The following is a 144,179-nucleotide window of genomic DNA, read 5'->3' on the forward strand; positions in this document are numbered from 1 at the left end:
ACACATGTAGGCCATTTATTAGGCCAACACTTACTAGATGTGCATTGAATCCCATATATGCCCTCCATAGGGTCTTGACATATATAGAAATACATCATATATTTATCTACACCAAAAATCATCAATTGGGAAGTGGCACCAAATCTTTTCAAAGTTATATGTAGTTAATACAACTTTGTTCCAAAATATGATATGTGGTAGGACATCATGTATACTAGCATGTAAGGGCACTCATGTTGCATGTTTCATCATGTTCAAACTAACTTGGATGTCAAATTGGATCTCAAACTCCATGTTAGTAGACTTGTATGACCAATGTGAATGAATCACTTTCTTGTGTGCATGCTCTCGTAGTAGGTTGACATACTCTCCACATGCCCACAACTTCTTGCTACAAGTTCCTAGCCTATGGTTTGAGGAAATACCATGGAATTTTAGAATAAATAAAGTGAATGCATGCAAAATGTAATCTCCAAGATTGATTGTAAGCACAAAATAAATAAGATGACCAACAAAGATACTTATTTACGTTATGCAACCAGCTCACAAAATAGAAGAAAGAGATATATCAACGACTTAAAACGTAGCCTCTTTCAGGGGGAAACCTCCTTTACATTACACAAATGAACCATTCTTGAATGATACAAATGACAAGACCTCCTTTCTATATATTCAGAGCCTACATAATAATAATAATGTAAGGGCACAATAATAACAATAGTGGGCTTCTATGGGGCACAATAATAGCAATATGGGGACAACATGGGCATAACAATAACAATAAGGGGTACAATGACAATAACAATAAGGGAATACAATAGTATTATAGGTACCTAACATGCCCCTATCCTTCAAAAAAGTGTTGTCCTCAATGCTTGAGTAGTTCTGGATGCTTCTGTATAAAATTCTCATCCTCATGTAGAATATTTAGCGGGTAAGTTCTTCCACTTGATGAAATACTATGAAATTGATCGATTTCGCAACTGTCGAGTTTTTGTTTCTGTGACTTCTTCAGGTTCCAATATGATTTTTCCTTTCTCGTCAAGCTTTGGAAATATTGTTTGAATTGGGAGCTTGTCACCTATAAACTTCTTTAAGCATGAAACATGGAAAACTGGGTGCACTCGGGAAGATGCAGGAAGTTCCAATTTGTATGCCATAGTACCAATCTTTTACAACACCTTGTACGGACCATAATACTTTGGTGATAATTTATTATCCTTCTTAGCTTGCTTGAGGGACATTTGTTTGTATGGTTGTAGCCGTAGAAATACCCAGTCACCTACATCAAAACTTCTTTCGCTGCGATGTTGATCTGTTTGTTGTTTCATTCTATTCTGCGCCAAAGTGAGGTTATCCTTTAAGAGTTGGAGAACTTTTTGTTGATGCTCGATGTGATATTCCACTGCTTGAACCTTAGAATTTTCTCTTAAATATGATGTGATGGACGGTGGATGATATCCATAAAGCACCATAAAAGGGGTCATTTTTGCTAGAGTATGGAAGGAAGTGTTATAGCGCCATTCAATGAGAGGCAACCATTTGACCCTTTTCAGATATAAAGCAACGAAGATATCTTGATTTGAAAATGGGGCACTAAAGGCTTCTTGTCTAGCTTACAAGAACCTCTCCCACTTCCAAAGCTTAAATGTTCCCTGTTAGCTTTGCTACTTATCTTGACATTTGGAGAGCTGAATACAATCTTGGCCATGTGTTTATGCTCAAAAGAGGACTTGCATTAGTCATCCTTCTCATTCTCCTTCACTCCACTTACACTCTCATAACCCCCGCTACCTCCATTTTACCTTTAAAACCCTGCATAAGCCCATGTTATCTCAGGCCCCCGAGCACGGAGCTCAAACTGTCATGTGACCCTATACACGTGACTCCGTGCTCATGTGACCCTTCCTCACCTTTAAACCGTGGTCATTCACTCTCCCCGTCGATCCAATGGTCCCCAGTCGCATCCGATGAAAAACTCGCTCGATGGTTTCCCCACCATCCGATCATCTCCGCCACGATCAGACGACGTTCGCTCTCCCCGAACCTGTGAAGTGACGACATAATAACTCGCGATAAAAAGTGGTTTTTTGTTTTTCCCCGCTGCCACGCATCACACATTGAATGGGATCGCTAGCCCTCGTACCTTTACCGCCCATCGTCCGAAAGCAGCGCGATCAATACCGCCCCCCGCCGAAACCATTTTTCCCTGCCCGTTAACCCTCGTGCGTCTCCTCTGCCCGATGACCGTTGGATCTGTCCACCCGAGATCCAATGGCTCATGATTGTCTTACTCTTGATTCCTCCCGATACCTCCCGCCGAGCGATCTCCGCCATCTATCCGCTTGATCTGACAACTGATCTCCTCCCTCCTTCCTGCTCGTACATCTACCATGCACTCCACTCACCCTGACCATTCCATGCTCCCGAAAGGACGAAGGTGACCTGTTTAACTATACCCAGTGCATTTCCTCCTCAACCACCGCATTCAACAGACTGTATACCCGAGAAGAAGAAGGACAAGGCTCGAGCAGAAACTTGCATTTAACAAGCATGGCATTTTATCTTATACGACACTCCAGCCACCTCAGAGGACAACAGAGCACCCGAGGAGATCAAATTCATCTGACACAGTAAGCAATTGCACTCAGAAGCTCTGCCAGGCAGTTAAAGCGGTTGGTGGTCGATTATGACCCCTCCACACCTAGAATGGCCTAGTGCCTTTGTAATGAAACTCTATATATACCCAGAAACAAGATGTAATCAGGGATGATGGTTGTTGTTATGATGTAAGGTTCAACTTCTGGAGACTGTAATTACTTTGATACTTGTAGCGTCTCATCTTCATTTTCAGCTAATACAAGCTTCTTTTGTTGTTAATTTCTCACTTTTCACCTCTATTCTGTTCTAGGTTGTGCTTGTTATGCAGTTTTCATGAACTTTTGATGTTTAGAATTAGAGGAGTTGTCATCCTACCTCTGTGTGAAAATCTTGTATGTATCAGTGAATGTGTTATTCAGGTTTCTGCTTACTAAGTGCCAGAGAGCTGTCATCATGTCTGTGCATTAGGAAATAGATTTGCAGAACTCTTTACTGGTTGCAGCCGGACATCACATGGTCTTGTGCATTTGCTGGTGTGATCAATATTCTCCATATTCACCTAATCCTTAAACTATGAGTAATTGATGGTCTAAAGCCTTGTAGTCTGGTGGTGTTCACGCATGTCTGGAGTTAAGCATAGTAGAAGTGGTTATCTGGCTTGAAAAATCATCATTCCTTCCATTCATCCATTTCCAACATTAAGTTGAATTTGTAATGTTCCTGACCATCTCCGAGCTACAACCTAGGAGAGTTTCTTGGGGTGATAACATTAATTGGCGCCGTTGCTGGGGAGAGGAGATTGGAGCTTAGCTTCCCTGGGAAACGACATAGTTCCAGCTTTGATGATAGACAAACTCTGGACACATTTCTAGTTGTAATCATCTATTTGGTGACTCTACTGAAGGAATACCAACCTGTGGTGACTCCACATTATACTCCTGGCTTAGTTTGTGAGGCATACTCGAAGAAATCCTCAGAAATCACCAACTGACCCAGTGCCTGACCCTGAGAAGATTGTTAAGAAAAAGAAAACATTACAGAAAGGAGCATCAGGATCAGGTAAGCCCAAGAAATCTTATGTATCTCTGCAAGAGAAGGTTATAGTTGAGAATATACAGTTTGAAGATCTAGAGCCTAGTATTGCTAGTGAGAAAATACCTTCAGAGATTCATAAAGCTCCTTGTTCATTCACTTCCCCTTTGGATCTCAGTCCAAAGAAGGCATCCCATACAGTCCATCACATTCCTTTGTCTCTGTCATCCATTGCATTGTTCCATACTACTCAATCTACCAGTATCCTTCCACCTACCCCAGTCATGGCAGGCCAGCAAGCTCCCACAAATATGGAAAGAATCATAGCTGCTAGGTATGGGCCCTTGGTCTTGCCTGTTCCCTTGAATGCCATGCCTGCAGGAGAATATCAGAAATACATGCCTAAGTTCACTGGTGCAGAGGGAGTAACAGCTGAAGAACACCTTGAGTCTTTTTATAGCTATGCTGATAACCTAGATATCAATGAAGATGATGTGTAGATGAGGATTTGTTTCCAAAGCCTAGATGGAGAAGCTAGAAAATGGTTCAAAGAATTAACCCCTAGGTCTATAGCAGACATTGAGGCCTTAGATGATGTGTTCCTAAAGCATTGCGGGGGTAAGAAAGATCTGCTCTACTATCATACTGAATTTGGGAACTTGCAAAGGGAAAGAGGTGAGCTGCTGTTTGATTTCAACAAGAGATTCAATCATATGTACAACAGAATACCAGATGAAGTGAAACCCACCCCTACTTCTGCTAAGCTTACTTATGCCAATGCTTTCGATTCTCATTTCTGTTTGCTACTCAGGGAAAGAAGATGTGCTTCTTTGGCTGATATTGAAGATGCAGCCCTGGAAGTAGAATCAAACATCATGGCTGCCGAAAGGCTCGAAGGTAACACTGATAGATGAAGACAGAAGGGTGAGCTCTCATCATCCTCAGATCTTAAGATCGATAAAATGGCCAGGATGATTGAGTCATTGGCCTCTGAATTTTCCAAATTAAGGGTTGAGCAGCATTCAGAGAAAGGACAAGCTCTTAATACCTTTGCTCTTCCAAATCCAAACCCATATAGAGGAGCAAAGGAGCAGTTACAGATTTTACAGAGAAACAAAGATGCAAACGAAGACCAAAGGGTGAAGACCCTTTTTCAGAATATAGTCATGGAGGAAGAGCAGTTTGAAGAAGAGGATGAAGTCCATGGTATGGAAGATAACGGCAGCGCCCATTTCTTAACCAAAGCTACCTATGAGAAGTCATTATCCAAAGGCCCTGCTCATAATTTTGTTATCCCTACAGAACAACAAGCTTATAAGCAAAAGCAACCAGCAACAGATCCCATCATCCTCAAATCTCCAACCATAGAGGTAAGAGGTCTTGAAGGTTCCCCTTCTTCTTTCAGTTTTCAATCAGAAATTCAGAAGCCAAGAGCACCCATGCCTTTAATTGAACCAGTGAAGAATGAGTCCTTCAAGAAATCGATCCTTGAAGACCCTGAGCCTAAATCTAGCCCAACTTCCAACGACTATGCAAATCTGAAAATTAACCAACCTACTATTATCCTCAGCCCAGTGGTGAAAACTTATGAAGATAGCTCCCCATCATCTTATGTTTCTCTGTCTAATCAAGAGACAATCCCTCATAATTGCCCCCTAGGCACTGGAGCTAGCCATCATTTAATGCCCAAGGCTGACATGGATAATGTCAGTCTTGATATTCCGAAGCTTGCCCAGGTGGCCTCCACACAGCTTGAAAGGGTAGCTTGCCAGATCACAGAGGGAGAGAGTGCACAGATTTGGGACACCTCCTTAGATGGGGCTTGTTGTAAGAAAGATGCAGGAGCAGGTGAAGTCTTTTTGTCCCCCACACAAGAATACATTGGTTCACCATTTACATTAATTGTGAAGGCCACAAATGACATCGTCGAGTACACAATAGCCATTGTTATTCATCAAGTGTACAAAATCTCCTGATGAAGAACATCCAAGGATGAGAGTATACAGAGAGGGGGTGAAATATAAACCATCTCTACCTAATAAGGTCAAATGTCCTAATTTTTTTGAGGTAGATGACCAAATACATCCAATTTTCAAGTCTGATAAATTGGCTGACAGGCATATTGACCAAGGGAAGGAGAAACAATTTTGATGGCCCAGTAAACGGGCGTTTTCTGAAAAATTATGTATTTAAGGTATTTTGGCCTTAAAATTGTAAATATGTTGCTTTATTTGTTTTAGTATAGGCTCAGTTAGACTCCATGCCCAATGGAACACTAGGAAATTTGCTATTTGGTTTTCACAGGAAAGGCATTGATTTGCAAGTTCTTGAGACCTCACAGGGAGGATCTCATCCCCAGAAGGAGCCAGTGTTAGCTCTGCTACTTATCTTGACATTTGGAGGGGCGAATACAAGCTTCGCCATGTGCTTATGCTCAAAATATGACTCGCATTAGTCATCATTCTCATTCTCCTTCACTCCGCTTACACTCTTATAACCCCCGCTACCTTCATTTTACCTTTAAAACCCTGCATAAGCCCATGTTCCCTCAGGCCCTTAAGCGCAGAGCTCAAACTATCATATGACCCTATCCACGTGACTTCGTGCTCCCATGACCCTTCCTCATCTTTAAACCGTGGCCGTTCACTCTCCCTGCTGATCCAACAGTCCCCGGTCGCATCTAATGAAAAACCTGCGCGATGGTTTCCCCACCGTCTGATCATCTCGGCCACGATCAGATGGCGTTCACTCTCCCCACACCCGTGAAGTGACGACACTATAACTCGCGATGAAAAGTGGTTTTCGTTTTTCCCCGCCACCACACGTCACATGTTGAATGGGATCGCACGCCCTCGTACCTTTACCGCCCATCGTTTGAAAGTGGTGCTATCAATACCGCCCGCCACCGAAACCATTTTTCCCCGCCCGTTAATCCCCGTGCATCTCCTCCACCCGATGATTGTTGGATCTGTCCACCTGAGATCCAACGGCTCATGATTGTCTTATTCCCGCTTCCTCTCGATACCTCCCGCCGAACGATCTCACCCGTCTATCCGCTTGATTCAATGACTGATCTCCTCCCTCCTTCCTGCTCGTACATCCGCCATGCACTCCACTCACCCTGACCATTCCATGCTCTCGAAAGGATGAAGGTGACCTGTTTACCTATACCCAATGCATTTCCTCCTCAACCACCACATTCAGCAGATTGTATACCCGAGAAGAAGAAGGACAAGGCTCGAGCAGCAACTTCCATTTAACAAGCATGGCGTTTTATCTTATACGACACTCCAGACACCTCAGAGGACAACAGAACACTCGAGGAGATCAAATTCATCTGACACAGCAAGAAATTGCACTCAGAAGCTCTACCAGGCAGTTAAAGCAGTTGGTGGTCGATTATGGCCCATCCACACCTAGAATGGCCTAGTGGCTTTGTAATGAAACTCTATATATACCCAGAAACAAGATGTAATTAGGGTTGATGGTTGTTGTTATGATGTAAGGTTCAACTTCTGCAGACTGTAACTACTTTGATACTTGCAGCGTCTCGTCTTCATTTTCAGCTAATACAAGCTTCTTTTGTTGTTAATTGCTCACTTTTCACTTCTATTCTGTTCTAGGTTGTGCCAGTTATGCAGTTTTCATGAACTCTTGATGTTTAGCATTAGAGGAGCTGTCATCCTACCTCTGTGTGAAAATAGTGTATGTATCAGTGAATGTGTTATTCAGGTTTCTATTTACTTAGTGCCAGAGAGCTGTCATCCTGTCTGTGCATTAGGAAATAGATTTGCATACCTCTTTACTGGTTGTAGCCGGCCATCACATGGTCTTGTGCATCTACTGGTGTGATCAGTATTCTCCATATTCACCTAATCCTTAAACTGTGAGTGATTGGTGGTCTAAAGCCTTGTAGTCTGGGGGTGTTCACGCATGTCTAGAGTTAAGCATAGTAGAAGTTCTGGCTTGAACAAACATCATTCCTTCCATTCATCCATTTCCAACATTAAGTTGAGTTTGTAATGTTCCTGAGAATCTCTGAGCTACAACCTAGGAGAGTTTCTTGGGGTGATAACGTTCTCAATACCTTATGATTAACCAATTGTGGAATTAATAATGTCCTTGAAAATAGGTGTATGCTTATGTTTATTTTTAAACTATTCAAATGCCTTAAGTTCTATTGTTTATGCTGATATGTGAATACATGTAACAATAAAACAGTGCAACAAATAACAAACACATAAGACATCAATTTAATTAGGAGTTCACCCAAAACTCTTGGGCTATGTCTCCGTGAGCTCTAGTCAACTCAACTAAGCTCTTTGGGATTATGGCATAAATTCTTTTACAAGATCCACGCTCAACTCCACTAGTTTACACGAGACACAATGGTCTTAGAACACCATCTTATCCCTGGCTCCGAAGCTCTCTGGCCTTCTGGCTCTGGCTTTGGCTTTGGCTCTGGCTCTGGCTCTGGCTCTGGCTCTGGCTCTTGCTCTTTGCTCTGGCTCTTGGCTCTAGCTCTTGGCTTTAGCTCTGTGAGCTATCAACAGTTCGCTCGACCTCCAAGTGACTGTCTCAGCAACTTTCAGCTCTCTGGTTTTTCGCTCGACCTCCAAGCGACTCCAAAAACTCCCTCAGCTACCTATGCTTCCCGCTACCTCGTCAATTGAGCTCTCTAGATTTCTTCAGCCATCCTTTCGGCTCTGTGGCTTGTCCAGTCGTTTCTCTTCGTGTTATCATTCCTTTGTGGCTCCACGACTTCTTCTGCTACTTGTCTCTTTCACTGGCCATCTGGTTGTGTGGATCTCTCTGTGTTACAATGCATCATTGTCTATAAAATGCCCACTTGCAGCATGGCATAATGATCAGGGGCAGTTACAAAGGAATTGGGGCTTTCCTTCAGGCAAAACCCAAAAATGGAACAAAATTCCGATACTTAGAGTTTTACTGGAAATACACTATCGGGCGCGAAATCCGGACTTCAAATTCTATGAAATCGCCCCTATAAACCCTATTAGGTCCGCCTTTCATCATCATATCACAATCGCATAGGTGGTAGGTCTAAAAACCTTAATACACGGGAATACACAGAAATCCTGAATTCCCGGATTTCAAAATTTATGAAATCAGGTCTATAAACCCATCGGGTTTGGCCCTTTATCGCTTATCGCAATCGTAATTGCATTGGCCCTGGCATCGGGGATCGCCAATTGCTGATTAAATCCTGACCGTTGATCCCTTTTCCCGATCTGACGGCTGAGATCGCATGTCACTATCGGCATATCACATTCGCTACGGCCCAAGGGTTCTTACCTTATACCATGGCATATGCCGACACCGATCCGCTGATGTTGATATTGCAATCGCTCCATCGCATATCACCCAGTCACATGTCGCTATGCCTGAGGTCTCGATATTGGGCGAAGGCCTACCTCCGATGCGATAAGTTGGAGGTCGCAGTCGGGGGTTCCTTTTTCCCTTGCCTTAAGTCCTTTGCTTAACCCTTCTGATGCGATTTTCCTTTATAAGGCCTTTTATGCCATTTTTGGAAGAATTTGCCTCCTTTTCAAAGGAGCAAAGGCAAGCTTCTTTTTGCGATAACTTCATCATCCGAAGTCCATTTTAGCCCATTAAAGTTGCAGTAGATTCTAAATGTAAAGATCTCTGCAATGGGACTATTTCCATGAGCATTCTTGGACTTTCATTTTCCTCTATGAAGAACACTTTAGACTTAAAAGTCTATCCAAGATCCACTTTGGATCACGCCTTCCCACTAAAAGAACTTTTGGTCTCCAAAGGACTGACATACTAATCTGAACAGTACATGAGAGTAACAACACCCTCTTCTCTCAGCCTCCATACACTTGCTTTGCATAGTGCCTCTAAACCAAAGCCTTTGACCACTTTCCTTCCTAGATGTGCTAGTCCTCCTGGGAAGAACGGTTTTCCTCCTTGACTTCATGCAGAACTCCTGCTGAAATTCTCACAAAAGGTAGTTTGGCCCAAACCATTGTGAAGTTACATCTGCTTCACAAAAACTTTCATTTGTACCTGTTTGACATGCTATCAACAATAACTGTTAACAACAACATAAATATAGACAACAACTGGATGGCGTAAACTCCTACTTCAAAAAAAGAAACAGATTTCACATCTTGTGAACACCTCCATGTCTTACATCTGCATACAAATCATGAACTAGATAACAAGCCCACAAACATGCCTTTAAAACAAATGACCCTTCAAGTCAAGCATGTCTTTACATCTTTTCTACATGCTTTTTCAAAGATGAAACACTTCATCATTATCTCCATCTTGGAGACCAAATCAACTTTTCCCAAGTCAATATTGCATGCATGTTTATAACAAAGCAATCAGCCCTTCAAGTCAATTACACATACATGTTCAAATACAAGGAAAAAATCAACATCCCTGTGTTCATGCACGTCATTCTCATGCATGCAGTTCATCCTTCAACTTTCGCTTAAGCACAGTGTACTTTCGAAGTTGAAATGAACATAATGTTGCAACAACAAAGTGAGTCTCCTACTCAAATTTTTCCATTCACCTTCTTGGTAAAAACCTGCAACTTTCATCCCATTAACAAAGAAATGCAAATAGATGCATCAATAGACATGCAATATTAATTGGATAAGAACTCTAGCCCTTTCTTGCCAATCCATTTCAAAGGTTTCTCCTTTGTCTGCACATCAGCATCAACATGTGAATCATCCTAAAACACATCAATCATGGAATCTTCCTTTCCATTTCTATCATCTTCTCTTTCCACTTTCTTCAGCGTTGGTGGAAGCATTGTTGGATTCAGAGTCCAACAATTTTCAACGAGATGTCCTTGCTTATGGCAGTAAGTGCAACACATGTGCATCCTCTTGAAAATATGATTTTCCTTTTCCAATGGACCTTTGGCTTCTTGCTTACTTTCCTTCAAAAGTTTCCTGTATGTGGCCATTCTCTTCCAACATCTAGAAACATTATGGTTATCCAAACCACAAAAGGAACATGCAATTATTTTCCCATACTTATATGGAAATTTACCATGATAAACATAATCAAAAGGAATATGATAAGAACCATACCTTTCTCTTTCACCTTTGTTGCCTTCATGAGGAGGTGAATCAAATGAAGAAGTGGCTCCCTTTGGAACACCATCAATCTCCTCAAGGATTTCAGAGTTTCCACAATTCTCTGGTTCAAGTGTGTGCTTCTGAACATCTGCATCTTGCAAATGATGTTTCAAGATATTGCTTTCCTCCTGAATACAATCTTCACACTTCTAAGGTAGAGGACCTGCAATGAAACTCCTTCTTGGAACTATTTCAATGGCCTTCATGGCAGTGTTGACATGGCGAATGTTTGTTATACTAACAAGGGGAACTAACCTGATCGCAAGCCCCAATTAGACCTACTTTCATTTGGAATGGCTAGTTCCAACGAGTTTTAAGGGACCTCATAAAATGTTAAATGCGTTGATATATTGCTTCCGAGAGGAAGACTTCAATTAAACCAACAAAATAAAATAGCTAACCTCTATGTATTAAATCATATCTACACTACATCTAACTACTCTAGTCTAGTTCTAGCTATCCTAATCTATCCCGCAGGAGCATGACGAAAGAGAGGTTACAAATCATATAAGAATCCCAATTCTAAATAAATCAATTACTGGTTCACTTAAGAACAAGGTTGCATCAATTCTAAATTGCAATCCAAGCACTCATACAAGAATAAACATTCATTTTATGAAATTAAAGCTCGCAATTGATGTTTAACATAGTTTCAAATCAGGGACTGCTCATGAATTAACTATGATGAAGAATCACATTCAAACAACCAAAGCTAATCATAAACTATAAGTCATCAATGGGCACAAACACAAATCACATTCATATTTATGCTCTCAATAACATCCTGATTCTTAACATATAAAGAAGAGGAAAATCAATCTGAGAAAAGGCTCCTTCTTTGACCCAAACAATCTTCCTTACTCACAATAAACAAAAGTTGTTCTGCCAAACAAAAAGACCCTTTTCTCATCTTCGGAGGTAATACTTATGCAAAATCCCGTGACTCTCAGTCTTCCCTGCCTCTTCATCTCCCCCCGTTGTTTTTGATATACAAACCAAGTATATAGAGAAGGATCATCAGCGTAACCGCTGACACGTAGAAAGCATATCTGCTAGGGTGCTTTATTTCCTGAGGAAGTGAACAGATGTTTATAAAAAGAGTGACTGTGTGTCGCCTCCCCATGATGAAAACTAGGACAACTTTTCTTTTAGAATGCACATGCAACACGTGGGATTTTGACCTGGAATGCCTAAGGCTGGATCTTTAAACACAATGCTTCTACATACATGACTCTTCGAATCCACTCCTGCATCCTTTACTTCTCGCCTAAAGAGATAGCTGTCATTAGCTTCATGATTGTGAACAATATAATAGAAATGTTCAAACAAAACATAAATGTTTCCTTTATTAACTTTTATAAAACTACGGGGAACAAGTGTGAAAGAAAAGGATTTATGCACAAAACACACGTAACATACAATTTTCCCACTTAATTCATAGGCTTGGCAGGGTTTTTGAGGGCTTCACTTAATCAAAATCGGGTATCGGCCCCTCCGCGGGTCGCAGTACCCATGCCTTCCCCTTCCCGATGTGCGATTACACTATCAGGACTCAACAGGCATGCCTTTTACACTAAAAACCTATTCCCTTTGTTATATTGGGAATTTTGGTAAACACGGGAATATAAAGAAAATCCTGCTTCGATCACTTAGGCCGGACCTCAAATTTTATGTATCGGGGCTTATAAATATTGTCGGGTCCGACATATCACATATCGCAATATGCATAAACCTGGGACTCCTCCGATTGCGATATGCGATATGGCCCTGGACCCAAAAACATATATATCATATTTGATAAGCTCGGTGGGTCTGCCATATCGCCGCATACATTGTGTATAAGGCCCGGGCTCCGCCGATATGCGATATGCGATATGGCCCCAGACCCGACATATGTATGTAGTATGGTTAAAAGTGTTGTTGAGTCCGGAATATAGTGGCGCACCTTATATATATAAGCCTTAAACTTTGGCGGATTGCGATATGCGACGGGGCTTCGGACTCAACATATATATGAAGTATGGTTAATAGTGCCATCAGGTCTGATTCCTTATGGTATGCGTTATGTGCCAAGGTTGAGTGCGATAAGTGTAAAAGGGATGATTTATGCATGTTTTGAGCATTTCCGCTATAAAGAGCTATGATGGGAATAATGGCGCGATGGGGGTTTTGTGAGTTAAATAAATCCCGATGAGCATAGGAATGAAGGGTTTAAATGAGGTTATATGTGAGGGATTTGTTAAGGGGATTTAACCATTTGTGAATGGAAGATTTGGCTCTCCAGAGAGCCAAATCCCTCAGGTAAAACAGATCACTTGGAGAGATGCAAGATTAACTTCTAGGGGACCCATCCAAAATTGTTGCCAAGGCAAGTTTTGAATGGGTGGTGGTTGTGGCCACAACACATAGCTTTGGAACTCTCTCCATAAGACTATCAATAGCCAAGACCCAAATACTTAAGCCTTTCCTCAACCATTATTGGCTCAACAATACCTTGTACATGTTTACCCAAGCCTTTTCCCTCATAGCCCATCTTGGACATTAGCTTGGAACCTATGCCTCTGATATGCTTTTCCAAAGAACCAATATAATAATTCTTAGAAGAATTTGAAGACAAACTAGAATGGTTTACCTCTTCTTCAAGCTGATACTTGACTAAGGCTTCTTTGGCAACAAAGAGTTGTGTCTCCAAATCATGCATCTTTTTCAAGTTCATATTTGCAAATGAAGTTGCCTCTCCATTTCCTGCAATTTGTCAGAAAGCAACTGCTTCTTTTCCTCCATGGAATTCAACTGATCTCTAAGTATGCTACTCTTCCTTCCATCCTCATACATTTCTCTCACCTTGTCCATCATGATGAACAAGTCTTGCTTCATGTCTCCATCAAAGAATCTTGTGATGAAGGAGGAATTTGAGGACTCACTTGTAGAAGTTGTCATTATCAAAATGCACAAAAGAACTTCAAAGAAGACTAGCAAAGAGCTTTATTCAAGCAACCTTTTGCAACAAACCTCTTGTGCTTCAAGGATTTCCTTAAGGTCCTTTGGGATGAGAAGAATGCCTTCAGCCCTTCTTCCTTCTTTTCCTTTCCTGGACTCAACTAACAATAGCTTTCCCTTCACCTCTGTAAACTTAAACAATAGTCAGTCTGTAAACAAGCATAGAATCAATGAGACAATCAATCCTTGACTACCCAAACACCTTTCAGACAAGCAATCTTTTCTCTATGAATCAAGAATTCTGATCTGATACCATTTGCTCTGGTATAACCATCTTTGATATCACCTTCTTTGAACGTGTGGTTAATCAATATCAGGCTCTGATAACACCTGATCTGAAAATGGGGCACTAAAGGCTTCTTGTCTAACTTACAAGAACCTCTCCCACTTCCAAAGCTTAAATGTTACCAATACCTTATGATTAACCAATTGCAGAATTAATAATGTGCTTGAAAATAGGTGTATGCTTATGTTTATTTTTAAACTGTTCAAATGCCTTAAGTTCTGTTGTTTATGCTGATATGTGAATACATGTAACAGTAAAACAATGCAGCAAATAACAAACACAAAAGACAACAATTTAATTAGGAGTTCACCCAAAACTCTTGGGCTACGTCTCTGTGAGCTCTAGTCAACTCAACTAGGCTCTCTGGGATTATGGCATAAGTTCTTTTACAAGCTCCACACTCAACTCCACTAGTTTACACAGAACACAATGGGCTTAGAACACCCTCTTATCCTTGGCTCCAAAGCTCTCTGTCTTTTTGGCTCTGGCTCTCGCTCTTGGCTCTGGCTCTTGCTCTTGGCTCTTTCTCTTGGCTCTGGCTCTTGGCTTTGGCTCTTGGCTCTTGGTTCTTAGCTCTAGCTCTGTGAGCTATCAAAATTTCACTGGACCTCCAAGCGACTATCTTAGCAACTTTCAGCTCTCTGGTTTTTTAGTTGACCTCCAAGTGACTCCAAAAACTCCTTCAACTGCCTGTGCTTCCCGCTACCTCGTCAATTGAGCTCTCTGGCTTTCTTGAGGCATCCTTCCAGCTTTGTGGCTTCTCCAGCCATTTCTCTATGTGTAATCATTCCTCTGTAGCTCTGCGGCTTCTTTTGCTCCTTGTCTCTTCAACTATCCATTTGGCTCTGTGGCTCTTTCTGCGTTACAATGCATCATTATCTATAAAATGCCCGCTTGTAGTGTGGCACAATGATCAGGGGAATTTACAAAGGAATCAAGGCATTCCTTCAAGCAAAACTCGAAAATGGAACAAAATTCCAATACACAGAGTTTTACTGCAAATACACTATCGGACGTCAAATCCGGACTCCAAATTCTATGAAATCACCCTTATAAACCCTGTTGGGTCCGCCTTTCATCGGCATATCGCAATCGCATAAGTGGGAGGTCTAAAAACCTCAATACATGGGAATACACAGAAATCCTGAATTCCTGGATTTCAAAATTTATGAAATCGGGTCTCTAAACCCATTGAGTTTGGCCCTTTATTGCTTATCGTAATTGGATTCACATTGGCCCTGGCATCGGCGATCGCCGATCACTGATTAAATCCTTACCGTTGATTCTTTTTCCCAATCCGACAGTTGAGATCACACATCGCTATCGACATATCGCATTTGCTACGGCCCAGGGGTTCTTCCCTTATACCATGGCATACGCCGACACCGATCTGCCGACGCTAATATCACAATCACTCCATCGCATATCGCATATCGCCTAGTCGCATGTCGCTACTCCTGGGGTCCTGATATCGAGCGAACACCTACCTCCGATGTGATAAGTCGGAGGTCGTAGTCGAGGGTTCCTTCCGCCCTTACCTTAAGTCCTCTGCTTAACCCTTCCAATGTGATTTTCCTTTATAAGACCTTTTATGCCATTTTTGGAAGAATTTGCCTCCTTTTCAAAGGAACAAAGGCAAGCTTCTTTTTGTGATAACTTCATCATCTGAAGTCTGTTTTAGCCCATTCAAGTTGCAGTAGATTCAAAATGAAAAGATCTCTGCAATGGGACTATTTCCAGGAGCATCCTTGGACTTTCATTTTCCTCTGTGAGGAACACTTTAGACTTAGAAGTCTATCCAAGATCCATTTTGGATCATATCCTTCCAAACATTTGTTCACTATCTTTATTTGCCCATCATATTGAGGATTATAAGATGAGTTATGAGCTAACTGAGTACCCAGACAAGAAAATAATTATGTCCAAAAATTTCCTGTGAAAATAGGATCTTCATCACTTACAATAATCTTTGGGTTTCCATGTAGGTTTTGAATTGTTTCCATAAATGTAGTAGCAACTGTACTGGATTTAAATGGATGAGATATACACAAAAGTGTGCATACTTGGTAAGTTTATCAATTACCACCACGATGACACTCTTTCCTTCGGACTTGGTTAAACCTGTGATAAAATCCATTGAAACCTCCTCCAAAAATTGACTTGGAATGGATAAAGGTTGTAATAGACCTAGGGTCTTTATTGTCTCAACTCTATTTTGTTTGAAAACCAAGAATTCTTCCACAAGCTTTTGAATATTAGATTTAAGGCCATCCCCAAAAAAATCCTTCTTAACCTTGTGGTAAGTTTTTAAAAATCCTGAATGCCCTCGTAAGGGAGATGTGTGCAATTACCTAAGAATATTTTGTTTGAGTTGGGAATTCTTACATAGGTATAAACAATCTTTGTACCATAACGAATCATTTTTCCAACTAAATGTATCATATGTATTGGGATATTACTGCAACTTTTGAATGAGCGCCCACACTTCTTCATCATTCTTCCATTCATCCCTTAATTCGTTTATCCAATCTGGTTGGATAATAGAAATGGCACAAAGAAATGCTTCCACATCCTCATCCTTTCTTGAGAATGCATCTGCAACAACATTTTGCTTCCCCTTTTTATAGATGATTTCAAAGTCATAACTAAACATCTTTGTGACCCATTTTTGCTACTCTTCTAAAGATAATATCTATTCTAAAAAGTATTTAAGACTATCATGATTTGTTTTTACCTTGAAGTGTCTTCCCATTAGGTAAGGTTGCCATTTCTTAAGTGCATGTATTATTGCCAACACTTCCTTCTCATAAATAACTTTTTGTAAATATTTTCCTTTGATTGGACAACTTTCGAAAGCAATGGGTCTTTCTTCTTGCCTTAAAACAACACCAATTCCATTTCCCAAGGCATTACATTCCACAATAAAGGTTTTTGTGAAGTCTGGTGTAGCTAAGATCAATGCTTCACACATTACCTCTTTAAGATGTTCAAAGGCCTTCGTTGCTCCTAGAGTCCAAGAAAATGCTTCTTTCTTCAGTAATGTTGTTAGAGATGCCGCTATTCTCCCATAATTCTTAACAAACTTGTGAGAATACCCTGTCAACACAAGAAATCCTCACAAATGCTTTATGGATGTGTGGATTTTCCATTCCTTAATGGCTTTAATTTTGCTAGGGTCTACATTAACACCTTCATGAGATACAATATGATCCAAATCTCTTGTAATCCAAATAAAAATTTGGAGGTTTTTGCATATAATTGTTTCTCCTCCAATAGTTTGAGCACTCTGTGAACATGTTGAACATGATCCTTCCAAGACTTGCTGTAGATTATTATATCATCAAAAATTACTAACACAAAATTTGTAAGGAAGGGTTAGAAAATGAAATTCATCAAACCTTGAAAGGTAGAAGGTGCATTGGTAAGCCCAAAAGGCATGAACAAAAATTCATAATGACCCTCATGAATTCTAAATGTTGTTTTTATAATTTCTTTTGTCTTCATTATGATTTGATGATATCCTGAATGAAGGTCTAACTTGGTGAAGTAAATTTCTCCATGCAATTCATCCAATAATACATCAATGGCAGGAATGGGGAATTTATCTTTAATAGTGAGCTTGTTGAGCACTCTATAATCCAGAAACATGTGCCATGATCCATCCTTCTTGTGCACCAATACTATTGGAGAAGATAAAGAACTTTGATTAGGTTGAATTATGCCGGGAATTTTTTCAACCATACGTTCAATTTCACTCTTCTGGGCACAATGATATCTGTAAGACCTAATGTTTGGAGGAACACTTCCTAGAATCAAATGAATAGCATGACCATGATAACGAATAGGTGGGAGGCCTTTGGGAGTCTCAAATACCCTGGAATGATTGTTCAAGAATTTTTGGATATCTGGAGAAATAGATGATTCAAATATGGGAACCTCTAGCGAACATGATTGTGCAATTACGCTTTAGCGCTGATTATCTTTCGCGATTTCCCTGTGATACTCCTTAATTCAACTTCCTTTCCTTCTGAAACAAATTTCAAGAAAATTTCTTGAAAATTAAAAGTTATCATACCCAAATATTGTAGACATTGGACTCTTAGTACAACATCAACACTACCAATTGGAATGGAAAGCATTGGACTATTCAACACATATTCTCCCATTGATAGCTTGATATTATGGAACTTTCCAAAGAAATTTATGGTTCCTCCATTTGCAACCATCACTTGACACTCTGGTGTTGGATATAAAAAGCAATTCAATTCCTTGGCTATCTTACAATGAATAAAGGGGTACTGCCCAAATCAATCAACACTATTACGTTTTTCTTCTTGATATGTCCTTCTATCTTGATAGTTTGAGAAGTGGTAATTTCGGCCAGTGCATTACAAGATATGGTCAGATTCATTTCTTCTTTCTCTAAGGTTTGTTCCTGGTGTGTATCCTCTTCTTTTGATATTTCTTGTTCCTTTTTCTTTCTCCTCTTCACAATCTATGTAAAATAATTTCTTCTCAGCACACTTATGACCTTTAATGTATTTGTTTTCATAGCCGTAACAAAGCCCTTTTCCTCTTTTTTCTTCCAATTGTTGTGGTGGCAACCTTGTAGGTTGGGAAAGGCTAGGCTTCCTTGTTTCCATAATTTTTCTTTCAATTTTTCTTGCCAACCCAAATGCCTTCTCTAATGAATCAGGTTGCTAAAGGTTAACCTCATGTTGGATGTTATCTTTTAAGTCCCTATGAACACATCAATCCTATGCTCCTTTGGAATATCTTTTACCCTTATATTCAATTTTTGGAAGTTCTCAATGTGCTTCACCATTGAACCCTTTTGTTTGAGATTTATCAATTAGCTAAAAAAGGTGTTTATTTTTGTATCCTCATAATGTGCTATAATTTCTTCCATAAAAATTTCCCAAGTGAAAATTTGTTTGCGAGCGAAAAGCCATCTATACCATATAAACTGATTGGGTTCTAAATATAAAGTTGCAATGCATATCTTTTGTGTGCTTTGCACATTACAGAGATCGAAATATTGCTCCATCTATAGTATCCATGTTATGGGATCCTTGCCATCAAACTTCCTCATATCGATCTTTGGAACATGGTGTGTCTTCAATCCAAAATTAGAGCCTATGAAATCATGACTAAAATTTCTTTTGTTTTCATCACGAATTTCCTTTACTACCCTTTCGCCATTAGTAATCATTTCTTATAGCAACTTTGTCAAATCTATCTTCAAATGTTCCATGTTTCCCTTAAGTTTTGCTCCTATACCATCCATCTTAGCTTCCATGCCATCCTTCTTAGCTTCCATTCCATTCTTTAAACCATCCATCTTAGCTTCAGTTACTTTTTGTGAGAGCGGAATTTTTTTCACTTGTCTCGTAATTTTGATATATCATGTTGCATTTCTTCCTCTTCTTCATGTGTCATAGTAGATATTTAAGGTTGCTTACTAGGTGTTTCCATTTTCTTTCTTCGGGTCATCAATGAATGATAATTATGCTTCGCAATTCCCTTTGAATCACTTCAAACTACTTTCTTAAACAAGGCTTATGCAAATTAAAAAAAAAAACACTACACACCTTTTTTGTTTTGTATGAGCTCAATCTTGAAATTCCTGTAACTCTGTAATTTCAGATCTCCAAGTTCTGAAATTTCAACCTGTGATAGCCCTCTGAGTCTTATTTTCAACCCCACAAGTCTGATTTCAATTGGATTCCCAAATAAAGCGTTATGCCCAATCTCCTACAATGACCTAATTATAGACTAGTTCAGTAAAGTGAACTTGTATGATGTGCCACATGTCACTGTTTCGACCTTAGGTTCTGAAAACAATACCCAACAAACTACCATTTGTCTTCTTTTTGTCACTTTTTACGAAATTTGAATTAGATGCTCAGAGAGAAAGTTATGACGATTTTCCCAAGGTGACTTGTTTGAGATCCAATTCAGGAGCCTGCAAAAACTCTAACTTCTTCAATTCATATCTCCAAAATTATAGAGGGACAAGGTCTGAAATTCGGTTATGCGGTTTCACGATTTTATCTCAAATGGGTTTTAATTTTAGCTCCTTAAGCTTTGTAAAAAAAAAGTTATAGAAAAAATTCCACGATGACCTGTTTGAAGCAGGGAAACCCTAGAATCCAAAGCTCGCATACCAATTGTTATGCAATCAGCTCAAAAAATGGAAGAAAGAGATAGATAAATGGCTTAAAACATAGCCTCTTCGAGGGGGCAACCTCCTTTACATTACACAAATGAACCATTCTTGGATGATACAAATGACAATACCTCCTTTATATATATAATAGTCTAAGGGGTCACAATATAATCAGAGCTGACATAACAATAATAATGTAAGGGTACAACAATAACAATAGTGGGCTTTTATGGGGCACAATAATAACAATATGGGGACAAAATGGGCATAAAAATAACAATAAGGGGTACAATGACAATAATAATAAGGGAATACACTAGTATTATAGGCACCTGACAATTTCTTACTTACAAAATGTGCTTAAGCATGTTTTTTATGCTTTATTGTTTGTAATGTGCTTTTGTGTGCTAGTAATGTGTTATTCTTTGAAATATTGAAGTCCATTTTTCTAAGTAAGATATCCCAAGGGAAACCTCCCAATAACTTCTCCTCATTCTAAGGATGGTGTTAACACCCAGGTTGTTCCCTATGACTCCCAAGGGAATACGGCCGGGGTAACCACTAACCAATCTTTTAATCACCGTTTCTAGCCAAACTGTGATCAGAGAGGGCTCTCTCTTTATGATTTTGGTATCTACAATGATAGTGTTTTAGGCTAGGTATTGAGCACAGGTTATGTTTATGTTTTGGTTGATGAAACTCCTTTTAGATTTTAGTGATGTAGTTTTCAAAGAGGTTGAATATCATTGGGCAATGGAGTCTGTGGCTATATGTGTTTGAAACTTTGAGATGAAAGGTGGAACTTACAGGGCCATTTGAGTGCTTGATAGAACAGATTTTGATTAAATAACTGGAAACAGGTAACACAAATAGTGAAAGCATTCAAGAATTTTCACTTATTGTTTAAATATTTCCAACAGACAGGTTTAAGAGAAAGGGACAGATGTCTCAGGGGCAAACTTGAATCCCTGGGAATGTCTATCACAGCAAAAGACACAGTTTTGAAGTGCAGCAATTAAGAATTACAATTCTGTTACTGTATCTGAGGAAAACATGTATAATAGCTCAGTTTGAGTTCAGGGTAATCATGGATTAAGTCCTGGAACCATTCTTTTACCTTGCTATTAAGTGTAAAACATTTAAACAACAAAAGAGAACAAAAGACTCGAAAAACATATGATAAAGAGATTTGAGAAAACTTATTGTTTTATGAAACACCCTGGAATCCTGTAACATTCATCATTCATCACAATCCATCAAAGTACACCAAGCCTTGGAAATTCCATTCTCCCTTTTATTACTTCTCTGAAAATATTACAGCAAGTGAGAGTTCTCAAAAGAAGATTACAACCAACCCCTTATGCGTTACTAAGGGGGGTATATATACAAGTTTACATTTGGAAAATATCTGAAAGAAGAGTAAATGCCTCATAAATATTCTACCAACTGCTAGAGAGCAGTAGCTGAAGAAGTAAATGTTGTAATAACTCTTAGTCCTTTAGCTGTCAAAACCTGTCAGATGCTGTTGACTTTGTAGCAGTTGGAGTCGGCTGGAGACGTGCGTTTCAAAAATGTGGCTAGCTGTCATTGTTAGTGATGAATCACTTTTCAGATATTTTCAATCACTGACCATTTTACACTTGTCTTGTGGTGACCTGAGCTGGCATTTGGCCAAAAGTTCTGAAGCTATCGTGGCAGAATTTGGAGCATGGCTTGCCACCAGTCCTCCTTAGGCATTTGATGCCTTCGCATTTTAATTAACGTCTCATCAAGCTCTGTATATCTGAAAAAACTAGGAGGAGTTTCAAATAGATGGTTAACCTCATTTTCAATAAAAAATGAGCCTTCAAGCCTAGTGTACAGACTCTGTCCTGTAGGAGGAACTGTTTCTTCAGAAGTACTGCTGGATGCAGTGATTTGATTCTCAATGTACGCGGCCATCCTGTTTGTAAATTGATCTCTGTTGATCAATTTTCCTGTACTGCTCAATAGGCTAGGCAGTCCTCTTGCCTGTAGCATTCCCATCTTGAGTTTGAAGTCTTCAACTTCAGTCTGTATCTCATAACTTCTTCTTTCTGCCGTCTGTACATAACTCCTAAGAGTTAACACCTTTTTAGCCATGAGGATGGCCTCTGTTCTGTTGGTGATTCCGACGGCTGCCAGCTCATCTTTGTCCTGCCTGTTCAGAAAGTCTATCAGTTGGCTAGCTTGATCAGGTCTATTTCCTAGTGCTGTCTTAGCCCTCTGGATATCTATCTGAGCTTGCACAATTAAATCCATATGCTCATGGATTGTTTTAAGTGATTTCCACTGTTTGATGATGCCTTGGGTGATTTTATTCCACAAAATTCTCTTGATCTCAGCCATAGTACTTTTCAGATCAAGCTCTTTCTCCAGGGCTTTTATTCTATCTTTTTGGGCCTTAATCTGTCTGCCCTGTTCTGCTACTGTCATTTTGGATTGATCATATTTGGCATCTATCTCTGCCAGTTTTTCTTTTGCCTTCCTTATTTCATCTGCTTGTAGCTCCATTTCCTTGACAGCTTTGGTCAATTCTTCTATACTGGGCTGAGCATCTGTAGTTGCTGTTGTACCTGCTGCTTCTGTTGTAGGGGCCACTGCTGCCCCAGAAGCTGTTGCTGTTGTAGAATCTGTTGGGGGAGCTTGGAGTGTGGATTCTCCCTGCTTGTCCTGCAATGCCCCTTCCAGCTCTTTCTCTAGCTCTTGGATCCTTTGATCCTGCTGTAATAAGAGGTCAAGTTGTTGATCAGCTTGTTTTTCTTTTAGCAATTCAGCTGTCTGAGGGTGCTCTGTAGGTAACAGCTTCAACCTTTTCTTCATAGCGTTAAGATCATCATCCTTTTTCTTCATGAGGGCTTTTACCCCGGTTGGGTCACTAGGGTCATGCCCTAGATCTACAATAATCTCTTCAAGAGATTTTATCCTGTTATCCTTGGCCTTAGAAGACAACCTCTCAAAATCTAGTTGAGTGTTGGTGTTCTTCAAAGATTCTTTTAGCTCATGAGCTAATGTGGCCTTTTCCACCAGAGTAGCATACACCATCTCCCCAGTCTGCTTATGGAGTTCAATTTGGTCCATAGGATGTATGTCTTTGGCCAGGACCTCCACTCTTGTCTTGATGAAATCAGCAGTTGACATTGGGTGTGGCCCCTTAGGTTTGAAGTGGCTGAATATCATCTTCTCCTATTTGAAGTCATAGACTGACATCAACCTTTCCTGCTGGGCTGGAGTAGCATCTATAAACTGTTTGTAAACCTCAGCCCTCAGTAATTCATTTGCTATTTTGATCTGCTTGAAGGTAGCCTTAACACCTTTAGGCTTCTGGCTTTGTTGAGAAGCAGATGTCACCTCCAAGCCAAGCTGTAAGTTCTGCTCCTGCTGAAAGGAGCTTGTCCCTGTCTGTTGGCTGCCCTCCCTATCCTTGGCTGTATTGTTCAAGACATCTTCAGTAATGTCTTCTACTTCTGGGGAGTCTGCCCTCTGCCTTTTAGCTTCTGGTTGGTGGGAGGATCCACTGAGGGGAGTGGACTCTTCTCTTTGTCTTTTGGTACCCCTTTCTTCATGTGCCGGGGTCTGTAAAGCTGAAGTAGTCAGTGGCTCAACTTGAGGGGGTGGTGTTTGCAATAAGGGGGTTTCTGGCAGCCCACTTTGTGACAGAACAATTTGTCCTTCTTGCTGCTCTGTTTCTTGCTCTGGCAACTGATCTTCCTGCTCTGACTGTTGCTCTGATTGTTGCTTCTTCGCTTCATCTTCAGCGTCCATTTTTCCCTTTCCTTTATCCAAGCCCGGTGCTGTTGTTTGTGGCGCTGTCCTGGTAACTGAGGTCCCTCCTCCCACTGTTTGAGGCAGCTTGAAAGGTACCTGGAGCACATAGTCCAGGTCAATAGTCTTTTCAAGTTCTTTCATATTTTTAACTATTCTTTCCTCTTCAGACAAGCTCTCAACTAGGGTATCCAGCTGCCACTCTTGTAAGTTTGCATACTTTTCTAGATGTGGATAGTGGCAGTGTTTAATGGCTAGCAGTTTGTACTTAGTTCTCCTGGCAGTGATGAAACCTTGAGGGTCATAGGGGACCCACCGGAAACTGTATGACAACTTGTATTTGTCTTTGAGGATCAGATCTGCAGACTCCCATCCTTCCTTCTTGTTCATGATGAAAGGGCCCAGCTCATTTTTGAAGTTAAGGTGTGCCTTTTTCTTTGAGCTGTGGAAGTGGGTAAGGTCTGACTGAATTAATTTCCTGTAATACTCCAAGGCAAATAATCTCATGGGAACATACTTGGGTAGTCTGTATGGACAGAGCTCACACCCATACACTCTGAACACAGTATGGTGTTCATATAGGTACCAATCACCTATTTTGTATTTCTTAGATAGCTGTAAAGCTTTCTTGATCTCATTTGATACTCTAGGTGGAGGGGACTTCATAAGCATGCTGGAGACTGGGTATACAAACTGGTCTACAAATTCACAATAGGTGTAGGGTGAATTTGTGACTTCATGATAGACTGAGGTCCAGAATATGACAGATCGTCTCTCTCCTTTGTTTTCCAGCCTTCTGATGTAGCATGGGAAAGCTTCAGAGTGATGAAACATGAACAGGTGGTAGATGTAAGCTGAATATCTAAAGACCCCCTGTCTGTCCAATTTGCTCAATTGATCATGGATCCTATTGGCTATGAACTTAGCGAAGTTGTACTTTCGGGCAGGGGGTTGACGTGGGCTGTAAGCAGACAGCAACACGAGCATGGCTTGATCCACATGCTTACTGTTCTGGTAGCCTAACACATAGGCTATCATGTCCAGAAGCAGCCTGCCTGAGTCATTGAAGTGTTCATACAGATAAGGGGGTGGCCCTGTAGGCTGGCTCTCAGCCCACATATAGTTCTTGGTGACCTTCTGCAGCTCCTCACTGGTCATCTTATCACCAGCTTCCAGTAAAGATCTCATGGAGAAAGGGACTAGCAACTCTGTCTGCTCAAAGTGCAACATCTTGTTGATGGAGTCAGCGTTTATATAGAACAGAATCCTCCCTGATGGAGTATTGACAGCTCTGTGCTCCAGATCATAGTTTTGAGCACATAAGTGAATGATTTCAGGGAAAACATTCACAGCTGGGAGGCAGTAGTAGGGCAGGTTTGACTCCCATATCCCATCTGTACCAAGTCCAGCCTTATAGTCTTCCCTCAGTGTAGTGAAGGTCTTCAAAAAGTCCCTGCTCCCCTCAAAATCATTAATGAGACAGTCTTTGTCAACTAATGGCATGGCCTCCAGTTCCTTATTGGTTTGATTTAGTGGAGTAACACTGAGGGAGGAGGATGCAGATGCTGCCATGATATAGTCTGAATGTGTGCACTAAGAGATAGAAGTTTGATAAGTCTTTTAAAGACTTTGAGGAGCAGGTAAACTGCAATCAATGTGATGTCTTCTTCTAGTGTAGAATTGTAATCCAGCTGGTAAAGTACTGTGATTTCTCAGGGATGTGGATTGCCTAAAGGGATGTTTGCAGAGGTATTGATACTTCTTTAGGAAGAGTGCAGGTAACCTGTACTTGGCAAAAGGGAACAATGCCGGGTACTTCAGGGCAATTTCTGCAATTTTAACCCGCGAGCTGGTTTCTTCAGTGCCGAATTCTAGCTAATGAATGGGGCAGGTTGCTTGGGTCTGGTTTGGGTGCTTAGGTAGAGCTGAATTTAGTGTTTTTAGCAGACTTCAATGGTGATTTTTACAGAAAATTGGAATTCACGGGCAGAGTGGGAGAAAATGGCGAAATACCTGGAAAATCGAGTTGGAAGCTCGCGGGCTGGGTTGTGGAGACTTAGTGTTGTCAATTTCTGAACTTTGAACGGTTGAATTCTGGAATTTGATGGCTGAACGAGAGATTTCGCGGCAGCTGTTGACAATGGCTAGTTCACTTTCGTATGCAAATGAGCGAAAACCATTGGTTTAGCCGTTTAAAACGTTAAATTTGGCAAAAGTGTGCATTTGGCGCTTTTCCGCCGATGACGTCAGCATGACGTCATGGCGGGGCCCAGGTAAGGAGGTGACGTGGCTGCTGAGGTGTTCGCCAGGTCGGCAGGACACGGTGGCGGGCGGGTACAGTGGCGGGTCCGCGTGGAGGGCCACGGGACGCTGGGGCGGGCACCGGCGAGGTGACGTCAGGGTGGCGTACAGATGACGTGGGGGAGAGTGGTATAAGGGGTGGCGGTAAGTGGGTTCCCCGCACCACCTTTGGGCAAAGGCGGTAACAAGGAGGGGGGCTCCGAACAACCTCACCGCCTGCCACGCGTCCATTGTACGGGATAGGCAAAACCACTTTTCCCGGACGCTAAAGGTCGGCAGATCGGGGGTTGAAAATAACCGCCCACCTTTAGATCTGGGCGACGGAGATCCGACGGCTGGCGGGCCTCCCGACTGGTCGAGCATGTTGGGGAGGGGTCCCGCCAGCGTAATAAAATATTCGGTTTAATTTTTCGGGCGGAAAACTATAGGTAAGTGGGTTTTTTCACAGTTTTGGGTTCTTTTGGGGCCTTTTCAGGGGTTTATGTAGGATAAAGGGGTTTTTTATTCGTTTTCAGCAGAGAGAGGGTAAAGACTTTGAGGGACAGGACTTCTGCTCATAACTAGGGGTCAGAGCACATCCAAGACAAGGTTGACCATAGTCCCAGGTGGACTGAAGTCTCCTTAGACCATTTACTTGGCTATAATGCCAAAAGGAGAATATGTAGATAATGCTGGGATTTATACACCTTGGTGTTAGTAATTTAGGGAAAAGGGTGATATAAGGGATTTATATAATAGGGTTAGTGTTAGTTATGGAGGAGGGGGTAACTGGATGCTGAAACCATTGAGTTTATATGAAACAAACTTGGTTTTAAGAGTAGATCAAAGTGAAAAGATCTATATACAAGAAATGTGCATTCTGAATGAACTAGAACCACCACACAACCATGATCTTTCTTCCTAAATCTCAGCTAGCAGAAAGGGGGTGTTAGTAATGAAGTAAAGAGGGAAAAAGGGAGGTTAGTGATGCTCTTTGCTGTGATTTGATGGAATCAACCACTTTGTTTGCTGATAGATTTTTTGCCTTGGCCAAACACCTCTTGACACCTGTGTAATGGTGATCATACCCTTTCTGCAACCACAACTGCCTACCCAGCTATTTTGCCTAGCATTTTTTGTTTCTTCTTGAAGGGGCACTTGGACTTGCAACCCTTAATTGCCTTTTCTTTTCTTTGGCTTTTTCCTTTTTCTTTCTATCTACTTCTACCCTTATCTCTTCCAAGGTCCCAGATTAAACTTTTGGGAACCTTTGCTTCTCTACCTGAACTACTTGTCTGCCAAGATTAAGCTGTTTGGACAGACTTCTTTCTCTATTCTATAACTCAAAATTGAAACATGGCATGATCCAGTTTAAACTGTTGAATCATCCACAAAATTGAAATGAGGTCCTCAACTTTTGAAACACTTTACACACCTCTGGTTCTCTGGGAAATATGGGATCTTTGTAATACCAAAGCAGAGCATATTTGGATTTTCTATAGTCAATCATGAAATATGAAACCTATTACTATAGGTATCCAACAGTGGCTCCACATGGGGATGGTTTTTCTTTTGAAAGACCAAGAACAACAGGTCAGATTGCCTTGTTCCTTGACTGCCCATCTTAATCTTTGAAATCTGCTGCATATAACCTGTCAAAATTGTGTGCCTTTTCTTGGAGGACCTCTGATTCTATCTGCCTCTTGCTGCTTGGTGCAGCACTTGGGAAAACCTCTTTTTACAATCTAAAATAGAAAACAATATGTAAGCCTGCATATATACAGTGAACCCTTGGGTTTCAGTCATAGTGAACAGTCAAAATAGTGCTTCAGCATCCTGCCATTGACAGGACCTTCATCCAGGTCAGTTTCAGTCAAACTTTTTAGGAAGTAGGTGTTATTACCTTGCACTGCTTGGACAGCAAATGGTCCTTTCCATAAAGAGTCAAACTTCCCATGTTTTCCTTTCTCTTCTCTTCTTGCATCCCACTTTAAAACTTTGTCCCCTACATTGAAATCTTCTGCTTTGGTTCTTCTGTCAAAGGCCTTTTTCAGTTTCTCTTGTAGTATCTGCACTCTGCTGAAAACTTGTTCTCTGGTCTGCTGTAAACAAATTATCTGGTTAATCCTTCTTTGCATGTTATTTGGCTCTGCTTGACTTTCTTGTAGAAGTTTCATAACCGGCACCCCTAGTGATGAAGGAAATCTGGCTTCTAATCCATAGACTAACTCATATGGGCTGGTCCCAATTGATCTTTTAGTGGTTAGTCTGTCTGCCCATAAAGCATTTACTAGTTTCTTATGCCAGTTCTTTTTGTTCTCTTCCAGCACTTTCTTTATGATGTTTATCAAGCTTTTGTTTGATGATTCAGCAAGACCATTTCCCTGAGGATAGTAAGCTGTAGAATGGCCCAGGGTAATGTGAAATTTGTGGCAGAAGTTCACCATTTTCTTGGATTTGAAGGCAGCAGCATTGTCTGTTATTATCTTGTCCGGGCACCCAAATCTAGCCAGTATATTGTTTTCCAAAAACTGAATGATTACTGAATCATTTGCTTGTCTGCATGGGGCGGCTTCAATCCACTTGGTGAAGTAATCTGTTGCTGTCAAAATCCATCTGTGTTGTCCTGAAGATGAGGGATGAATTTCTCCAATGAAATCCAAGCCCCATTGTTGGAAAGGTCTTTCTGTTGAAATGGGCTTCAAAGGAAGTGGCAACAACTGTCTTTTGCCTTCAAACAGCTGGCACTTGTGGCATGATGTTGTGAATTTCTTCACATCAGAGAACATAGTGGGCCAGTAATAACCAGCCATTAATATCTTGTCCACAGTGGACTTCCAGTACAAATGTCCACCACAGTCTCCAGCATGGAATTCTTGTATGATATTGTCAGTTTCACTCTCAATAAGACAGTGCAGCAAAATACCTTCATGGTTTTTCCAGAGTAGATTCTCATCCATCACACAAAATTTAGATGTTTTCATTTTTAGGAACCTAGATTTAGTTCTGGACAGTCCTGGGGGAGCACACAGGTTTTGTAACACATAACAGACATCAGAGTACCAAGGAGATTGTTCAAAGGCTACATTGATCTTTGGAGTCGCCAGCTCTGTTTCACTGTCCAGTTGGTTGATATCTAAGGCTTGGAAATTTGCTTCTGTCATTAACTTGGCCAAACCTTGCCCTTTTATCAGCTTTGTAGGCTTTATTTCAATGTCAAATTCAAGTATGTTTGCAATCCATTTTCCTCTTCTACCCTCTAAGTTTTCTTGGGTGAGAATGTCTTTGACAATAGGACTTGGTACATAAGCCACAACATGGGAGTAAAGGATATAAATCCTAAAATCTTTGATAGCTTTGATTAAGGCATAGGCTTGTTTTTCCATTATTTGGTACTTTAGAGGAGCATCTCTAAGAGCTCTGCTGAAGAAGGCAATAGGCTTCTCATTCCCTTGGTCATCTTTCTGCAATAATACAGCAGCAATAGTATGCTGGGAGGCAAAAGAGAAAATGATAAAGTCTCTGTCAAACTGAGGATTAGTTAATACCGGGGTTTGAGTTAAGGCCAATTTTATACTTTCAAAGGCTTGCTTTGCTTCAACAGTCCATTTGACCTTTGAATCCTTCTTTAGCATATTGTTTAGTAGTCTGATCAATTCTGCTAAATTTGGGATGAACCTTCTTAAAAAATTGATTTTCCCTAAGAATCCTTGCAGCTCCTTGACATTCCTAGGGTGAGGCATTTGTAGGATAGCTTGTATCCTATCTGGATCAATTCTTATGCCATCTTTTGAAATGATATGTCCTAAAAGTTTCCCTTCCTCCAAACCAAATAATGATTTCTTGGGGTTTAAGGAAATGCCATATTTCCTGCATGTTATGAAAATCTGTCTCAAATGTTTCAAGTGTTCTTGGTCAGATTTTGAAAAGGGTGTAAGATCATCTAAGTAAATGACCAAGAAATCATGAATCTCCTTTGCAAAAGCAATGTCCATTGCTCTTTGAAATGTTGCCCCTGCGTTTTTCAATCCAAAGGGCATTTTCACATATTTGAAAGTTCCCCATGGGGTTGTGAAAGCAGTTTTGTCTTGATCATCAGGGTGTACTAAGATTTGATTGAAGCCTGAGAATCCATCAAGCAATGATATCCTTGAAGCCCCTACTACTCTTTGGAGAATGTGGTCCATTTTGGGCAAAGGGTAGTTATCTTTGAGTGATACTAGATTTAAATTCCTTAGGTCCACACACAGCCTAATCTCCCCAGTTTTCTTTCTTGTAGGGACCAAATTAGAAATCCATTCAGAGAACCTAATTGGTGCTATGATACCGGCCTTGAACATTTTATGCAATTCCTTTTCAATGGAAGGAAGGAGCACAGGATTGATCCTTCTCAATTTCTGTTTGAAGGGTTTTTGATTTGGCTTAAGGGGGATGGTATGCTGGATGACAGATGTATCGTAGGACTTTAGATCTTCATAACCCCAAGCAAAGACATCTTGAAACTCTTTAAAGAGATCAATGTACTTGGGCTTTTGATCAGGGGGCAAAGAAGCAGATAGCTTGATTATTTTGGGCTTTTCAATAGTACCAATGTTGCATTCTTCAACTGCTGCATTTAATGGCTGCATCTTTGGCTTTCTAGGGATATCATTTGAGTCAAAAATATCCTCTAGTGGGGTGAGGCCTACTGGAAGGAAATTGTCTTTGAGTTGTATGATTTCAGCCTCAATGTTACTCATCTCTTCACCATCAATTTGGTTAATTTGCTGAATATTTTCGTTATTGAAAATGGTGGGACTGAGTAGTTGTTTGACTGTCCTAGGTGACATTAGGTGAGCAGACTGTTGGAACTGTATTTGTGATGGACATGCTCCATCAAGTATTTGTGATTGACTTGCTGATTCAAGCATTTGTGATTGACATGCTGATTCAAGCATTTGTGATTGACATGCTGCATCCATATCAATATTTAATCCCATGAATTCTTGTTGCAAGGTTAGAAAATTGTTTATTTGTATGTCATCCTCAAATACTTGCCATTCTCTGACATTGTTTGGAATAGATGGTCTGTATCTGACCTCAGCTGTGAAACAATTATTGGGTTCTAGTGGGAATTTGAAGGTGCTGGCAAATGTTGCCAAGCTATGTGCATGGAGATTGTGGCCTCTTGAAATTTTTGTGATAACAAACTCAGGAAAGGTCTCTAATATTTCCATTACAGCAGACCTGTAGGACCTCAGCCTTTTGTCATTGGTGACAAAATTCCCTTTTACTTGTTGAATTACTAGATCAGAGTCCCCCATGATTGAGAGGCTAGGTGTTTGTAATGATTTGGCAATCTTGAGGCCTAGTAATAGAGCTTCATATTCTGCCATGTTATTAGTGCATTTGAAATTCAACCTGTAAGCCCTGCCTTCTGCATAGCCTTTCTCTTTGTTATGTATCCATACTCCAGCTCCTGCCCCTAACTTGTTAACCGAGCCATCAAATTCTAGGACCCACAAGGTGCCTTGCTGGTCAGGAGATTTAAGGTTCTGTTCATGGGATGGCAGTGTGAGCATGAGTTGGGGTTTCTTCTCCCATTTGTTTTCTAGGATAACTTCATCATTTGCTTGACAATCTTTGACCACTAGAGGAGGGCTAAAGTGTCTTGTTGGACTGATTGATGTTTGACAGGTGCTACTTGTTTGATCAATGTTTTGTTCTTGTATGAGTGTTTCGGTCCCAATGTCATTGTTTGAGAGGCCTGCGCTGTCATTAAAGAGGATGAAGGAGTCTATGTCCGAATGAACAGCATATATTGGGAAATTTTGGGGTTTCTCTTCACTGCTGACCATATACTTCATGAGTGTTTCCCTATAAAGTCTTTTTTGTTGTCCAAAGACAGAGATGGTTGCATATGACATGTCTAATTGCAGGGAGCCTTGGAGCTTGGCTCCCCATGATCTTGATAACAGCATCCCATATTTGGGTGGGATATCAGCAACAACAACATCCATTAAAATGGTCTTGTTGGGAAATTGAACCAGGGACACACATAAATCCTTAATTAGGCCCAAACATTTGACTTGACTAGAATCAAAAGAAAACAGGTCTTTGTATGGTCTTGTGATATCCAAGTTTAATCTTTCCATGACTGCTTTTGGCATCAGGTTATGAGAGGCACCTGAGTCAAACATTGCATTGTGAAGTATTTTATCATGTATATGCAAGCTGACATAGAACGGTAAGACCCCTGTGACTATTGTTTTTCCATCTACCTCTGGGCCAAACAGTAATTCTGGAGTGTCATCTAGCACATTTACATCATCTTTGCTGTTGGTGAGCTGGAGGGATTTTTTGATCTGTTGCTTGTATATGTCATGCTTGGCTAGCTCTGAAAGGGGAATTGCTACCTTTAACTTGCCTATCTCTGTTCCTAGGTCAAAGGGTTTGTCAATTTGGATTTTGGAGTCACGGGTAGCAGTTCTTTCCCTGTTCATTACATCTTCTGGTGGGATTTCATCTTGATTTTGGAACCTGCCCCTTATATTGATGTCTTGAGGGGTAATGTTTGGGTTAGGGCGTGGGGACGAGGTTGCCATGGGTTGTTTTAGTGGGGACAGTGGTTCAGTAACCTCCTCAACCACTACTTCCTTTGTGGGCAAGTTTGTTTTGTCATCAGTTTCAGGGACTAAGGTTTCCTTAGATTGCTGTCTCTCCTTTATCTTTTCAGGTTGATTTACATTTACAGTCCTACTCCTTAGTTTGTATTGCTTGTGGACTTCATAGACAGCAGTGTCATATCCTTGTTTAAAGTCAAAGGATTCCCCTGACTTAGTTTGAAATGTGTTACTTTCATCCTGTTCATGGTCTTCTTGAGTTAAGAATATATGGCTTTTGCCATCCAGACCTATTAAGTTAATTTCAGGATCCTCATTGAGCTGATTTGCTAAGGAAGTTTCTGCATAGTTCTCTTGAAAAGGGGGTCTGATATCTTGGTCAGCACCTGTCTTTCCTATATTTGGGTTCTGGACTCTCCTAAAATTTGGATTTCTAGGAGGGTTGTTTTGTGGTGCCTCCCATGATGATTTCCTTTCTACTGATTCCACTCTTTCCCCAATCTCTTCATGCTATTTAGAATTGCATCCAACTTTTGATCAAAACCCGAGGGTTCTTCTTTGAAGCCAGTTTTCTTTTCCAATCTTGCCCGGTTTCTCTTGGCAATTAGGTTAGCCTCTACAGTGACTGCAACCCTTTGAGCTTCTGCAAGGGTTGGAGGGTCTCTTTCTTTCAACTGATAGGCCATATCAGAATCAAAACCATCAGGGAAATTGTACAGGGCCAAATCAGGAGGGGGTCTTAAGTTCTGGGGGATAGCATTATATACATTGTTAAACCTAGCACAATATTCCAAAACTGTTTCTTGGGGACCTCTTTTAATTGTGTTATATTCACCGAGTATGTGGAGTGGATCTTTCTTCTTCTCCCATCTATTGGTAAACTCTTGGTACAGGTCCCCAGGGGTAGCTATGGAGTTTGCATTTAGGGACCTAAACCAAGTCCTAACATCCCCAGTCAGGCTTTGAACAAAAATCCTCATCCTGACACTCTCATCATCTATCTCATAGGTCTCAAAGTGGTCTTGCATCTTTTTAGCATGTTGGACAGCTGTCAAAGGACCATGAGAGTCAAAAAATGAGATTTTGGTTTGGTAATCTTGGGGTAGGGCTGGAGCATTAGCTGGTATCTGCAGAGGTGTATATCTGTTAGCCATGTTTATGGGGTTAATAGGGTTGATAGGAACAAATGGGACAGCTGGGATTACAGGGGTAATAGGATGGGTGATAAGCGGGGAACTGGTTGAAAGAGTATGTGCAGATGGTGAGGATGGAAGAAAAGGGCTTTGAGGGGTTGATGATGAACTAGGAGAATTAGGTGTGGAACGGAAAAGAACTTTGCAAGGAGTGGGAATGAGGATAGGTTGGTCTGACCTTATATCTGAATCAGCAGGCTTCTCCTGCTTTTGCTGTCTCCTTATGTTCTTTGGAATGATATTTGGGTTATCAACAATGATGGGTTGATTAGGGTCAGGGTTTGCCCTAGTATGCCTTGGATTTCTTTTGGGAGCCAGCTTCTAAGTATTGCTTTAGAACTTTATACAGAAGTTTTATATGTACAAGGACTAGATAGGAATTCTAGAATGACTATATATGTTTCAAAGCTAGAATGAAGTTTCCCTAGTTAGCTCTTCCCTAAAATCTGTCCCTGTATCACAGAGACAGTCTTCAGGCCTCTTGGCTAGCTCAAGGCTTGATGGTAGCTTTGGAAGATAGATAGTGATTGAAAAAATCTTAGTCCCCAGTGGAGTCGCCAATTATGTTAACACCCAGGTTGTTCCCTATGACTCCCAAGGGAATACGGCCGGGGTAACCACTAACCAATCTTTTAATCATCGTTTCTAGCCAAACTGTGATCAGAGAGGGCTCTCTCTTTATGATTTTGTATCTACAATGATAGTGTTTTAGGCTAGGTATTGAGCACAGGTTATGTTTATGTTTTGGTTGATGAAACTCCTTTTAGATTTCAGTGATGTAGTTTTCAAAGAGGTTGAATATCATTGGGCAATGGAGTCTGTGGCTATATGTGTTTGAAACTTTGAGATGAAAGGTGGAACTTACAGGGCCATTTGAGTGCTTGATAGAACAGATTTTGATTAAATAACTGGAAACAGGTAACACAAATAGTGAAAGCATTCAAGAATTTTCACTTATTGTTTAAATATTTCCAACAGACAGGTTTAAGAGAAAGGGACAGATGTCTCAGGGGCAAACTTGAATCCCTGGGAATGTCTATCACAGCAAAAGACACAGTTTTGAAGTGCATCAATTAAGAATTACAATTCTGTTACTGTATCTGAGGAAAACATGTACAATAGCTCAGTTTGAGTTCAGGGTAATCATGGATTAAGTCCTGGAACCATTCTTTTACCTCGCTATTAAGTGTAAAACATTTAAACAAGAAAAGAGAACAAAAAGACTCGAAAAAACATATGACAAAGAGATTTGAGAAAACTTATTGTTTTATGAAACACCCTGGAATCCTGTAACATTCATCATTCATCACAATCCATCAAAGTACACCAAGCTTTGGAAATTCCATTCTCCCTTTTATTACTTCTCTGAAAATATTACAGCAAGTGAGAGTTCTCAAAAGAAGATTACAACCAACCCCTTATGCGTTACTAAGGGGGGTATATATACAAGTTTACATTTGGAAAATATCTGAAAGAAGAGTAAATGCCTCATAAATATTCTACCAACTGCTAGAGAGCAGTAGCTGAAGAAGTAAATGTTGTAATAACTCTTAGTCCTTTAGCTGTCAAAACCTGTCAGATGCTGTTGACTTTGTAGCAATTGGAGTCGGCTGGAGACGTGCTTTTCAAAAATGTGGCTAGCTGTCATTGTTAGTGATGAATCACTTTTCAGATATTTTCAATCACTGACCATTTTACACTTGTCTGGTGGTGACCTGAGCTGGCATTTGGCCAAAAGTTCTGAAGCTATCGTGGCAGAATTTGGAGCATGGCTTGCCACCAGTCCTCCTTAGGCATTTGATGCCTTCGCATTTTAATTAATGTCTCATCAAGCTCTGTATATCTGAAAAAACTAGGAGGAGTTTCAAATAGATGGTTAACCTCATTTTCAATAAAGAATGAGCCTTCAAGCCTAGTGTACAGACTCTGTCCTGTAGGAGGAACTGTTTCTTCAGAAGTACTGCTGGATGCAGTGATTTGATTCTCAATGTACGCGGCCATCCTGTTTGTAAATTGATCTCTGTTGATCAATTTTCCTGTACTGCTCAATAGGCTAGGCAGTCCTCTTTCCTGTAGCATTCCCATCTTGAGTTTGAAGTCTTCAACTTCAGTCTGTATCTCATAACTTCTTCTTTCTGCCGTCTGTACATAACTCCTAAGAGTTAACACCTTTTTAGCCATGAGGATGGCCTCTGTTCTGTTGGTGATTCTGACGGCTGCCAGCTCATCTTTGTCCTGCCTGTTCAGAAAGTCTATCAGTTGGCTAGCTTGATCAGGTCTATTTCCTAGTGCTGTCTTAGCCCTCTGGATATCTATCTGAGCTTGCACAATTAAATCCATATGTTCATGGATTGTCTTAAGTGATTTCCACTGTTTGATGATGCCTTGGGTGATTTTATTCCACAAAATTCTCTTGATCTCAGCCATAGTACTTTTCAGATCAAGCTCTTTCTCCAGGGATTTTATTCTATCTTTTTGGGCCTTAATCTGTCTGCCCTGTTCTGCTACTGTCATTTTGGATTGATCATATTTGGCATCTATCTCTGCCAGTTTTTCTTTTGCCTTCCTTATCTCATCTGCTTGTAGCTCCATTTCCTTGACAGCCTTGGTCAATTCTTCTATACTGGGCTGAGCATCTGTAGTTTCTATTGTACCTGCTGCTTCTGTTGTAGGGGCCACTGCTGCCCCAGAAGCTGTTGCTGTTGTAGAATCTGTTGGGGGAGCTTGGAGTGTGGATTCTCCCTGCTTGTCCTGCAATGCCCCTTCCAGCTCTTTCTCTAGCTCTTGGATCCTTTGATCCTGCTGTAATAAGAGGTCAAGTTGTTGATCAGCTTGTTTTTCCTTTAGCAATTCAGCTGTCTGAGGGTGCTCTGTAGGTAACAGCTTCAACCTTTTCTTCATAGCGTTAAGATCATCATCCTTTTTCTTCATAAGGGCTTTTACCCCGGTTGGGTCACTAGGGTCATGCCCTAGATCTACAATAATCTCTTCAAGAGATTTTATCCTGTTATCCTTGGCCTTAGAAGACAACCTCTCAAAATCTAGTTGAGTGTTGGTGTTCTTCAAAGATTCTTTTAGCTCATGAGCTAATGTGGCCTTTTCCACCAGAGTAGCATACACCATCTCCCCAGTCTGCTTATGGAGTTCAATTTGGTCCATAGGATGTATGTCTTTGGCCAGGACCTCCACTCTTGTCTTGATGAAATCAGCAGTTGACATTGGGTGTGGCCCCTTAGGTTTGAAGTGGCTGAATATCATCTTCTCCTCTTTGAAGTCGTAGACCGACATCAACCTTTCCTGCTGGGCTGGAGTGGCATCTATAAACTGTTTGTAAACCTCAGCCCTCAGTAATTCATTTGCTATTTTGATCTGCTTGAAGGTAGCCTTAACACCTTTAGGCTTCTGGCTTTGTTGAGAAGCAGATGTCACCTCCAAGCCAAGCTGTAAGTTCTGCTCCTGCTGAAAGGAGCTTGTCCCTGTCTGTTGGCTGCCCTCCCTATCCTTGGCTGTATTGTTCAAGACATCTTCAGTAATGTCTTCTACTTCTGGGGAGTCTGCCCTCTGCCTTTTAGCTTCTGGTTGGTGGGAGGATCCACTGAGGGGAGTGGACTCTTCTCTTTGTCTTTTGGTACCCCTTTCTTCATGTGCCGGGGTCTGTAAAACTGAGGTAGTCAGTGGCTCAACTTGAGGGGGTGGTGTTTGCAATAAGGGGGTTTCTGGCAGCCCAGTTTGTGACAGAACAGTTTGTCCTTCTTGCTGCTCTGTTTCTTGCTCTGGTAACTGATCTTCCTGCTCTGACTGTTGCTCTGATTGTTGCTTTTTCGCTTCATCTTCAGCGTCCATTTTTCCTTTTCCTTTATCCAAGCCCGGTGCTGCTGTTTGTGGCGCTGTCCTGGTAACTGAGGTCCCTCCTCCCACTGTTTGAGGCAGCTTGAAAGGTACCTGGAGCACATAGTCCAGGTCAATAGTCTTTTCAAGTTCTTTCATATTTTTAACTATTCTTTCCTCTTCAGACAAGCTCTCAACTAGGGTATCCAGCTGCCACTCTTGTAAGTTTGCATACTTTTCTAGATGTGGGTAGTGGCAGTGTTTAATGGCTAGCAGTCTGTACTTAGTTCTCCTGGCAGTGATGAAACCTTGAGGGTCATAGGGGACCCACCGGAAACTGTATGACAACTTGTATTTGTCTTTGAGGATCAGATCTGCAGACTCCCATCCTTCCTTCTTGTTCATGATGAAAGGGCCCAGCTCATTTTTGAAGTTAAGGTGTGCCTTTTTCTTTGAGCTGTGGAAGTGGGTAAGGTCTGACTGAATTAATTGCCTGTAATACTCCAAGGAAAATAATCTCATGGGAACATACTTGGGTAGTCTGTATGGACAGAGCTCACACCCATACACTCTGAACACAGTATGGTGTTCATATAGGTACCAATCACCTATTTTGTATTTCTTAGATAGCTGTAAAGCTTTCTTGATCTCATTTGATACTCTAGGTGGAGGGGACTTCATAAGCATGCTGGAGACTGGGTATACAAACTGGTCTACAAATTCACAGTAGGTGTAGGGTGAATTTGTGACTTCATGATAGACTGAGGTCCAGAATATGACAGATCTTCTCTCTCCTTTGTTGTCCAGCCTTCTGATGTAGCATGGGAAAGCTTCAGAGTGATGAAACATGAACAGGTGGTAGATGTAAGCTGAATATCTAAAGACCCCCTGTCTGTCCAATTTGCTCAATTGATCATGGATCCTATTGGCTATGAACTTAGCGAAGTTGTACTTTCGGGCAGGGGGTTGACGTGGGCTGTAAGCAGACAGCAACACGAGCATGGCTTGATCCACATGCTTACTGTTCTGGTAGCCTAACACATAGGCTATCATGTCCAGAAGCAGCTTGCCTGAGTCATTGAAGTGTTCATACAGATAAGGGGGTGGCCCTGTAGGCTGGTTCTCAGCCCACATATAGTTCTTGGTGACCTTCTGCAGTTCCTCACTGGTCATCTTATCACCGGCTTCCAGTAAAGATCTCATGGAGAAAGGCACTAGCAACTCTGTCTGCTCAAAGTGCAACATCTTGTTGATGGAGTCAGCGTTTATATAGAACAGAATCCTCCCTGATGGAGTATTGACAGCCCTGTGCTCCAGATCATAGTTTTGAGCACATAAGTGAATGATTTCAGGGAAAACATTCACAGCTGGGAGGCAGTAGTAGGGCAGGTTTGACTCCCATATCCCATCTGTACCAAGTCCGGCCTTGTAGTCTTCCCTTAGTGTAGTGAAGGTCTTCAAAAAGTCCCTGCTCCCCTCAAAATCATTAATGAGACAGTCTTTGTCAACTAATGGCATGGCCTCCAGTTCCTTATTGGTTTTATTTAGTGGAGTAACACTGAGGGAGGAGGATGCAGATGCTGCCATGATATAGTCTGAATGTGTGCAGTAAGAGGTAGAAGTTTGATAAGTCTTTTAAAGACTTTGAGCAGCAGGTAAACTGCAATCAGTGTGATGTCTTCTTCTAGTGTAGAGTTGTAATCAAGCTGGTAAAGTACTGTGATTTCTCAGGGATGTGGATTGCCTAAAGGGATGTTTGCAGAGGTATTGATACTTCTTTAGGAAGAGTGCAGGTAACCTGTACTTGGCAAAAGGGAACAATGCCGGGTACTTCGGGGCAATTTCTGCAGTTTTAACCCGCGAGCTGGTTTCTCCAGTGCTGAATTGTAGCTAATGAATGGGGCAGGTTGCTTGGGTCTGGTTTGGGTGCTTAGGTAGAGCTGAATTTAGTGTTTTTAGCAGACTTCAATGGTGATTTTTACAGAAAATTGGAATTCACGGGCAGAGTGGAAGAAAATGGCGAAATACCTGGAAAATCGAGTTGGAAGCTCGCGGGCTGGGTTGTGGAGACTTAGTGCTGTCAAGTTCTGAACTTTGAACGGTTGAATTCTGGAATTTGATGGCTGAATGAGAGATTTCGCGGCAGCTGTTGACAACGGCTAGTTCACTTTCGCATGCAAATGAGCGAAAACCATTGGTTTAGCCGTTTAAAACGTTAAATTTGGCAAAAGTGTGCATTTGGCGCTTTTCCGCCGATGACGTCAGCATGACGTCATGGCGGGGCCCAGGTAAGGAGGTGACGTGGCTGCTGAGGTGTTCGCCAGGTCGGCAGGACACGGTGGCGGGCGGGTATGGTGGCGGGTCCGCGTGGAGGGCCACGGGACGCTGGGGCGGGCATCGGCGAGGTGACGTCAGGGTGGCGTACAGATGACGTGGGGGAGAGTGGTATAAGGGGTGGCGGTAAGTGGGTTCCCCGCACCACCTTTGGGCAAAGGCGGTAACGAGTTGGGGGGCTCCGAACAACCTCACCGCCTGCCACGCGTCCATTGTACGGGATAGGCAAAACCACTTTCCCCGGACGCTAAAGGTCGGCAGATCGAGGGTTGAAAATGACCGCCCACCTTTAGATCTGGGCGACGGAGATCCGACGGCTGGCGGGCCTCCCGACTGGTCGAGCATGTTGGGGAGGGGTCCCGCCAGCGTAATAAAATATTCGGTTTAATTTTTCGGGCGGAAAACTATAGGTAAGTGGGTTTTTTCACAGTTTTGGGTTCTTTTGGGGCCTTTTCAGGGGTTTATGTAGGATAAAGGGGTTTTTTATTCGTTTTTAGCAGAGAGAGGGTAAAGACTTTGAGGGACAGGACTTCTGCTCATAACCAGGGGTCAGAGCACATCCAAGACAAGGTTGACCATAGTCCCAGGTGGACTGAAGTCTCCTTAGACCATTTACTTGGCTATAATGCCAAAAGGAGAATATGTAGATAATGCTGGGATTTATACACCTTGGTGTTAGTAATTTAGGGAAAAGGGTGATATAAGGGATTTATATAATAGGGTTAGTGTTAGTTATGGAGGAGGGGGTAACTGGATGCTGAAACCATTGAGTTTATATGAAACAAACTTGGTTTTAAGAGTAGATCAAAGTGAAAAGATCTATATACAAGAAATGTGCATTCTGAATGAACTAGAACCACCACACAACCATGATCTTTCTTCCTAAATCTCAGCTAGCAGAAAGGGGGTGTTAGTAATGAAGTAAAGAGGGAAAAAGGGAGGTTAGTGATGCTCTTTGCTATGATTTGATGGAATCAACCACTTTGTTTGCTGATAGATTTTTTGCCTTGGCCAAACACATCTTGACACCTGTGTAATGGTGATCAAACCCTTTCTGCAACCACAACTGCCTACCCAGCTATCTTGCCTAGCATTTTTTGTTTCTTCTTGAAGGGGCACTTGGACTTGCAACCCTTAATTGCCTTTTCTTTTCTTTGGCTTTTTCCTTTTTCTTTCTATCTACTTCTACCCTTATCTCTTCCAAGGTCCCAGATTAAACTTTTGGGAACCTTTGCTTCTCTACCTGAACTACTTGTCTGCCAAGATTAAGCTTTTTGGACAGACTTCTTTCTCTATTCTATAACTCAAAATTGAAACATGGCATGATCCAGTTTAAACTGTTGAATCATCCACAAAATTGAAATGAGGTCCTCAACTTTTGAAACTTTTTACACAGCTCTGGTTCTCTGGGAAATATGGGATCTTTGTAATACCAAAGCAGAGCATATTTGGATTTTCTATAGTCAATCATGAAATATGAAACCTATTACTATAGGTATCCAACAGATGGTACCAAGGTAAACGCTAAATTCTTTAGGGCAAAAGGCTAGGTCAACAACTCATGAAGAAATCATATATATATCATCAGCAATTAGCTCATTAAGAGAAACTATGTCACAAAGAGGGATTTGAATTCAGGTGAGGAAGGTAATAACTTTGCCTCACAGCCATTTAAGCTAACCAAATTGACTTGAAATTTTGAAGTACATATGTTATATGTCAATGTTTGTTATTGCTCAAATGGGTTTGATCCATTGGGGAGGAATGACTAGCTTTTCAACAATGGGAAGGTCTGATTCCCATGATTGATTTTCCTAGAGCCATGGAGTTGCTCTAAAGTAATGAGCTAACATGTAGTTGCGCTCCAAGAGATTATATTAACGAATCTTTTCACCTATATAAGTGCATCGAATCCCACCCCCATATCCTTCGATTTTTAAGAAGAACTCTCCCTAGAAATCATTCTCTCTCTTTATTGATACATAGATAAGAAATTTGCTTTTAGTTAGATCATTTGATATTTGATTAAATCTTGATAGTTTTTATAGGTTGATATTAAGGCCAAAAAAAGGTAATTTTCCTATTTTCAAATATATTTTTGCAAGTGATTTAAAGCACAAAAAAGATGACTATAGTGACTTAAGAAGATGTAGGATTGGTTTTGAAAAAAATGCCATAAGTTTTTCTCTTTGTCTAAAAATAGTAAAGTCCTTTTAGTCTTAGAAAGTGTTAATAAGAGAAGACAATGTATATTATGATTTCAATAATGAAATATCAAGTATGATGTTTTTTGTCATGGAAAAAAAATGTTAATGTTTGTTACATGTCAATGTGTGTTCATAGGATGAGGAGTTAGGGCATTAATGGGATTTTGATTTTATTATTTTCTATGATTATTTATCTAATTAAGTAATCCATTTATTACACCTAGAGAGGACAAAAAAATTTATAGTTGTAAGAGTCATTCCAATATAATAGCAAGGTGCATCAACAATACAAATGATGTGTCCCAACTATAACATAAAAAAACTAAAGTGAGGTTAAAAAAGATTGTAGTGGTATTAAAATAAACCAACATAGATTTGTGCTTTATTAATTATCCTATTCAATGCTTGATAGATTCAATGTTAAGATGCATCAATGTTGGTTAAGTATATGCTTTGGATTACGTAAATGGAAAATTTCTAGTAGAATTCAAGGCTCTTACAAGTGGATTTATGGATTGATGCATGCATTCCTTTGAGTATAATGCAAACTTAGCATTTTCATTGCGTGTTTAACTATTCACCTTAGTATCATTAATGTTTGTTTAGATATTTAACTTCCTATTCACTACATTTTATGGACAAGTTTTTCTTGTTATGAATCATCAATCACCCATCCTGAAGATGAACTACACTTGCTAGATCGAAACATCAACCCAAAAATTACCAATGTGGTGGATTGGGAAGAAGAAGTGCAAAATAATTCAAATCATGGAATCCTCAACTCTAAGAAACTCTGATAATGCTAATATGAGTTTGATTCATCCAAAAGACTATAATACAATAAGAACAATCACGAAATTCATAGACATGAAATAGTATTATGAGTTCACCAAAAAAAAAGGTTCAAAAGTGCGAGGAAAATGTTATGAAACCAGCTCAAGAAAAGATAAAAAATATAGATCAATGCCTTAGAATTCAGCCTCTTCGAGGGGGAAACCTCCTTTACATTACATAAATGAACAATTCTTGGATGATTCAAATTACAAAACCTCCTTTCTATATATAGGAGTCTAAGGAGTCACAATGTAATCCAGCCGACCTAACAATAATAATATAAAGCCACAAAAATAACAATAGAGGGATTCTATGGGCACATTAATAACAATATGGGGGCAATGGGGGCACAACAATATAAATAAGGGGTATAACTACAATAGTAATGGGGTAATCATTAGTATTATAGGGACCCAACATGCCCCTCTCCTTCAAAAAAGTGTTGTCCTCAACGCTTGAGTAGTTCTGGATACTTCTGCATAAAATTCTCATCCTCCCATGTGGAATCTTCAGCGGATAAGTTCTTCCACTTGATAAGGTACTCTGAAATTGATCGATTTCGTAGCTGTCGAGTTCTTGTTTCTATAACTGCTTCTGGTTCCAATATAATTTTTCCTTCCTCGTCAAGTTCTGGCAATATTGTTTGAACTGGGAGCTTGTCGCCTATAACCTTCTTTAAGCATGAAACATGGAAAACTGGGTGCAATCAAGAAGCTGCAGGAAGCTCCAATTTGTATGCCATAGTACCAATCTTTTGCAACACCTTGTACGGACCATAATACTTTGGTGATAATTTATTATCCTTCTTAGCTTGCTTGAGGGACATTTTCTTATATGGTTGTAGCTGTAGGAATACCCAATCACCTACATCAAAACTTATTTCACTGCGATGTTGATTTGCCTGCTGTTTCATTCTATTCTGTGCCAACACGAGGTTATCCTTTAAGAGTTGGAGGACTTGTTGTTGATGTTCGATGTGATGTTCCACTGCCTGAACCTTAGAATTTTCTCTTAAATATGATGTGATGGATGGTGGTTGATACCCATAAAGTGCCATAAATGGGGTCATTTTTGTTGTTGTATGAAAGGAAGTGTTATACCACCATTCAGCTAGAGGAAACCATTTGACCCATTGTGTCTGTTTATCAGATACAAAGCAACGAAGATATCCTTCCAAACATTTGTTTACTATCTCAGTTTGCCCATCAGATTGAGGATGATAAGATGAGCTATGAGCTAACTGAGTACCAAGACAAGAAAATAATTTTGTCCAAAAATTTCCAGTGAAAATGGGATCTCTGTCACTTACAATAATCTTTGGGTTTCCATGTAGCTTTTGAATTGTTTCCATAAATGCAGTAGAAACTGTACTAGCTTTAAATCGATGTGATAATGCACAAAAGTGTGCATACTTGGTAAGTTTGTCAACTACCACCATGATGACACTCTTTCCCTCAGACTTGGGTAAACCTGTGATAAAATCCATTGATACCTCCTCCCAACATTGACTTGGAATGGATAAAGGTTGTAATAGACCCAGTGTCTTATTTGTTTCAACTTTATTTTGTTGGCAAACCAAAAATTCTGCCACAAACTTTTGAATATCTGATTTAAGGCCATCCCAAAAAAATTCCTTCTTAACCCTGTGGTAAGTTTTTAAAATTCCTGAGTGCCCTCCTGAGGGAGAAGTGTAAAACTCCATAAGAATCTTTTGTTTTAGCTGGGAATTCTTACAGAGGTATAAGTGATCTTTGTACCATAACGAATCATTTTTCCAGCTAAATGTATCAGACGTACTGGAATCTTGTTGTAGCTTTCGAATAAGTGCCCACACTTCTTCGTCATTCTTCCATTCCTCCCTTGCTTCATTTATCCAATCTGGTTGGATGATAGAAATAGCGCATAACAATGCTTCCACTTCCTCATCCTTCCTTGAGAGTGCATCTGCCACCACATTTTGCTTCCCTTTTTTGTAGATGATTTCAAAGTCATAACCCAACATCTTTGTGACCCACTTTTGTTCCTCTTCAGAGGATAATCTTTGTTCTAAAAAGTATTTAAGGCTATCATGATCCGTTTTTACCTTGAAGTGTCTTCCTATTAGGTAGGGTCGCCATTTCTTAAGTGCATGGAGTATTGCCAACATTTCCTTCTCATAAATAGCTTTTCTTAGAAACTTTCCCTTGATTGGACGACTTTCAAAAGCAATGGGTCTTTCATCTTGCATTAGAACAGCACCAATTCCATTTCCTGAAGCATCACATTCCACAATAAAGGTTTTTGTGAAGTCCGGTGTAGCTAAGACCGGTGCTTGGCACATTGCCTCTTTAAGATGTTCAAAGGCTTTTGTTGCTTCCGGAGTCCATGAAAATGCATCTTTCTTCAATAATGTCGTTAGAGGTGTTGCTATTCTCCCATAACTCTTAACAAACTTGCGATAATACCCTGTCAACCCAATAAATCTGCACAAATGCTTTATGGATGTGGGGATTTTCCATTCCTTAATGGCTTTAATTTTGTTAGGGTCTACCTTAACTCCTTCATGAGATACAATATGACCCAAATATTCCACCTCCTAGACTCCAAAGAAACATTTGGATCTTTTGGCATATAATTGTTTCTCCTCCAATAGTTATAGCACCCTGTCAACATGTTCAACATGATCCTTCCAAGACTTGCTGTAGATAAGTATATCATCAAAAAATACTAACACAAATTTTCTAAGGAATGGTTTGAAAATTGAATTCATCAAACCTTGAAATGTTGAAGGTGCATTGGTAAGGCCAAAACGCATGACCAAAAATTCATAATGACCCTCATGAGTTCTAAATGTCGTTTTCAGAATGTCTTCAATCTTCATTCTGATTTGATGATATCCTGAACGAAGATCCAACTTGGTGAAGTAAATTGATCCATGCAATTCATCTAGTAATTCATCAATGGCAGGAATGGGGAACTTATCTTTAATAGTGAGCTTGTTGAGCTCCCTATAATCTGGACACATGCGCCATGATCCATCCTTCTTGTGCACCAATACTACTGGAGCAGAGAAAGAACTTTGACTCGGTTGAATTATACCATCCTCTAGCATTTTTGCAACCATACGTTCAATTTCACTTTTTTGGACATAGGGATATCTATACGGCCTGATGTTTGGAGGAACACTTCCTGCAATCAGATGAATAGCATGATCATGATCACGCATAGGTGGGAGACCTTTGGGAGTCTCAAATACCTTGGAATGATTGTCCAGGACTTTTTGGAGATCTGGAGAAATAGATGATTCTAATGTGGAAACATCTAGCGAACATAATTGTGTAATTACACCCCTTTGCTCCTTTTTTAGAAGCTTTGTCATACCATTAGAGCTGATTATCTTTCCCGGTTTCCCTGCAATACCCCTTAATTCAACTTCCTTTCCTTCCGTTTGATGAAAAGTTCTTGAAAATTGAAAGCTATTGTACCCAAGGATTGAAGCCATTGGACTCCTAGTACAACATCAGCACCTCCCATTGGAATGGAAAGCATTGGGCTAGTCAATACATATTCTCCCATGGATAGCTTGATATTATGGCACTTTCCAAAGCAATTTATTGTTCCTCCATTTGCAATCATCACTTGACACTCTGGTGCTGGATATAGGAAGCAATTCAATTCTTTTGCTACCCTACAATGAATAAAATTTTGGGTGCTTCCTGAATCAATCAACACTATCACCTTTTTCTTCTTGATTTGTCCTTCTATCTTGATGGTTTGAGGAGTGGTAATTCCTGCCAATTCATTACAAGATATGGTCGGATTTATTTGTTCTTCATCTAGGCTTTGTTCTTGGAGCATATCCTGTTCTTTTGACCTTTCTTGCTCCTTTTCTTCTTCCTCTTCACAATCTATGTAGAATAATTTCTTCTCAGCACACTTATGACCTTTAGTGTATTTGCTATCACAACTATAACAAAGCCCTTTTGCTCTTTTTTCTTCCAATTGTTGTGGTGTCAACCTTATAGGTTGTGGAAGACTTCAGGTTCCTTACTAGGTGTTTGAATTTTCTTTCCTTGGGGCATCAATTACCGATAATAATGCTTTACTATGCCCTTTGAATTCCTTCAAACCAAGCTTATGCAAAAATTTAAAAAAAAAAACTACACACCTTTTTTTACTTTGTAGAAGCCTGATATTGAATCTGATGTATCTCTGTAATTTCGAATCATCCAGTTCTGAAATTATGACCTGTAGTAGCCTTCTATGTCTTATTTCCAATTCCACTATTCTGATCCAAATTGGATTCTCCAAGAAAGATTTATGCACAATCTCCCACAGTGACCTGATTATAGACTATTTCAGTAGAGCGAACTTGTATGACGTGCCACGTGTCACTGCTTTAACCTTTGACTCTAAAAATTATATAAAAGAACACTACAGTCCATCCTCTTTCTGTACCTTCTTACAAAATTTAAATCCGATGCTCAGAAAGAAAGTTATGACGATTTTCCCAAAGTCACCTGTTTTGAGTGTAATTCAGGAGTCTGCAAAAAGACCAACTTCCTTAGATCATATATCCGAAAATTTCGTGCGAAAAGATCTGAAATTTGGACCTAAGATGCAGCGCGATTTATTCTCAAATGGGTTTTTTTTGTGACTTCTGAAACGTCACAGAAAAAAAGTTATAGCGACCATTCCACGATTACCTGTTTGAAACAGCGAAACCCTAGAATCCAAATCTCTGATACCAAATGTTATGAAACCAGCTCAAGAAAAGATAAAAAAGATAGATCAACGCCTTAGAATTCAGCCTCTTCGAGGGGGAAACCTCCTTTACATTACATAAATGAACAATTCTTGGATGATTCAAATGACAAAACCTCCTTTCTATATATAGGAGTCTAAGGAGTCACAATATAATCCAGCCGACCTAACAATAATAATATAAAGCCACAAAAATAGCAATAGAGGGATTCTATGGGCACATTAATAACAATATGGGGGCAATGGGGGCACAACAATATAAATAAGGGGTATAACTACAATAGTAATGGGGTAATCACTAGTATTATAGGGACCCAATAGAAAATGTTTGTAAAAGGTATTTATAACATAATATGACTAAGTTATTTATAAAATTACAATCAAGATTTCTACAACCCTTGTTTTTTATGGTTGTTGATTGGTAAAGGTTTTCATTCGCAATGCTTACCATATGGATTTTAAGATTGTTGTATTTGTTAGCGGGAGAAAACTTATCGAGGTAAGGGTTGACAACCTTAATAGAGCGAAATCAAACTATCAACAAGAAGCACTCATTCAAGCAAGCACACTATGAAAACTAGTAAAGTGGGTTTAGGAAGAATACCTAGAGTTCCTACGTCTGATGTAGATCCCGTAGGGTCCAAACCCTCTACTTCCTCCAATACGCTCAAACCTGCAACACAAACCAGAGTAGAAAACACATAGCAAATATTTCAAATAATGTGCATATTAGACATGTTAGATCATCAAGTATAGATATATAAATCATAATATGTTAGACATGAATTACATAAACATGAGATCAAAACATTTCAGGAACAATACAAAGCTTCTTTTATGGACAAAAAAAATAGGAGTGGAAGAATACAACCTGATCCGTCCACGGCACCAACGAACCTTCCTCCAGATAAGTCTAGCTTAAGCCTCAAATATCACCTCAATATGTGCAAAAAGATGTCATATAATGGAACATGAACATTTCTACAAGGAAACAAGAGTTTCCTATGACTGGAAGTGCAGGAGGCACAGGGGAAATCAGACTTGATCTTGGGACAAAAGGGCTATAATGTCGATATCCTATCTCCTTCTATGAATTAGGCCTTCCCATGAGGTGTATAAATACCACTAGAAATCAGTTAATTTAGTTAGGCCACAAGATCTTGTAGGTGGGATTTCGGTGAAACCTGTAAACCCTGCCCGAGAAATAGGGTTTCTTTTCTTCATATATTAAATTATGTACGTGGGTTCAATATTATAGTACCCGCGCTTTTATAAGGGCAGATTCACGTATGGAATTTTAATTTTTTTTTTTTAATATATGATCAATTCTGAATGGGAAAGGGTTTCCCAAGGCCATATAAAAGCATCATGACTACATGAGTGTTCAATAATGCTATAACAGGAATAAAGATATTTGGAACTTTCATAAAGTCGTTGTTATAGATATTTTGGATCTAGATACATATGAATGACCTATATATATATCCAATGTCTATTGATTCACCCTTCCATATGTTGATAAGAAATTTCTCAATGCATCACAAATCCAGATATCGGAAAGATTCAAAGTCCACTGGGTGAAATTGAACATTCTGTTCTAGATTGAGATGTGATAGGTATGGAAATTTATCCAGTATCTAGGCATCAAGGAAGAAATAATGGGAAACCATACCATGAGGACTAGATATGAATATATTTACATGGTAAAAAGGTATATAGCATATGGGCATTTGAAAACCATTATTAGGAAATCATTGCCAAAAACATAGATCCAGATGCTAGCCCAATTGTCTACATGGAAGTCACATGGAGCCACGTAATTCATGGCATGTATCATACCATATTGATCTACATAATTCATGGCATGATGATTTATCATATTAATGTGGCAAAAAGATAGATTAAAGTTCCATGACATGATGACATGGCATACTAACATGGTGTGCTAGGATGGCACATTGATGTGGCAAGAAGATGACATGGTGCCTACATGGTAGAGATGACATAGAAACAAAATCTAGAAATCCAACATTTTGGGAAATGGTTGATTAGGAATTTAACTAGATTTGGATGTGTCTAACACAATAAAAATCATATTCTATTTATTGTCGATGTTGTAGATTTTTCTTGTCATCGCACAAATTTGCCAATCAGAGTTTTAAATAAATGCACAATCAATTTTATCCTAGATTTAGATCTATTGGTGATTTTTCTACTAAGTGTGCCAATCATTCGGTGAAAATTAGATTGGATTCTATTAATCCAAAGATCCAAGTTTTTATAGAAGAAGCCTTTTCGAAATTACCCAGATTCAGATGTGGTTGGTAACATATGTGCCTTCCCAATAAAGGTGGCACAATGTTATGGTGGCATGTAGGCACATGAGCACCATGTGTCATGTGACATGATAGAATGACTTGATGGCACATGGACAAGTTGCCACATGTTAGTTGTTGACATCGCCTTTTCCAGTGAAACTTCTAAAGGCCATAACTTTTTGTCCATAACTCAAATTCAAATGGAATTTATATCATTGGAAAGCTATAGATGAGCATAATCCAATGCTAATATCAAATAATCAATTCAATGTGATTGAAAGACGAGGAATTTTTATAATCCATTTCTATAGATTAGACTATAGTTTTGGAGTTTAAATATAGCAATGAGATAGTATGAAGAATTTACATAACAAGTTTTTGTATATTATATTTCCTTGTAAAATATTTGGTTATATTGATCAATTTTAAATTGCCAATAAATGGGTATGTTACACAAATCATCGTTGAAACATGCGTGAGCTAGTTGTTGGACCCTTTGTGAACTAATAGTATAGTGAGCCAATTTTTGAACTATTCATAAGCGATGCGCTAAAAATATTGGTCTCTACATGAAAATTTATGACCTGGCCTTGTTCCTTGGAGAACCTTATTTACCTTAGGTGCCATCCTCAAATAAGTCCAAGAAGCGCATGAGAGGTTTCCCCGTGTTGAACAACTAATCCTCTAGGATTTTCTGAAATTATGTAAATAGAGAAATTCCATAAGGTAGAATATGAAAATACCTTGGCATTTAAATCCCAATGGTCACCATTCTAATTGTACATAATTATATTCATCTTAATGGAATGCAACACATTTGAAGTTACCTTCCTGGCCTGACATGGTATCAAAGCATAGGTCCCGAATTTAGGCATTCATCTGCCCCTTGTAACTCCTTTATGTCGCTATCCCTGACATCTCTGCCAATTTTCTACCTTGGTAGAAACACCCATACTAACATGCTACCAATTCCTTGCGACATGAAAATGTTTAGGCCTCGTCCTTCAATTTTGATTTTTTCATAACACCTAGACAAACACGCTTTCAGCTGTAACTCCTATTGGCATATCCATCTTCATTATCTTCTCACACATCTTTTGAAATTGAAATTATAGAATCACGACTCCATTTTTCGTCGCAACTCATATTAAATTTAATCACAAATTATCTTCTCATTTTGCACCTTAGTTGTACTTTTCTCTACAATTCAAAATCGATGATCTTGATTCGAAACATTTAGTGTTATGGTATGCATTTCCTCTTCACTTAGTGGTAACCCTGTAGATTCAATATGCTTATGTAATTTACTAAAACAAAAGACTTGAATATACTCTACTCATCAGCAGAAAGCAATTAATCGATTGCGAAATAACAACATAAACATGAGACAAGATTCCACATACATGCTCAAAATTTTATCTAGGGGAAAGCAACTGCTCAAAACCCCTTCCTATCTATATTGCATTAATAAGAAAATAGAGAATAAATACAATGCTTGCTCAAGCCTGATCAACCTCTGCACTAGTATAATTTGTCCCATTACTTTAGAGACCGACTATTAATTGAGTTTAAATTACTACATAAATTATCAACCAGGGCTTGTAAACTGATGAAGTGTTTGTGCACCAATTGTGCTAGGATTCTTTATTATGTGAGTAAATTGTCAAATTAAATTAGGATGTTTTCATGCACATGGTTCATCTAAGAAATTGTCACTCTTGTAAGAAAGGAAAATATCACACAAACAAAAATAAAACTAAATTAAAGTGCAAAAGTAAATACCAAAACCAAAACCAAATAAAAATTCTCTTCACGTTTGCAAAAAAGAAAACTAATCTAAAATTCCAAAAACAAAATATCACACCAGCACAATTAAATCTACTTCTCACTGACAAAAATTAAACTACAACATTTTCAATAGCAAAAGGAAGTTCTTTAGCTTCTACCCATTTTGTGACAATTTGTACAAACAAGAATGTACCTTTTTTCTCTTGATCATGGATTGACTGGACCAACAAAATCTAGAGCCCAATTTTCAAAGGGTTCAATAAGTAAGTGAAGTTGTAGAGGAATTTCATCTGAAGGAATAGGCTTTCTCATTCTTTCGCAACTATCAAATCGCTTAACATATTCTTTGGAATCTTTAAAAAGATAAGGCCAATAATATCCTAAGAGAAGGATTTTATAAGCAGACCTTTGATCATAAAAGTGTCTTCCACATGGTTCATCATGGCAAGCCTTTAATATTTTTGGTACTTCATCTCCTCTGACACATCTTTGAATGATTAAATCATGCCATGTTTTGTACAATTATCCATTTATCCATGAATAAGATGCATTGGTTTGAATCATTTTCCTTTCCTCTCGTGCAGATAAGTATGATGGTAACTTCCTTGTAGCCAAATAATTAGCAATATCTACAAACCAAGGAGATTTAATAGATATTGCAAAAAGGTATTCATTAGGAAAATTATCTTCTACAGGAACATCTTTATTATCATTTTCGATTCTAGATAGAAAATCAACAACTGTGTTCTCCTTTCCAGGCCTATCTAAAATAGTAATATTGAATTCTTGTAATAAGAATAACCATCTTGTAAATCTGTCATTAGTAATTGATTTATTCATTAAATATCTAATTGCAGAGTGATCTGTGCGAACAAAAGTTTCATAACTAGTGATATAGTGTTGAAACTTATTAATGGTGTGTACAAAAACTAAAAATTCATTTTTTGTTACAGTATAATTTAACTCTGCAGGAGTCAAATTTTTACTTGTGTAATAAATGACATAAGGAATCAAATATTTTTGTCTTAATACAACTCCCAAAGATGTATATGAAGCATCAGTTGAAATATGAAAAGAAAGACTCCAATTTGGTCCTCTTAATATAGGTGCTTTAGAAATATTTTCTTTCAATGTTTCAAATGCTTTTTCGCAATCAAAATTCCAAATGAATTCACAGTATTTTCTAAGTAATTTGAAAAGTGTAGAGGTTATATTTGTGAATTTTTTTATGAATCTTCTGTAATAACTAGTAAAACCAATAAAACTTCTAACATCTCTTTGACAAATAAGAACTCATAATTTATAAATAACTTCTACTTTAGATGAATCCACTTTAATTCCATCTCCTGAAATGTGGTGGCCTAAAACAATTCCCTCAGTGAACATCATAAAGCATTTTTCATGGCTTAATGAGAGATTTGTTTCTTTACATCTAATGAGAACTTTTTCTAAATTTTCAAGAGCTTCCTTAAAAGAATTACCACATACAATAAAATCATCCATGTAAACTTCCACACAATCATGAATTAGATTAAAGAAAAAGGACCTAGAAATGCCCTTTGGAATGTTGCAATTGCATTACATAATCCAAAAGGAAGTACCCTATAAGCATAGGTTTCCCATGGACAGGTAAAAGTTGTTTTTTCTTGATCTTCCAGAGCTACTTGGATTTGGTTATATCCACTAAAATCATCCAAGAATGAAAAATATTTTTTCCCTGCCAATGTATCAAGGACTTGATCTATAAAGGGAACGAAAAATGATCTTTCAAGGTAGCTTCATTCAATTCCCTATAATTGATGCATACTCTCCATTTTCCATTTTTCTTTGGAACAATCACTAATGGTGAGACCCACTGACTATCTGATATTGGGTAAATGAACTTCACATTCAACAGTTTTTGTAGCTCCTCTTTACCAATTTCCCTTAAATTTGGATTCATCCTCCTTTGGGGTTGTCATATTGGTTTGACATTTTCTTCGATATAGATATGATGCATACAAGTATTAGGACTAATTCCTTTCATTTCAATGTATTTCCATGCATAGGCAGAGGAATGTTCTTGTAACATTTTTATCAATTCTTCCTTTTGGGATTCTTCTAAATTATCATTAATGTTCAAAGTTTTCCCTGGAAAGATTTCTATTAAAGAATATCCAATTTTTTTCCATAGAATATAAATCCATTTGATGTGATGATAAATATTCAACATTGTATTGTTTTTGGAAATTTTCGTCTTGTTCACAATATGAGGAAGAATCGTTATTATTCATTATGTTTAAAATTTGATCTTCTTCATCTATTTGCGAAGTAGCAAATATTGGTTGTATATCAAAATCATCATTATCATCATCTACCCAAACTTCACTTTATACTTCTATCGTTGTTTTTGGAGGAGGATATAGTGTGAATTTCGTAGTAAAACTTCCATCAGAGATAAACATATCACCAGATCTACAACTTATAAAAGCATCAGCTGTAGCTAACCATGGTCTTCATAGAATCAAGGGATGTCCTCCTAAATTATTCTTGGGAGTTAAAATCATAAAATCAACAGGATATTCCCAAGAATATAAGGAGACGTATACATCTTCTAATACATGATCTGGTTTGATAACAAATCTATCTGCTAATTGTAATAATGTTTGAGTGTATTGAAGATTAGAAAGTTTTAATTGATCCATAGTTTGTTTACTCATGATATTGATAGCTTCTCCTAAATCAATTAATGTGTTTGGAATCTCGACACCATTAATGTGTGTTTTTACAATGGGATTACCTGGATCTAGATACTTTTGAACTGTTGGTTTTCCCATCATAATATCTGCAATTTTTCTAACTAATTGAATTTTTTTAACTTCTTTTCTTTTTTTCCTGGTTTTTTGATGCTAAACTCTTTGATTGTCTTTGCAAATATTGGTATTTCCCTTACATATTTTAACAAAGGAATTTTGATGCAAACATTCTTTAATTCATTTAATATATCATATTCAGGGAACACAATTTGTTTTTCTATTCCTTTGTCAATTTTTAGCCTTTTAGGAAAAGGTGGATTTTGAACAGAAACATAAGGTTGTTCTACAATGGGAGTTGAGTTTATTGAGGTATCATGGATACGGGTGCTCTCTTTCTGAGGAATTTCTTCTTGATTAAGAGATGTTTCTTTTTCGAGTGGTTCATCCTCTCCATATTCCTGAATAACAACAGATGGTAAGTTATTTCCAAAACTCTACCAAATCTAAGTTGGACATTGTTTAGATCTAATGGAGCTGTCATCCAAGCTTGGAAATTCTGAACTTCTATATTGTAAACAGGTTGTGAATTTTTATTATTCGGATTTGGAAGTGGGTGAGCAGGTAGTTGATTGGTTTTTTGGGGGTATGATGTGGATGGTAATTGAAGTGGTTTATTAGAAGACTGAGTTTGATTTTGAAATTGTGGAAAGGTGTTTGACTGAGGAGGATAATATGGAGGTTTGTATGGAATTGAAGGGCATTCCTTTGTGATATGACTTTCTTCACAGATAGCACATATTTATACACTATCAAGAGGACATTCTCTTAGAGTATGCTTCTTCTTGCATTTAGGACAAAAAATTGATAATGCAACATTTTCAGCTTTTTACTTGTTTTGAACCTTAAGAGTATCTATTTATTCACTAATACTCCCTAAGGTATTTGCTTTAAAGTTTTCAAGCAAATTACCTGTTTCTGCTCTACTTATTGTCCCAACTGAAGATTTATTAATCTTAGACATAATAGGGTCTCTTGGATTTTTCCCAGTTCTACCCTTTCCTCTTGAAATATGTACACACAATTCACAAATTTCTCTAAATGATAACTAAGAAATATCTCCCTTTCCAATTAAATTGAGAAGATCTACCCACTCATCTCTAATGGCTTTTAGCAAAAGAGCTTTCAGAGTTAATTCATCCAGATTATGCATTTTAGCCCTTTTAACATTATAAGCAAATCTTTCAACGAAATCCTCAAGATTTTCATCCTATTTTTGCATCATTTTAAAGACTTTCATCTTTAAGGTTATGAGGCATACAATAGTCTTTGTATTTTTCTAAAAACACATTTTTCATTTCTTCCCATGTTCTTATGGTATGTGTTCCTAATCCCATAAACCATTGAAGTGCTCCATCTTTAAGAGTGGTTGGAAACAATTTCAATTTTTGAGAATCAAGAAAATAGTCATAAGACCTACAAAAAACTTCAAACTAAAAAAGAAATGTTTCAGGATCCTCATGTCTTACTCCATGGAAATTAGGGAGGATGGAGGGTGAGATATTCTTCATTGTAACTGTGGTATCTTCATCTAAGATGGGAAACCCAAAAGGTTATGGTTCTCCTCTACCACCTCTTCCTCCACCTCCTCTTCTACCTCCCCCTCGACCTCCTCCTCTATTACCCCTTCCACCTCCAATCCTAAAGTCACATTCAGATTATGTACTTCTCCTTCTCCTTCTGATGCCATTGTAGATTCTTCAAAGCTAATGTAGGATTCTTCAATTGGATTTTCTAGCTACTCTTCTAGTTCTTATATCAATGGAATAAAACAAGTTTCTTCTTCTTCTTCACTAGGGACTTCCAGTTCTTGCCTAGAATTGGTTCTCTAGTTGAAGATAGAAAGATTACTCCTTTTGTTGTGGATGTAGGTTCTTCCACTAGAACTTCAGTAGAAGAATTTGGTGAATCTTTTGGTTGGATTTAAGATCTTTGTACCTCATGAAGCCTAAGTCTACCTGCAAATTATGGAATATGAATTTCGGTGGATGGTGTGGCACTATGATTTCGTGGTGATGTTGGAATAGAACTCCTACCTCTACTTATAAACCTACCCCTAGAATCTACTTCCTTGTGCATAATATGTTTTTATCATTTTTTTTATTGAAAAGACTCCTAAAAATAAATATTGTATACACTTCCACGACAACGATGCCAAAATGTTTGGTAATTTAATTGAGTTTAAATTAATGTATAAATTATTGACCAAGGCTTGTAAACTGATGAAGTGTATGTGCACTAGTTGTGCTATGATTATTTATTATGTGAGTATATTGTCAAAATTAAATTAGGATTTTTTCATGCACATGGTTCATCTAATAAATTTTCATTGTTGTAAGAAAGGAAAACATCACACTAACATAAATAAAACTAAATTAAATTGCAGAAGTAAATAGCAAAACCAAATCTAAATTCTCTTTACGTTTGTAGAAAAGAAAACTAATCTAAAATTGTAGAAACAAAATATCACACTAGCACAATTAAAACTACTTCGCATTCACATAAATGAAACTAATCTTAAGTACTGAAATAATTATACTTCTAATTGCAATCAAATGATTCTACTTTTCATGTGCACAATACACCCCTTTTTGATTTATTTCCTTCATCCTTCACATAACGAAATGATGAAGTCTATAAAATAAATCTTCATTATCACAAAAATATGTTCTCACTATCATAAGCACTCACTGAAAGTCAAAATTGAAAGATTAGAAGTGATAAACTAATGCTACAAAATTTAAGATATAAAATTGAAATATTGATTGAAAATAAAATAAAACCTTATAGTTCCCAGGGGGCCCTCTTATAAGTTAAAGGTAAGCAACGATCAATCAAATATTAAACACGCATTAACGCAATACAGAGGGAGTAATGAAGCTTCAATTTTATAAATGAAAAGAGTGTTTTCAAAATAATAACTGGTATGTCATCGTCGTGTCGAGAGGTATGTTTTATAACCTCCTTCAATAAACTGTTTAGATATTTTTACGCCTATCCTATTCGACAAAAATCCTAAAAATGACATAAGATAATACAAAATAACTATTCTTCATGATTTTCTACCAAAGAAGAAAATGATGAGGAAAAATATAAGTTTCAACCTTATCATTGATATTCTCGCTCACCTAATTCCTCTTGGCTCCTTTTTCGCTGGGTTGACTTCCATGTTGACCTGCTGATACGCCACCCTTATCATCTTTCTATATCATGAAGATATACAGATATCGTTATGTTGGTTGTCAGCTACCTGTTCATATATTTCGCTACTGAACTGGTATCTCAAAACCTACAGATTCTTCAAGTAAGATGTAGAATCGATCATTTGCTGCAAAATTGGTGCAATTTGGTAGCTTATGCAATTATTAAATCAAATAATAAGGAAACAATGAAACTATGAATAAAAGATGATTACGTACTTATTTTTCCAATAACCTTGCAAGCTGACACCTTATTGGGATTATTGTGATAAAAAAGGAAGAGAATGGAGTGTATGGGGTTTAGGGAAGGTGTAAAAAAGTAACAATTTTGGTCTTCAACACTGCCCCTGGCCAATACTTAGACAATTTTATTCCTATCCAAGCTCCTTTTTATTGCATTATTCAATAAGAAATTATCCCCTATTAGTTAGGGAAATTTCTCATTGGGAATTGCACAATTACTTTACTCATTTCTCTGACTGAATGCACCACCTGTACAACCTGGAAAATTATACAACTGATAGTACATTTCTCTTGAACTCCAATCTCAACTAGGTAATTCGAGTTATCTGCATGCATCAATTATTCTGGGTTGATTGATGAGTTAAGTGAAATATCAGTTGAAGTTACACCACACTACTGGACCCTCCACTAGTTCTTAATTAGTTAGAACTAGTTAAACTCATAATAACTCAAATTAACTGAACTTTATTGCTAGAAATTAGCAATCAATCATAACTGAACATAAGTCAAGTGTCTCAAACTCTAATTAACTGAGTGACAAGGCCATGTCTCCTCAATTAACTACCTCAAAGTATTTTTATGAAATTAAAATTCAGATTTATCCTAATTAATTCGGGAAAAAATGAATTAGGAATTACTTGTTGCATTTTCAACATTCCCTCTCAGCAAGAAAGGGATTATCTGATACCCCGATCCTACCTCTATGAAAATCTAATTTTCCTCTTGATAATGCCTTTGCCAAAATGGCTGCATCTCGTTCCTCTGTAGGAATGTATTCCAACAACATGGTCTACCTCTACACACAATCTCGTAGATGTTGATACCAGATATTGATATGCTTGGATTGATCATGAAATACTAGATTCTCAGAGAGTTTAATATAACTCTAATTTTCACTGTAAATCGCAGTAGGATCCATCTTCTGACCAAATAACCCAACAAGAATTTTTCTCATTCAGATAGAATCACATGCTACTTGACTTGCAGCCATGTACTCTGCTTCTGCTGCGTTGAGTGCAAGAGATCTCAGCTTCCTGTTGTACCAAAGAACCGTCGCTGACCCAATGCTGAAAATGCCATCTAATGTGCTCTTCCTGTCTAATGGAATCCCTGCCCAATCTTCATCTATCAATCATTTCAACTTCACTCCCTCTGTCTGTCTATACCAAACACCAAACTAGGTGGTTCCTTTGAGGCATCTCAACACATGCTTTGTTGGCTTCTAACATAGTTTTGTTGGATTAACCATTGCTTGACTAAGCTGGTTAATTGCATAACACATGTCTGGTCGTGTGTTCACCAAATACATAAGTGAACCCACAAGTTGCCTACAAATGGTAACCTCTATTACCTCACCTAAAGTAATATATTCCTTACTCTGATTCCTTACTAGAGGAGTCTCCATGGGTTTGCTCTTATCCATGTGGAACTTTTTCAGTATCTCATTAGCATACTTGCCCTGAGAGACAAATAGTTCCTTATCTCCTTGCCATACTTCCAACCCAAGGAAATAATGCATGAGCCCCATGTCCTTCATCTCGAATTCTCTTGCAAGATCCTCTTTGTAAGAAATGATTAGCTTCTCATCACCAGTTAGAATTAAATCATCTACATATAATACTATAATTAATAATTTACCTTCAACAGAAATATGGTAAAGGTTTGCATGAATTCACTTTTGGTGAAGCCCAACCCACTGAGATAGTTGTCGATTAAGGTGTACCAAGCATGGGGTGCTTGTTTAAATCGATACAATGCTCGCTTGAGTCTGCACACATGTGACTCTTTGTCGAAGGTCTCAAATCCTTCCAGCTGCTTAATGTACACCTCTTCCTTAATCATTCCATTGAGGAATGTTGACTTCAAATCCATCTAGTGGATCTTCCATCCCATCTGTGTTGACAGTGCTAGAATTGACCGAATGGATGAGTACCTTGCCACTGGAGCAAAGGTTTTCCCATAGTCAATTCCCTCCACCGGAGAGAATCCCCTGGCCACCAATCTGGCCTTTTTCTTCTTGATGCTATCATTTTTTGCATGATTTACCTTGTAAATCCATCTTGAACTCACCATTGACTTGTCTTCTAGTCTTGGGACCACTTCCCAAACCTTGTTTCTGACGATGGAATCATATTCCTCTACCATAACATCAACCCACACTGGTTTCTGCACTGCTTCCTCGAATGAGGATGGCTTAGTATCTACAAGCTCACTCATGAGATCCATATAGCCAATATATCGATCTGGCAACCTCCTCTTCCCACTATGAGATGTGGTTGCTCCCACATTCTCTCTTGCATCATGTAACAATCTGTCTACTTTCCTGGTTCACTTCCTTCCTTACCTGGATGTATCTGCTTGAGCAGTTTTCTCCACACTTTGATCCTCTGCTTGTGGATTCTCCACAACTTCTTGAGGTTCTTCCTTTTGAGCCAAAAGCTCCTGATCATACTGCAAGTGAAGCTCCCTCTCAAGAGAACACATCATTACCTTCTACTCATCAAATTTCACATCTCTTCTGACCACTATCATCCTGAGAGATAGCAAGTGAACATGATATTTGTGAGGTGTTTCTGTGTACCCCAAAAATATTCCCAACTCAGTTGTAGGCTCCAGCTTTTTCCTTTCATCTTTGGAAACATGAAAATATAATGATCCAAAGATCCTGAAGTGTGACACATATGGTTTCTTCCTTGAAAAAGCTTCCCCTAGTGTACTCATGCCAAGAATCCTATGAGGACTCTTGTTCTACAAATAAACAAATGTGTTGCATGCTTTAGCCCACAAGTGCAATGCTAGGCTCTAATCATGCAACATCACCCATGCATCTCCCACAATACTTTTGTTCTTCCTCTTAACCATCCCATTTTGTTTTGGGTTATGAGGTGTTATCCACTCCTATCGAATGCCTTATTTTGAACATAAGTTCTTAAACTCATTCGACACATATTCTCCATCATTATCACTCCTAAGAACCTTCACTTTCATGTCAGAATCTTTCTCAACAAGTGCTTTAAAGTCAACAATTTTGGAGAATGTCTGGTCTTTCTTCTGCATTAAGAAGATCCAACACTTTCATGAAAAATCATCTACAAATATCACATAATACCTATTCTTGGCCATGGAGGCTGTCGAGAAAGGCCCACACACATTTGAGTGAATTTTTTCAAGGACTACTTGAGCCTCACTACCCCTATCATTGAAGGTGGCTTTCGTGTACTTCCCCAATGTGCACCCGTCGCATGTATCTCACTGCTCTAATGAACCTTTGGGAAGGCCTATAGAAATATGTTGCATGATCTTCAAAGCGCCATGGTGCAAATGGCCAAGTCTCCTATGCCATAATTCACCGATGTCTCAGATCTGCACCTTCTCTTCTTTTGTGCTTAATGTTGCACAATCTCCAACATCTAATTTGTAGAGGTTCTTTACTTGAACCCGAATATTCTTCACTTGTATCATGGCGATGTGTCGCAAGAAAGACGTCCCTTTGCTGAATATTACATCGTAGCCACGGTCTTCCAACATCGCTATGAAAATCATATTCTTCTTCAGACCCAGTACATGCATTACATCCTTTGAGCCTAAGAGGGGAGCCAGACTCCCTCCAAAAAGTAAATGTACCAATACAGGTCATGCCATACGTTCTATCATCTCCCATATCGACATGCATCTGGGGACCCTTCTCCTCCAAGTCACTGAATATTTTTTTGTTGCATGTCATATGGAATGAAGCCCCACTATCTAGATACCACACACTACCCATCAATGTGCTTTCCATGCATGTAATGAGGGTGAAGTACAATTTGAATTGGGTAGCTAAAGCTTCACCTGTCGCTCCTCCTAAGGCTTCCTGCCAACCTTCTTATGTGGGCACTTTGTGCAATAATGTCCCAGCTCATGACAGTGAAAGCACTTGATCTTTGACAAGTCTTTCTTCTTTCTACCCTAATTGGAATCCCTTTTTATTGGGATTTATTCCCTTTCCCCTTCTTTGGCTTTCCATCCAAGGCATAGTTCTCTTCATAATCATACTTGGATGAGGTTCCATCTCTAGTGCTCTGCCTTATCTCTTCTTGTACCAAATCCGACCATAATCATTCCCAATTTCCTAACTTTGTGCTCCCATTTACCAAATCTTGGTAGCTGTGCTAGTGCTTGGGAAGGCCTAGAAGTACTATACTTACTAGATCATCTTCTTCTACAGTAACTCTAACTCGACCAAGTTCATCATGACATTGTGTGAACCTGCTAAGGTACTGTGGAATTTTTTGCTGCATGTCATATGTAATAAAGCCCCACTATCCAGATACCACACACTACCCATCACTGTGCTTTCCATGCATGTAATGAGGGTGAAGTCTAATTTGAATTGGGCAGCTAAAGCTTCACCTGTCGCTCCTCCTGAGGGCTTCTTGCCAACCTTATTATGTGTGCACTTTGTGCAATAATGTCCCAGCTCATGACAGTGAAAGCACTTGATCTTTGACAAGTCTTTCTTCTTTCTACCCTAACTGGAATCCCTTTTGATTGGGATTTCTTCCCTTTCCCCTTCTTTGCCTTTCCATCCAAGGCATAGTTCTTCTCATAATCACACTTGAATGAGGTTCCATCTCTAGTGCTCTACCATATCTCTTCTTTTAACAAATCCGACCATAGTCGTTCCCAACTTGATAACTTCTCGCTCCCATTTACCGAATCTTGGTAGCTGTGCTAGTGCTTGGGAAGGCCCAGAAGTGCTATACTTACTTGATCATCTTCTTCTACAGTAACTCTAACTTGACCAAGTTCATCATCACATTGTGTGAACCTGCTGAGGTACTGTGGAATTGTGTCCCCCGTATGCATCTTGATATTCTGAAGCTTGTCCTTGAGTGCCAACTTCTTGTGGTCACTACTGTTCTGGAATAGATCTGTAAATGCTTGCCACATTGCATATGGATTCTCTTTCCCATGGATATTGGAGATAATATGGTCTTTAACTCCCTCCAATATGATACTCCTTGCCTTTGATACACACTTCTTCCATTATGCTAGATCTTAAGCATCAGATGCTTTGGGATATCATTATCTATGAATTCCTTCAGGCCCTTATCTTCCAACACTACATCCATCCTATCCTTCCAAGGAACATAATTCGAGCTACCCTTAAGGGCATACTCAAGTCTTAGTCCATAGAAATCCATTTGCTAGCTCTGAAGAGTTGATCCTGCAAATTCGATCACCCTGCAAAGATAACTTCGAATTCTCTTCTCTACTGTGATTCCTGCTCTACTACCATGCAGAGATTCATTACAGATCCAAACTTCTTATGTAATTTAGTAAAACGAAATACTTGAATCTACTCTACTCATCAACAAAAATCAATTAGTCAATTACAAAATCACAACGTAAACATGAGCCAAGATTCAACACACATACTCATAATTTTACCTAGGGGAAAGAAATTGCTCAAAACCCCTTCCTATATGTATTGCATTAATTATAAAATAGAGAATAAATAAAATGTTTGCTCAAGATTGAGCAACCTTTGCACTAGTATAATCTATATAACTGCATGATAGACTAACCCTGGCCAATATTTAGCCAATTTTTTGCGGGCCCAATCTCCTATTTCCTTGCATTGTTGAATAAGGAATTAGCCCCCTATTAATTAGGGAATTTTCTCATTGGGAATTGTGAAATTCCTTTAGGCCTTTCTCTAACTGCATGCACCACCTGTACAACATGGAAAATTATACAATTGACAGTACACTGCGCTTGAACTCCAATATCAACTAGGTAACTCAATTTATCTGCATGCATCAATTATTCTGGGCTCATTGATGAGTTAACTGAAAGATCAGCTAAAGTTACACCCCACTACTAGACCCTCCACTAGTTCTTAATCAGTTAGAACTAGTTAAACTCATAATAACTCAAATTAATTGAACCTGATTGCTAGAAATTAACAATCAATCATAACTAAAGATAACTCAAGTGTCTCCAACTCTAATTAACTGAGTGACAAGGCCATTTCACCTCAGTTAACTACATCCAAGTATTTTTATGAAATTGAAATTCGAATTTCTCCTAATTAATTTGGGAAAAACTAAATTAGGAAACTCTTTCTGCATTTTCAACAAACCCATTCCATTCCCCAATGGTATGGGAATCTTCTTACGTTGATGTGGTTTGAATCTAGTCAATGTAGTTTGGATTTGGTGTATTCCTTACTTTTCTAATATCTGCATTTGATTTCATATACTTCTTCTCCCACTTTGTCTATGGGCACTCTGCATACTTTGGGACATTTTCTCGTTTATAACTTGATTATTATAACACATACAAGATTTTTATTATTTTTTCATAAAATCATAAAATCTCTGAGCAAATAAAAATGTTTTTAAAGGCTATTCATCCTCTTGGGTTAGTAACTAAATCATTGGTTATTTTTGTTAAAAAAAAGGGGGGTTTTATTAATTCACAAGTTCACAGGTCAGAGTATTTTTTTAGTAAAAATCATGGGGATCAAAGGCCCAATCTCCAAAAAAACCATTTCATGCCACTAATTCCATTAACTACCAAGCGTTTGTAAGTCAAAAGCCAAGACAAATTCCAACACATCTAGCATTAAAGAATTTAGGAGGAGCCCATGAAGTGTCTTAGAAAGGTGCACCATGTGTCAATATAGGCTGTAGGCACTCAAATATATAAATGTATTAGATGTGTTTCTTTTGCTGCATATGGGATACATCCCCACTTCTAAACAAAAGCACCTAAATTTCCAGAGAATGTTTTTGTCTAGGTGTGCATTTATTTACAAATCAAGCTTCTACTTCTCATGCCAAATGCCATTGAGGGAGATCTTGCACATTGATTAGGGATTTTATTATCTCGACATGTAATTCTGAAACAAAGATATATGTTTCTAATCGATCATACAAGTACCACAAGGTTTCAACAACACATTAACAACTAGTGATCAAATGCCAATTGTTGATAGTGGCAAGTTCTTGATTATGCTTGTAGAATGTTTGTAAGAGCCAGCAATATTTGATATGATGTAAATAACTATATCTCTTGTGATTTTTCATCATAGAAGGGTTCATATTTAAGAGAAATACAAAAGTGTACGTAAATATCTTTTTTTTAATCAAAGTTTGCCAAGATAAGAAGTACTTGAGCATTTTAAACCATAGAATCTTGTGTTGATACTTTATAGTGTGTGTTATTTCAAAGTGATTGTGATATTTCATGTGCATATCATGAATGTTATTTCTTCATATTTGAATGATAGTTATATTAATTACAAAATTTATCACTGATGCTTTGTGTATTCATTAGATTCAAATTGTCACCATTTCATTCTAAAGTCATTGCAGAATTCATCCCTGTTAGGTGATCTATTTTGATGGGTTGTCTTCTTTATTCCACCACCATACTCTGATGATTTAAATTATCTAAGAAAATATTTCCTACCTCGCCTCTGGAATTTTATTTGTTCACACTCTAACATCTTAGAAACCCCTTGATTAATACTAAGCCATTTTGACTCCATTCCCAATGCTTATTTGCTTCTCTTCCCTACCACATCTATAAAACCCTATCCTAATTAAAGATTTGGCCACTATTTTTCATCACATGAGTTGTTGTTGAAGTGACACTAAATATAAGACTCATAAAGGGGTCCCCCTCTAGATTGAAAAGGTCAGTTTCCAATCTAAAAGTTTAGTTCAAGGTTACCTTGGTTTTTTTTTTACACAATAAGGAGAAATTCTAAATGATTAGATCTTGGCATCGTTGCTGGGGAACGAATTGAGAAATTTTCCCTGGAAAAGAATGACAATGTTTAGTTTTGATTTCTGAGGGTGAACAAAGGTCATACATAAGAAATAGTTATGAATCATTGGCCTGTCGACTCTACTATGCTCTGAATCCAAAGCTTTAAGGCAATTTCACTGAGGAATTATGACTTCTAGAAAGATTTATACGAGGGCCAATCCAATTCGATTTTTTTCAAGCCCTAAAAGGATTCTTTGAAAATTAAATGGAAAGGAAGATGAATCAAGTAAGCCTCAAATAGGAAAGTTTTTTTCTCTTCCAAAAGAAACAATCCTAAGCTTTGCGGAGGCATTAGTTTCTTTTGTTGTAAAGTTCGAGCACACCTTACTCATATCAAAGTCAGAATCCAATTTGTCTCACACTGTTTTTTACAAAGAAAGGCTTAAGTTTTTTATAAAGTTCTTCACCTCATGAAAAAAATCCACTTATCAAAGGCAATAAAGGTTCCATTCCCCCTCCTTTTACTCAAATTTTAACAACTCCCCTATCAATACCTTTGATTCTTGTTTCTTCATTAGTTCCTACTTTATGATTTTCTCCTCCAAGAATCATGGCTACTAGATATGCACCTTTTTCTCTTCCTACTCCACTTCATGACCTTCCCCAAAAATATGCTCAGCGTATTATGACATATAATGAAGAAGGAGACATTTATGCTCAATAACACCTAGATAGATTTAAAGATTGGGAAGAACAAGAGGAAGTGGATGATGAGTATAACAACCTTGGTGAAAATTCCATGTAATAAAAAGTTAAACATAATAACCACGGTTTATGGGACACTTATTCCAAGCTGAGTGTTGGACAGGACATCTTAGGGGTTGTTCATTTGGTTGTTTATGGCTAAGGAAAATGCCAAAGGCAATGGCTAAGGCTTTGAAAAGGAAAAATGGCATTTTTGGCACATTTATTTATGAAAATAATGGAAATTAGGAGAAAATGAAAGTGAAAGGTCACAAGTTGCATGTGAGGAGAAAAATGAAGGAAAATAATGGAAAATGAAGAAAATAGAGGCCTCATTCATAAAAAGGCATCTGAGGATCAGTTGGTAACCTTTTGAAAGTTGAGTTTGGAGATCTCTCATTATTCTCTCTCTCTCTCTCTCACTCTTGGACACTTAGAGTTTCTTGGAGCAATTTTGGAATTGTAGCAAGAAGGGTAAAGAAGGCAAGAGGAAGCAAAGATCAAGCAAGGAAATGCAGGATCAAGCAACTACAACAAGCTTCATTGCAGGTATCGACTTGCATGTGTATTTTCCTTGCTAGATTTGGCATGCATGGCACTGCATGTGGTTCTTTTCTATCATGGCACATGTTTTTCTAGGTGTGACAGTGTTTTCAAACTAGCCTTGCCATTTCCGAATAGTCACAGTGTGATGGGCTTCTCATGTTTTGGTTGAGTTGGATTTATGGATATATTCAAAGTTGAGTGAGGTGGATCTCTGAAATGATAGAACACATGGCCTAGTAATCCCTGAGCCATACTATGGGTTACGGTAAAGTCGGATTTTGTGTTGCCTCAGATGGCCTAGGAATCCTTGTCGGTGAATGGCAGGATATGCGGTAAAGCCAAGAGGTGGTTTTCTCAATATGCCCTAGTTGGTTTGTTTGGTTAGGTCCCACATTCATGCTTGGAATATGGCATGGGGGTGAATCGCCAAAGAGATATTTGGATCAGCTATTATATGGTTGGGTGGAAAGTGGTAGTCCCATCTTCACTGTAACACCCTTCTCCCACATCCACCCATGTAACCATGACAATCGGGGTAAACATGAGACGAGAGGATACGATGATTAGATTCAACCTCCTAAGTAACCTTAAGGAAATGGAATCGATGGAACATGACACACAAACATCCAACATCATCAACAAAACCCTCAGGAGACACGTTAGCCACTCAGATAGTCTGCCCCTGGGTCCAAGTGTTGTTTTGTGTTGTACCTTTGAGATAGTAGTAGGTCAAGCTACCAATGCAAGAGCATCTAAAATAATTGTTTTGGGGGTTTTTGGTTTTAATTTTGGAACACCAATGAAAGAAGACAGGTGTAGAATTGAAGTAATTAATCCTTTGGGTTATATTAATACTTCAGCAAAGGGCTGCTATAAAGCATTACGCAATGATATATATAAAAAATAGTGGTGAATAGAAGACAAAAAAAAATATGATTATCACAGTTTCCAGACTGTAAAACATAACAATCATAAGTTAGAAAACCTTCTGAACTACGTTCAAAATATTCAAGGCAGTATACTTAAGCTTACACAAGATGCTGATGATTTATTGATTAGAGGGGATTAGCTACACAGGAAGTTTCATTAATCCAATCTCTTAATAGATGATCACTTCAGGGGCTTATGGGAATCAATTGAAACTCTAATTGTTCCTACCTAGATATCTCTATAAGTCATAAGCATATGAAGAAAAACATAATGATTGAAAACTGGAAAAACTTACAGGATAACACAAAACTGTGTAAAACCAGATTCAAAATCCTCTGTTTTGTATTAAGGCCCTAGAAAGACTAAGTACATCAAGTGTCTACAAAAGCTTCCTTCAGAGGTGACTTCCAGGTTCAAAGTAGAACTAACAGTCAAGACTTTACAAGCAATGAACTATGAATCTTCAACTCCGAACAATTTACAACTCAAGAAAAGAGTTATTTATACAATAATGAAACTTAAGAAAAGATCCTAAAACATATTAAGATTTTTAGGAAAAGAAATATCTTCATGGAAAGAAGATAGGGGCAGTTGTTTGAACTGCTTCTTACTGTCCCCTTTATTCAGGCTGTGTTGGCTTTGTTGTCTGATATTTTTCCCCTTTAGCTGGTCAATTGTTGGTATTCTTCATGCTAGCAAAGTTCTTCATTTAACCCTTTTACTGCTATTCTTTAAACTCTATAAATCTCTTTTGACCTAGCTGAGTGACCTTTACTGCGCTCCTTTTAACCCTTACTATGGATTCAAGTTTTTACTGTGTTTTTCAACAATAAACCTCTCATATTTGTCTTCGAACTGTTATGCAAGATTTTGTTTATAAGCCTGAAACAACAGTGTTCTTACCTGCAAAACACAGAACCTTTTAAGGAAAACATGATGACAGAGGGGGTCATGATGGAATTTTTGAGCTTTCAAAGGCTATCGGAAGGATTCCAGGGCATATCGGAGGGAAAATGATGGGTTAAATGGCCGCAGAGGCATAAAGGAGGTTGCACTATGTAAAACAGGCAGAACAAGGCAAAAATAGCGTTTATGTATTTAATGGGAAAGACAATTAACTTTTGCATTATCAGATGAAAATGAATAGTGGAGGAAGAAAGAGTACAGAGGGATTAAATATGGCGGGAATGGCTTAATGGTGATTAAAAACGTGATTAGCGTTAAATGAAAGCTTTTTGAGTCATTTCTTCGTTTAAATCGAAAATCGATTTAACACAAAAAACCTTCCCAAAGTGCATGTGATGGACTTGAAATTTATGTATGCGGGCGGATAATTGTATTGGGTCGGGGTATTATTCGCATATTGCAATCGCAGTATGGCGGGGGTAAGTCCATCGCAAACGCATATAATAATGGGTGGACGTGACATGAAATAAAACATGACATATAATTGTGTCGGATCTAGGCTAATCGCAATCGGATATCGGAGTGTGGAAAGGGTTATGGTATAAGTGGGACTGCGATGGAGGGGCGGATGTGATATGGTAATAAGTTGTAATATATATAGCATTGATTCTAGACTTTATCGCGCATCGCATTTCGTAATGGCAAAGGATTATGGTATTAGTGGGATTGTGATGGAGAGCGAATGCGAAATGGTATAAACTATAATATATATATGGGTCGGGTCTGGGCTTCCCATCGCATATCACAATGCGAGTGTGTATGTATGTTTAAAGGGTTCTGCGATCCCGCCGATGCGATATATGTTTAAATACACAGTTTTATTAATAAAACTATGGTATATGCATGTTTAAAGGCCTATGGTCCCGCCAATGCGATATTTGTGAAATACATAGTTTTATAACAAAACTAAGGGTTTTCGGATATTTAAATAAATGGAGTTATATTATATGGGAAAGGGAAAATATTAAGGGTTTAATAGTATATGTTAGTGTTAATATGAAATATAGCGGAAAAGAGGAATAAAACTAAGTGTAATGCTTTTTATGAATGTTTTTACTTTTCGTATAGCATTTATACTTGGGGTAAAGGTATTTTTATGGGTTTTTCGGATAAAAAAGGAATTTACATGGTATTAGGGAATTTATATGGTAAAAAGGGTTTTTACATAGTAAAAAGGATTTTCACTTTTCCTAGGTAAAAAAGGGTTTTTACCATAGGAAAAGGGGTTTTTATGGAAATGAATGAATATGAATGTATGAAGGGGAAATTAGTAAATATATGAATGAATAAGGATGAGGGGGGTTAATAAATTGACTTTGTAGACCTTCATTTGTTTTGTGTAATTGCCTCCTGGACAAAAAAAAACATGATGAATGTACATTTTGTCCAATCAATAATCAAACTGCTGCAATCTTTCTCTAATTACCCTTAGCTTATCCTATCATTTTTTCTTCAATTTGTAGGTGCATTTAAGCTAGCAAACCCTTTTCCTTTCTTCTTATTTTACAAAAGAAAACTATCTAAATCTACCCTTATAGCCTCTAAGGGCTCAGATTAAACTGATGAGAAAAAAACATGATAAATGTACATTTTGTCCAATCAATAATCAAACTGTTGCAATCATTCTCTACTTACCCTTAGCTTATCCTATCATTTTTTCTTCAATTTTTAGGTGCCTTTTTTTTTTCTCTGCAAATACTAAGTCTATTAAAAAATTAAAAATATGTACAATGAGGTCAGAGCCTCAGAGGAGGCCAAGGCCATTCCCCGTCCAAAAAAACAGAGACCAAATAGTTTATCCTTTCAGCCAGATTTACAATGCAGACCTTGGAGATTTGAGTTTGGTCCTTGACCAACTGACAAAAATTGCCCAGATTACATTTATCAAGCCCATCAGAGACTTCAAAAAACACAGTATCATCTAGCATATCTGCCTTTAAAACAGAGTTGAAAACAGTGGTAACTGACATAACTACCTGAAACATGAGATTGAAACCGACCAAGAGACTAACTGCCATATCAAGGACACCGGAACACAGGCACAAAAAGAACAGAGCAGGTGCACCCAGTGGAGATTATTCCGCCTGGCCTGGAGATGCTTGCATCTCTTCCTTCGTCGAGCTTGGAGAGGCAACCCACGTGACATATCCATCTTCATCCAGAAGCGGCGCTCCCCCAGAATCCGTGACCAAATGTAAGCGTCCAGATGGTCTTTGAGAATGGTCGCGAACGATGTCATCCTCCATAGCTGGTTCTTTCTGCTGAGGCGTTCTCTGTGCAGTGGCATCCTCATTCCAGCGCTCAGCATGAAACACCTGCCCTGTCATGTCCCCAAGAAGAATGTTGTCGTCTTGTGAATTGGAGGAGGCAGGGGGGGTCGGGTTGACTGGGTTCCTTTCCTCCTCTGAGACAAAAACTGTGAAATTCACAGTCACCACCGGCCTATTCAGTTGGCTATGGAAGACAAATCTAGAGGAATGATAAGAGTTGTTTGGAATGATCCCCTCTTGGTCTGAAAGCGGAGAAGCGAGAGGGACTGAGGCAATTGGGGAAACTTGCTGGGGAACAGAGTGGGAAAGGCTGGCCCTGATTCCAGACCGACCCCCCCCCCCGATGCGGAATACCTCGACTTCAAGGCATTGAAGCAAAAACCAGCGACTTGAGAGGGCAATTGAGGCGGAGGAAACCTGAAATGGCAGGCGTGCTGTTGGGGAGATAACAGAGCCAAATGAAAATTTCCACAGGGAAGATGAGACAAGGAGAATGAAGCGGCTGAGCTTCATATAGAACAGGATCATTAATTACCTCCGAGAAATGGAGCCGATCCATAATTCCTGGCGAAATCGAGGACAGAGAGACCATGTCTACATTGAAGTCCATATCACTTCGAGACTGACCCTTCTTGAATTCACCTGCTTTATAACTTAAACCACCACCGCTGCTGCGTACCCAGATGATCTTGCTCCTGCCATCCGTCAGGCCAGGCGTCGGCACGGCATGCATACTCATTGATGACTGATATGAACACCCGCATCCGGGTAATTTTTAGGTGCATTTAAGCTACCAAACCCTTTTCCTTTCTTCTTATTTTACAAAAGAAAACTATCTAAATCTACCCTTATAGCCTCTAAGGGCTCAGATTAAACTCATGAGCAACTTATTATTCTATACCTAACTACTAGTCTGCCAAGATTAAACAGTTTGGCAAGATCCCTATTCTCTAACTATAACATCAAATTTAAATCATGAAGCAGTCAAGATTAAACAATTTGACTGTCATGGGTTGTGACATTTAAAACAAGCTGCACACATTCATTATTTTGCAGAAAAAGAGTAGTGGCATTTAGACTTGCTCACTTTCTGAGTTTATTTGTTTTCTTTCTACCTAACATTTTCTTTTGCCTTGATTTTTTAGAGCAGCTAACCTAACATTTTCTTTGATATGGACATTATCATCAAAAATATATTTTTTCACTAGCATTTTATTCACTATGTTATGTCCATATACACTAGGTTTTGGAGAATGATGCTGGACACTCAAAATGGATCAAGAAATTTACAATATCTTGATACCATTTTGACAACAAATATTTCTCATCAATGTGTATTGGACTGATTTGCTCTAAAGGTAGAGGTTCTTGTGGATTCTCCCCTTTAGAATGAAGGGAAGGTTCTTGTAGATTCTCCCCTTCTGCAAGGACAAAAGGTTCTTGTGTATTCTTCCCTTGTAATTCCAAAACAGAATTGATTCCAAGTACTTTGCAGTTGTATTCAACTAGAATCTTAGCTAATCCTTGACCTTTTACTAGCTTGGTAGTCTTGATAGTTAGATCAAATTCCAAAATTTGAGTGATCCATCTACCTCTTTTCCCATCGGTTTCTGGTTGGGTTAAGACAATTTTGATAGCACTATTTGGGACATAAGCAGTAATAGGTGAGTGTAAGACATACATCCTAAATTATTTCAGGGCTTGAATAAGGGCATATGCTTGCTTCTCCATGATGTCATACTTCAACTCAACATCTCTCATAACCTTGCTGAAAGAGGTTATGGGTTGGTCATGGGAATCTTCATTTTTCTATAATAAAATAGCAGCAAGGGTCGTTTGAAAAGAAAAATAGAAAATACTAAATGGCTTAGTATAATTAGGGCTGACTAAGGTGGGGGCTTCAGAGATAGCCCTTTTTATTTCTTCAAATGCATGCCTAGAAGAAAGAGTCCATTTGACGTCATGATCCTTTCAGAGCATGTCTGTTATATCCTTCACTATCTCTGCATAATTTGGAATAAATCTCCTTAGAAAATTAATCTTGCCCAGAAAATCTTGAATCTCCTTTCTGTTTCTAGGCAAGGTCAATGTTTCTATGGCAGATACTTGTTTAGGGTCAATTACTATTCCCTCCTTTGAAATTATATGGCCCAACAATTTTCCTTCTTTAACAACAAACAAGGACTTCTTTGGGTTCAATGATATTCCAAATTTTCTACACCTGTCAAAAACCTTCATCAAGTGCTTTAAATGTTTTTTATCAGATTTAGAAAACGCAATTATGTCATCAAGATAAATAACCACAAATTTATTTACCTGACCCATAAAAGTGATGTCCATAGCTCTCTGAAATGTTGCTCCAGCATTTGTTAAGCCAAATGGCATCCTTGCGTACATGAATGTACCCCAGGGTGTAGTAAAAGTTGTTTTTTCTCTGTTTGTTGTATCAACGTTCACCTGCTTATAACCTGAAAAAACATCAAGCATAGAAAGTCTTTGTGATCCTAAAACCATTTGAAGTAACTGGTCCATTTTGGGCAAAGGATAATTATCCTTTGATGATGCCTTATTCAGATTTCTAAAATCCACGCAAAGTCTTATTTCTCCATTTTTCTTTCTAATGGAACTAGATTTGCAACCCAATTAGAATATCTAAGAGGGAGGATGATTTTCGCATCTAACATTTTCTTAATTTCTCTTTCTACAATTGTGTTATCACTCAAGTTGTTCCCTTTGACTCCTAAGGGAATACGGCCGAGGTAACCACAGACCAATCTTTGGATCACAGGTCCTAGCCTACCTGCAATCAGAGAGGGCTCTCTCTTTAGGATTTAGCTTTGTTTTGATAAGGTTTAGGCTAGTTATTACACACTGATTTTTTTTTTAAGTTTTGGTTGAATGATGTCTTCTAGAAGATGAGATGAGATCTTCAGAAGTTTCAGTCCATTGGGCAATGGAGTCTATGATTATGTGTTGTTTGAGGTATTGAGTAAGATTGATGAAACGGCAGGGCCATATAGATATATCATGAAACAAACTTAAAATTATGAATATGAAATATGTCCAGCCAGTGAAAGGCAACTAAGAATATTTCAATAGGCTGGTGATGTGGGGGAAAGGAAATATCATTTAGGAGCAGATTTGAATTCCTGAACAGTATTTACTGTGAGAGATTTAGTATGAAGGTGAGCAACTGAGAATTACACATTCATAACTAATACTGAAGAAAACATTCATAACAACATAGATTGAGTTTAGGGTTTCTATGAACAAATCCTGAACTATTCTTTTTCTGTGCTATTAAACCTGTGAAATATAGAGCATGAGTGGATTATGAAAGAATGAAATACATAACAAGATGGTTCAGAAAACTTATTGTGACATGAAATAGCGTAGGAATCCTGTAGCAGCAAGCAATCACACCACAACACATCAAAACAACTCAGAACTTCAGAAATTCCATTAGCTCCCTGTATTAAAAGTCTGAAATTAGCATAGCTCCTCTGGAAGAAAAATCAACAAACCCAGCAAGTTCATGCGTGGGGATATATATACAATCATTTTTACAAAATATCTTAACGCTGAGTCATTTTCTCAATAACTGCGTTTACCAGCTTTCAAAAATAGCAGATACAAATGTTATTGCTACTTTAAATATATAATAAATGCCTTTTCAGCTTTGTCAGAAATTCTTTGACTTTTGAAGGCCACTGGGTCAGTTGGGTACTTTGTATTGATTCTAAGTGATATGCTCTTTATTTCTCTGTCGAGGTGCGGCTATCTCAGCCCCGTCATCTGCATCTGTAGTCATCTGCTTTTGCTGGTCAAGCTGGATTGTTGAGTTATCTTTTTCAATTGCTTTCCCAATCATAGCAAACATATATTAACTTTCTGAAATTGCCGACTTTCTGATAAAAATAGAAAAATATGGTGAACAATTTGTTTTTTACAGCAGTGTTTGTATCATGCCTGTCCACCATTCCTGAGTAGGCAATTGGTGCCTTAAGATTATGCCTAGAGTTTCATCTGCCTCAGTATATTTGTAGTAGTTTGGAGGCACTTCAAAAAGATGTATGATCTCATTCATAATAAAAAACAAATTCTCTAGTTTGTCATAGAGATCCTGCCCAGATGGGGGCCCTGTTCCCTCTGAGGTACTTGCTGCAGTGATTTGATTTGTGGCATATGTGTCTACCCTCTTGGCATAGTTTTCATGAGAAAGTAACCTTCCTGCACTGGTTACTAAGCTGGGAAGGCCTCTGTTATGCAATGTTGTAATCTTCTCAATGAATCTGTTCACCTCTGTCTGCATCTCCTAACACCTTTTGTCCAATGTTTCCACATGATTTCTTAGAGTGAGCACTCTCTTCACTAGTAAAATGGTATCAGTTCTCTTAGTGATACCATTGCTGCCAGTTGAGGGCCAGTGCGGTTATTCAGGACATTGATCATCCTATTAGCTATTTTAGGCATGTTTCCAAGAGATGCTCTCGCTCTTTGACTTTCTTTTTGGGCCCTGCCTATTAGATCCATATGCTCATGGATAGTTTCTATGTATTGCCACTGGTCTGTTATAGATTGACAAATGTTGGTCCACATGATCTTCTTGATTTCAACTACAACTTTGTCAAGGGAGAGATCTTTCTCCAGTTCTTTTATTTTGTTCTCAAGAGCCCTTACCTCTCTTGTTTTTTCAGCTACACTTTTCTTGGATTTATCATATTTTTCATTAACTGTGGCCAATTTTTCTTTAATCTCATTCAGTTCTGCCATTTGTGCTTCCAAGGCTTCCAGTTCCTTCATCATGTTCTGCATACTCAGGCTGGGTCCTTGATCTGGTGTTGTTGTTGGTGCTGATGTTGAAGGACCAACCTCTGATGTCTGTCTTGTGGGAGGAGCTGCTGTGGTAGTAGAAAGTGGCACACCTTCAGTAGATGTAGATGTCTGTGCTGGCTGCATTGGTGCCTCACTTTGTCTTGATTTCAATGCCACCTCTAGTGCACTCTCTATTTCCATTAACCTCTTGTACAAACTCAGGAGTAGGGCCACTACATCCTGATCCTTTTTCTGCTCTACCACTTCTCCAGTTTGAGGATGAAGGCCAGCTGGAAGCTTGATGTGCTTTCTCATAGCTGCTACATCTTCATCTCTTTTCTTTTACAGTGCATGCACACCCTTGGGGTCCTTTGGATCATGACCCAACTCTATGATGATCTCTTCCAAGGACTTGATTCTATTGTCCTTGGCTTGAGATGATGCTTTCTCTAATTCTAGTTGAGCTGCAGTGTTGTGTAGAGAATGTTGTAGTTGGTGTGCCAACAGGGTCTTATCAGCCAATGTAGAATATATCATTTCCCCTGTTTGTCTGTGTAGCTCAATTTGATCCAAGGGGTGGATATCTCTGGCAAAAATTTCCAGATTAGTTCTAATGTAATCGGCAGCTATTTGAGGTTGCTGCATGGTAGGCCTAAAATGACTAAGAGTCATTTTTTGCTCTTGAATGTCATAGGCAGACATTAATCTCTTCTGATTTTTTGGCGCCATTTTTCAGGAGATGGTTATAGATTTGCTGCTTGAGGGGCTCATTCCTTTTCTTTATGTCAATGAATTTCTGCTTGATACTGGAGTCTGCCTTTGATTTCTGCCTAGAAGAGCTGACCTCTGTCCCATGTGGAATGTCATGTCCCTGCTGTAAAGAACTGGTGAATGTCTCAATACTAGGAGGGGGCATATTGTCAATTGACCTCTCTGGTACTTCCTCCTCTGAAAAAGGGTTCAACCTCTGTCTCTTTTCTCCTTGCTGGTCCATAGAGGTAGTGAGAGGAGTGTCCTCTTGCCTATCCCTCTTTCTTGTCCTGTCCTCATTAACAGGTGTTTGTAATACAGAGGAGTCAACTGTTACCTCCTGCCTTGGAGGAATTTGTTCATGTGTTTGTTGTTCTATGTGGGCAGGTTGTTTGGCTCTGATTTCCTGCTGCTCTGCCTACTACTCCACAATTGGAGGTGTTTCTTCTTGTTTCAATGTTTTGCCTTTAGTCATGTCTGCTGCTGGATTAGCTGTTTTGGCAGGTTGCTGAGGAACGGTGGATGAAGAGGCAGCTTCTCCATGATGCTGAATGCCTGAAGACCAGACCTGTCGAAAATATTCCAATTCAACTGCCTTTTCTAAAGTTTTAATATCATTCTGTGCTATTTCTTCTTCACTATAATCTTCCACTAATGTGCCCTTTTTCCACTCTATTTGATTAGCATATTGTTCAACCTCTGGAATGCTAATGTGGTCATATGTAGCAAGCCTATGCTTGATTCTTCTGAGCCTTATGAAGTGGTTAGGGTCATAGGGTGCCCAATAGAAGCTTGTCTTGATCTGGAGGGCTTTTAGCATTTGATCTACCTCATCCCAAGCTTATTCTCTCTTGTTAAAAATGAATGGACCCAATTGATGCTTAATTTTGAGTTGTGCCTTCTTGTTTTTACTATGGAAGTGAATCATATCTGCATTGCCGAACTGTCTAAGTACTCTAGAGCAAAGAGTCTCATGGGAACATACTTTGGCAGCCCGTATGGTGCTAACTCACAGCCATATATCCTGATGACTGTATGGTGTTGGTAAAAGTACCAATCCCCTATGCTATAGTTCTTGGACAGCTGAAGGATTTTCTGCATATCATCTGTGAGTCTAGGAGGAGGGGAACTCTGCAGCATTGACAAGGCTGGATGGATGAATAGGTCAATAAATTCACAGTAGTTGTATGGTGAAAAATGAATGTGATGACATACTGATGTCCAGAATATTACAGATCTTCTGTCTCCCTTTGCATCTAATTTCTTGAGGGAGACAGGGAAGCTGTCAGGCTGATTGTATAAAAACAGATGATATATGTAGGAGGTATACTTGAAAACCCTCTCTCTCTCCAAATTCATGAATTGTTCATGAATTTTGTTGGCTATAAATGAGGCATAGTCATACTGGACAGTAGGGGGCTATCCTGGGGTAAAAATGGATAGAACCACCAGTGTTGTCTCATCTACAAACTCACTGGACTTGAAGCCTAGGATGGACGATATAATGTCTACCAGAAGTCTCCCTATGTCATTGAATGAGTCATGCAGATAAGGGGGAGGCTGTAAGGGCTGGTACTCTGGGCGCATGAATAATTGTCCAATCCTTGTAATTTGTGAGTTGGAGAGCTTGGCACCCTGCTCTAGTAAAAACTGCATGGAAAGAGGCACCAGTGGTCTTGTAGGTTTGAACTGCAGCATTTGGTTTATGGCTTCAGGAGTAATATGGAACAAGATAGAGGCTGAAGGACTCAAAACAGCTCTTTGAGTGGGGTCATAGTTTGAGCGGCACTGGTGGATCAAGTCAGGAAACTCATTGACCTGAGGGAGATAGTAAATTGGCAAACTGGATTTCTAGATTCCTAGGAGGTCTATACCATCTCTATGCTTCTTTCTCAACTCACAAACTCTCTCTATATGGTATGTGTTGGTCATCTCTACAGTTTCTCTCATCTAAAAATCTCTGTCAGCAAGGGCTAACCACTCCAGGTTCTTGTGTGGGGCACTTAATGGGGTAATGTTCAATGCCACTGGAGTCTCCATGGTCAACTGAATTTGGAATTATACTTGAAATTTTTCTTGGGCACAGCAATGTAGAGTAGTGGATTTTGAATGAGCAGGGCAATTTGCAGAGGGGAAGAGGCAAACTGGGGTGAAAATAAGTCAAAATGCTCCTAGGATAGATTTAGTGAGCAAATGCTGGGATTTGAGAGTTGCTTTCCCGGTGGATTTGTCTAGCAGAGGTTTGAATTTGCAAATGCAAAAACAAACTGTGAATTTGTGGTAATTTGGCACAATGTGGAAGCTCTGTGGGTGAACTTGGGATTGCAGTGAGGAAATAAGGTAGCCTTGGTGTAAATGAGGTGTAATTGTTGTTAAAGTGGGTGAAATAGGGTGTATTCTCTTGTTGTGGCGCGCCCCGCGACACGAAAACTCAGTGAGAGGCGTGGGTTAAGCACAATGCAGTGAATGAGGGAACTTGGGTGAGTTTAGGACCTCAAATGTGCATTAATTCCGTCATACAGTCACGGGAATTTAGAATGTTGGAGAATTTGGCGATTTTGCGCTGTTTTTACAGTGGAAGACTGAAGAAACCAGTTTACAGGAGAAATGAGTAAATACCTGGTTGCAGCGCGAGGGGGGAAGAACTGTCCGTGCGGAATTCGGGGCGACAGTAGCTTGAAGTTGAAAAATTTTGAGTTTGGTGAAAAACGACGTAGAACGCATGCAAACGACGTTGTGCCCAACTTACGCAAAATAAGAAAAAACATGTTTTTTGGGCAAAATATGGAAAAATTGGTTTTGGCGCCTTTTTGACGAATGACGTCAGCATGACGTCATTGGTGGGGTCAGGTACGGAGCGATGACGTGGAAGCTGGTGAGCAACCCTACGTGGACAGGTGACATGGCGAACAGCTCGGAGCGATGGTGGATGGGGCGGTGATGCGACGCTGAGGTGGCAGTGACGTAAGGGTGACATGGAGGTGACGTATGGCGGAGAAACAATGGCGGTAAGTGGTAATTTCGAACCGCTTATAGTACGGGAGCGGTTTTGGCAGGAGGCCTCTCGATACAACTTGGGAACAACACGCGTCCGAGCCCTGACGTCATGCTCTGACAGATTTCGGGCGCTATCATTCGGGCATCGGAAGCGGTCTAAAATTGTTGTGAGCCGTCGGATGGGAGGGCCCAGATCCGACGGACGACGAGGAGCAGACGTGATCGGGTAATACGGCGGGGCGTGGGCATAAACAATTAATATTGATGGAAAGGCGTGCTCGGGCGGGACTTTGGGTATCAACGAAATTTGGGTTTTGCGATGGTTTATAAGCCAAATGGGTTAATTAATATTTGTTTGCAAAATGAGGTTAGGGCTGTTAAACCAAGCAGATATTGGTTTAATCCTGAGACTTTGCTTTTGGCGCTATTTTTCTTATTGCACTTAAATCTCTTAGCGCTCCGACCTTTGAAGCTATAAGGCTATATTGCCTAAGGAAGGGGGAATATATACTTTGGGGCTTTTTATATACAATCATGATATAAAAATAGGGAAAAGGGGAATATAGGGAATTAAGTAATAATGTGGTTAGTAGTTAATATGGGAAGGAGATATAGATGATAGGTAGTAGATACTAAGTTGTTAGGGAACAAACTTAGTTTTGATAGTAGATCAAAATGAAAAGATTTTTACACAAGAAATGTGGCTTCTTTTTGGAGAAGAAAGTGAAAACTCATCATGAAATTTCCAAGAAGAAATAGAAGGAGGATTCTTTAGGAAAGTGCTGAAGTCCTCCATGGGATGTTAGAAAGAGAGTGTTTTGGGGAGAACAAGGGAGTTAGATATGCTTCTATACTTTGCCCTCAAAATGTAGCATAGATACCTTTGCAACTGCCAACATATGCCTTCTTGATTAAGGCCAAAACTTAATAGGATCAAGATTCTGCAACTTCTTGCTACATACCCAACTTAGAACCTAGCATTTTTTGTTACTTCAGGGAGGGTGCACTTAGACTTGCAAACCCTCATATGCTCTTTTCTTTTTGCTACTATCCTATCTAAATATAGCCTTATATCTTCCAAGGGCCCAGATTAAGCTAGTGGGCTCCTTTCTTTCTCTATCCAGCTAGTCATCTGTCAAGCTTAAACTATTTGAACAGGTACTCATTACCTACTCTAAAACAAGTAATTTAAAATATGGCATAGCCCAGATTAAGTTGTTGAGCCATTCATCAAGATAGCAGTGGCATTTTGATTGGCCACTTTCCTGGTCTTTCTTTGGGGTTCATTTCAATTATTTTTTCTTTTGACCAATTCATTTGCTTGCCCTTTGATTATTCTTTTAAGGCATACCCTCTTTACATTTTTTAACTTTTGGCTTTGTCCACAAAAATGGAACCTTTCTATCATCAAAGATGATCATTTTTATCATTTCCACTGTCTATCATGAAATATGAAACCCTATTGGTATAGGAGGCTAACAGTGGCTCCACTTGGGGATGACTTTTCCAGATGAAAAGTCAAGATCAGCAGGTCAGATTGCCTTCTTTTCCACCTTTCTGCATTTTAACCTTTCCTTTTCGTGAAGACTGAACATATGAATTCATGAAACTTACTTGCAATACTCCTTAAGCTAATCTGTTCTAAAATTACAACCCTGTTTTTGCCTTGCTTCTCTGATTATTTCTCATCTTCCAGATAATTTCCAAGTACTTTCTCTCATTCTTCCATGCCAAAGTGAATAGTATTCATCAAAATGGTGCAGCATCTTAGTTCTTCTCAAAATTTGCTTTATTTGGAGCTCTATCTATCTGCTGAAAATAAACATACTGAAAATAGAAATTTATGTACAATATACAATTGAGCAGTGCTTGATCAGAGGGGATCAAAGTAATGCTTGAGAATCCTCCCATTGACTGGGCCTTCCTCAGTGTTTGAGCCATCCAATCTCTTTAGAAAATAAGTGTTGTTACCTTGTACAGCATAAATTACATAAGGTCCCTTCCATAAGAAAACAAATTTCCCATGTTTTCCTTTGTCCTCCCTTCTGGAATCCCATCTTAGCACTTTGTTTCCTATAGTGAAGTCTTCAGCTTTGGTTCTTTTGTCAAATATTATTTTGAGTTTTTCTTGCAGTACTTATGTTCTTTCATAGACTTCCTCCCTTGTTTGTTGTAAGTGAATTGTCTGATTGATCCTTCTCTGAATGTCATTTGGTTCATCTTGTATTTCTTGCAGTAACTTGATTACAGGAACCCCTAAGGATGAAGGAAACCTTGCTTCCATCCCATAAACTAGTTCATATGGACTTGTACCAATGGATCTCTTGGTAGTTAGCCTATCTGCCCATAGAGCATTCACTAACTTCTTATGCCAATTCTTTTTGTTTTCCTCCAAAACTTTTTTGATGATGTTGATTAGGCTTTTATTGGAAGACTCAGCTAGGCCATTGCCTTGAGGATAATAAGTTGTGGAATGACCTAAGGTGATATGATATTTGTAACAAAAGTTGATTATTTTTTTGGACTTGAAAGCGGCAGCATTGTCTGTGATGATTTTGTCTGGACAGCCAAATCTGGACAAAATGTTGGTCTTTAGAAATTGTATGATAATAGAGTCATTGGCCTGCCTACAAGGGACAACTTCTATCCATTTGGTGAAATAGTCTGTAGCAGTCAGAATCCACCTATGCTGGCCAGAAGACAGGGGATGAATTTCACCAATAAAGTCTAGACCCCATTGCTAGAATGGTCTCTCAGTTGAAACAGGTTTGAGTGGTAAGGGCAACAACTTTCTCTTCCCTTCAAAGATTTGACATTTATGACACGACATTACAAATTTTCTCACATCAGTGAATAAGGAGGGCCAATAAAAACTAGCCCTTAGGATTTTATCAGCAGTGGATTTCCAGTATAAGTGTCCTCCACAGTCACCTGCATGAAATTCTTTGAGGGCATTGTCAGTTTCATCCAATGTTAAGCAATTAAGTAAGATCCCTTCATGATTTCTCCAAAACAAATCATTGTTAATAATACAAAATTTTGATGTTTTCATTTTCAAGAACCTTTTCTTAGTTCTGGACAACCCTAGAGGAGCTTGCAAGTTTAGCAATACAAAACATATATCAGTATACCAGGGGGATTGCATAAAGGCTTGGCTGATCTGTGGAGTTGCCATCTCCTGTTCATTGTCCAGTTCATTAATGTCAAGAGCTTGAAAATTGGTTTTAGCCATCAACTTGGCCAGACCCTGTCCTTTTATCAGTTTGGTAGGCTTGATTTCCATGTCATATTCTAATATTTTGGCAATCCATTTGCCTCTCCTACCTTCAATTCCTTCTTGGGTTAGAATGTCTTTCACTACTGCATTTGGGACATAGGAAATGATGTGGGAGTACAGGATATAGATTCTAAAGTCCTTGATTGCTTTCACTAGGGCATAGGCTTGTTTTTCCATGATCTGATATTTCAAGGGAGCATCCCTTAAAGCTCCGCTAAAGAATGCAATGGGTTTCTCACAGCCTTGATCATCTTTCTGTAGTAAAACCGCAGCAATTGTATGCTTAGAGGCAAAAGAAAATATGATGAAATCTCTATCAAATCTAGGGATTGTTAGGACTCGTGTGTTTTTCAATGCTCTTTTAATATCCTCAAAAGCTTGTCTAGCTTGCATGGTCCATTTGACCTTGGATTCCTTTTTTAGCATGTTGTTTAACAGTCTTGTGAGCTCAGCCAGATTTGGAATGAACCTTCTCAAGAAGTTGATTTTTCCTAGAAAGCTTTGGACTTCCTTGATGTTTCTTGGGTGTGGTACTTGTAGGATGGCTTGAATTCTGTCCGGATTGATCCTAATACCATATTTTGAGATTATATGTCCTACGAGTTTACCTTCCTCTAGCCCAAACAATGATTTATTTGGATTTAAAGATATTCCATATTTTCTACAAATTGTGAAAACTTGCCTCAAGTGTTCTAAGTGTTCTTGGTCTGATTTTGAGAAGGCAGTTAAATCATCCAGGTAGACCACTAGAAAATCATGAATTTCCTTGGCAAAGGCTATATCCATAGCTCTTTGGAAAGTAGCTCCTGCATTCTTAAGCCCAAAAGGCATTTTGATATATTTGAGAGTTCCCCAAGGTGTTGTGAAGGCAGTTTTGTCTTGGTCATCTGGATGTACTAGAATCTGATTGAATCCTAAAAAACCATCTAGCAATGAGATCCTAGAGGCTCCCACTACCCTTTGCAAGATATGATCCATTTTTGGTAAGGGGTAATGGTCTTTGAGAGAGACTTTGTTTAAATTTCTTAGGTCAACACACAGTCTGATTTCTCCTGTCTTTTTCCTAGTAGGCACTAGGTTTGAAATCCATTCTGAGAATCTGATTGGAGCAATGATTCTTGCTTGATACATACGTTTCACTTCTTTTTCAATGAGAGGAAGGAGCACAGGGTTCACTCTTCTGAGTTTTTGTTTAAAAGGCTTTTGGTTTTCTTTTAAAGGTATAGTGTGCTGGATGACTGAGGTATCATAAGACTTGAGGTCCTCATAGCTCCAAGCAAAGACATCTTGAAACTCTTTAAATAACTCAATGTATTTCAGTTTCTGCTCAGGTGGTAATGCTTTGGATAACTTTACCATTTTGGGATTTTCTGGAGTCCCAATGTTACAATCCTCTATTTTAGCATTTAATGGTTGCATTTTTGGTTTTCTTGAGATATCATTTGAATCAAACATATCTTCCAAAGGGGTTAAACATGTGGGCAAAAAATTGTCTTTCAACTCAATTACCTCTGTTTCCGTTTCAGCCAGTTCATCTTCATCTATCTGACCCAACTTTTGTATACTTTCATTATTGAAGGTGGTAGGGTGCAAAACGAGATTAACTGTTTCAGCTGATATTTTCTGTGTATTCATGTGTGCTTGTGGTTGATCATCTCCAGTGATTGAGTCAATGTTAATGCCAGAGAATTCCTCTTTTAGAGTGAGGAAATTATTTATCTGAGTGTCACTCTCAAAGACTTGCCAGTTTTTGATGTTGTCTGGAACTGTTGGCCTGTGTTTGATTTCAGCAGTAAAAGTATGATTGGGTTTGAAAGGCAGCTTACAAGTGCTGGCAAAGGTCGCCAAACTGTGAGCATGAAGATTGAGTTCTCTGGAAATTTTAGTCAACTGTGATTGTGAGAAGGTGTCAAGTACCTGAATAGCTGCTGCCTTATATGCTCTCAACCTTAAATCATTTGTAGTAAAGTTTCCTTTAATTTGTTGTATGATTAGATATGAATCCCCTAATATTGAAATTTTAGTTGCACCCAATTTTTTTATGAGTTTGAGACCTAGCAGAAGGGCCTCATACTCAGCCATGTTGTTTGTACATCGGAAGTTTAACCTGTATGCATGACCCTCAGCCTGGTCATTGTGCATATTATGGATCTAGATTCCTGCCCCAGCTCCTAACTTGTTTACAGAACCATCAAATTATAAGTACCATAAGGTTTCATGTTCAAGACTTGGATTTATATTTTTAGAGAGTTGAATCATAGGTAGATTTATTTCCTGTAGATTGGTTGATACATTGTGATCTTTTGTTTTTTCAGTTGCACCTAAAGTGTTTTGGTATTGGGGGGCACTTTGTTCATTTAATTGCTCTCCCTCCGCTGCTATTAATAGATCAGAATAGGCCTTGCTGCAAATGTCAGCATTGTAGAGAATAAATGAATCCATGTCAGAGTGTATTGAATAGATTGGGAAGTTTTGGGGTTTCTCTTGACTGCTTACCACATATTTCATCAACGTTTCACGGTATAATCCCTTTGGCTACCCAAAGACTGAGATGGTTGCATAGGACATATCTAATTGCAAAGATCCTTGGAGTTTGGCCCCCCAAGATCTAGACAAGAGCATGCCATACTTAGGAGGTATGTCAGCTACCACTACATCCATCAAGATTGTTTTGTTTGGGTATTGGACCAGAGAGACACATAAGTCTTTAATCAATCCTAAGCACCTAACCTGGCTTGAATCAAATGAGAATAGATCTTTATAAGGTCTTGTGATTTCTAAGTCAAGTTTTTCCATTACATATTTGGGCATTAAGTTGTGTGAGGCCCCGGAATCAAACATTTCATTGTGTAGAACTTTATCATGAATGTTTAAACTGACATAAAAGGGTGGAACCCCTCCATTTTCTATTTTTCCATTAACCTCAGGGCCAAACAGCAACTCCGGTTGATCATCTAGGACATTCACAGCATCTTTATTGTCTGATACTTGGAGTGACTTGTTAATCTGTTGTCTGTATATTTCATGTTTGGCTAATTCCGAAAGAGGAACTGATATCTTTAGCTTACTTATTTCTGTTTCCAAGTTAAAGGGCTTTTCAACTTGCATCTTGGCATTAATTGCATCAAGTTTCTCTATTTCAGCTGGGTTGTCAGTGATCTTTTGTTCATGGTTGGTATGATATTGAGTAAAATTGGTACCATGTTTGCTTCCAAGGGTATTCTCTGACTTAATTTTTGCTGGATGGAGTGGGACTGACTATTTTTTAGATGTCTGTTGTTCTGAAATATCCTCCACAGTGACTTCTGAGGAGTGTAGGTTTGAATCGCCAGCTGATTGTGGGAGAGTAGTCTTATCATTGATCTTTTTTGGCTACTTATTATCCTTTGGTTTAATAGGTTCAAGTACATTTATGGTTCTGGTTCTTAGTTTATACTGTTTGTGTACCTCATACACAGCTGCATCATAACCTTCTTTAAAATCAAATGATTCTCCTGACTTAGTGTGGCATTGATTTTCATTGTAAACCTATTGATCTTCTTGTGTTAAGAAGACTTGATGTTCACTATCCAAACCCATTAGATTGATGTGAGGGTCCTCATTAGGTTCACTAGATGTTGAAGCCTCAGCATAATTTTCTTGGAAAGGGGGTCTGACATGCTGGTCAGGATCAGTCCTTCCAACATTGGGATTTTGATTCTTTCTAAAGTTTGGGTTTCTAATATTGCTTGTTTTCCCTTCCCATGATGACTTTCTTTCTATGGTTCCACTCTGTCCCCAATTCTATCCATACCTTTGATGATTGCATCTATCTTTTGCTCAAATGATGAGGGTTCTTCCTTAAAAGTAGTTCTTCTTTCAGTTCTTGCCTGGTTTCTCTTAGCAATCAGATTTGCCTCTACACTTACAGCTATGTTTTGCATGTCTGCCAGGGTTGCGGGGGCTCTTTCTTCTAGTTGATATGCCATATCAGCATCAAACCCATCAGGGAACTTAATCAATGCCAAATCAGGTGGAGGCCTAAGATTTTGAGGAATGGCATTATAGATAGTATTGAATCTAGTGCAATAGTCCAAGACAGTTTCTTGAGGGCCTCTCCTTATGGTGTCATATTTGGATAAAATGTGTAGAGGATCCTTTTTCTTTTCCCATCTGTTCAGAAAGGACTGATAAGGAGCACCTGAATCAGGTATATAATTTGCAACCAGTGCTCTAAACCAAGTTCTTACTTCACGTGTCAGACTTTGTACAAAAATTTTCATTCTCACATCATCATCGTCTATCTCATAGTTTTCAAAGTAATCTTGCATTTTCTTGGTATGCTTTAAGGCAGTGTATATACTGGTTCCATCAAAATAAGTAATCTTTCTTTGGTAGTCCTGAGGCATAGCCCCCGGATTACCAGGTAACTGAAGGGGAGCATAACGATTAGCCATATTTGGAAAAATAAGTGGGACAACGGGTAGAAGGGGAGCAATTGGAACAACAGAGACAACAATGGCAGTTTGTGTATTGGGTGTAGACAATATGTTTTGTGAAGTGGATGACGAAGAGGGGGAAGAATGAGTTATATGAAGGTGGACTGATGGTTTAGCAGGCGTTGGGATAAAACTTTGTTGAACTGCCTCAGGGCTGGATTCAGGAGATTGTTTTGGTCCCTTTTGGTTCCTGAGAGTCTTAGGGATTAAATTGGAGTTATCAAAAACAAGTGGAGGATTTGGGTCAGGATTTGACCTTGTATGCCTAGTTCTCTTTTTAGGACCCAGCTTCTGAACTTGTTTTTGGTAATTTGTGAGAATATTTTCAGAATGGTTAAGGGAATGCTTAAATTTTGGAACCACTATCTAGAACTGACAGCAGTTGACACATTAGTTCGTTCCCCAGTGGAGTCTCCAGTAATGTTATCACTCAGGTTGTTCCCTTTGACTCCTAAGGGAATACGGCCGAGGTAACCACAGACCAATCTTTGGATCACAGGTCCTAGCCTACCTGCAATCAGAGAGGGCTCTCTCTTTAGGATTTAGCTTTGTTTTGATAAGGTTTAGGCTAGTTATTACACACTGAATTTTGTTTAAAGTTTTGGTTGAATGATGTCTTCTAGCAGCTAAGATGAGATCTTCAGAAGTTTCAGTCCATTGGGCAATGGAGTTTGTGATTATGTGTTGTTTGAGGTATTGAGTAAGATTGATGAAACTGAAGGGCCATATAGATATATCATGAAACAAACTTAAAATTGTGAATATAAAATATGTCCAGCCAGTGAAAGGAAACTAAGAATCTTTCAATAGGCCGGTGATGTGGGGGAAAGGAAATATCATTCAGGAGAAGATTTGAATTCCTGAACAGTATTTACTATGAGAGATTTAGTATGAAGGTGAGCAACTGAGAATTACACATTCATAACTAATACTAAAGAAAACATTCATAACAACATAGATTGAGTTTAGGGTGTTCTATGAACAAATCCTGAACTATTCTTTTTTTGTGCTATTAAACCTGTGAAATATAGAGCATGAGTGGATTATGAAAGAACGAAATACATAACAAGATGGTTCAGAAAAATTATTGTGACATGAAATAGCGTAGGAATCCTGTAGCAGCAAGCAATCACACCACAACACATCAAAACAACTCAAAACTTCAGAAATTCCATTAGCTCCCTGTATTAAAAGTTTGAAATTAGCATAGCTCCTCTGGAAGAAAAATCAACAAACCCATCAAGTTCATGCGTGGGGATATATATACAATCGTTTTTACAAAATATCTTAACGCTGAGTCATTTGTTCAATAACTGCGTTTACCAACTTTCAAAAATAACATCTACAAATGTTATTGCTACTTTAAATATATAATAAATGCCTTTTCAGCTTTGTCAGAAATTCTTTGACTTTTGAAGGCCACTGGGTCGGTTGGGTACTTTGTATTGATTCTGAGTGATACGCTCTTTATTGCTCTGTCGAGGTGCGGCTATCTCAGCCCCGTCATCTGCATCTGTAGTCATCTTCTTTTGCTGGTCAAGCTGGATTCCTGAGTTATCTTTTTCAATTGCTTTCCCAGTCATAGCAAACATATATTAACTTTCTGAAATTGCTGACTTTCTGATAAAAGTAGAAAAATATGGTGAACAATTTGTTTTTTACAGCAGTTTTTATATCATGGTTGTCCACCATTCCTGAGTAGGCAATTGGTGCCTTAAGATTATGCCTAGAGTTTCATCTGCCTCAATATATTTGTAGTAGTTTGGAGGCACTTCAAAAAGATGTCTGATCTCATTCATAATAAAAAATAAATTCTCTATTTTGTCATAGAGATCCTGCCCAGATGGGGGCCCTGTTCCCTCTGAGGTACTTGCTGCTGTGATTTGATTTGTGGCATATGTGTCTATCCTCTTGGCATAGTTTTCATGAGAAAGTAACCTTCCTCCACTAGTTACTAAGCTGGGAAGGCCTCTGTTATGCAATGTTGTAATCTTCTCAATGAATCTGTTCACCTCTGTCTGCATCTCCTGACACCTTCTGTCCAATGTTTGCACATGATTTCTTAGAGTGAGCACTCTCTTCACTAGTAAAATGGTATCAGTTCTGTTAGTGATACCCATTGCTGCCAGCTGAGGGCCAGTGCAGTTATTCAGTACATTGATCATCCTATTAGCTATTTCAGGCATGTTTCCAAGAGATGCTCTCTCTCTTTGACTTTATTTTTGGGCCCTGCTTATTAGATCCATATGCTCATGGATAGTTTCTATGTATTGCCACTGGTCTGTTATAGATTGACCAATGTTGGTCCACAGGATCTTCTTGATTTCAACTACAACTTTTTCAAGAGAGAGCTCTTTCTTCAGTTCTTTTATTTTCTTCTCAAGAGCTCTTACCTCTCTTGTTTTTTCAGCTACACTTTTCTTGGATTTATCATATTTTTCATTAACTGTGGCCAATTTTTCTTTAGTCTCATTCAGTTCTGCCATCTGTGCTTCCAAGGCTTCCATTTCCTTCATCATGTTCTACATACTCACGCTGGGTCCCTGATCTGGTGTTGTTGCTGGCGCTGATGTTGAAGGACCAACCTCTGATGTCTGTCCTGTGGGAGGAGCTGTTGTGGTAGTAGAAAGTGGCACACCTTCAGTAGATGTAGATGTCTGTGCTGGCTGCATTGGTGCCTCACTTTGTCTTGATTTCAATGCCACCTCTAGTGCACTCTTTGTTTCCATTAACCTCTTGTACAAACTCAGGAGTAGGGCCACTACATCCTGATCCTTTTTATGCTCTGCCACTTCTCCAGTTTGAGGGTGAAGGCCAGTTGGCAGCTTGATGTGCTTTCTCATAGCTGCTACATCTTCATCTCTTTTCTTTAACAGTGCATGCACACCCTTGGGGTCCTTTAGATCATGACCCAACTCTATGATGATCTCTTCCAAGGAATTCATTCTATTTTCCTTGGCTTGAGATGATGATTTCTCCAATTCCAGTTGAGTTGCAGTGTTGTGTAGAGAATTTTGTAGTTGGTGTGCCAACAGGGTCTTATCAGCCAATGTAGAATATATCATTTCCCCTGTTTGTCTGTGTAGCTCAATTTGATCCAAGGGGTGGATATCTTTGGAAAAATTTTCCAGATTAGTTCTAATGTAATCGGCAGCTGTTTGAGGTTGCTGCATGGTAGGCCTGAAATGACTAAGAGTCATTTTTTTCTCTTGAATGTCATAGGCAGACATTAATCTCTGCTGATTTGTTAGCGCCATTTTCAGGAGATGGTTGTAGATTTTGTGCTTGAGGGGCTCATTCCTTTTCTTTATGTTAATGAATTGCTGCTTGATACTGGAGTCTGCCTTTGATTTCTGCCTAGAAGAGCTGAACTCTATCCCATGTGGAATGTCATGTCCCTACTGTAAAGAACTGGTGAATGTATCAATACTAGGAGGGGGCATATTGTCAATTGACCTCTCTAGTACTTCCTCCTCTGAAAAAGGGTTCAACCTCTGTCTCTTTTCTCCTTGCTGGTCCATAGATGTAGTGAGAGGAGTGTCCTCTTCCCTATCCCTCTTTCTTGTCCTGTCCTCATTAACAAGTGTTTGTAATACAAAGGAGTCAACTATTACCTCCTGCCTTGGAGGAATTTGTTCATGTGTTTGCTGTTCTGTGTGGGCAGGTTGTTTGGCTCTGATTTCCTGCTGCTCCACAATTGGAGGTGTTTCTTGTTGCTGCACTATTTTTCCTTTAGTCATGTCTGCTGCTGGATTAGCTGTTTTGGCAGGTTGCTGAGGAACGGTGGACGAAGAGGCAGCTTCTCCACGATGTTGAATTCCTGAAGACCAGACCTGTTGAAAATATTCCAAGTCAACTGCCTTTTCTAAGATTTTAATATCTTTCTCTGCTATTTCTTCTTCACTATAATCTTCCACTAATGTTCCCTTTTTCCACTCTATTTGATTAGCATATTGTTCAACCTCTGGAATGCTAATGTGGTCATATGTAGCAAGCCTATGCTTGATTCTTCTGAGCCTTATGAAGTGGTTAGGGTCATAGGGTTCCCAATAGAAGCTTGTCTTGAGCTGGAGGGCTTTTAGCATTTGATCTGCCTCATCCCAAGCTTCTTCTCTCTTGGTAAAAATGAATAGACCCAATTGATGCTTAATTTTGAGCTGTGCCTTCTTGTTATTACTATGGAAGTGAATCATATCTGCATTGCCGAACTGTCTGAAGTACTCTAGAGCAAAGAGTCTCATGGGAACATACTTTGGCAACCTGTATGGTGCTAAATCATAGCCATATATCCTGATGACTGTATGGTGTTCATAAAAGTACCAATCCCCTATGTTATAGTTCTTGGACAGCTGAAGGATTTTCTGCATATAATCTGTGAGTCTAGGAGGAGGGGAACTCTGCAGCATTGACAAGGCTGGATGGATGAATAGGTCAATAAATTCATAGTAGTTGTATGGTGAAAAATGAATGTGATGACATACTGATGTCCAGAATATTACAGATCTTTTGTCTCCCTTTGCATCTAATTTCTTGAGGGAGACAGGGAAGCTGTCAGGCTGATTGTATAAAAACAGATGATATATGTAGGAGGTGTACTTGAAAACCCTCTCTCTCTCCAAATTCATGAACTGTTCATGAATTTTGTTGGCTATAAATGAGGCATAGTCATACTGGACAACAGGGGGCTGTCCTGGAGTAAAAATAGATAGAACCACCAGTGTTGTCTCATCTACAAACTCACTGGTCTTGAAGCCTAGGATGGAAGATATAATGTCTACCAGCAGTCTCCCTATGTCATTGAACCAGTCATGCAGATAAGGGGGAGGCTGTAAGGGCTGGTACTCTGGGCGCATGAATAATTGTCCAATCCTTGTAATTTGTGAGTTGGAGAGCTTGGCACCCTGCTCTAGTAAAAACTGCATGGAAAGAGGCACCAATGGTCTTGTAGGTTTGAACTGCAGCATTTGGTTTATGGCTTCAGGAGTAATATGGAACAAGACAGAGCCTGAAGGACTCAGAACAACTCTTTGAGTGGGGTCATAGTTTGAGCGGCACTGGTGGATCAAGTCAGGAAACTCATTGACCTGAGGGAGATAGTAAATTGGCAAATTGGATTTCCAGATTCCCAGGAGGTCTGTACCATCTCTATGCTTCTTTCTCAACTCACAAACTGTCTCTATATGGTATGTGTTGGTCCTCTCTACAGTTTCTCTCATCTGAAAATCTCTGTCAGCAAGGGCTAACCACTCCAGGTTCTTGTGTGGGGCATTTAATGGGGCAATGTTCAATGCCACTGGAGTCTCCATGGTCAACTGAATTTGGAATTATATTTGAAATTTTTCTTGGGCACAGCAATGTAGAGTAGTGGATTTTGAATGAGCAGGGAAATTTGCAGAAGGGAAGAGGCAAACTGGGGTGAAAATAATTCAAAATGCTCCTAGGATAGATTTAGTGAGCAAATGTTGGGATTTGAGAGTTGCTTTCCCGGTGGATTTGTCTAGCAGAGGTTTGAATTTGCGAATGCGCAAACAAACTGTGAATTTTTTGTAATTTGGCACAATGTGGAAGCTCTGTGGGTGAACTTGGGATTGCAGTGAGGAAATAAGGTAGCCCTGGTGTAAATGAGGTGTAATTGATGTTAAAATGGGTGAAACAGGGTGTATTCTCTTGCTGTGGCGCGCCCCGCGGCACGAAAACTCAGTGAGAGGCATGGGTTAAGCACAATGCAGTGAACGAGGGAACTTGAGTGAGTTTAGGACCTCAAATGTGCATTAATTCCGTCATACAGTCATGGGAATTTAGAATGTTGGAGAATTTGGTGATTTTGCACTGTTTTTACAGTGGAAGACTGAAGAAACCAGTTTACAGCAGAAATGAGTAAATACCTGGTTGCAGCGCGAAGGGGGAAGAACTGTCCGTGCGAAATTTGGGGCGACAGTAGCTTGAAGTTGAAAAATTTTGAGTTTGGCGAAAAATGACGTAGAACACATGCAAACGACGATGTGCCCAACTTACGCAAAATAAGAAAAAACATGTTTTTTGGGCAAAATATGGAAAAACTAGTTCTGTCGCCTTTTTGACGAATGACGTCAGCATGACATCATTGGTGGGGTCATGTACGGAGTGATGACATGGCGTCCAGTGAGCGACCCTACGTGGACAGGTGACATGGCGGACAGCTCAGAGCAATGGTTGATGGGGCGGTGATGCGACACTGAGGTGGCAGTGATGTAAGGGTGACATGGAGGTGATGTATGGCGGAGAAACAACGACGGTAAGTGGTAATTTCAGACCGCTTATAGTACGGGAGCGGTTTTGGCAGGAGGCCTCCTGATACAACTTGGGAACAACACGCGTCCGAGCCCTGACGTCATGCTCTGACAGATTTCGGGCGCTATCATTCGGGCATCGGAGGCGGTCCGAAATTGTTGTGAGCCGTCGGATGGGAGGGCCCAGATCCGACGGACGAAGGGAAGCAGACGTGATCGGGTAATACGGTGGGGCGTGGGCATAAACAATTAATTTTTATGGAAAGGCGCGCTCGGGCGGGACTTTGGGTATCAACGAAATTTGGGTTTTGCGATGGTTTATAAGGCAAATGGGTTAATTAATATTTTTTCGCAAAATGGGGTTAGGGCTGTTAAACCAAGAAGATCTTGGTTTAATCCCGAGACTTTGCTTTTGGCGCTATTTTTCCTATTGCGCTTAAATCTCTTAGCGCTCCGACCTTTGAAGCTATAAGGCTATATTGCCTAGGGAAGGGGGAATATATACTTTGGGGCTTTTTATATACAATCATGATATAATAATAGGGAAAAGGGGAATATAGGGAATTAAGTAATAATGTGGTTAGTAGTTAATATGGGAAGGAGATATAGATGATAGTTAATAGATACTAAGTTGTTAGGGAACAAACTTAGTTTTGAGAGTAGATCAAAATGAAAAGATTTTTACACAAGAAATGTGGCTTCTTTTCGGAGAAGAAAGTGAAAACTCATCATGAAATTTCCAAGAAGAAATAGAAGGAGGATTCTTTAGGAAAGTGCTGAAGTCCTCCATGGGATGTTAGAAAGAGAGTGTTTTGGGGAGAACAAGGGAGTTAGATATGCTTCTATACTTTGCCCTCAAAATGCAGCATAGATACCTTTGCAACTGCCAACATATGCCTTCTTGATTAAGGCCAAAACTAAATAGGATCAAGATTCTGCAACTTCTGGCTATCTACCCAACTTAGAACCTAGCATTTTTTGTTACTTCAGGGAGGGTGCACTTAGACTTGCAAACCCTCATATGCTCTTTTCTTTTTGCTGCCCTCCTATCTAAATCTAGCCTTATATCTTCCAAGGGCCCAAATTAAGCTAGTGGGCTCCTTTCTTTCTCTATCCAGCTAGTCATTTGTCAAGCTTAAACTGTTTGAACAGGTACTCATTACCTACTCTAAAACAAGCAATTTAAAAGATGGCATGGCCCAGATTAAGCTGTTGAGCCATTCATCAAGATAGCAGTGGCATTTTGATTGGCCACTTTCCTGGTCTTTCTTTGGGGTTCGTTTCAATTATTTTTTATTTTGACCAATTCATTTTCTTGCCCTTTGATTATTCTTTTAAGGCATACCCTCTTTACATTTTTAACTTTTGGCTTTGTCCACAAAAATAGAACCTTTGTATCATCAAAGATGATCATTTTTAGCATTTCCACTGTCAATCATGAAATATGAAACCCTATTGGTATAGGAGGCTAACAGGTAGAAGCGCTGGATTTATTCGTCTAGGCTTCTGTTGCTACGGTTTTGCTTCTGGCTTTAGAGGAATCTTGTGTTGTATTAATGATGTATCATAGTTTTTTAAATCAACATAAGTCTAGGAAAAAACGTCCTTATAATTTTGCAGTAATTTAAAATATTGTTTAATTTCTAGGTCTAGAGATGCGCATAATTTAATATTTTTAATATCTTCATCAGTCCTAGCGTTAATCTCTTCCACGTCGTCTTTTGAAGAAATGGACTCCAGGTTTTGGAAAACATCATTTTGATCGAATAATTTTTCTAAAGGAATGAGTCCCTTTGGAATGAAATTATTAGATAATTGAATAATATCGTGATTAGCAATCTGGGCTTTAAAAACTGTAGTATCATTTCGTTCTGCGTTTTCACTTATTTCAGTTCTGTCATCATCAATTTGCAGAAACAAAAATTATCTATTACCTGCAGAAATGATTTCAATTGTTCATCATCTTCGAATAATTGCCAATGTTTCAGATTATCTGGGATAGATGGCCTGTATTTGACTTGTATCTGATAGAGTACATCAATATGATCATGAATTTTAAAAGCGCTAGTAGATACAACAAAGGCATCTGCGTGAATATTCTGATCTCTGGGAATATCAGTCAAATTAAAAGCATCAAAAAAATTTCAACTGAATCCCATACCTCATTTCGGTAGGACCTAAGTCTAGGGTGCTTGGTCTGGCAAACATTTTTTACTTGCTTAACAATAAGTTCAGAATTGGTAAAAACACTTAAATTTTGGACTTTTAAGCTTTTGGCTAAATTAAATCCTAAAAGGAAAGCTTCGTATTCAACTATATTATTAGTGACTTCGAAGTCTAATTTACATGATTGGGTTATATTTTCCTTTTTAGGTGAAATTAAAACAACTCCAGTGCCTGCCCCATGTTTTGTGCAAAAGCCATCAAAGAACAGTTTCCAAATATGAGTTTGGTTTGGTTCAGGACTTTCAACTACTTCTTCAATCTTAACCTGAGTTTTATGTTGGCTTGAAGTGAGCTAAAAACAACCAAAGTCTTGATCTATTGCATAAATTGGATGGTTCCTTGGCTGGTGAGTCTTACAAACAGTATGTGCAAATCTTACCTCTATATATAATCTCAACCGCTCTCCTCCATAAACAGGAATAGTAGCATATGACATGTCCATTTGTAGAGTTCCCCCTAGTTTGGCACAACATGACCTAGAAAGGAGCATTCCAAACTTGGGAGGCATATCTGTGACAACAATATCAAGTACTACACTCTTTACTAGAATTTTGGCAAGGGTAACCACTATATCCTTAATCAGTCCTAAACAAGGCACCCGTTTGGAATCAAAGGTGTACAGGTCATGGTAGGATTTAGTGATATCGAGTTTCAAAGGGTCCATGATGGATTTTGGCATAAGGTTGTGTGATGCTCCTGAATCAAGCATACAATTGTATAACATGGAGTCATTTATTTTAAGAGTTACATATAAAGGAGGTATTATCTCATCTATCATGTTTGAACTAAGGCCAAAAACTACTGCTGGTTTTTCATCTTGCAGACTTATGACATCACCTTCAACATCAACCGAGGTGTTTTGTATCCATTTTGTGACTTGGATTTTGTAACTAGGGTTTTTAGAATGTTCTGACAACGGAATTGGGATCTTAACTATCTCTAATTCTTTTTCAACATTAAATGCAGTCAAAATGTTTTTACCAGCTTGAGAAGGATCAATTGACTGATCTAAGGGCTGAATAAGAGTTGTTTGAGCTTCAGTAGGTTTGGTATGTGTTTCAATGATTGGAGTTTCCTTTGGAGGTGTCCCAAGACTAGGCCTAGGCCTAAGATCATACCTTTTGTTTAATTCTTCAAGTGAAAATTCAAAAAAAGAATGATGTCTAGAGACCTGTGAAGCTTACTGTTCTTCTTGAACCTGATTCTGTTGTGAGAGGGGAATGATGGTTGTTTGATTGGAAGAAGAATCCATACTATTAATATCTTCAGTAATTGTTATAGTATTATCATCAGGTTGTTGGTCATCTATTAATATAGGAGTATGAACCTGTTGATCATTAGTAGGTCTATGAAGAATTTGTAGTGGTTGGTTTCTTTTATACTGACCTTGATTTTGGTTTTGGGGCCTAGTAACTATTTGTTGTATTGTCCTAGGTTGGGTCTCAATCTTTGAAATCCTATTTGATAGGTTCCTAAGAAGAGATGTTATTTCATCTATTTTTGAGTCTTCTGATTTAGTCTTAGAGGAACTAGAGGCTTCTGGAACAGATTTGAGTTTCATTTGGGCCTTTTCTTCCTTAAGTTTCATAGAAGTTGAGGCTACCCTATTTGCTTCTACTTCTATAGCATTTGTTTGCATATCTTCAATATTTCTTGAAGTTCTCTCATGTAGCATAATAACAAAGTCATCATCGAAAGCTTTGGAAAATCTAGACTTAGCTACTGCTATAGGAGGCTTACAATCAGTAGGCATTTGGTGATAGAGTTTATTGAATCTTTTGATAAAATTTTCTATTGGTTCACCAAAGTTCCTTTCAAGCTCTTCAAATTCTATGAGGAAGTAATTAGGATCCTTTTTGACACCCCACTGATTTTTAAATATGGTTGTAAGCTCTTCCCAATTTCTAATGGTAGATGTTGGTAACTACCTAAACCAAAAACTCACATTTCCTTCAAGTGACTGTACAAACAATCTCATATAAACATTCTCTTGCTCAATATTCATATTGTTTGCAAAATCTAGGAAAGCTTGATGATGGTCCTCAGCTGAGGGACCAGTTTCTCCATTGTATTTGGGAAGGTATTTTAAATATCCAGCTGGGAATGCATCAAGGTTATTAGGTAAGACTAAGGCAGCATATCTAGCCTGTACGATTGGTCGGAAAGCCATGACAACAGGTGATGTATGAGGTGCTTGAGGAGAATGAGGTTGTCTAAGTGGAGTATGAGGTGTTTTTGTGGATGTAGAGGATGAAGAAGAAATAGAAGAGGAAGATGGTTTTATAGGAGTCGGTGAACTAGTTAGAGGTGAAGGAGGAGGAGATCTCCTGAAAGACTTCAAAGGAGTCCTAATAACTAGCTTTGGGACCTGTAAAGGAATACCTTCTTTTGATGCAAAGAGAGGATTGGTATATACATAAAAGGTCTCTTCAGGCTGTTCAGAAGAAGGAGCTTCAAGTTGATCAAAAATGGAGGGAAATGGATAGGTGGTAGGGGATATGAAATCTGTGGGTTTATATTATGGTAGATTAACACCCAACTAAGATTCAATTTTAGGTGATCCTGGTGGTAGTGTGGATATTGGATGAGATTCTAATAAATGAATAAGGTAGGCTAACTTAAAATGAACTCCTCTATTTAGAAGTTCAGCAACCCTAGGTGATAAATGGGAGCAATCAGGATCAGATGTGATATTACTATAGGGGTCAAATGATTCTACTTCTTCAAATTGTAAAATTGAAGAGGAATAAGAAGATGATCGGTGGTGTCCCCTTTTAGAACTGGCTTTTCTTAGAAGCCTTTCAGGATCTGACAGAGGTTTAACTATGTCAGCTTCTGAATGAGATCTGGTATGTTTGTAAGGTGCCAGCTTGGGAGTGTGGAGTTGCCAAGGTGAATGATTTTAACCTTTCTAAACCTTTAATCACCTTTAAAGGAAAAGAATGAATGAATATTGTTTTCCCAAGGGAAAATTTAATGAAATTTGAATCCACGGCAGTGGCGCCAGTCTGATGTTGTACCTCTGAGATAGTAGTAGGTCAAGCTACCAGTGCGAGAGCATATAAAATAATTGTTTTGGGGGTTTATGATTTTAATTTTGGAAGACCAATGAAAGAAGACAGATGTAGAATTGAAGTAATTAATCCTTTGGGTTATATTAATACTTCAGCAAAGCGCTACTATAAACCATTACACAGTGATATAGATCAAAAATAGCGGTGAGTAGAAGACAACAAAAAATATGATTATCAGAGTTTCCAAACTGTAAAACAGAAGAATCATAAGTTGGAAAACCTTCTGAACTACGTTCAAAAGATTCAAGGCAGTATACCTAAGCTTACACAAGATGTTGATGATTTAGTGATTAGAGGGGATTCGCTACACAGACAGTTGCATTAATCAAATCTCTTAATAGATGATCACTTCAGGAGCTTATAGGAATCAATTGAAACTCTAATTGTTCCTACCTAGATATCTCTATAAGTCATAAGCATATGAAGAAAAACATAATGATTGAAAACTGGAAAAACTTACAGGATAACACAAAACTGTGTAAAACCAGATTCAGAATCCTCTGTTTTGTATTAAGGCCCCAGAAAGACTGAGTACATCAAGTGTCTACAAAAGCTTCCTTCAGAGGCGACTTCCAGGTTCAAAGTAGAACTAACAGTTAAGACTTTACAAGAAATGAACTATGAATCTTCAACTCCGAACAATTTACAACTCAAGAAAAGAGTTATTTATACAATAATGAAACTCAAGAAAAGATCCTAAAACAGATTAAAAATTTTAGGAAAAGAAAGATCTTCATGGCAAGAAGATAGGGGCAGTTGTTTGAACTGCTTCTTGATGTCCCCTTTATTCAGGTTGTGCTGGCTTTGTTGTTTGATATTTTTCCCCTTTAGCTGGTAGATTGTTGGTATCCTTCATGCTATCAGATTTCTTCTTCATTTAACCCTTTTACTGATATTCTTTAAACTCTGTAAATCTCTTTTGACCTAACTGAGTGACCTTTACTGCGCTCCTTTTAACCCTTACTATGCATTCAGGTTTTTACTGTGTTTTTCAACAATAAACCTCTCATATTTGTCTTCAAACTGTTATGCAGGATTTTGTTTATAAGCCTGAAACAACAGTCTTCTTACCTGCAAAACACAGAAACTTTTAAGGAAAACATGGTGACAGAGGAGGTCATGATGGATTTTTTGAGCTTTCAAAGGCTATCGGAAGGAGTCCAGGGCATATCGGAGGGAAAATGATGGCTTAAATGGCCGCAAAGGCATAATGGAGGCTGCGCTGTGTAAAACAGGCAGAACAGGGCAAAAATGGTGTTTATGTGTTTAATGGGAAAAACAATTAACTTTTGCATTATCGGGCGAAAATGAACAGTGGAGGAAGAAAGAGTACAGAGGGATTAAATATGGCGGGAATGGCTTAATGGTGATTAAAAATGTGATTAGCGTTAAATGAAAGCTTTTCGGGTCATTTCTTCGTTTAAATCGAAAATCAATTTAACACAGAAAACCTTCACAAATCGCATATGGCGGACTTGAAATTTATGTATGCGGGCGGATAATTGTATCGGGTCCGGGTATTATTCACATATCGCAATCGCAGTATGGCGGGGGTAAGTCCAGCGCTAAGGCATATAATAATGGGCAGACGCGACGTGAAATAAAACATGACATATCACTGTGTCGGGTCCGGGCTAATCGCAATCAGATATTAGAGTGTGAAAGGGTTATGGTATAAGCAGGACTGCGATGGAGGGGTGGATGTGATATGGTAATAAGTTGTAATATATACAGTGTCGGGCCAGAGTTTATCACGCATCGCACTTCGTAATGGAAAAGGGTTATGGTATTAGCGGGACTGCGATGGAGAGCGAATGCAAAATAGTATAAACTATAATCTATATATATATATATATATATATATATATATATATATATATATATATATATATATATATATATATATATATATATATATATATATATATATATGGGTCGAGTCTGGGCTTCCCATCGCATATTGCAATGCGAGGGTGTATGTACGTTTAAAGGGTTTTGCGATCCCGCTGATGCGTTATATGTTTAAATACATAGTGTTATTAATAAAACTATGGTATATGTATGTTTAAAGGCCTATGGTCCCGCCGATGCGATATTTGTGAAATACATAGTTTTATAACAAAACTAAGGGTTTTCAGATATTTAAATAAATGGAGTTATATTATATGGGAAAGGGAAAATATTAAGGGTTTAATAGTATATGTTAGTGTTGATATGAAATATAGTGAAAAAGAGGAATAACACTAAGTGTAATGCTTTTTATGAATGTTTTGACTTTTCATATAGCATTTATACTTAGGGTAAAGGTATTTTTATGGGTTTTTCCAGATAAAAAGGGAATTTACATGGTATTAGGGAATTTACATGGTAAAAAGGGCTTTTATGTAAAAGAATGAATATGAATGCATGAAGGGGAAATTAGTAAATATATGAATGAATAAGGATGAGGGGGGTTAATAAATTGACTTTGTAGACCTTCATTTGCTTTGTGTAATTGCCTCCTGGACAGAAAAAGCATGATAAATGTACATTTTGTCCAATCAATAATCAAACTACTGCAATATTTCTCTACTTACCCTTAGCTTATCCTATCATTTTTTCTTCACTTAATAGGTGCATTTAAGCTAGCAAACCCTTTTCCTTTCTTCCTATTTTAAAAAAGAAAACTATCTAAATCTACCCTTATAGCCCCCAAGGGCTCAAATTAAATTGATGAGCACCTTATTATTCTCTACCTAACTACTGGTCTGCCAAGATTAAACAGTTTGGCAAGATCTTTATTCTCTAACTATAACATCAAATTTAAAGCATGAAGCAGTCAAGATTAAACAGTTTGACTATCATGGGTTGTGGCATTTAAAACAAGCTGCACACATCCATTATTTTGCAGAAACAGAGTAGTGGCATTTAGACTTGCTCACTTTTAGAGTTTATTTGTTTTCTTTCTACCTAACATTTTCTTTTGCCTTGATTTTTTAGAGCAGCTAACCTAACATTTTCTTTGATATGGACATTATCAACAAAAATATATTTTTTCACTAGCATTTTATTCACTATGATATGTCCATATCCTAACTTAACATTTTTTGAAATATTCTATCTAATCAAAACCAAAAAATGCTACAACATTTTGGACCTCTGAGGCCATAATAGCTCTCATTCTATGGGAAATGGAGCAACCAGAGACCTAAAGTCAGTCTCATAGGCCTGCATGCCAATGACTGTGGACTAAACTTGCTAGTTCTGTACCAACAACTCCGGGATTTAAGCCACGTTTTCAGGCCCAGAGCCTAGGCCACTTCCCAAAATGGAATGATAGATTTAAATCCATAAAAGTACAGGGAAACAATGGTGCAAAAGCATTAAGCTCAACAAGACCTTAACTAGACCCCTACTAGCCATGACAAACATTTCGTGAAACATATCATCGACATGTAATCTATAGGTGTAAACAATACAATTGAGTGTAGGGATGTCATACTTATTTGAGAATCGCTATAAACCATTGTTCCCTCATTTCATTCACTGCATATTCATCTATTAGCTCATGAACACATTATCCATCCATATACAAGTAAAAACATGCTGAGAGCCTGTTACACAGTATTTTGTCACGCCTCCTGCACTCCCTGTGACATACCCTGAAGTCCTCAAAACATGATCATTATACAGTATACTCATCAATTTATGCAGCTCAGATCCCTCCTTTAACTGTGCCTAGAAAATATTTAGAGCTTTCCCTAAAGAAATAGCTCATGAAACGCTAAAATGAGAATGATCGCCCTTATGAAGCTCAAAACCGCGATGATCGCCTGTTGCACCTTGTTAAGCCAGTGATGGCATCACTTTGTTATCTCTCATACTCGCAATGGTCTCAAGAAGGAAGTTTTCCCAAAGAGGATGAGAAGCTTCGTGATCTAGAAGCTTCCAGAGCGGTGAGCTAGAGGTGGTTTTACATAGATGAGGTTGAATCTTCCTAATTTGACCTCTTAGTCTCATCCCTATGAGCTACCTCCTTAAGATGTGGGCCTAATATTATATTTGAAGGAGGTCTAACTCTCTCTCCCATCCTATAAATTTCCCCTCTACGATTCCCAAAAGGTTGATCTATGTCCATTTTCACCCCTATGCCGAGCTTGTGCTTAGAGGTTATTCATTAGACTTGGAGAAGGAGTGTTGGAGAGTTTATTGGCTTGGACTTGGATTACCACTCAAGGAGTGCCTTTCAACATCAAGGCTATGGTTGTAAGCTTCCCCTTTATTCTTTAAATAATAATACAATTGCTGGTTCATCTTCCCAATATATATGTTCATGTATGTATTTGTTTGGCATTCCTTGATCAGCTAAATAGATTATTGTTGGATTTGCTATTGGTTTTGGCATGCTTTGCTGTCTCTTGGTTGTTTGTACAAGTACATAAGCACTGGAAGAAGCAGGAACAAGACCTTGACACAAGTAGTTCAATGATTTCAACAAAGGAAATCAGATTAGAATCAGAACAAGGTAGGCCTTCTCTCTTGTTCTATCTTTCAATCATAATCTAGGAAGATGTCTAGTTGATTGTCCTCTCAAGTTTCTAGACCCACTCATTGGGCTAGATGGATCGTTTCTGTCTGCAGAGAGGATTAACCTTTTCAACAAAATGGTGACTCTGCTGGGGAGCCTATGACCTTTTCCTTCCTCTCCTTCACCTTATCTTTTGATGAGTTTGGTCAACCATTGATTTTTAAACTTCATTTCTTGCTTGTCGTCAGTGTCATTGCCTCATAGTTGTTTGAAGATTGTTAACTTGAGTTGCTTTTTAAGATTTTAGATTTCTTTGTCCTTTTCCTCTACCATCGCGGATATGATCCTTAGAGTTGCAATGATATCACATGTTTTCTAGTCACAGTAGCAATGATCACTATGCTTTTGACAAGTGCGATGATTGTAGAAAACTTAGAAATTTAGGGTTCTCTCTTTGATTTTCAGTTTTAGTTGTCTTCTCCTTCGGATTTACTAGTGCGTTTGTTCATTGACTCTCTCAGTGTCTGCTTGCAATTTCTTTTTGACTTGGCTTGAGTGTTCTTGAAGTTTGATTATCCTTTTAGGGTTCTAGGTCTTCTAGGTCAACCTTAGTACACTCATCAGTCTTCTGATCAAAGATTGATTGCCTGTGTTGAAAAGTCTTTGTGTGTTCAGACCTGCTTGTGGATTACTTTTGGTTCTTATGCCTTAAGTTGTTTTCATTAATGGATATAGTGAAAGTTGCTTAGGCTTCATTTGATAAGCAATATATTACAAATCATTTCTCTCCTTGGAATCAAAAGAAAGTGTTTGCTTTGAAGTTGTTTATGTTTCGAACTAAAAGTGAAAGTTTAGTTATTTTCCTAGTCTTCAGAACATTTTGCATTGCATTCAAATCATTGATGTGAAAGTGATATCCATACTTCATGGTTTTCTTGCATTTTCTTTCCCTTTGCACTAGATTACATTTGTTGCATTTCGAAAAGAGAAGGAAAAAATCATCATTATATCTTAGAGATTTTTCTTTAAGATTTGTTTTGGCATTGCATTTTCTTATCATATGAAAGATTAGATTTCATATTTTTTGCATTTGAAGATGTTCATAGATGCATATTGTATTTGGTTTGATGTGTGATTTGATCGATTTTCTTCCCTACATAGTTGGCCTTGATCGAATTGAAATATTTCATTTCGTCATCTAGTTTGAATTTTAGGAAGAAGAAACATTGTTAGGGCCTTCCAATTGAGACATAATTACAAGATCAACCTTAAAATATATAAATTAACCTAAGGAGCATTTGAAACACTAATAATCATATCTAGTGGTATAGGTTAGAGACGTGTTCCTGTGTCTTTAAAACTTAGCAGTTTTCATTAGCTTCGGCATTAGACAATGCTAGCACGAGCTTGTGCTCTCCGTATCGTCACGTATATAAAGGGAGACCCCTCTAGGTTGCAATACTTTATCCATAGGAAGCCGATTCTACTGCCTTGTAAACGTGATACATCCAACACAACATTCGAGGAGATTGCCTGCACGTACATCAAGTCCTTGGCCAATTTATTGGTTGAGGTGTATATTGCAGTTCCCGATTATTTGTTACTCCCTTTACCTAGATTCACCTGGGAAATCATTTGATCTTTTCTGACTCTTTAAATTTGAAAAGATCATCGAGAAACTTGTCCTTTCACACTCGCAAAACCATTGAAAGCGACTAGAGTCACCTTTTCGCCATTTTCTCGGCTCTTAAAAGATGAAAAGGCAATGTTTTTATTTCTAAAATATAATTGCCCACTGTAAACATGTCATCCCAAGCAGTTGCTTCTTAGACCAAATTGATTAATTCCATGTTAATTTCAAGATTGTTAAAGCCTTAATCAAATTGTTCCCTTTCCTTTTTCTATTGAGGGGAAGCCATCGTGGCTGAACCATTGAGTCCATCTCATAGTTCCTCTTTATTGTCTGATACTGGAGGGTCCTCCCAAGGAGTTCATCCGGAACTTCCTCAGTCACTTGAGTATCAAGGTGTTGAACTTGGAATTGTTCTGAGTATCCAACCTTTGTCTTCTCACCCGCCTCCATCAGATTCCTGGTCACCACAAGAATTTGATCCAGATTCCTCTGATAATCCCATCCGGACACCCGAGAGTTCGCAGACTCTAGAAAATCCGCAAAGACTAGTTGTTTATCCACCGAACCCATTGTTTGATCTTGTTGTGATATCTCCACATCGTCCGTACATTCAGTATGATCGACTTGGTATTCCTTTGGAGTTATCTCCTCAGACATCTTTGGTTCCCCGTCACTAGTTGTTTCCACTATGGAGTCAAAAGGCGAGATCGCAGTCTCCTCTTTGGGTCATTCAAAAGTTTCTACTACCCACACTCCTCACATAGATGATCAACAGGGATATGAGTTCCCTCCAGAAGGTTTCCCTTTTACGAGAAGAGTCTCATCTCTCTCCTGAGATAAGAATACCCACACTTATCCTGAGATAAGTGAGCCCATATTGTCGCATGGTTATACCTCTCTAGCTCAGTTGGTTTCAGGCACTCCTAGTGCCTCGTCATTGTATCAGAACCCAATCTGGTCTTTCGATGCTATGCCTACATCAGGTCTGTTCGTTCAGAACACAACCTCTCAACCGATTGTGCAAATTGCAGTCACTTCAGTTTCGGTTCAACCTACCATTATGTCTCAACTTGTCTCGTCGTTTCGACCGACTCTTTCAGTTCAACTAACAGTCTCAAGTCAGGTCTCGGTAAGTTCTTCTATCCCTCCAGCAAGTGGATAGACTATGCTACCCCCAAAGGGGAAAGATCCAAATATCCCTATGATGTCTGCTGGAACCAGTGTGAGCGGATTACAAACTCACTTGGTTGGAATGAATCGACCCTTTTACGACATTATTCCTAACTCTTTTGGTCCATTTGGGTCAGGTAACGTCCAATACCAATAGCCATATATGGCTCATGTCCCATTCTAACTGGCTTATGTTCCATATGGTTTGCAAGCTATGGTAAATCCACCTTACATTCCTCAAGCTGGGCCTTATGTTCAACCTGGTGAATCCACTATGCCTGGTGGATATGGCCAGATCCAATTCGGGAACTATCAATACCCTCAAGGTATCAACCCAGGAACTATCCATATACCCTTGCAGTAATAAGGACAACCTTCGCAGTAGCAAGGAAACCCTCGCAAAAGCAAGGGCAATATTTGCAGCAACAAGGGCAAGCATTACAACAGCAAAGACAACTGCTACAACCGCAAGGGAAACCTTTGCAACGGCCGCAACAAACTTTGCAGCCACAGACACAGTTTGTTTAGTAGTCCTCCGAACCTTTGTCCTTGCAAGGCCAACCTATGCAATCGCAGGGCCAACCTTTACAACAACAAAGCTAGCCTTTGCAGAAACAAGGTCAGCCTTAGTAGCAACAAGCCTTATATGCGCATCATCAAGGTCAAGGTCAACCGCTGCATCACCAGGTTCAAAATCCTTACATCTAGGGTCAACAGGTTCAGCAACCTTATAACCCGTATGCTGCATACCATGCTCATCAGCAGCCTATGGTAGGGAAATATCAAACCTACCCAGGACTGTTGTGGGGGAAAGTATCCAACTCGGAATGACCCTAACCCACTCTAAGGGTGACAGTTCCTTAGCAACAGCTGAAAGCAAAGCTATCTAAAGTTTCTTCTTTATGACATGCAAGAGATAAAAGGGAGAGATCCACTTACCGATGTCTTGCGCAAATGGTCGATCCAATCTCCTTTGTTTGCCGCTTGCTCCCAGCTACAAGTCTTTTCACGGGCCCAACTACACGAGATCCTACAAATAAGACAAGAAAAGGAAACTACAAGAAGCATGCATTCATAATCGATTCAAGGATTAGCATAAATCAAAGACGCAAGTAAGACATTACACCATTGAAACACATGCGAATAGAAGAACCTCAAATGCTTTATTAATATATGGAAGTAAGGTTCAGGCGGTGATACAACCATGAGAGGTCCAATCTAGCATCACCTTCCCGACGGAGAGAAATCTCTTCTTCACCTCCCTCAAGCAATCACCCAATTCTCACAACTGTAAACCAACAGCAATTCTTCGCACTAAATTCTGCCCTGAAGATCTCATGGGATGAGATCCTTATATAGAGTTTTGGAGTGAAGATAATTCAGCTTGATGTGTGACTTGTTGTCCTCTTCAACTCCAGTTGTTCTTCAATTCTTCACTCGGAGTTTCTGTCTTCCACTTGGAGTTTTAGAAGCTCTTAACTCATCATTAGGCGAATCTTTTGATCAAGTGTCTTTTTGGAAGCTTCCTGGGCACTGGCACATTGAGAAAAATATTCCTCCACATGTCAAAGTACGCCCAACGCAGGTAGCCTTTGTTGCACTTGCAATGCAGCGCAGGTACACCATAGAGCTCTTGATATTCAGCGCAGATGCTTAGTGGAGCAGCTGCTTTGATCCAAAATTGACCTGTTTTTGAGTGTTTTTCAGTGGAGAACTGATTTGCAGTGCTGTGGTTTGCTGACCTTGTTCCTCTAAGGGTGAGAACAACATGTTTAGGGACTTTGGATCCCTTAGATTATTGACATTTCATGCTCTATGCTGTAAGGCACAAAAATGTCTATAACAGTTGCCCCCTAAAGTATGAGGTCGTTTATCGGGTGAAATGCTTTATTAGGAGGATCCGAAGTTCATTCAATCGTCGGGAGGTGACCTGTAACAAAATACAATACAATACATTATCTTTTCATACTTTCTTTTCATGATCTAGCTGATGCGGGCATTTCCCATGCTCAGCTTTATAAATACATTTGTTGTACATAAACAGACGATCGTCTGATAATAGACTGATAATTCTCTGCTTTTAATTATCATCCTTTTAGTAGGATGATCATCTGCTGCACATGTCTATGTTTTTATCTCCTGAATATATCTCGCAGCCCAGATGGATGAAACTAGATCCGGGGTCTTCAAACTTGTTCGATCTTCACTTTAGTACAAGTCGATCCATGTGAGAATTTCTTGAAGTCGAACATGGAAAGACATCGCTTGATTACCAGTCAATAATGTAAACTGTTAACAAGCGCGAGAGGAATCACCGATAATGATGATGACCCTCAAGGTACTGCAGTACAATTCACATGGTGTGAATATAGGATCTGACGTCGAACACCACGCAAAGTCTCCTGGTCGAAGGTCATTAATGTATACCTATCGCCGGGAGTGAGAAACTTGCCATTGAGGCATGCAAGCTTCAAAGTACTGAGGGGGTGTTCCTAGATCAACTTCTTGGATAATGAGCTGATGTCGAAAAGAAGTGATCTGTCAAAGGAGGGACTTAATGAATCCCACATCAGTGACACGAAACGGAGCTAGTGATGATGGTGAAAACAATCTGTGAAATATGATTCAGGGTGGCGGTCATGGAAGGATGAAAGATGATGTACGGTAGTGGATGGGACCCGGTTGACACTTTTATGAATGACATCTCTTGAACGTATAATGACACTGATGTGATGGATCGGTAGCATTACCCCATGTATGGATGGTATGGCGAGACCATGGTGAAGGGACCAGTGAATGATAATAACCCAACCCGATATTTACGGAGGCAAAAGTGTCATGTTCAAGAGCGACTTGCTACCATTAAGCTTTGAGGTTTTTCCCAATTTTTCCCCAGTCATTTCTGACCAGTACCTCTTTATTTTTGTCAAGCTTGAGGAGGATAACATATGCTTGTTCTATAACCTGCCCTTCGGGCAAGCCCATCGCTATGTTTTAACGAGCCTAGCGATAGGGAAACTCGTTCTCGTCTAAAGACAAGTTTGTCGCTATCTAATATTTTTAACGAGCCCAACAACAAAGACAACTCGGTCCTTTTCATTTTTAGAGAGTCTGAAAAGGGTACATAAAGTGGACTCCAGGGGTCCTTTTTCGTCATCTAATCCCTTAAGTCCGAAAAAGTATAAAACAATACAGAAGGGATGAATGTTCGATATCTTTATCGAGCCGAACTAGACAAGCGCTCGATATTTTTGTGCAATAATCCCTCAGGTCCAAAAAGATTAAAATCTAGAGGAGGGATAGCTCTTCCGGTCCTTTTAACGAGCTAGAAGGCCAAAACTCGGCAGACTTTTCATTTTTTACGAGTCAGTGAAAAGAGCTCAAAGAAGACTCGTATTTCGAGGAACGAGTGATAAACAGGGATAGCAGCAGATTCCAGGTACAAGTTGGAATTTTCCAATCACGGCAGTATTACGAGGATGGCTAGGTGGGATCACTCTTCGCAGTTGTTCCTCAAAATAGGTAAACAATCAAGTGGATGTGAATGATCGGCCAAATGACAAGTGGAGGGGACGGTGCACAAACACGACCAAGGCTTTTATGGTTGATGATTTTACGGTCTCAAATGGTTACTTACCGGTTCATTTTTTCTGCATGAGCTTGAACTCTGGGGGAAGCCTGCTCACAAGCTTATGTTTATTTTTTAACGAGCATGAATTTCCGCATTAAAACTGCTCGGATCTTGCGTTTATTTTTTAACGAGCATGAACTTTGCCAAAACTGCTCGTTTTTACCAGTCATAAAGTAGGAAGGTCTCCTGGAAGATTCCTATTTTTTAAGGAGCTTCATCTCCCTACACTTTGCTCCATATCCTCTCTTTGTGCAAGCCGGGTATCGGCTTATCTACGGGTTAGCGGGGTTAGTCCTACCTAAAATTAAAAAGCCGCCCGCGCTTGCATTCCAAGAGGTTTGCATGCCCCCAGGTGTAATTCTAATTTCAAGGTCGCCCCTACTTTTCCGTTAAAAACCTTTGTTTTCAACAGGTGAGGCTTACCTCTTTCAGGTTACCCAAAGATTGTTCTGCTAATCCTTTCAAACAGAACTTTCTTCGGCGATGTCTATCATTAGGTTACACAAAGATGGTTACAATTTTTTGCAGCAATAGAATCTCTTTCTTTGGAGGCTGCCCCTACTTATCCTTTAAAACATTTGTTTTAATGGGTGAGGCTTGCCTTTTACCCAAAGATGGTTACTACTTGCTACCGCAAACGGATCCCCTTCTTTGGCAGAGCCTACTTATCTAGACAAAGGTGAGTAACGGGCCCCCGTCCTCCCACATAACTTTAACAAAAGAATCTTTTTCCAGAACAACCCCATTCCTAACTGCCCCTTCTTCCGCATGAGAGCTCTTCCCGGCTCTTCTGTTTTACGAAGAATAAGGAGGGGACGGGGTACGGACTAGTCATATTCTCCCGCGGAAATTATACTTTACACCCAAGGTTTCTTCTGCCTCCAGAGCAGACTAGGATGCATGCCCCCTGGGTTCCGGCCTTCCTTTCCCGAATTACTCGCGCTCATCAGGAAGAAGAACCGGAGGTAGAGACCATTCTTGATCAAATAGACCATTCAGGATAGGTATGTGACTACTTGCAATGCGTGATCCCGGAAGTGAAAGTTGGTCTACGAGCTTGACCATTCTTCCTTCGTATGGAAAACACATTATTCGAAAGAGTGAGGAGACTATTGCTTCCATGCAATATATGTAGTCTCTTCCAAGGAGTAGGTTATAATCCAAGGGTCCTTGGACGACCATCAAATTCATCTTGACAGCCTTCCCTTTCAGTGTAATAGGCACATTAGGTAGAATCCCTAATGGTCGACTGGTTCCTCTGTCAAAACCCGAGAGATTCGTTGTCTCGGGCAAAAGCGCCGGGCAACCCAGTGCTTTCCAAGCAATAGAGGACAGGATACTGACATATGCCCCTTCATCAATGATAGTTCCAGCGATCACCATTTTGTATATTTGGACTATAATTCTAAATGGTATACAGGCTGGTAACCGGGGTCTGCCTAGTTGGTTCCAATCAAAGGACACAACTAGGTTGCTTGGTGGTGGGACCGAATATACGGCTGGGTATGACCCTGACGATGCTCCTTCCTGCGATAAAGGAGTGGGAGCATTGCCCTGAGGCTCATCAGAATCAGTGTTAATGAAAAGAATCTGGATGGTGTTATCCTTACTCTCTTCAGTAGGGGTGTCAGCTGAAGATGAATCCTCAGCGACTGTGGTATTTGAATATAAAACTTCTGAAGGGAGAACCGGGTCAACTGCCGTTTCGACCTTTGGACTTTCGTCCGGTCCGGATTCAGTAGGTTCACTTTCAGTGACTGACACTTCAGCTAGCCCTATGAGCGGGGCAGCTGTATTTTCGACCAACGAAAGACTTGGCGCGAGTTTTTGGTATCCAGGAGGAAGTAGCAACGGTGCAATCGGTTGATCTTCCAAAACTCTCTTTGCTTCGTCTAAAAAGGGACAACGGCGAAGGGTGTGATTGCCTTCACATAGTTCGCAGGGGAATCTCATTCCCCTTCGTCGTCTGGAACCTTCACTTTCGTTGGTCGACGGTAAGCATTCAACTTGGTTGTCAGAGGTCGACGCTTCCGAACTGTGCAAACGAGGGGACCGGTCCCTTAGTATCCGGGGAATACTGGGACAATCACGGTGGAGGTGGTCTCCTCTACATATGACACATGGCGATTTGGGCCCGGTCCGTGCTGTGTGTGGATTTTCGTTAGATACCTTTTGCTTGCCCCCAGGCGCCTTTGGCTCCTTCTGCTTCTTTTCTTTCTTCTTCTTTTCCTTCTTCTTTTCTATGGGAGCTCTACTGTCGGCGGCTCGACCCTTCGAAGAGGAAGGATCGGAATCCTTATTTTTCTCTACGGGAGCTCTGCTTTCGGCGGCTCGACCCTTTAAAGAGGAAGGATCAGAGGAAGACCCATAAGAATGGAAGGCTGGAGGGTAGCTCTAGACTGGTCTAACTGTTGACTCGACTGTTCAGGAACCGTGGTGGTCTGAACTACAGCGGTTGAGAATAGCCAAACTGGTAGGCCAATTTTCCGCCCTGGAAGCGACAATGTGGCCATGTGGGGCGCACCAACTTCTCCCCAAGAGGAGAAAGGGCTAGGGGTCCCATCATGTGGAATCCCTTGTGTTATAGACAATTTTGTGCCTTACAGCAATAAGCATGAATTGTCAATAATCCAAGGGATCCAAAGTTCCCTAAACATGATGTTCCTACCCCTAGAGGAACAAGGTCAGCAAACCAACAGCTCTCAGATCAGTTCTCCACCTGAAAACACTCAAAAACAAGCAATCCTGAAATCAAAGCAGGTGCTCCACTAGGTTTCTGCGCTGAAACTCAGTTGCTCCATGGTGTACCTACGTTGCAAAGCAAGTGGAACAAAGGCCACCTACGCTGAGCGGGATGGGACAAGTGGCACAATGAGTCATTGCTTTGGAATCTTCCAAAAATGACACTTGGATCAGGGATTTCGCCTTGTGATGAGTCAGAGGCTCTGTTTCTCCAAGTGGAAGCAAGGTTCTCCAAGTGGACTCAAGAACTGAAGATCAACTAAAGATTAACTGAAGAGAGAGAGGACACAAGGCAGCTACACGTCAGTTGCAAGCTGACTCATCCTTTCTCAATTCATCTATATATTGAGCTCTCTCCTATGAGCTCAGGAGGCTGGAATTTTGTGCAAAGTAATGATATGCTGTTGGTTTCACTATTGAGCTATTGGGTGATTGTTTGAGGGAGGTGAAGAAGGGCAATTCTTTCTGCTGGGAGGTGTTGCTGGGTTGGAGCCTTCAATGGTTGTAATACTCTCAGAACCTTTACTTCTTCATTAATAAAAGCTATTGAGGTTCTTCTATGTGCTCTTGTTTCAATAATATATTGTGATGATTTCATGTTTGGTTTACACTAATCCATGAACCAGTTATGATTGCATGCCTCTTGTAGTTTCCTTCTTTGTTATTTTGCAGGACCTCATTGTAGCTGGGCAAGAAAAAGAACAAGGAGCTAGGAGCAAGTGGCCAAAGAGAAGAGTTTGGATTCGACATTAAGTGCAAGGCAACGGTTAGTGCATTTCTCCATTCTCTTTTGCTTTCATAAAGAAGTAAACCTTAAGTAGTTTGTTTTACGGTTGTTGCTAAGGAACTATCACCCTTAGAGTGGGATAGGGTCATCCGAGTCGGATACTTTTCCCTACAACAAACTGGCGACTCCACTGGGGATCGTATCTGTTTGATTGTGTTTGTCGTATTTTGCTATTCATTTCCTGAACAAAAGAGTACCATATCGAAAAGCTTTTGACTATATCAAAAGTGAAGTAGAGGGCAGCTACTCTAGCTCATTTCTGAGCATGTTCATGATTTGAAGAGCTGATCTACAAAGATCCTTGTAAGCTCTTAGTGATAGATTTTCACCTTCCTTATCATCCCTTTGAGTGTGCTTGACTGATTGATTCTGATTTGAGCAAAAACTGTGCATTTTTGAGAAAATTGTGACCCGGAAACTGTGAAAACGCAACTTTCATTTTCCAAAGTAGGTAGTACACAGGCTACCTGCTTTGCAACGCAGGTCCTGAAGGGGCTACCTGCGCTGAGAGCCAGACTGGCTGTGCAGCACCTGCGTTGGCCCAATTTTGCCTAGTGCAGTTGGGGTTTCCTCCCTTTTTCTTGCCTGTTTTCACTATAAATTTTGCAGCCAGTTACCAGTCTTGCACCTGTTCTGAAACCAACCTTACTTGCCATCGTTCCGCCTCTGTTATATAACGAAATTGTACTTTTTCTTTTTATATTTCTTCCATCATTTACAATTTCCCATAGCGAAAGTGAACTAAGTCTTGCTTTGGCCTCTTAGATCTGAACCTGTCTTAGGCATTTTGCTGGTCTAAAGAGTTAGCTTGTTTACTGTCCATAGCTGATTAGTCTTTTTACTTTCGTCATTATGGTTTGATTTCATGTATTTCCAGTGATTAAACAAGTAAATCTTAAGGTGTCTTTTGATTTTGGACAAACTTGTTTGTTTTCGCTTTAAATCGAAATCAAAGTTATATAACAACTTTCTTTTTGTAATACATCAACATTAAGAAAGGGAAAAGAAAATACATGCATTGTGCATTTTGCATTTGACTGTTTGCATGATGATTTAGGAGAAAGTGCATTAGTTTGTGCTGTATGAACTGTGTGGAAAGATTTTCCTTTCTTCTCCCTCAGTAGTTAAGATTTTCATCAGTCAAAAAGATTTGAAAAAGCCTGCTTCTCATCTTAGACTGCATTTAGGAATTTGTATCAAACATCTCGTGGTGATCCTTAAAAGGCAAACTGCTAAACAAGATCAACATTAAAATAAATTCAATTTACATAACAACGCTTTGTAACATAACGAAAATGCATAGAGGTCTAGGTAGAGACGTGTTCCGGCGTCGTTAAACGTAGTGATTGTCGATCTCTACGAAGGTGGGTGATTCCTCCTGAGAGTCGGTGGCACTAATACGGACTTGTGCTCCCACGTACCGTCGCGTATATATTCGGAGACCCCTATAGGAACAAAGCCTTTATCCATAGGAAGCCGTGTCGGCCGCCCTACTGATCGCGATGCAGTGAACACAGCATTCACGAAGATCGACCACCCGTACCGTAAAATGTATTCTGTGGTTTCGCGAAAAGTTTGGCACACCCTCTGCCTAGAACTCCAGAGTAGTTTCTTTTGGCCTTTTTCAAACTCTATAACTGAAAAAGTCCATCCGAGCATTTGTCACTTCGGGCTCGTTAAAACATCGAAGGAGACTAGAGTCATCTTTAGCTTTTTCTCGACTCTTTAAAACTGAAAAAGCAAGTTGTGTCTAAAGCGTCGTTATAAAATTTATTTTAAGCGGAATAATCATCACCTTTCCTTCGTTGATCTTCGAAGTTAGTCCACCACGAGTGGAAGTTCCTGTAGAATCGCTAAGAAATCTTTTGGATAGACTAGGTATGTCTAAACAACCGTCGACATCTAGGACTATGTCGTCCGACACAGCAGTAGCAGAGCCTCCTGCTGCTACTCCAACGATGTTCGCCGGTATACCATCTGTCCCGGCAAATTGCCAACAACAAGCCGGAGTCCCATCAAGGACGATGACATGGTTAGTTCCTATTTCTTCGTCAGGATTATCATCTGGTATTTCTTATGTTGAAACTCAACAAATCAATCCAACGTGTCTTCAAAGGCCAATCTACCCTTTAAGTACTGGATTGCCACCATATGGAGGACAGTATGCCTTTTCATTGTTCCCCCCTAGAGAACAACCATATGGGAGTTTACAACAAAATTCAGGTCAAACTGGAATTACATCCAGCGGTTGGGTACCAATACTGCCCCAACAACCAGGAGTTGTATCTTCAATGCAACCAGTACACCCTGTGTCGAGTATTACCACCACACCTGCTATGGCGAATGCGTCGCAGGTACAAGCGCTACCTGTTGTAATACAACAACCTCTTGGCTCAACGGCTCAATCACAATCTCAGGGTAGTGCCTCCTTATCTAGAGCGACTCAGGCTCAAACAAGTACTGTGACTCCTCATCTTGGTCAATCATCCGGTATTGGTCAACAGCAAATGGTCCAACAACCAGAGCTGGTTCAAGCTCAACAACCGCCATTCCAACAATCATATCAAGGACCTCCGCAACAAGTCTTTGTAAGTAATGAGCAACCATGCTATAATGGTTATGCCCATCAACCTTGTCAAAGTTGTCAGCATTATGCTGGTCTGCAAAGACCCATTGCTCAGGCGATACCATCTTATCCTGGATATGCTTCGCCTAACCTGAACCAACAGTTGCCCTTTGTAGCAACTCTAGAACTACCAGATCTAAACCGACTGACGAATGATCCAATTGCTTATGCCCCTTGGTGGCCAGCGATTCCACATAAACTTCCGTCAGATATTCCTAAATTTAATGGAAATCCGGGTGAAGACCCGTCGAATCATGTGATGACATTCCATCTATGGTGTTCATCGAACACCTTGAATGATGATTCGATAATACTTCGCCTCTTTCAGAGGACGTTGACGGGTCCAGCGGCAAAATGGTACATTGAATTGCCAAGAGCCTCTTTCGACAATTTCAGCTCCTTAGCCACGACTTTCTTAACCCATTTTCAATTACCGATAAGGTATGAAACAGGAACAGAACTCCTTACCAACTTCAAACAGACAACGGCCACTCACATATCTGATCATATACATGAGTGGCGACGTCGTCGTAGGATGGTGAAAACTTACGTTCCCGATCAGCTGTTAGCTGAATGGTTTATAAAGTCGTTACTTCTGGCTATAACGGAAGATGTGGCCAAGGGAGGAGTCGTAACAGAGGAGCAAGTCATTGCTCGTGCTCAATACTTAGACTTAGTATATACTCAGTCGGGCACGCTCTACGACAAAATACCTGATGCCCCTAGACCTGAATTTTCAATTCCTCCCCCTCCTGAATCGAATACTAACTCTCACGCCAGTAATGGCATGACTGGAAAACGCAAAATTTCTAGTCAAAATGCAAATGAGGAACTTCTTGCCTCAGAAGTAAATGCCATGTCGACCGACAAGGGCAAACAACTGAAGCAACCAGGGGGCAAGAAGATAAAGAAAAGGAAAGGGAGACCCCCGACAGGGTGTCATATATGCGATGAGGATCATTAGACAAAAGATTGTCCACATATACCTGAAGTTAAGAAACAATTCAAGAGTTCAAAAACCCCGGCAGTATTGACTGATCCGTTTCCTAATCCAAGACAAAATCTGGTTGTGAATCAAAATGCTTCCCGATCCCAAGTGCTTATGTTGTCCACCTCAAAGCAGCAGAATAATGCTTTGACAAGGAATAAAGATCACCAAAATCCACAGCGGTCGAATAACAAGGCTGATAAACAACCTAGTAGTTCGACAACAACTTTGAACGAAGTTGTGCCACCCATCATTCCTAAACCAATGATAAAGTCGCCAAAGGGAGTAGTACACAAGTCTACATTTAATCCTCGTGAAAAAATAACAAAGGATTATAATATAATAGAGGACCTGACCCAATCGTCGTCCGCTATGTCGACACTTGAGGTAGCACAAAATTGCACCTCCCAAGGGCAAGCTTTATTATCAGCTATAGGTGGGATTGGCCCAATGGATTCCAATCTTGTGGCCTTTGATCATGAAGGATATGACCCTAAGTTACCAGCTCAACAAGCTTTCCTTATTAAGGTGAAAGCCCTCAACAAAACTGTTCATCGAACAATTATTGATGAGGGGGCATCTACATGTCTTATGTCGATGAGTTGCTGGAAAAATTTAGGCTCACCACCCTTGTCGAAATCGTCAACGACGTTAAAAGCATTTGATGGATGATCATACACTCCATACGGGATTTTAAGTAACTTGCAAGTTGAACTGGGGGGAAAAATAGTAGAAGCTGATGTGGAAGTAATCGACGGAAACCTTGATTACAACATCCTACTAGGAAGGCCTTGGATATATGCCATGGCTGCAGTTGTGTCGACCTACTACAGGAGAATTGTATTTCCTTTTCAAGGAAAAATTAAAATCGTCGACCAACAAACATTTCTCCCCAACAGTTCTCAAGTTACGGGAAGCAGCACAATGATCCATGAAAGTAATCAATCACTCCAAAATATCGGAGTAGGTCTCCTAAAAGACCCTGCCTTAATGGGTACTTTTGCCCTACCGCCGGCAAGTAATCCGGCGGAAGTAGCCACAGTGAAAACCTACAATATGAAATCTTCTATATCCAACGGATTCAGAAGATTCCTAAATATTTTTTCAGCATGGATCGTCACCCTAATGGAAATACTATAAATACAGTGGGCGCCGAGGACGGTTCTTATCTCGTGTCAACCTCGTTAAAAAATGAAACAAGGAGTCATGAGGATAGTTCTTGTACTATGTCAACCTCATTAAAAATTGAAACAAATCCCCTTTTCAAAATTCAAAGGTAAACCTTCATTCCAACCACCAAGTTGATTGCAATGAAGCTTGGGGGGCACCCTCCTTTGACATGCGTCATTATGATGCTGGGGGCATGCATAAAACCTGCCAAATTGGAGTAATTAGTGAGGTATCGCTCCTTAAATAAGATTACCTCACCTAAATCATTCCTTGTATTAAGACTGGTATAATCGAGCAGTTTTAGCAATGTTCATGCTCGTTAAAAAATAAACGTAAGAATCGAGCAGTTTTTGTATAGAGTTCATGCTCGTTAAAAAATAAACATAAATTGTGAGCAATCTTTCCCTAGCAGTTCAAGCTCATCCAGAAAAAATGAACCGGTAAATAACCTGGAGAAATGTAACCTTTGAAAGCCATATTAAAAGCCCTTGGTCGTGTTTATATGCCATCACCTCCATCCGTTCATTTGGCCAATCGTTCACCTCCATATGTGTGTTTACCCATTTTGAGGAACAGCTGCGAAGAGTGATTTCACTTAGCCATCCTTGTGACACTGCCGTGATTGGAAAATTCCAACCTGTACCTGGAATCTGCTGCTATCCCTGTACATCACTCGTTCCTCAAAAGACGAGTCTTCTTTGAGCTCTTTTCACTGACTCGTAAAATATGAAAAGTTTTCCGAGTTTTGGCCTTCCAGCTCGTTAAAGGACAAGAAGAGCTATCCCTCCTCTAGATTTTAATCTTTTTAGACCTGAGGGATTATTACACAAAAAGATCGAGCGCTTGTCTTGTTCGGCTCGTTAAAGAAATCGAAAATTCATCCCTTCTGTATGGTTTTATACTTTTTCGGACTTAAGGGATTAGAAGATGAAAAAGGAATTGTGGAGTTAAATTTTCGTACCTTTTCAGACTCTCTAAAAATGAAAAGGATCGATTTTTCCTTGTCGTTAGACTCGTTAAAATGATTAAATAGCGACAAACTTGTCTTTAGACGAGAACGAGTTTCCCTATCGCTAGGCTCGTTAAAACATAGCGATGGGCTTGCCCGAAGGGCAAGTTATAGAACAAGCATATGTTATCCTCCTCAAGCTTGATAAAAATAAAGAGGTATTGGTCAGCAATGACTGGGGAAAAAATGGGAGAACCTCACAGCTTTAATGGTAGCAAGTCGCTCTTGAACATGACACTTTGTCCTCCGTATCACATCGGGTTGGGTTGTTTCATTCACCCGTCTCATCGCCATGGTCCTCGCCACACCATCCACAATTGGGTTAATGCTACCAATCCATCACATCAGTGTCATTATATGTTCAAGAGATGTGGTTCTGCAAAGAGTCAACCGTGTCCCATCCACTGCCATACATTATCTTTCATCCACTTCATGACCGCCACCCTGAATCATACATCACAGTTTGTTTTCACCTCATCACAATCACTAGCTCTGTTCCGTGTCACTGATGTGGGATTCACTAAGGCCCTCCTTTGACGGATCGCTCCTTGTCGACATCAGCTCATTATCCAAGGAGTTGATCTAGGAACACCCCCTTCAGTACTTTGAAGCTTGCATGCCTCAATGGCAAGTTTCTCACTTCCGGCGACAGGTATACATCAACGACCTTCGACCAGAAGATTTTGCATGGTGGTCGACGCCAAGTCCTTTATTCCCACCATGTGAATTGTACTGCCGTACCTTGAGGGTCATCATCCTTATCGGTGATTCCTCTCACGCTTGTTAACGGTTTACATCATTGACCGGTAATCAAGCGATGTCTTTCCATGTTCGACTTCAAGAAATTCTCACATGGATCGACTTGTACATCGAGTGAAGATCGGAAGAGATTGAAGACCCCGGATCTAGTTTCATCCATCCGGGCTGCGATATATATTCAAGACATAAAAGACATTTGATATGTACATCATTACAGCAGATGATCATCCTTCTCAAAGGATGATAATTCAGCAGAGAATTATCAGTCTACAATCAGACGATCGTCTGTTCTATGTACCAAAATGTATTTATAAAGCTGAGCATGGGAATGCCCGCCTCAGCTAGATCATGAAAATGTATGAAAAATAATGTATTGTATTATATCTTATTACAGGACACTTCTCAGCAGATTGAATGAACTTCGGATCCTCTCAATAAAGCATTTCACCCAATAAACGACCTCATACTTTAGGGGGCATCTGTTATAGACAATTTTGTGCCTTACAGCAATAAGCATGAATTGTCAATAATCCAAGGGATCCAAAGTTCCCTAAACATGATGTTCCTACCCCTAGAGGAACAAGGTCAGCAAACCAACAACTCTCAGATCAATTCTCCACCTGAAAACACTCAAAAACAAGCAATCCTGAAATCAAAGCATGTGCTCCACTAGGTTTCTGCGCTGAAACTCAGTTGCTCCATGGTGTACCTACGTTGCAAAGCAAGTGGAACAAAGGCCACCTGCGCTGAGCGGGATGGGACAAGTGGCACAATGAGTCATTGCTTTGGAATCTTCCAAAAATGACACTTGGATCAGGGATTTCGCCTTGTGATGAGTCAGAGGCTCTGTTTCTCCAAGTGGAAGCAAGGTTCTCCAAGTGGACTCAAGAACTAAAGATCAACTAAAGATTAACTGAAGAGAGAGAGGACACAAGGCATCTACACATCAGTTGCAAGCTGACTCATCCTTTCTCAATTCATCTATATATTGAGCTCTCTCCTATGAGCTCAGGAGGCTGGAAGTTTGTGCAAAGTAATGAGATGCTGTTGGTTTCACTATTGAGCTATTGGGTGATTGTTTGAGGGAGGTGAAGAAGGGCAATTCTTTCTGCTGGGAGGTGTTGCTGGGTTGGAGCCTTCAATGGTTGTAATACTCTCAGAACCTTTACTTCTTCATTAGTAAAAGCTATTGAGGTTCTTCTATGTGCTCTTGTTTCAATAATATATTGTGATGATTGCATGTTTGGTTTACACTAATCCATGAACCAGTTATGATTGCATGCCTCTTGTAGTTTCCTTCTTTGTTATTTTGCAGGACCTCATTGTAGCTGGGCAAGCAAAAGAACAAGGAGCTAGGAGCAAGCGGCCAAAGAGAAGAGTTTGGATTCGACATTAAGTGCAAAGCAACGGTTAGTGCATTTCTCCATTCTCTTTTGCTTTCATAAAGAAGTAAACCTTAAGTAGTTTGTTTTATAGTTGTTGCTAAGGAACTATCATCCTTAGAGTGGGATAGGGTCATCTGAGTCAGATACTTTTCCCTACAACACCTTGGTTAGTGCGTTACATGTTCTCAACCTAAATATCAACGTAGGAATAAGGGGTGATTATGTTCCGTTTAAGATGAATTTTATATGACGACGCTTTTTTAAGACACAACTTGCTTTTTCACTTTTTAAGAGTCGAGAAAAAGATAAAGATGACTCTAGTCTCCTTCGATGTATTAACGAACCCGAAGTGACAAATGCTCGGATGGACTTTTTCAGTTATAGAGTTTGAAAAAGGCCAAAAGAAACTACTCTGGAGTTCTAGGCAGAGGGTGTGCCAAACCTTTCGCGAAACCACAGAATACGTTTTACGGTACGAGTGGTCGATCTTCGTGAATGCTGTGTTCACTGCATCGCGATCAGTAGGGCGGCCGACACGGCTTCCTATGGATAAAGGCTTTGTTCCTATAGGGGTCCCCCAATATACGCGACGGTATGCGGCGGCACAAGTCCGTATTAGTGCTATCGTCCCTCAGGAGGAATCACCCACCTTCGTAGAGATCGACAGTCACTATATTTAACGACGTCGGTTCACGTCTCTACCTAGACCTCTACTGTGTTTCGTTATGTTTCAAAGCGTTGTTAGATAAATTCAGTTCTTTTTAGGTTGATCTTGCTTAGCAGTTTGCCTTTATGGATCACCACGTGATGTATGGTACAACTCCTAAATGCAGTCTAAGAATGATAAGCAAGCTTTTTCAATTCTTTCAACTTATGAAAACCTTAACTACTGAAGGAAAAGAAAGACATCATCTTTTCAAACAGATCATAGAGCACACACTGATGCACTTTTCCTAAATCGACATGCAAACTGTCAAAATGCACATGCACAATGCAAGTATTTCTTTTCTTCTTCCTTAATGTTGATGTATTACAAAAAGAAAGCTGTTGTATAATTTCGAATTCAATTTCAAGCGAAAGCAAACAAGTGTTTGTCCAATAATCAAAAGAACACCTTAAGATTCACTCGTTTCAACACAAGAAATACTGAAATTCGAACCATATAACGAAAGCAAATGCTCAAGCAGCTATGAACAGCAATAAACTAGCTCTTAGAATCACAACGACACTTTCTCATAGGTCTAGATCCAAGAGGTCATAGCAAGACTAGTTCACTTTCGCTACAGGAAACTGTGAATGACAGCAAGAAATAAAATTAGAACAATCACGGTTTCTTCATACAACTGAGGCGGAATGAAGGCAAAGAGAAGTGGTTTCAGCTAGGTATACAGGTTGACAATAGGCTGCAAAAACAATACTAAAAACTGGGCAACAGACAGTGGGGAATCCCAGTTGCACAAGGCAAAACTGGATCAGCGCAGGTGCTGCACTGTCAATCTAACATGCAGCGCAGGTAGCCCCTTCGGGACCTACGTTGCAGCGCAAGTAGCCTTTGCTGCAGCTGCACTGAAGAGACAACTCTCGTCTCTCTCAGATTATGGGTCACAGTTTGCTCAAAAATCAATGGTTTTTGGCCAAATCAGAGGCTATCAATCAAGTATACACTAGAGGATGATTAAAGGAAGATGAACACTATCACAAAGAGCTAAAAAGAGTCCTTGTGGATCAGCTCTTCAAATCATAAACATGCCCAACACTGGGCTAGAGTAGCTGCCCTCTACTTTGCATTCGAAGGACTCGAATGTAGTTCAATTCGGTACTCCTTTGTTTAAGAAATGAATAGCAAGAAACACAATCTACCAACAAGACACGCTCCCCAACGGAGTCTCCAGTCTGTTGTGGGGGAAAGTATCCAACTCGGAATGACCCTAACCCACTCTAAGGGTGACAGTTCCTTAGCAACAACTGAAAGCAAAGCTATCTAAAGTTTCTTCTTTATGACATGCAAGAGATAAAAGGGAGAGATCCACTTACCGATGTCTTGTGCAAATGGTCGATCCAATCTCCTTTGTTTGCCGCTTGCTCCCAGCTCCAAGTGTTTTCACGGGCCCAGCTACACGAGATCCTGCAAATAAGACAAGAAAAGGAAACTACAAGAATCATGCATTCATAATCGATTCAAGGATTAGCATAAATCAAAGATGCAAGTAAGACAATACACCATTGAAACACATGCGAATAGAAGAACCTCAAATGCTTTATTAATATATGGAAGTAAGGTTCGGGCGGTGATACAACCATGAGAGGTCCAATCCAGCATCACCTTCCCGACGGAGAGAAATCTCTTCTTCACCTCCTTCAAGCAATCACCCAATGCTCACAACTGTAAACCAGCAGCAATTCTTCGCACTAAATTCCGCCCTCAAGATCTCATGGGATGAGATCCTTATATAGAGTTTTGGAGTGAAGATAAGTCAGCTTGATGTGTGACTTGTTGTCCTCTTCAACTCCAGTTGTTCTTCACTCGGAGTTTCTGTCTTCCACTTGGAGTTTTAGAAGCTCTTAACTCATCATTAGGCGAATCTTTTGATCAAGTGTCTTTTTGGAAGCTTCCTGGGCACTGGCACATTGAGAAAAAGATTCCTCCACATGTCAAAGTACGCCCAGCGCAGGTAGCCTTTGTTGCACTTGCAATGCAGCGTAGGTACACCGTAGAGCTCTTGACATTCAGCACAGATGCTTAGTGGAGCAGCTGCTTTGATCCAAAATTGACCTGTTTTTGAGTGTTTTTCAGTGGAGAACTGATTTGCAGTGCTGTGGTTTGCTGACCTTGTTCCTCTAAGGGTGAGAACAACATGTTTAGGGACTTTGGATCCCTTAGATTATTGACATTTCATGCTCTATGCTGTAAGGCACAAAAATGTCTATAACAAGGACCAAATCATCCTTATGGGTAAGGTAACCCTCAGTGGGGACAAAATCAAATTCCATATGGACAAAATCCGCCAATATGGGGGAAAAATCCTTACCAACAAGGATGGACTCCACAGTTTGGGTCTCCTTAAAGGCCTTATATGCCATTTAATATTCAATTGCCTTTCTTGGATATGTTGGAGCTAACTGGCCTCTAGTTCCATCGAAGATTCAAAGTGATTACCCCAAGTTTGAGGGAAAAGCGAAGGAGGATCCACAAGCCCATGTGATGACATATCACCTCTGGTGCTCCTACAATTCATACGTTGATGATTCTATCCATCTTCGACTTTTCCAAAGGACTCTCATAGGTGTTGTCGCTAAGTGATATATTGAATTTCCTCGAGGTACCTAAGATGACTTCAACTCTCTCACTATGGCTTTTCTCACTCATTTCCAACTACTAGTTCGTTATGAAACTGGCTCCCATTTGCTTACGTCACTAAAGAAAGATACCGCGACCCACATCTCCGATCATATCCATGAATGAAGACGTCAATGTCGTCTCATCAATTTTGAGATTACGGATGAGTTGTTGACAAAATGGTTAACAAAATCATTCATCAATAAAATTTCTAAGGACATAGCCATGGGTGGATGTGTTATTGAAGAGAAAGCTATCGCCTGTGCTTAGTATTTAGACCTAGTCTATTCACAATCTGGCACATTGTATGAGATGTTACCTGATGCTTCGAGACCATCATCAGATCTGATAGGATCTAAGTCTCCGAATACGCCACCTGTTGACGGTGTGATTGCTTCTAGGTCTCAGACTCCTTCGAAAGCTTCTTTGAAGTAGAAATCAGTCTCGAACATTGGTTCCAATAATCCCTCTAAGAATTCATCTGGTCCTAGTAAAACCTCTGAGGTTGTCGTGTCTACCATAGCAGATAAATCCTCTAAAGGTAAAAATAAAGGCAAAGGTAAAGTCAAAGCTGATGTCCCAAAACAGGACCCTCCTAAATTTTTTGTTGATGACGCTTCTCGACAAAAGCCGAAATATCTTTGCCTCATCTGTGAGGAGGATCATTACACTAAATATTTTCTCCGACGATCTAAAGTTAGTTGCTTTCCTAAAGGGACTCTGATTGTATTAAAAGAACCTTTTCTGTCACAACAGACCCAATTGGTAGACCAGCCTCAGTCTTTTGCTTCCTCAGGTTCCCAAGTGTTCATGATGCAAGGTTCATCACCTATCTCGATCACTACTCGAACCAAGGACTATCAAGCTACATGTAAAAATACCACGGAGAAAGAAGCCCATGATATACCTTCTAATTCTACTCTGTCTTCTTTTGGTCCACTCCATATCGAGCACCCTAACAATAAGTTCATCACCCAACCACCCCCTAAAGGTGTTCTTCGAAAGTCATCTTTCAATATGAATGCCAAAGTTGTGTAACATTATAATATTGTTGAGGATTTGGCTCAGGTGCCTTCAGTGATGTCTGCCTTGGAGGTTCTTCAATCCTGTCCAATGTAGCGGAAGTCACTGCTATCTGCTATAGGTGCTATCGATCCTTCTGATTCGAGTTTGATTACTTTTGATCTAGAGAATCATGTACCTCATCTTCCTTATCATATCACATTTCTGATCCAGGTATTTATCAAAGGAAAGATGATTCATCGCACGGTTATTGATGAAGGTGCCTCGACCTGCATCATGTCAATTTCGTGTTGGAAATCCATTGGATCTCCTCCTCTTAACCAATCTTCGAACACCTTGGAAGCCTTCGACGGCAGAGTTTCACGACCATACAGTATTCTCATGAACTTACCGATTACATTAGAAGTCAAGACTATTGAATTAGAAGTAGAAGTTGTCGATGCCAATCTCAACTACAACCTTCTTCTCAGGTGAATCTGGACTCACGCCATGTTTTGTGTGGTGTTTTCTTTGTTCCGCATACTTCATTTTCCTCATGAATGAAAAATAGTCACCGTTGATCAACTATCTTTCTTTTCTTCTGGTTCGTCCAACGGTAACATTCCTTATGTGGGAAATATTGAGATTCCTTATGAGAGCATGGGTGTAGGTCTCTTCAAAGACTTTGATTTAATGGGTACATTTACCCTTCCACCTCCACATGTTCATTCAGTGAATATGATCTCGGATTCCACGGATCCTTGGGTTATCCCTTCTGACAATCAAACTGACTCATTTGGCGATGCTATGCCTTTAAGTCCATTGGAAATAAATTATCAAGAAATTGTTTTGGCTTCGACACTTATGTTCCATCCCCTTGGCTTGGTTCTTGGAATTCTATGAATCCCTTGAATGAGACATTCCCCACTGATGAGAGTATCGTGGAAGTCATGTCTCTGGAAGAAGTTCCATGGAATGGTGTACATCATCGTTCTTCCTTTCTTCCTCGCCTTGATGAGATGCCTTCTTTATCTAAAGCATCTGTTTCTCGTCCTTTTATGCCTCTGTTTCAAACACTTGTTCGAGTACATGAAATTTTGTCAGAGGGTACTATGGGAAACATCACTGGTATGATTCCTATTGACATTTTCGTTAAACCGAGAATTGTCAAGAACATCCATATACGGTTTTCTTGTTCTCTAGATGAGATCAAGATCTATACTCATATTTTTAAAGAATTCTAAGATGTTTTCTCTTGGTCATATGAGGAGATGCATGGTATTGATCCAACCATAGTGGTGCATGAGATCTCGACATATCCTGGTGCTAAGCTGGTTCGACAATGGCTTCGCCCTGTGCACCCTTGCAAGGCTGTTGTTATGAAAGCAGAAGTAGAAAAGCTTTTGAAAACAGGTTTCATTTATCCTATTCCATTGACGGATGGGGTATCCAATATCGTCCATGTTGCCAAAAAGCAATGCACAATACTTGTTTGTGTTGATTATGGTGATATCAGTCGCGCATGTCCTAAAGACAATTATCTTACTCCCTTTATCGACCAAATCATTGACGAATGCACAAGAAGTGATATTTTTTCTTTCATGGATGGCATTTCTGGCTCTAACCATATTAACCTTTGATCAGAAAATGATCCTTGATGAGTTTTAATGATCAAAAATTAAAGTAAAAGGATACTCTTGGAAATAGTCTCATTGCATAGATCTCTTCATTCTGAATCTACTACAATTTGAATGGACCAAAACGGACTCTGGATAAAGGAGTTATTGTAAAATGAAAATTGTGCAATGTCCTTAGAAAATGAGGCAATTTCATTAATCTTCAAACTATATTGAAAATGTTGATTTTTGGTATAGGCTCACGGGCCAATCCATAGCTGACACATGGCAGGCTAGGATTGGGCCAAGTGGCACTGTTTGATTGGTCAAAAAGGAAATCAGCTAATATTATATCGCATCACAAATGTGCCAAAGGGAAGGATTTAACCATAGGCCTTAAGGCATTGCAATATGCGATTATCGCTTTATCGCATCGCAAAAAAAAAAAACCAAAGGGAGGAATTAACAAAAGGCGTGAAGAGTTGTGATGGGCCGATTTCGATGAGCATTGTTAGCCGTCAGATCAAAAGGAATCAACGGTCCAAGTGCCATCAGTGATCGAAAATCGGAGAGTCAAACTTCGGGCCAGAGAATCGATGGCTACGTTAGCAGGACATGTGGCAACCCGAGATAGAGTCACAAGTTTCCAGTGATGTCATTGCAGCAAATGAGGTGGCAGTCATAAATTGGATCACGGCATCAAAGATGTGGAACAGGGTTAAAAGCGGAAAACATGATTAATAAGGTTAAACGTTGTTTACCGTTAAACCTCATCAAGCAGCGGACCTAAAGGATTTATGAATAAAATAGCGAAACTTTTGAGTTCCGTGGTAAATGGTATTTTAGGCGGGCTTCAGGTGATAAGTAGTATTGGAAGGGCTTCACTTGATTCCATACACCAGCCGACATGTAGCACACCGCAAGAGAGAGAAAACCGTTTTCCAGGCGGGTAATATTCGTGCAAGTGGGCCACCTGAAATGATCGTCAGTCGTTTATTATTGATCACTGATCGGACGGTGGACAATGAACGAGCTGTTTTACGAACTTGAGAGGATAGAGATGCGATTCTATATTATTTGAAGTCCGTCTGAACGACTAATAATGTGTTTTTCGTGTGTTTCTTTGTGTACTGCCATGACGTGTTGGAATTCAGGATTAATGGCAGGAGGAAGACCAAACGACAGGGTTTCCCGTGCCTGCCAGTTCCTTTTCAATTATAAAACCGTTTCTAATTCAAACATCATTTTCCCCACCGTAAGAAAATGATGAATAGAACGTCTCATGAAAACACGAATTAAAATGCAGAAGGAGGCGAAGAGACAGATAGTCGGTTTCCATGCTTTAAGCGATTGTGATAACAGAACATGTTATAAAACGCGATGAACCCAGAGATGTTGAGCAGATAGAGGATGGCCACCAGAGCCGCAGAGCCGGAGTGCTTGACAGAGGTAGAGCCACCAGAGGTTGGGGGTAGAGCCGCAGAGCCAGAGAGCTCAAAGAAGATTTCTAAGAGCCATGATGCTGTAGTGAAGTTGCAGAACAACAAAGAGATGAAATGATCAAGCTATTGTTGTTGTCCGATGTGTGTTGAAGAAAGAAGGAGGAGTTCCAGAGACAGTTAACCAAATTCTAAGGGAGTTGGTGCAAGCTAGAGCTCAAGATAGGTTAGAGCACTAATGGAAAGAGTCTAGTCCATAAAAGCCTAGATCTATCTGCAGCGTAAGGACAACCAGGGGTAAAATGGTATTCTTAGCCCATAGGTACAGTTGTAAACCTATGGAGTTGAGTGTGGAACTTGTAAAATAATTTAAGCCATAATCCCAAAGAGCCTAATTGAGTTGATTAGAGCTCAAGGAGACGTAGCCCAAGATATCAGGGTGAACTCCATATTATATTGTTTCCTTATGTGGTTTGCTTATTTGTTGCTTTATTTACTGTTATATGCATTTCATATCAATTTAAGCAAATGAACATGAGCACTTAATAGTTAAAGGCAAACAAAAGCATACACCTATTTCAAGTCCTTTAATTCCAAAAATTGTCAATCATAAGCATAGATCTAGGGAATATATAAGCTTTGGAGTGGGAGAGGTTCTTGTAAGTTTGACAAGAAGCCTTTAGTGTCCCATTTTCAAATAAGGTGGTATCAGAGTATCAAGTTGATTAACCCCACATTCAAAGAAGTTTATATCAGAGCTAAGTTATACCAGAGCAGGTTGTATCATGATGCAAGTGGGATTAGATCAAAATGCTTGATTGAGAGAGAAATCTATATACTTGGTTAACTTGAAAGGTGTTTAAACAGTCGAGGATTGATTGTTTGATTGTTGTAAACTGAATGTTGTTTGAGTTTGCAGAGGTGAAGGGAAAGCTATTGATAGCTAAGTCCAGGAGAGGACAAGAAGGAAGAAGGGTTGAAGGCATTATTTTTATCCCAAAGGACCTCAAAGCAATCTTTGAAGCACAAGAGGTTTGTTTCAAAAGGTTTCTTGAATAAGCTCTTTGTTAATCTTGTTTGAAGTTCTTTTGTTCATTTTGATAATGACAACTTCTACAAGTGAGTCCTCAAATTCTCCTTTCTTCACAAGCTTCTTTGATGAAGACATGAAGCAAGACTTGTTCATCATGATGGATATGGTGAGAGAAATGTATGAGGATGGAAGGAAGAGTATCACCCTTAGAGAGCAATTGAATTTCATAAAGGAAGAGAATCAATTGCTTTATAACAAATTGCAGGAAATGGAGAGACAACTTCATATTGCAAATATGGATCTAGAAAGGATGCATGAGTTGGAGACACGGCTCTTTGTTTCCAAAGAAGCCTTGGTCAAGTATTAGCTTGAAAAAGAGGTAAATAATTCTAGTTTGTCTTCAATTTCCTCTAAGAATTTTTATATTGGTTATTTTGAAAAACATACCAGAGGCATAGGTTACAATTTAATATCCAAGATGGGTTATGAAGGAAAAGGCTTGGGCAAACATGAACAAGGTATTGTTGAGCCAATAATGGTTGAGGAAAGGCCTAAGTATTTGGGTCTTGGATATGGACAGTCTTATGGAGAAAGTTCTAAAGCTTCCACGAAGGCCATTGAAACAATTCCAAAAACGAGTTTCATTGCAGGTCTTCTACCTCAAGAGTGTGAGGATTGTATTATTGGGGAATGCAATAGTTTGAAACATCATTTTCAGAAAGAAGATGTTCATAAGCATACACTTAAACTAGAGAGTTGTGGAAACTCTGAAACCATTGAAGAGGTTGATGGTGTTCCAAAGGGAGATACTTCTTCATTCAATTCACCTCCTCATGGAGGCAATAAAAGTGAAAGAGAAAGATATAAATCTGGTTTTAACCATATTCCTTTTGATTATGTAAAGCATGGTAAATTTCCATATAGGAATGGGAAAAGAATTGCATGTTACTTTTGTGGTTTGGATAACCATAATGTTTCTAGATGTTGGAAGAGAATGGCCGCATACAGGAAACTTTTGAAGGAAAGAAAGAAAAAAGCCAAAGGAACACTGGACAAGGCGAATCATGCTGTCAAGAAGATGCACATGCATTGCACTTACTACCATAAGCAAGGATATATTGTTGTAAAATGTTGGACTTTGAATCCAACAATTCTTCCACGAAACTTGAAGAAGGTGGAAAGAGAGAATGGCAGGGATGGAAATAAATATTCCATGATTGATGTGTTTCAAGATGATTCACATGTTGATGTTGATGTGAAGACAAAGGAAGGACCATTGAAATGGATTGGTAAGAAATGGTTAGAGTTCTTATCCAATTAAGGTTGCATACCTTTTGATGCGAAAAGAAATGTATCACATCTATTTGTATTTCTTTGTTAATGAGATACAAGTTGTAGGATTTTACTAAGAAGGTGAATGGAAAAGTTGAGTAGGAGACCCACTTTATTGCTGCAACATTATATTCATGTCAACTTCAAAAGTACAATGTACTTAAGTGAAAGTTGAGAGATGAAATGCATGCATAAGCTTGATATGCATAAACACAAGGATGTTGATGATTTCCTTGTATTTGTACATATATGTGTGATTAACTTGAAGGGTTGATTACTTTGTTTTTAAGCATGTATGTAATGTTAATGTTGACTTGGAAAAAGTTGATTTGGTCTCCAAGATGGAGATAATGATGAAGTGTTTCATCTTTGAAAAAGAATCTTAAAGTTATTTTTCTGGTTGACTTGAAGGGTCAATTGTTTTAAAGGCATGTTTTGTTGGCTTGTTATCTAGTCAATCATTTGTATGCAGATGTAAAGACATGGAGGTGTTCACAAGATGTGAAATCTATTTCTTTTTATGAAGTAAGAGTTTAGGCCATCTAGTTGTTGTCTGTAATTTTGTTGTTGTTAATAGTTGTTGTTGACAATATGTCAAATAGATACAAAAGTAAATTTTGGTGAAGAAGAAGTAACTTCACATTTGTTTGAGCCACCTTGAATCAATGATCAAGGAAGAGAAGTTCAAACTACCTTTTGTAACCTTCTCAGCGGGAGTTCTGCATGAAGTCAAGGAGGAAGACAGTTCTTCCCAGGAGAAGAAGCACATCTAGGAAGGGAGTGTTCAAAGGCTTTGGTTCAGAGGCACTATGCAAGGCATGTGTATGAAGGCTGAAAGAAGAGGGTGTCATACTCTCATCTATTATTCAGATTAGTATATCAGTCTTTTAGGGTCCAAAAGATTTCCAATCGGGAGGCGTGATCAGAAAATGATCCTTGATGACTTTTAATGATCAATAATGAAAGTCAAAGGATAATCTTGGAAATAGTCTCATTGCATAGATCTTTTCATTCTGAATCTACTACAATTTGAATGGACCAAAACAAACTACGGATGAGAGAGTTACTGTAAAATGAAAATTGTCCTATGTCCTTAGAAAAGGAGGTAATTTCATTAATCTTCAAACTATATTGAAAATATTGATTTTGGTATAGGCTCACGGGCCAATTCATAGATGACACATGGCAGGTCGAGATTGGGCCATGTGGCCCTGTTTGATTGGTAAAAAATAAAATCGGGCAATATTATATCGTATCGAAATGTGCCAAAGGGAAGGACTTAACCATAGGCCTTAAGGCATTGTGATATGCGATTACCGCTTTATCGCATCGCAAAAAAAAATCCAAAGGGAGGACTTAACCAAAGGTATGAAGACTTGCGATGGGCTGATTGCGATGAGCATTGTCAACCATCGGATCAAAAGGAATCAACGGTCGAGATGCGATCGGTGATCGCAAATCGGAGAGTCAGACTTCGGGCCAGAGAATCGATGGCTACGTCAGTAGGACATGTGGCAACTCGGGATAGAGTCATAGTTTTCTGGTGATGTCAACACAGCGGATGAGTTGGTAGTCGGAGATTGGCTCATGTCATCAAAGATGTGGAACAGGGTTAAAAGCGGAAAACATGATTAATAAGGTTAAATGTTGTTTAACACTAAACCTCATGAGGCAGCGAACCTGACAGATTTATGAATAAAACAACGAACCTTTTGAGTTCCGTGGTAAACGGTATTTCGAGCAGGCTTCAAGGGGTAAGTGGTATTGGAATGGCTTCACCCGATTCCACACACCAGTCAACACGTAGCAAGCCACAGGAGAGAGAAAATTGCTTTTTCATGTGGGTAACCTCCGTGTAAGTGGGCCACCCAAAATGATCGTCAGCCATTGATTATCGATCACTAATCAGACGGTGGACAATGAATGAGCTATTTTATGAGCCTGAGAGGATATAGATGCGATTCTATATTATTTGAAGTCTGGCTAAATGACCAATAATGTGTTTTTCGTGTGTTTCTCTGGGTATTGCCATGACGTGTTGGAATTCGAGATTAATGGCAGGAGGAAGCCCAAACGACCGGGTTGCCCACGCCCGCCGGTTCCTTTTCAATTATGAAATTGTTTCTAATTCAAACATCATTGTTCCCCACCGTAAGGAAATGATGAACAAAACATGTCATGAAAACACAAATTAAAACACAGGAGGCGGCAAAGAGACAGACAGTCAGTTTCCATGTTTTAAGCGATTGTGGTAACAGAACATGTTATAAAACGCGATGAACCCAGAGATGTTGAGGGGACAGAGGATAGCCACCAGAGTCATAGATCTAGAGTGCTTGACAGAGGCAGAGCCACTAGAGGTTGGAGACAGAGCCACAGAGCCGAGAGCTCAAAGCAGACTTTTAAGAGCCATGATGTTGTAGTGAAGTTGTAGAAAAGCAAAGAGATCAAATGATCAAGCTAGTGCTGATGTCCGATGTGTGCTGAAGACAGAAGAAGGAGTTCTAGTGATAGTTAACAAAATTCTGAGGGAGTTGGTGCAAGCTAGAGCTCAAGATAACTCAGAGCACTAATTGAAGGAGTCTGGTCCAGAGAAGCCTAGATCTGTCTGTGGTGTAAGGACAACCAGGGGTAAGATGGTATTCTAAGCCCATAGGTATAGTTGTAAACCTATGGAGTTGAGTGTGGAACTTGTAAAAGAATTTAAGCCATAATCCCAAAGAGTCTAATCAAGTTGATTAGAGCTCAAGGAGATGTAGCCCAAGATATCAAAGTGAAATCCATATTATATTGTTGCCTTATGTGGTTTGCTTATTTGTTGCTTTATTCACTATTATATGCATTTCATATCAGTTTAAGCAAATGAACATAAGCACTTAACAATTAAAGGCAAACAAAAGCATACACCTATTTCAAGTCCTTTAATTAAGCAAATTGTCAATCATAAGCATAGATCTTGGGAATATATAAGCTTTGGAGTGGGAGAGGTTCTTGTAAGTTTGACAAGAAGCCTTTAGTGTCCCATTTTTAGATCAACCTTTCACCCGTCGATCAACATAAAACAACATTTATCTATCCTTAGGGTACCTTCGCTTACAAAAATCTTCCTTTTGGTCTGAAGAATTTTAGTGCCACTTTTCAGCGAGCAATGTCCTATGCATTCCATGACATTTTACATATTGTTCAGCCATACCTCGATGGCTTGGCTACTCATTCAACTAAACATCATGACCATCCAGATCACTTGAGAGCTATATTTTTATGATGTCAGCATTATAATATCCATCGCAATCCACAAAAGTGTGTGTTTTATGGCGATTTTGAACGGCTTTTAGGTTTTGTCATGTCTCGTGAAGGGATAAGAATTGATGCTTTGAAAGTTGAGGCCACAGTCAATCTACACCCTCCAACATTGCTGCTGCAATTGCAGAGCTTGCATGGAAAAGCTAATTTTCTCCATCAATTTGTCCCGAATTATGCCAAACTTGCCAAAGGTTATTCTCGCTTACTTAAGAAGGGGATCCCTTTTATTTGGGACGAAGTTGCTCAATAATCCTTCAGTGCTTTAAAGAAAGCCCTGGTTAGTGCTCCTTTACTTCATTCCCCCCAATTACCATCGCGATTATTTCCTGTATTTGGTTGCAACTAATAACACCATTGCTACGGTATTAGTTGATGAAAACGATGATGGCAACAAGCACGTGGTTTGTTATCTAAGCCAAAATATTCTTGATACTGAATCTTGCTATGCTCACGTCGAGAAGCTTGCTTTAGCGGCGATTCATGCCGTCCAAAGATTTCGACACTATATCCTTTTTAGGAAAACCACCGTAATTTTTTATTGTAACCCCATGACATATATACTGACTCGTCAGTTACTGGGGGGTAAATAATCCAAATGGATCGTCATCCTACAGGAGTTTGATTGGGAATTCACTACTACCAAATCAAAGAAATCACTCATCTTGGCTGAGTTAATTTGTGCTCTTCCATCTGCAAGCACCCAAACCAATTTTACTGAGCAGATACCCGATGAAACATTATTTCTGATCAGCACTCTTGACCCCTGGTATGGAGACATTATTGTTTATCTCTAAACCCAGACCTTCTGATCTGAGTTGTCCCAATCAGACTGATGCCGGATCCGGCATCAGTCCCAACCCTATCAGATCCTCGGTGATACTTTATATCGAGTCAGTGTGGACTCTGCCCTTCACAGATTTCACACCCTTGAAGAAGGTGAGCGAGTCCTAATTGATTGCCACTCTAGCGCGTGTGGTCTTCATATGTCTGGATATGCCGCTACTCAGAAGATCCTTCGCATCGGTTATTTTTGGCCTTCTATCTTCAAAGATTGCATTCTAGCTATTCAAAAATGCCATGAATGCTAGATTTTGAACCGCAAATAGCGCGCCCCACCCACACCCCTACACCCAGTAATTACTGTTGGCCCATTTGCCAAATGGGGCATTGATTTCATGACATGTAGCCCTCATTCGGCTGAGGGACATGGTTATATCATCGTCGCCATCAACTATTTTACAAAATGCGTTGAGGCGATTCCTACATACAATGTTGATGGTATTACTGCTGCACAATTCATTTTTAACCACGTTATAGCACATTTCGGTGTCCCTCAAGCAAGGATAATTTTAGGGGCGAATGTTCGCCCTTTGGCGAAATTAAGGGGTTTTAAATTTTTAGTGGGCAAATATTTTGTATCATAGTACGTTTTTACAAATCACCTCAAATAGCCCACCTTATTTTAAGGGAGAGGGAAAAAAAGGTAAATTTATCCCTTGAAATTAGGAGTTACAACCTTCCATTCGCCCATTTTCAAAAATAGGTTTTATTTAAGTGAATCCATTCGCCCATTTTCAAGAATAGGTTTTATTTAAGTGAATCTGATGGGCCAAATACCATATTTATAAAAGAGGTATGGTAAATTAATAAAAATATAAACAAATGAGAGGTATAGTAAATAAATAAAACATTTCTTATATTTACTGCATAAGTCACTTGGTGTAAACAAATAAAAATATAAGTAAAGTGGAGGTATGGTAAATAAATAAAACGTCTTTTATACTTACTCAAAAGGTATGGTAAATAAATAAAAATATAAATAAACTAGACTTATGGTAAATAAATAAAACCTCTTTTTATATTTAGTCCATAACCCTCGTTCTATTTATGAAGGCTCAAGAAAGAGGTTTTATTTAAGTGAATCCTATGGGCGAAATACCATATTTGTAACAGAGGTATGGTAAATTAATAAAAATATAAATAAACAAGAGGTATGGTAAACAAATAAAACATTTTTTTTATATTTACTCCATAAGTCACCTTATATTTACGAACACTCAAAAAATGGGTTATATTTAGGTGAAACCTATGGGAAAAAAAAATGGGTTATATTTAGGTGAAACCTATGGGAAAAATACTATGGGACAAATACCATGGACTAGATTGTTTTTAATACCATGCAAAAAACCATTATTAACCCTAATATTAGAATTAATAAAAATAAAAATGGCACATGGTATTGACCCATGGTATTCACCAAAATGGCACATGGTATTGACCCATGGTATTCACCTGGAATGTAGCCTATTTAAATGGGGGAATTAAACCAACATAGATCCATCTCTGGATCTACAAACCCCCGAGGTATCAAATATCATGATATGCAAACTAGCATAGAGTGAAAAAGTATTTGATCCTCTTGGGGCTTGGTCAAGAGTAAAAATGGATGTTGTAATTTAATGTAGGTTAAACATTTTAGCTTGGTTAAAATAAAAAATAAAATAAAAATCAACTATTAATTTTATTAATTTTTATAAATTACTAATAGTAATTTTTAAGCTCCAGGTTTATGATAACCCATGCTATTGACCCATGGTAATACCATGGTATTCATGTGAGCATAGACTATTTAAAGGGGAAATTCTATCGTCTTAGATCCATACAAAGTTTTATTATTTAGTGAAAGACTTGCCAAGATCTTACAATATTTTATAATTGAGTAAAATATTCGCCATGCCTGGTGAGAGATTCGCCAAAAAATTATATATACATATTATATTATTGATAAAATCGCCTTCCATTTTTCCTATATACCATGGAGATTCACCCATTTATTATATTTATAAATTTAGGGAGGTTCTTAAGATTTTCCCTGCCCTCAAGCTATCGTTACAAACCACGGATCACATTTTCATCAGAACATGGTGGAAGAGTTATCTGCTTATTTGGGCGTTCGCCATGATAGCTCGACTCCATATTATCCACAAGCCAATTGCCAAGTTTAAGCAGTCAATAAGGTTTTGATTACTATGCTTCCACGTACCATTGGGAAGCACAAAAAATATTGGCATTTAATGCTTTTCTCATCTCTTGGGGTTTACCGAACCTCTGCTAAGATGGCCACAGGATTCACTCAGTTCTAGCTGGTGTACGGTTTAGAGGCAACTCTTCCAATCGAATGTGAAATCCCTTTGCTTAAGCTAGCTACCGAACTTCTTCCAAATACCTCACCTGAAGAGGAGAAACTACTATATCTTGAGAGACTCGACGAGACTCATTGCATTGCTATGATGATTATCGAAGCTCAAAGGAAACAAGTCAAAGCTCATTTTCACCAATTTCTCCTCACACTTTCGCTGAAGGCGACTTGCTCCTTCTTTGCGATGAAGCCAACAATAAGTTGGGGGAAGCCAAGTTCGAACCTATGTGGCATGGGCCCTACATTTTCAAGCGTGTCTTATAGAAAGGTTCCTATGAGTTATGTAATTATGAGGGGAATGCATTGTCACAACCCTGTAATGGGTTGTATATCAAAAAGTATTATGCATGAAATTCGTATGATAGCTTTGGTACATTAGCGTTTTAATTCATTAGTGTGCATTTTGATTTTTGGTGTGTTTGTTTGCTTTGCAGGCATATGTTTTTCTGCTTACCCTATGTTCCACTTGGTTTGCAGATGTCATCAGGTCATTACATTGGTTTTGCTGATGGTGCTTGTCATAACACACAGAACCTCTCTTCTGCAGCATGGGTACTCTATGACCCTAATGGTGAGTTGATTAACTTACAAGGTATATGCCTTGGTCGAACAACCAATAATATCGCTGATTATAGTGGAGTTATTGAATTCTTGTCATAAGTATTTTCTCTTGGCATTAGAGATTTAGTTGTTAAGTTGGATTCCCAGCTCGTTGTGATACAATTAAACAATCATTATTTAGTAAGAAATCCACAAATATTGCATATGTATCTACGTTTTAGATTGCTGGAAATAAATTTTTATTACATTACATATCAACATATTCCATCATTTGTAAAACTGAATCATGTTATGAACACATAAGTAGAAATAAAACATATATCTATATCTATATCTATATCTATATATATCTATATATATATATATATATATATATATATATATATATATATATATATCCTCCAGGTTACGTTCCATCTCAGCTAAGTGGTCAGCCCCTTCTTCATAGTCTGCAGCACTATCAGATGGCGAACTCGTCGTGCTATTGGTGACATGTGTGGTGGTCTCTCCAGTCCCACATCTACACATTTATCATAAGTTGAGTCTTATATTACATTCTCATAAAAAATCGTAAAAACTTGAAAAAAATTCAAAAACAAGTTTTTACCTGCGTCAGTCCATTGTTCACCTGGTGGCAGACGTAGATCTGGATCCCCTCTGAAATATATGCCAAAATACGCATAGTTGTTTACCATCAGCAGCTCGTGTTCAAGCCAAGCAAAGAACTGTGGTGGATAGTGCATGTGTTGGCTTGTGCCTCCTCGAGGCATGAGTTGGCTCCATCTCATGAGCCTCGAATCTCGGGGGGCAGGATGTGGTACTTCTGCCCACTGATACCAGAAGAGTGGTATTCGCTCCAAGAAGAAGGTCACTAGTATGGAACCAAACCTGAACTTCTTCAGTTCTCTATGCTTACATTTGGTCAATTGGCATTTAATGTTCGCCAAAATACCTCCACACCAGTTGAAGATGGTGGTAGTCAAACAAGTAATGGCATACTAAAACTAAGACTTGGAAGCCTCATGAAGAGCTTGTGTACGAGCTACATGCGTCATGGTGAACAATATTATTCTTTGAATGAGTTTATTGGTGATTGTTGCAATATTCACCATACCTCAGTTAGTTATCTCGGTTTCGAGACAGTATCTATGGACTAGACTCCTGGTGCTCTCACCTCCTTGGCGAGATCCAAAGAGTTGAATGGGTTATCCTCGATGGGATAATCTTGTGAAGAAGTAAATGTCCATTTCCTCCATTTCCAATTCCTTCCCTTTGATGATGAAGATCTCCCAATCTACATCCCAAAGGCTGATCAGCTAAGGTAGCAACTCCACCTGTGCCCTCAACCCTATGGTCTGGAAGAATTTCAGCAGGCCACAATCCCTCAAAGCATTTATGCATGTCGGATCTTGAGATGCTTGGTGATCCTCAACCTCATGGCCTCTTTCTTTCCACTCTATGACCATATTTCTCTTGCAAGCAACATTTAAACCCTTTTTAATGCTTTTTCCATGGATAAAAATCACCATTTTTTGCTTTAATATGAGTTTTTAATCTCTAAAAAGGCGCTCTCGGCGCCATCGCGCCTGTTTTTCAAAATAGTGCAATGGCATCACGTGAGCCTTTTGGGCTCGAGTCCGACCATCATGGATCTGATGACCATACCCGTGATGGTCGCCGATGACCTAAATTTTAAAAATCCTCTTTTCTAGCTTAAAATTCACTGATAAAATTGCATAAAAAGGTAATGAAATGCAAGAGCAGGGATGAGGCTCTTACCTGTTGTAGATGGATCATGAAATGGTACCCTGGTTCTCCTGCAACAACCACTAGAAAATCAAGGAAATTAGGGCACAAAAACACTTTCAGAGCTCAGTTTGGTAAAAAGGTAAAAAATGAAATTACTTTTGCCTATTTATAAGTTTTGAAAGTCATTTTGTCAAATATTTTGTAATATTTTAATGTTTTCTCAATATCAATGATGGGTGCGTTTCTTGTGCAGTTACAGGTGCCTTCAATGTGAAAAGTGATCATTTTTTACCGATTCTAGGAGTTTTATTTTATCTCTTTTTCGGATTCCTTAAATAAATGAAAAAGGAACCCCCCTAGAGTCGTCTTTAAGCTCTTTTTTGACTCTCGAAAATTGAAAAGATTTCTGAGTACTTGTCTATTCAAACTCGTTAAAGTAAATGAATCGACGTCAGCTCAGTATATGTTTACCCCTTTTTCGGGCTGAGACTGAATATTTACGCAAAAGGTACACCTTGGTCAACATGGTCAAGAGGTTCCCTCAGATATTGTTTTCTACCTTTTCGGTTTCGAGGAAAGGGACATGGTGGAGATTTCTCTTTCGTTTCTTTTTCAAACTCTCTAAACATGAAAAAGATGTCGAGTTATTCTTACGTCAGGCTCGTTAAAATGCTACGACAAAAGGCTCGTCACCATGACGGGACCGAGCTTCTCCTTCCTAGGGCCCATAAAACTTACTAGGATGGATTCATTCAAAGAATGAAATTAAATAACAAGCATATGCTATCCCCTTCAAGTTTGTGATTAAAAATAATTGGGGTACTCACTAGAAATAGCGGGGGGAAATGAAGATGAGACATCCTTTGTATAGGCAGCATGTCACTCTTGAATATGACACTCTTCTTCTCTCATGTTGGGTTTGGGATATCCTCACTTAGTCACTTGTCGTCCCGGGTTTGGGTTATCCGTCTTGCCTCTCATTTGAGTATTCCACATTGTCATCATGACCTTTAGTCCCATGTTGAGTCGGATGTTGCCACACCCACGAGTTGTGTCGCCAAAATGTTCAAGAGAAGTCCAATCTGCAGTTATTTACCTATACATTGTTTGAGTCATTGCTACAGTCCTCAATATCATTCCACTTTATTCCTTGTTTCATGTTGATGATGGGGGATTCATCATTGCCCTCCTTCGACGGGTCACTTCCTGTCGACTTCAGCTCACTATCTAGGAAGATGATGTAGGAACTTGTTATGAATATAATTCATAACAAGTAAATAGATAAAATAAATATAAATATTAAATAATCAAATATTAATTAGGTTAAATAGTCATTTAGTAAAGTGGAAAGGCATGTCTAAAATACATGCTCATTCATGATAGGACACTTTCTTAGGTATATAAATGCGGGTCCTCATTGTAACATTCATGACTTATACAATATATATATATATAGATATAGATATATATATAGATAGATATATATATATATATATAATAAATTACTATTTCAAATACCTCGTGTATTTTTACATTCAAGTCTACAAGCTATCAATTTTTATGCTTCAGAACTCCCTTTCGGTACTGTTAGCCTCCTATACCAATAGGTTTCATGTTTCATGATTGACATGGGAGGTTCCAAATATGTTCAGCGTTGATGATGCAAAGGTTCCATATTTTTGTGCACAAATACATTTGTAAATAATTTTGGTGTTGTTCTTCTTGTTAAATGGGTGATCCAACAGTTCAATCTGGATCATGCCATGTTTAAATTGATGTTGTAGAATAGAGAAAGAAAATTTGTCCAAACAGTTTAAGCTTGGCAGATTAGTAGTTAGGTAGAGAATAAAGGCGCCCAACTGTTTAATCTGGGCCCTTGGAAGTAATAAGGGTAGTTTTAGATAGCAAGTCATTTGAAAAAGAAAAATAAAAAAGCAAATAAGGGTTTGCAAGTCTAAGTGCACCCTCCCTGAAGTAAAAAAAAATGCTAGGTGTGTTAAGATGGGTAGGTAGCCAGGGGTTGCAGAAGCCTGATTCTCTCCAGTTTTGGCCTTGACAAAGAAGGCTCATATTGGCAATGGCAGAGGTATCTATGTAGCATTTTGATGATAAAGTATGGAAGCATGTCTAATTTCCCTATTTTCCCCCAGAAAATCTCTTTCTAACATCCCTCCAACGGACCTTGGGATCTTCCCAACAAGTCCTAGCATCACCTTATCTTTTGTGAAATATCAAGCCAAAGTGTTGGTTTCCATCACACAAGAAAGCCACATTTCTAGTGCAAAATCATTTCTCACTCTCATCTGCTTCTAAATCTAAGTTTACTCCTTAAACTTAGCCCTATGTTCCTCTTTCACATATCAAACTCGCATTGACTACTAACCTTATTATAGCCCCCTAAGTTTTCCCCTCCCCCTAATATTATAGCATTCTATGAAAAACCCAAAAAATATGTACATATTCCCCCCTTGGCACTATAGCCATATGTTCTAAGAATTGGGGAAATATTAATGTAATCTGGCACGCATGTGTATAGTTTTCCATGTCATATTCGGGAGTTAAATCAACATCCGGTCAATTTAACAACCCTCGTCCACCATACTATTTATAAAGTTATTACCCCCCTTTTTGCATTCATTTGTATATATTTCCGAGCACCCACATTTTGTCGTTTACCAAAGGTTTTCCCCCCGCCACGCCTGAACCAAAATTAATTTAATAATCGGCAGGTCCCGTTGTTATCGCGCCCACATCTTGCCTTTCCGTCTGTCGTCGGATCTGGGCCCTCCCATCCGACGGCTCTCGGTGATTTCGGAACCCCTCCACCGTCCGACCGATAGTCTCCGAAATTGTCAGTGGTTTTGCATCGTACCAAAGACGTGTGTCTGTTTCTATTGCATCAGGTGACCACTAACACTTTCCTCCCCCGCACTGTAAGCGGTCCGATAAAACTGCTTACGCTTTCTGTTTCCGCTCTCGTGTTATCAATTACGTCAGCACTTGCGTCAGTTGTCGTTTCACCTCTTATCCAATGTGGCTGCCGCGTCACCCTTCCAGGTCAGCCCATACATCCATCACCACGTCATCCCACCGTACCCGGGCCCTGCCAGTGACGTCATGCTGGCGTCATTCCCAGAAAGGGCACCAAAATCCCATTTTTTACATATTTCGCACAAAATTGTTGTTTTTTCGCATTTCTATTGGACAATTGTAATAGTCCCCTGCATGCTGCATTACGTCGTTTGCCCGTCCAATTGCGAATTCAGTCCCCTGAGTTGCTGCCACCACAAATTCGTCAAATTTCAGACATCCTCGACCTCACCCTTACCAGGTATTTACCATTTTCTTCTGTGTACCCTAGTCTTCCAATTTTCTGCATTGAAAGTATAACGCAACCTGCCAAATTCCCGAGTTTGAGACTCTGAAACTGCCAATTCAACCTAAAGCTCGTTTAAAAAAGGGTCCCCGATTTAAAATTCATTGAATTCCTACAACCTGTTCCGCGTTTGCAACTGAAAAACCATTGTCAAACAAATTTTATTGTGAAAAGCAGCGCACTGTCCCAGCATTGACTCCTTTGTCGCTACCTTCAGCAGCAACTTCCCTTTGTCCACCCAATTCACTCTTTTACTTTCTACAAATCACCCCACCCCTCACAAACCACTGTTCAGTGTTGCTCATTGTTGAAACCCAGGCATAACTCAATTCTAGTCA

This window comes from Pinus tabuliformis, chromosome 1_2 (genome assembly GCF_031772625.1).
Source record: "Pinus tabuliformis cultivar Carrire ecotype Pingquan chromosome 1_2, CPIR1, whole genome shotgun sequence".
NCBI lineage: Eukaryota > Viridiplantae > Streptophyta > Pinopsida > Pinales > Pinaceae > Pinus > Pinus tabuliformis.